Source organism: Arachis hypogaea, chromosome 2 (assembly GCF_003086295.3).
Source record: "Arachis hypogaea cultivar Tifrunner chromosome 2, arahy.Tifrunner.gnm2.J5K5, whole genome shotgun sequence".
Taxonomy (NCBI): Eukaryota; Viridiplantae; Streptophyta; class Magnoliopsida; order Fabales; family Fabaceae; genus Arachis; species Arachis hypogaea.
The window spans coordinates 102,601,818-102,715,283 of NC_092037.1; the positions used below are offsets into that span (position 1 = coordinate 102,601,818).

Sequence of the window (113,466 nt, forward strand, 5' to 3'; positions counted from 1 at the left end):
AACTGCCACTAGTCTGAAAGAAGCACAGACGGAACTGCCGCTAATCTGAAAGAAGCGCAGACGGAACTGCCGCTAGTCTGAAAGAAGCGCAGACGAAACTGCCGCTATATGAAGGAAGCGCAGACAGAACTGCCGCTATGAAGTGCAGACGGAACTGCCGGAAAGAAACGCAGACAGAACTGTCACAAGGAAACACAGACGAAACTGCTACGAGAAAATGCAGACGCAACTGCCACAAGAGAACACAAACGAAACTGCCACAAGAGAATGCAGACGGAACTGCCACGAGAGAACGAAGACGGAACTGCCAAAAGATAGCGAAAACTATATGATTTCTTTATGAGAATAGGTAAGCAGCGGATGACAATGGTGTTTGATCATACGACTCAAAAAACACGAGACAAAGAAAATAGGCTAGTCGGTGAGGTGAAAAAGCATAAAAGGAGTGACAAAAGGGAAAGAAGAATGGTATAGAAAAAAATGCAAAAACTACGGTGATTTCACCTCAAAAAAAAAACAATATATCCTCTTCAAGGAGGATCTGATACCATGTTAGAAATAAGAGACTAAACTGGATAAAGGATTTATGTATTATTAAGTATATTCAAGTTGTCTATTCAAATTGTTTAGAATGATATAATATAAAAGGGTATTTATAAGTATTAAGAGAATCGTAATAATAAAAACGTAATCTTTTATAATAAATATTCAGATATATTAAATAATATTAATTAATCTTAATTGATTCTAATGATATTCTAACTCTAAATAATACTAATTGATTCTAATTATATTCTAACAATTAAAATGTTAAGACGACATACTTTCTAACCTTTAACTTCTTTTTTTTCTTTTTTGTTTGTTTGTTTCCAATAATATAATTTAGGTGAATATACACTCGTAAAAGGGAGAAAAATTGCTACAAAGTTAGATAGACAAGCAAAATGGAAATATACGAGTGTATCTCTAAATCTTCTAATTTGCTTTATTATCTAATATTTAAAATTTAATTTGGACATATCGACTAATAAGTAATTTAACAGCATCTTTAAGAAAAGATATAAACACCTAATAATTAGAAAATGACGCCATCCAATAGACCATGCTTGCGTCACTTCTCTCCAAAGCTCTGGTTCTTGGATAGAGACAACTTTTAATGTTTAGAGGAAATTTTAGATTAGAAGACAATAATGAATATTGAAAAATAAAAAAGTTTTTTTTTCTACATTTAATAAATTGTACTATAAAATTGTATGAGCTATCATCTTCTTCACGTGGGAAGAATTAAAATTATATTAGAACCACAAAATTCATTTTGTATGGTTGATAATACACTCATACTTCCACTTGCTTCCCCACCCACTTAAGAATTAAGAAGAAATTTCAATGGAATCAGTACAAGTGTTGATAAATGCTCATAACTTTAGATTTTCATATGATAAAAATGCAAGTTTAAGGGTTTTTTTTCTTATGACAATTCTTTTTATCAAAAATTTATAAATACCTCTATAAATACTTATCAAGTTTTAATCTCAAAGCTTATTAACTAATCAATACTCAATTGACCTAAACGTGATGGAAACTCAGTTGCAGTCGACTTCACGTGAAGTTGATATATGAAAATCGTTAGATAAAAATTTGATCAAATCAGTCAAATCATCTAACGACTCTCATGTATCAACTTCACATATAGTCGACTTCACCTGAATTTTCACCCCTGTACGTTTGTTAAAAAATAATAGAAATGTTCGAATTAATATTTACTCCATGCATGTATATATCCTCCTATTGATGCTGTTACATATGATAATAACAGCAATAGTAAGAATAATATATATATTGATAGGTAACATATGGTGTAGAATTTAAAGTGAATTTAATAATGAAATAATAGGATCTTAGGCCGATTTGGTTTGTCGTAACTTACAACCACAGAATGCAAGTGGACAATGGCTCATTTACTCGTGACCAAACCGGCAACCGGCGGCGCCAGTACTGAATACTTTAATTAATTATTTAATTACTATAATTTTTAAAAATATAATTATTTATGTATCTTTTCGTATTATTTTAATTTTTTTTATGATATAATATCAAAATTTTTATGATCAAAAGTGCCTAATTCAATTTATATTGATTTTAAAATAAAAAAAACACTTTAGTACAAGATAAATAAAAAAGAGAAAAAATACCTATAAATTTACACAAAATTTAAAATAAAATTTTGCATAAAAATTATATTAAAGATACAATAATTCATGTATTTTTCTTTTCTATCAATTTAAGTTTGTAAGAAAAATAATTTTATGACACATCTTAAAATGACGTATAGATAGCAAAGCTTTGAAGATATTTCAAAATAAAAAAATATATTATATCCTTGTGGAAAAAAAATATATTTATAAAAAAAATGGTTGTTTCCATAAGAAAACGACTTTTACACTTTCTAAAGTGTGAACCAAACAGATATGTAATTATTTACCTCTGCACTACTAAAAATTTTGGTATGTAATTATGTATGACCAACATCAAATAGTTTTGAAATTAAAGGCCTTTCATCAATTTTCTTCTTCATATATAGACTCCACTACCATGGCTTGGTGGGTTAGTGACTTGTATGTTTGATCCAAATACTCCTACTCCTCCTTTTTTGCTTCTGTCACCAACTACCTCAACATGAATCCTTCAAGTCAATAGTGCATTTAATTGACTTTGAAATACACAGAAGCAAGATTTATCATCTTGTTAAGAGTAGGTTAAGAGACATGAATAGATGGACTTAATAGTCACAATACCATTAATCTTATTGAATATATATTTTTGTAACTTATCTAATAAATTATATAGCAGCCATTTATTTATTATTTTTGTATAATCTCATTCCTTGGTAGCCAAGTAAACAAACCAAATCCAAAGACCAAAAAAATTAACTTTATTTGATTATTGTATATTGGTTGCAAAGGATTCATTAGAATATTCCACCCCATGAGAAAAAAAAAACTCCTACTTGTTATGAAATGTACACGAACTTTAGAATATTCTGTAAATTAGTTAATTATAGGATAGTTATTTAAATGGGTGTAAGTGATTCTTCTACATAGGCTTATAGAAACACCATGAAATGATGTCATGACTTTAAATTAATTAATCACAAGTAGGGGAGCGTTGGAGCCACAAATGCTTTGAATTGAAGTCATTTTCCAGAAACTTGGCTTTACTTTTGATCTTTACAGATGGACAAGGAGGAGAGGGATGATTTTCATTTTTCTATAAACGATGTGGTCATGATGATGACCTTAAATTCAAGTAACGTTAAGAAGGGTCCCATGAAATCACTTCCATAGATTCTCATGATATTTGTTGGGGTGGGGAGTTCCTACACATGCTTTATTTTTTTAACATTTCTTGGGCACCTTTTGGACAGTTTTTTTTTTGGGACAGTTTAATTTATTGCACTAAAGTGCATAGGTATTGGTTTACGCCAGAAAATGGGCAATTTTTTGGGTTGGGATAACTTGTTAGGCTTAGATACTCTTGTCCCTTGAGGGTGTAAATTTTGAGTCCAAATAGAAGTCTTTTAGAGTGAAAATGTTCAAAAATATTTCTACTCTGTTTCTCAACAATCAATATCCTCATACACATACGACCCAATTAAAAAAAAAAAGAATAATATTAAGAGATAGCTCTTCCCCTTTTTAATACAAAAAAAAAAAGAGATAACTCTCCTAACCAATTTGAATTCATCTAGTGATTAATTCATTAGCCCGCTTAAATAAGTATTGAGAGATTGAATCCTATTTTGTGCCAACTTTCCAACTAGCTTTATGGTTACGGTCTTGTACTCTTAATTATGCCTGCAACAAAGGAATCTCGCTTTATGATGGATTAATTCTTGCCCTATCTCGCCTTATGATGGATTAATTCTTGCCCTATTAGACTAGGAGATACTATGGGAGAAAAAAAGAGATAATTCTCCTAATACCATTCTCCTGATTAGTGATTTAAATATGTAATTAAGGAGTTCCTATCGGCTATCGCTAGCTTCTAACTTTGTCAATTTCTGCCTCTGCCTTGGTTTGTAGGACAGACAAAGCAAGCTGAAAGCAAAAGTAACATGCTGCTGACTGCTGAGTGAGTAATGGATACAGTAACTCCTAAAAATTGAAGAGAGTGGTGCAGAAATCTAGAAATCACTTGTATTATCAATATTTCCCTTCCACTTAAAAAGTAGATCTGGGAAACATGATTTGTTTTACATCCATATGATAATAAGTTCCACACATTGTTCAGCTGCTTAGCAAGCTAAGATCTTGTTAGTACTTCAACAAAACAAGAAGTAGAATCTAGAATGTTGTCAGATTTGAGATACACAACTTGGCCTGATGTAAACTTAATTTCAAACCATTAAGAAACAACTTTTTTTTTGCTAGAAGAAAATAATAATAATACTTCAAATGTGATAGTAACAGAAGCGCAGCCAAAGAACAAGCTTGATCCAAACTTAAAAGAGAAAAACATATCTTTTAGCATGGTTCTCGGAAATAGCTCATCTACCTTTTCCTTCTGGATCTGTTCCTTCAGCCGAGACAGCTCCAACTCCTTCTGATACTATGAAATGGAAAACGAAAAGAAAAAAATAACATGGTAAGTTATAGCTACAACTATTCTTAAGCATACTTTTTTTTTGGGGGGGGGGGGAGGAAGAACTCCCAAGACATATATACACAAATGTAAACTATAAAACAAGTTTACAATTACTACCAGCATGAACTTGAGATAGTTTATCTCGCTTTGATTTGGCACGTTTGAAACCTGTGTGGCAAACATATGGAAGAAAACAAGTGAGACTACAAAAGGCTGGCAATCAATAAAGAATTCATAAACACTGTAGGAGCAAAAAGACCTCAGCATCCAAATCTTCATCAGAATTTGTAGTTAGATCCACATGCTGCATCTGCTCATCCCTATGTATAATTGCATGCAAGGGAACAAAAGGGATTAAATAAAAGGTAAAAGCCAGTTAACTTCCCACAATCCTAGTTGGCAATGAGCATCCATATACTAACCCAAAGAGCTGATTCGATGTTTCAGATGGAACAACATGCTGGGATGTCAATGAGCTCCCTTTATGTGCCATGGAATTATTGTCTTCAGGTGGAAGGATACCTAGAGGCATATCAACAAGAAGACTCACATGTTGTCCAAATTCAACAAAAGAATATTGTTCATAAAATTTGTTCTGAAGATAGAAATGATTCTTCAAATTAATTGGTCCAATATAAACTCACACTGATGACCAAGATATAACCTACATATTAGAATTACCTTCAACTGGATCTAAATCTCCATTCTGAATAAAATTTGCAGCCTTTTCCTCCAAAGACAAGTTGGCCAAAGAGTCTACATTTATGGAACTGCTCCCAGCAGAATGAGCTGAATCACCTTGGTTCTCAACAGATGGGTTTTCCATAGTGGAAACTTCAAAGAATGAGAGAACATCTTCAGCAGTATTGTTATTGCTGTCATCTAAAGCTTCTAATTCACACGTGTACTCTTCAGCGTCAACAGTCTCGGAATCATTAAATGAACTACTGTAATGGTTTTCCATGGAAAGAACTGGGGAGGGTAAGTTTATGTCTCCAACTGTTTTTCCCACTAAACTATGCTCACTCTCCAACTTTTCAGAATACTCTGACCCAAATGGTTGTTCACCAGAAATTTCTAAAGGCATGATGGAACTTTGATTACTGAAGTTAGCAGAAAGCCTTCCCTTGAACTATTGAAATCATTATCTGCAACAGCCACTTCAGTGTTGTAGAAATAACCCTCCTCTACAGGGTCGACCACTTCAATGTAGTGATCTGTCAGCTCACTAATGCCATTATCCATCATTGGATTTGCAGGGGATTCTACAGGGGTGGAAGTACATTCATCTAAACTTTTAGTCGAATCAATGTCCAAACTACCAGAATTATTCCGGAAATAAACTTCAGTTGATGGCGCTACATCAACAATCAAATTGTCCACATTCCCATTCTGACCTTTAAATTGTATTATATTTATATATCAAGTCATCAGTTAGGAAAGAGTCAATTCAATTCACAAAGAAGAAATGTAATTGACCTGTCAAAAGACCTCGGCAATAGTAAATGCGGGATTAAAAAAACATATAAACCGATAATACCCGATGTTTAAAGGACAACTCAACAAACTGTTTTGTAAAAAGAAAAACAAAATAAACCTTAAAGATTTTATCAATGTCAGAAATGTACTACTTCCAAAATAAACCTTGATCTAAAAAAAGCCAATAAAGACCGAATCCACTATGCTTGGAACAGAATCCCACAGCCTAATTCATTCTCCTGATAAGCTCATTGATGTAGTTCTCCCTGTTTCCGGCATCTCCTCCTTCAACATAGTGGTTCCTCTTCTTCTTCAAGCCACCCAATGGAGCCTTGAGCTTAAATGGCCAAAGGAAGTTGTTTGCTTCCTTGAAATGGGGTCCAACTGTTATGATCTCATGGATAAGATCTTCAATGCAGATGATTCCATGTTGGCCCAGTGCCTGATGCGTCATCCAAGGAAAACAGTGAGTAAATAGAATGTATTTGAATTGTATACTCTAATGCTAAAAATAATATTACAGACCTTCTCAATGATTGAGTTGTCGGTTAGGGCAATTCTCTGCTTGTTCAACTTACCAAAGCCCCTCTTGTAAATAAGCTCTTTTACACTTTTCAGATTTGGGTATCTACAAAAGGAGAGGAATTGTTACGTTTAGACCAAAAAATAAGGGATTCATCACATTCAAAAAGGTATGACAGCACAAGTCTACATACCCATAGGTCACATATGGCTCAACCCTGTGAAGCATGTTCACTGTGGCCTTGTTGACTTTTAAGAACACACCATTGAAGATCTTTTGCAAAAAAGAAAACAGAGGCAAGGGGGTTAAACATTAGTATGGGTACTTTACAGTGTAAATAGCAAGATTTCAAACAGAGAGTATTACAAACAAGTACCAAAAACATTACATATTTTCTTAATTGACTAACTTGTCAAACTTCCATGACACTATATAGCCTCAAGACTTTTTGGGCAAATGCAGTGAAAACACAAATAAAGCCAAAGAACAAAAACATTAACACTCCTTGGGGAACAAAACAAGTGACAGAGAGAGGATCAAGAATATGAGAGCAGATGTGTCGACTCCCCTTTTTTTGTGACTCAACAACAAACAAAAATCTGCCTGTTCTAACATAAATTGAATAGTGTTTAATAAACCTATAACAGGGACTTTAATTCAAGTTGAAGCACCTAATAATCATCACATTAAACATGGTTATAAAACAACAGTCATGAACTGTACTACTAACACCAAGTAAACCATAATAACGCCCACACAAGAAATAACACAATAAGCTCAACATTCAATGATTATAAGCAGTACCTGTCTCAACCTCAACAACTGCAAGATCTTTCTTGACTTGGGATCCATGGCATTGATACTGAAAAAACACAGCTCGAACAAGTAAGAATACCCAGATTACAGAATTGGTTAAAACTTGGGACACAGTATAAATAGCATAAATATGGAGTAACAAAGGAAACAATACATACCCACGGATGCGGATGATAAACAGGAGCTTAGCCTCTGGATCAACATAGAATCCACCTTTCAGCTTTGCTTCCCGCTTCAATTGGATCAGCTCCTTTTCCTGTAATGTAAAAGCGGGTCAAGGTGGCGGAGAAAATTGCAAAGCGCAATAAAGGAAACAGAAACAAACATTAAAACAGAGAAAAAGGGAAATAGATTAAGGTGAAATGCAACCTGCTCCTGGTATTCCTTTGCATATTGCTTTGCCCTGCTGTAAATGAGCTTTCGGCTCTCTGCTCTCTTCTTCTTTGCAGCATTAAGCTCCTCCTTTTTCTTCAAGGCCCATTCCTCCTCCCTCTTCTGCTTTTTAAGCACAGACTCGGGAATAATTGCTTTCACCTCCTCACCCATTTCTGCCATTCATTCAAAATAAAAATCTCAGTTATAATTAAAATCCAACAAAGAATTCATTAGTTTCATTTATTATACTGACACATTTCAGCTCCAACTCAAAAGTTAAATTTTCAGTGTTTCAAAAAATTAGGTCCTTCCAATATTTTTTAACAATGAAAATCCATTTACATCAAATTCATACTAAGAACAGAGAACTTCCAATGTTTTTTTAAAAATGATAATCCAATTTTCCACACAACATGCTTAATACAAGCTAATCAGATCACGAGATACAATAGGAATAACACGGATGAATCAAAAGAGTGACAGAAAAGAAATGAAGCCGAAACAAGAAATGAAAATCAACAAACAATAGATCTGGAAATCGCAGAAGATTGAAGGAAACACGGAGAGCGAAGTGAATAGACATTAACGTAGAGAATTGAGAGGGGACGAACCTGCTGAAAGTGGAATGCGAAGTCGCTCTGAGAGAGATTAGGGTTTTTGTGTGCTGCACTGAGATCAGAGGCTGTGAGGAAGGAGCTAGGGTTTTTGTAGTGCTCCCTTCAGCTTAGCCTACTCTAGTCTTTCGTTTATTTACCGTTCAGGGTCCAACACTATTTTAATCTTTTTGGGCTTTAGCGTTTTGGATAAAGCCCAATATTGAGGAGAAAATATTAAAATCAGTGGCCCAATGTTGATATTTTATAATAACTAAAAACAATAAAAATAAAAAACTTTCTCTGAGTGCTTGAAAGTTAGATCCTGAGTGTTGCTACTTGCTAATGCTATTTTTAGTTCGGTGTCTCAATAAAATTGTTATAACGGAGATAAAAATAACAAAGACTGACAGCAAAAAAGTTGAGGGTTTCTTCCACCGCCTATGAACATTTATATTTGTAGTGGGTTGCTTGATTAGAGAATTAAACAAAGAAATTGTTTAAACACTTTTAATAGAGATTATCTGTTTTCAATTCCAAAAACGACTTCGATTGTGGATTATAGTTGGGAAAAAGAAAAGATCGATTTAACTTTAAAGGGGGTTTAAACATGGGAGGCCTAACACTTAATTTTTCTCATTCCCTTTAAAAAAATTTCATTAATGCGATCAACCACAACTGAATCATTACTTTTAAAATATTCACAGAGTAGGCTCCTTCAAGCCATTACGTATATATATCTTCTTGCTTTGTTCTTTTCCACTTTAATTAAGGTTCAAAGTAGGTTGAAATTTGAAACTTTGTTGTTTCTTAGTGTATCAATTATATTCAATTAACATAATTTCCTTTTATTTTAAACCGTGTAGAATAAGGAAGAAGATTGACGAAATAATCACAACCCACACACAAAACAGCAACACAACAGAATACTAAACAAAGCATTAACAAAATTAAAAAAATGAAAATCAAATGAGCAAGCACTGACCTTCGATTTGAGGCGGCGAGCAGAATCACCAGAACAGAGAGCAGTGAGCACGCAGTGCTGACCTTCGTTGACCAGACTAAGACGACGGCGCGAGCAGAGGAAAGACGAGGACGACGGCGAGCAGAAGACAAGCGAAGACGACAAACACCCAGAGTGCAGACGAAGACGACGACGGTGAGTCAGACGAAGATGAAGCTGTTCGACGAAGGGGCTAGGGCTTAGTGTGCAAAGGCTTCCACGGTTCGAAGAGAGAGAAAGTGAAGGACTGAAGTGAAGGCTGCTTTTTTCTTTATTTGAATCCTAAACGTACAACGACGCCGTTTATTTGACTGAAGGTTGCTTTTGAATTAATCTCTCCTTTTTCGTAAATATCTGATAAAACTAATAAACTCCGCCTATGTTACACTAGCGGTACATAGCCGGTCCCAAGCCCGGATAAAGGAGGAGGGTTGTGTTAGGTCTTTGGCAACCAACATAAAATTATAGCCAAACCCCCATGACATGAATCAAAGACATTATTGCGCTAAAGCTAAGTCGTTGCCCGGAAGCAACGCGCCGTATGGGTCGAGTACGGTGTCAAAGCAAGAGCCGCTGCATCGGTGCCCAGATGTAGTGTTAAATGAGCAAGGGTTCTCGCGTTTTCGTGAACAGACGAGGGTAAATAAGCTAGTTCACAAAGTAAAAGGTAAAGGTCGAAACGACAGAAGGTTGAGATTTGGGACATGGAACATAGGCACTCTAACAGGAAAATCCATGGAGGTGGTAGACACCATGACAAGGAGGAAGATTAACATTATGTGCCTACAAAAAACGAAATGGGTTGGTGCAAAGGCTAGGGAGTTGGATACTTCTGGTTTCAAACTTTGGTATACATGAAAAGTGAATAATAGGAATGGGGTTGGAATAATTGTGGATAAACAGTGGAAGAAGGACGTAGTGGATGTTAAGAGGGTGGGAGATCGGATCATCTTTATCAAACTTGTGGTGGAGGGAGGTGCTTTCCATGTGATTAGCGCCTATGCACCGCAAGTGGGTTCAGACGAACAATACAAGATTAGGTTTTGGGAGGATTGGTTCAAGGCATACCTTTGGGAGACAAGATTTTTTTAGGAGGAGATTTAAATGGCCATGTTGGGAGAGAAGTGACTGGATATGGGAGTATTCACGGAGACCATGGTTTCGGGGTGATCAATGCCGAGGGTAAAACTATTTTGGACTTTTCCTCAACCTTTGATCTTCTCATCGCAAATACATGTTTTAAAAAGAGAGACGAACATCTTATAACCTATAAGAGTGGCATGACAAGCTCTCAAATCGACTTCTTCTTGTTGAGGAGAGTCAACCGGAAATTTTGCATTAACTGTAAAATTATTCTGGGAGAGAGTTTGACAACACAACATAGGGTGCTCGTCATGGATTTTCGCGTTGAACAAAAGTTGAGAAAAAGACATCATACGAAGAACCCAAGGACGAGGTGGTGGCGGATGAAAGGTGAGGAACAAAAAAGCTTCCTAAGACGGGTAGGAAAAGAGGCAAAGTGGGATGGGAATGGAAGCGCGGAAGAGATGTGGAGGGAGATGGCAGAAGTTATTAGAAGAACAGCGAAAGAAAGTTTTTGTGAATCTAAAGGAATAGGACCAAGAGAGAAGGAGTCCTGGTGGTGGAATGCGAGTATACAAGAAAAGATAAAGATAAAAAGGGAATGCTTTAAAGAGTGGTCTTTATGCCGCAATGCAGATAACTGGGAAAAATATAAGACGGCTAAGAAAGAGACAAAAGTGGCTGTAAGTGAAGTAAGAACAAGAGCATATGAGGGTCTCTACCAATCTTTGGGCACGAAAGAAGGAGAAAAAGGTATATATAGAATCGCAAAGAGTCGGGAAAGAAGAACGAGAGATTTGGATCAGGTTAAGTGCATAAAGGATAAGGATGGAGAGGTGTTGGCTCAAGAGGAGAAGATTAATGAAAGGTGGAAGAGCTACTTCTACGAGTTATTTAGAGAGACAGAAGACTCTTCCGAGCCTTGGTCGATTATGTACAAGGGAAGAAGATCAAAACTTTGACTACTATCGAAGGATTCGAGACTTCGAGGTAAAAGAAGCTCTAAAGCAGATGAAAAATGACAGGGCAGTAGGACCTGATAATATCCCGATTGAGATTTGGAAGGGTCTTGGAGAAAAAGGCATCAACTGGTTAACCAAGCTTTTTAATGAGATTTTAGGGTCAAAGAAGATGCCTGATGAGTGGAGAAAGAGCACCTTGGTACCTATCTACAAGAATAAGGGGGATATACAAAGTTGCGAAAACTATAGAGGGATTAAGCTTATGAGTCATACTATGAAGTTATGGGAAAAGGTGATAGAACGGAGGTTGAGAAAAGAGACACAAGTAACAGAGAACCAATTTGGATTTATGCCAGGCAGATCTACCACTGAAGCGATATATCTATTAAGAAGGATGATGGAGAGGTATCGTAGTAATAAAAGGGATCTACATATGGTGTTTATTGATTTGGAAAAAGTGTATGATAGGGTACCAAGGGAGGTCTTATGGAAGGTTTTAGAAAAGAGGAGAGTAAGGATCGCATATATTCGGGCAATTAAAGACATGTATGACGGGGCCACAACTAGTGTGAAGACTCAAGGTGGTGCGACAGAGGAATTTCCTATTGGTATAGGATTACACCAGGGATCATCCGTAAGTCCATACCTTTTCACATTAGTCTTGGAAGTACTCACAGAGCACATCCAAGAGCCTGTGCCATGGTGCATGCTTTTTGCCGATGATATCGTCCTTATGAGAGAGTCAAGAGAAGACCTAAATAAGAAGTTGGAGTTATGGAGAGAAGCTTTAAAAGTGTATGGTCTGCGCATAAGCCGTAGCAAGACGGAATATATGGAATGTAAGTTCAGTCTGAGAAGGGAAAACCCCAATATAGAGGTGAAGATTGGAGAAAACATCCTACGAAAAGTTAATAAGTTTTAAGTATCTTGGGTGCATCATACAGGATAATGGAGAAATTGAACAGGATGTAAATCATAGGATCCAAGCAGGTTGGTCAAAATGGCGGAGTGCATCTGGTTTTATATGCGACAAAAAAGTGCCTTTAAAACTTAAAGGTAAATTCTATCGCACCGCTATAAGACCGGCTATGCTGTATGGTACGGAGTGTTGGGCGGCTAAAGGGGAGCACGAACATAAGCTGAGTGTGGCAGAGATGAAGATGTTGATATGGATGAGTGGTCATACGCGATTGGATAAAATAAGGAATGAAGATATAAGGGAGAGAGTTGGAGTAGCACCCATTGTGGAAAAGATGGTTGAATCGCGTCTCAGGTGGTTTGGACATGTGAGAAGAAGACTGATAGAACATCCAGTCAGGAGGGTGGATGAGATGGAAGATGGACAAAAGGCGAAAGGCAGAGGAAGACCTAAGAAGACCATCCATGAGGTGGTCAAACGAGATCTACATGTAAACAGTCTCTCTGTAGACATGATACATGATAGAGCACAATGACGTCGTTTGATTCATGTAGCCGACCCCACTTAGTGGGACAAGGCTTTGTTGTTGTTGTTATTTGATAAAACTAATAAGTAAAGTTTACTAATTAATAAATTTGGTTCAGTGGTCAGGAATTTTATGCATATGTTTTAAGTCTTTGGTTCGACTCCTATATATATCATTTTTAAACATATATTATGGAGGGTGCGGCCGTGCGGGTAGAGTTGATGCTCAACCAGCACCCTACCCACAGTGGATTGCGAAGCCTACAACTGATTTCCTTATGCATTCTATTAAAATGATCGATCAAGGCACGATATTATCTATATAATATAGCATTGTTTTTTCTATTTTTATCTCTCACTTACAGAATGTAGATCAAAATGATTTACGTTATAAAACATAATAACCTTAGGAAATGAAGTCGTGGTGACTTAACTTTAAGCATATTCGCCTGTAAATTACAGAATAACATATTGAACATTTCTAGTCAGTTCTCATGCATCATTTTAAATTATACAGACAGCATTGTATTTGATGTCATTTTGATCTTTTCCTAGTTAGTAAAAGTTGGGAGCATTGCAACCACATATTGTTGATACTGATAACAATGGACGTTAATCCTGCTTGACATCTACACTTGCAGGTTTAATAGGTTCTAATTGAGCTGGTTCAGTATCTGCCTCAACCTGCCATAACATTAAGGTTTGGAGTAAAAATTATTCATAAAGTTTATGAAGTTGAAGCATTCACACAAAAATACAAACATAATACAGCGCATGCATAATGCAACACCTCTGATGTGTGTTCCATCTTCCATGAGCGTTTACAATCACTCGTTTTCTCTTAAAATGTTTGATAAGTATGTAAAACATTAAGAATGAGTGAGTGTGGATACTCTTTATACAGATTGCTTCTGACTTAATTGGATATCACTCCAGGAATTTCACATCAATCACCCTGTTTATTCATAAGGATTAGGTTTTCCACTTTTCCTTATTGCATATCATATTGTTGGTGGCAGATCCAGAACAAATCACAAATCAAAGATAGTGCCATGCATATGCTAGGCAACAAGATTCAGAACCAATACCAAATCTAAATTCTAAACTCCTGTTATAAGCTGTAAGAGATAAGCTTGAAAGTAGAATACAAAATATCATTTTGTTCAACAGCTTTCCATAACATTATGTATCCAAGTTACTAAAGAGACACTGAGGAGATTAATGGGGTTCATGATCCAATACACCATTGGCTATTTCCTGTAAACAAAGTGTTAATTCTCTCTTACAACCAGGATGAAATCATGGACAACTATGCTACTAGAAATTCAAAGAATTTACCTTAAAAATGAGCACAAATTCTCTATCATTATAATTAAAATGGGATTTCTCATTATGATACACTTAAAATTTTGGTTTGGAGAAAGTTTGCGCCACTTCAATTTCATGGAATGCCCCCACAACTCATTAGATGTTCATAAAAAAAATATTTACAAGTGAGTTGCTAATAAAATAATCAAGGAATCTACAACGAGTCATAGTGAAGTTTGAGCATTAAGTAAACTAGATGAGCAAACTCACGTTGGGTTCTATTTCTAACCACTACCTCGTTGAGCTCAAGCAGCAGGATTGTTTGCAATCGGTCCTAGGTTTTTTTTCCCCTGGAACTAATCCTTTTCGAGCACAATTAAACATTCTCTCCACAAGTAGAACCTAGATTTTCCCCATTGCCGTAGAGTGCCTCTACTACTACACCGTAACCCTAGGTGATAAAGGTCCTAGGATCAATTAAGGTTAACTAATGATATGCCAATTATACACCCCAAAGGAAAATGAAAAAGGAAACAAAGATAGCTTCTTCACTCTTAATTTTGTAAAAGAATCAAACCCCCCAGTCCCCATGGTTGTTAACAACAGATAAGTTGAAGTTCACACCTGAAGTTAAACAATAACAAGGGCAAATTCAAAGTTCAAACAATATCCTATTGCATAGCAATATATCATAAACCAGTTGTAATAATAATAATCATAAAATTCATTCATCATCGCTTACTTTAGCAGTATCCCTCTTGGCTGCAGGCTTGTATGGACATGCTGCAGGAGCCCTCTCTGGTTTCCTATACTCCCAGCCAAAAAGCCTATAGACTTTCCCCTTTTGAAAAAAAAAATAGCCATAAGCATCAATGTTAGAATCAATTACAAAAACAACACAAATATATAAAGCTTAAAAATTACTATGTTTTAAGGCTTTAGTACACATGAATTAATTAAACAAAAAAAAATTCACCAGCATAGAAAAGAATTTTGCTTACTAAATTGTAAAATAACTACCACGAGTTACTTCAGATCACTAAAGTAAAGGTGAAATTGAGATAATAGTTACTACATTTTAGTTGAAATTCCAAACTAACAAATATTCATGGATTTCAATTTGTTCAGAAGAGTAACCAACCATAAATCCATAAGAATGAAAATCTGAATTATTTTGGCTATGCTCACAGAATCTAAAGTAATCAGAAATTCTGATCCGATTCGGTAGGATACATTACGAAACAGAAGAACTTACCATGATAAAATCGAAGAGGAGAGGGAGGATGTTGACGATGGGAACGAGGAACAGGGGCAACAAACAAGCCAAGCAAACCTACAAACAAATATTATGAGAATTACTCAGCATTCAATTCAATTATTAAATTCAGAATAAAACAAAAAATAAATAAAATCATAATTGAAGAAAACAGAAGCATGAATAGAGCGATTGAGTGAGGGGAGAATTACCATGTTTGCGGTGAATGAATGTTTTGGGAGCTCAAAGCTGACAAAAGAAAACCGAAAACCAAGTAGCGTAGAGATTCAACAAGGACAAGGTAGGTGGCAATTTGGTAATTCCAGAATCTCAGTTTGGGCCGTTTTGTCCTTTGAGCTTGGCCCCAAAAAAAAAATAATCTGCACGAGAAGAGGTTGTGATACCAAAAATAAAACAAGGATGTGTCCAAAACCAACTAAAAAAAGAGAATGAAAACCTTGACCAAGACTTTTTCTGCAGAATAAAAACAATATCGTTACAAGGTAGAAAAATTATAGACTGGAAAATATTACAAGTTTTTTTTTTGGTTTACAAAATATTACAAGTTAATTACCAATTTGGTGCCAAAAGTGGGGGTGTACATTGCCCGGCCCGGTTCCGGATATTTTAGGGGCTAATTTAGTGTGATTTCATTGGATTTAGGATTGGGTAAGGGTCTTAACAATATATCCGGTCATTATTTTGGGTCGGGTCCGGACCATAGGTCGGGCCACCCGAACTAGGCCTGGTCATCATACACAATTAATATTTTGTGTTATTAGTGATAGATGATGGCTATTCTTATGTGGAATTTAAATATTGTAAACCTTAATATTTTTTGTTATTAGTCATTATAAGATTATAAGTTAATGTTTTATGTTTAAAATGCATAAGACTTTATACTAATGCATAATATTGTGTTATTTGTATTAATTTAAATATTTGGTGTTATTAGACAATATTAGTTTTGATTATAGTTATGCTTTAATTTAGAGATGGGTTGGTTCTTGTTATATTTTTTTAAATGAATTCTACTATGTGAATTGTGAAATAATGGTTAGAGATTAAGTGATTTTTACATACTAAAGATTTGGTTTTTACCCGATTTTTATCCGACCCAAAGGTGTGTAGATTTTATCGAATTTAGGATCGGGTTATGGTCTAAAAATTAAACCCGGTCTATGTTTCGAGTCGGGCCTGGATTAAGCCACACCCGGCGTGTCCGACTCTAACCAAAAGATTCAACTGACCACAAAAAATTTTTAAAAGATATTATCGACAAAATATCCTAAATTAAAAATAGGATAAAAAAAATTAATAAATATATTTTTTGTAAGTAACAACAGAACTTTTATTTTTGGAACAAAATTTAATGTCTAAAATAATTTTTTAGAATACATGCAAGATAAACTTTCTGATATATTTTAATAAAATTTAAAATAAAACATCCGACCTGCCGGATTCGAACCAGCGACCTAAGGATTAACTGGCAGATTTCCCACTACAGTCCTCCGCTCTACCAACTGAGCTAAGGTCGGATTTGCTAAAGGCAAGTCGTTGATAAAGTCCTATTAGTGTTATACAATGGCCTTATATATGCAGAGTAAATTTTTTGTGTGCGTAGAACATTTACTATAACTTTATGGATAAAGTATTTTGGGTCGTTATTCTTTTCTTTTTTTTAATAATGTAATCATCTCTAAATCTCTAATTGTTGAGTAAATATTCCTTCAAATTTCAACATTTACTAGAATTTTTTTTCACATACTTGATAGATGATGATGTAATTTACACCTCATAAGTAAGAACATTTCCACATCGTAGAGAAGCCTAATGAAAAGAAAGTAGGAGAGAGTGGAGGATTATTGTATTTGTAATGCTAACCATATCTATTTGTTTTTGAGAACATTCCATATATCATTTTCACTTTATTGAAAATAATTCATCAAAAGCTCCCCACTAACAACCCTATTTATATGATCATTCATGCATTATGGGGCCTCTACATTATTTTCTGAATTATTTTTTCTTCAACAAGAAGTTCATATATGTTAAATTGGAGGAACCATCACGTTTCATCAATTTATAGTATGCAACTTTAATAATTGTGTTGTATGTTAGTTACATATTCTTTTTGTCTTTGTACATTATTATTAATTATCACCCATGTGAATAATATATATTAAGGGAGGTTATCAGGTGCAATTGTTTTATCGTTTATCTGAATTATAAAAAATATACATATAATATATATTAATTAAAATTAATGGTTAAAATAACTGGAACACCAGTATGTTCGAGTATATCTGATAACTTTTTTATATTATATCAGATTGGTTTACCAAAAGTTGAAACCTTATTTTTTAAGAGTATTATTTTGGCCGATGGATGACTGCATATACAAAATATGGAATTCAAATCCTAACATTTACTTAAACGAACGAGTGAGTTAATCACTCGACCAACCCAAATCAATTTTTACTATCTAATATATATCTATCTATTTAGCTCTTTCATAGCGCGTTCCTCTAATAACTTTACATTCATTGCACTGTAACATTTTCTCATATCTAATATAAGGTGGAAGCTCGGGTGAAATCGACTTTATATGAAGTTTATATCTAAAAGTTGTTAGATGAAAATTTAGTCAAATTAGTCAAATCATCTAACGGCTCTCATGTATCAACTTCACGTGAAGTCAACTGTACCTGAGTTTCCACCCTAATATAAACACAAAGAAAAGAAATTTGTATTAAAAAGAACTAAAATTTCCCTTATTAAGAGTTACACTTATTACAATTGTTATGAACCAAAATGTTAATTAAAATTTAAGACTATGAATAAATTAAAATTTTAAATAAACCAACAATAAAAAGGGTTGCATGTGTTACACTTGGATACACGTTCTATTTAATTTTGCACTTGAAGGTTCCTTGGAGTAAATGAAATAAAAGAAACCAATTGAAAAGTTTCAGAACTACTGACAATGTTTAAATTCTGTTATAGTTATTGCCATGGCATTTAGTTTCACATATTCGAAAATAAAGTAAGGTGAAAACCGAAGAGGGAAAATATTTAATTTTCAAAAGAAAAATAAAAAATAGAAAGATGAACAAGAATACAAGATTCATGCGAAAAAAAAAAAGGTAGAAAGTGGTCACATACTCACATTCAACTTACACAGTCAACAATAATATAATGAAGTAACTAGCATATATATGCACAATTACATACCTAAATTAAAAAAAATGCAAAATAAAATAAAAGAAGGAAAAATATCATTACATAATTAAAGTAACAATATGACATAACAAAATGAGGACTGTGCTTATAATATTCGCACTCATAACTCAACTGTGCCACCATTCAGCTGACATAATAATTATTGACCCTCTGCTTCTCATTCTCTTTTCATTATTTTCCTTTTTTTTACCTTCTAAAAACAATAATAAAAAAAAAGTCCACACTTTTCATCAATGTTGCTTTCAAGCTAGGGGACCCCAACTCAAGTCATCACCACAAAATATAAAAAGCTTTCTTAAAAATATATATAAAAAAAATTTAACTAAAATTTCAGTCCTCACAAAATTAAAAATTATAATTTAGTCCCTGCCTCCGCGGGACCAAATCCATTTACTTTTTTAAAAATATTTGAACCAAAACGACATTAAAAAAAAAAATTTCTATAGGGACTAAAATCATAATAAATCACTCATTTTACACCAAAAAACGGTTTTCTTAGGGCCTTAAATTATTAATAAAATAATTCACTTTATAATATAATTATAATTTAACCCCAACATTCAGGTGTTAATCTATGGTCCCTTTTGGGGTCTTGGCAATAGTTATAAACCATATGGTGTCTTTGGACCCACCTCATGGCCCAATATTGTTGCCTGGTCAAGCCACCGGACCTATATGGTGAGGCTGAGACTGGGTGGCACCACCGTGATGCATAGGCTGAGCAACCACTAGCCTTGAAATTTGTGTACCTTGCAACAAAAGGTTGGTACCTATAATCAGCTTTGTACTTGCCATCTTCAGTTGCCCATGATGATGCATCCCATATTGAACCATAAACCCACATTGGTCTTAGTGGAAATGTGTAAGCACTCTTTCTAGGGTACCTCCTTATTGGCACATCATCCACTAGGAATCTGATACATTATTATTGTTTAATTAATATAATAATAATGATGTTAGTTTTTTAAAAAAAGTTTAATTATTCTATGAGCCTTTATAATTTTATCGAATTTTTAATTAAATTTTTATATTTTTTTAATTAGATCCTTATACTATATCAGATTTTATAATTAAATCTCTACAGTAACAAAAGCGTTGAAATTAATGGAATATTCAGTCAAATGTTAGGCATATTCGTTTTGTTTAACGAAATATTCCGTTAACTCTAACGTTTTTGTCACTATAGTAATTTAATTACAAAATCTAATACGGTATAAAAACTCAATTAAAAAAAATATATATAAGAATTTAATTAAAATTTTAATAAAATGATAAAAACCAATAGAATAATTAAATCTTAAAAAAATGTATATATAAACTTGTTAATGGGAATTACTTATAATAAGGATTAATTAGTAGCACATGGCTAGCTACTAAAGTTAATTTTACAATAACTTTAATGAATGGTTTTAAAATAAATAAGTAGATTAGCAAATTAATCAGAAAAAATCAGCATACAATTAGCAAAGTTTATTTCAGATTTAATCGATGAATTATTGTATATATAAGATGAGATTTAAATTTATGAGACTTATTTAAATCGGAGATGGTTCATCAAATTGTTTTAACATGATTAAATATGTCAAATGACTCTAGCTTTTTCCCTAAATTTCAGAGCAAATGAAATTATTTCCCTTTCATCTTTTAAAATATCATTAAAATTGTGCCTACACTGTGGTGCTTGATATTGTTGCTAATAAGGACCAATGATGTGAATGACACATACATGTAGGATCCGAATTTTTTTTTTATAAAATATACTTTTTATTATATAATATTTTTTCACATATTTTTTTAAATTCCATTTAAAAAATGTATGATAAAAATTACACTTTATAAAAAAAATTGTGAACAACCATTCCACGTGGAATCCAACCTTAATTATTATATATACACTATATTATTGATTGGTTAATTCTTTCTATGCTTTCTCTTACATATGCTTCAGCCTTCAGCAGAAAATGAAATGTGGCTATCATGTTTCTACTATATTCTCTATTGAAATAGGTCTCAATTGTCAAAACAGTAATCTTGTTTTGACACTTGAAAAATGCTATACCTCTCATTACCACTGTGATTCTATTATTAACTAACAATGCATTATTTTTTGGTTAATGAGCAATGGTTTTTAAAATACATTTTAATTGAGAGAAAATGATGTGACATTCTTATTCAAACTTAAATAAATAATAAGTTGCAACTTGCAATTATTGAGTTGAAATATAACATACATTATTATTTCCATCTCACAGATTACTGTGACTATATTTAAAAAAAAAAAAAACTAATTACGTGACATTGTTCCAATCAATGTATTAATAAGGTGTGATAAGCAGGGGCAGAGCTAGATTAAAGATTAGAGGAGACCAAAAATATTTATATAATAAAATAAGATTAAAATAAAATTTTAAGGAGGTTAAACTGAAATTTACATATAATTTATATGTAAAAAATTAAAATTAGGGGGGTCATTGCTCCCTTTTGCTACAATGTAGCCCCGGCCTGGTGATAAGTAAGTTTTTTTTGTTATTTACGGTATTTTCTAACTCAACAAGATAAAAATTAATTTAGTGTGGATTTGAATTTCATTTAAGGATTTGCTGACCAATAGATTATTACATGCAAAAGACAAAATTCAAACTTTCGACACTTACTTAAAGTGACAAGTGAACTGACTACTTGATCAATCTAAATTAATTAAAATTTTTTTATTTTTAGTAGTCTAGAGTTTGAGCTCTATCACAAGGGGAACAAATATACTAGAGATATAATTTTACTATTTTAAATTAAATGAAATTAGTGAAATTCTTAAAAATATCATTTAAACAACAATAATAAAGGCAATATAATTTAGTATGGAATATTTGAAGGGTAGGACAAAACAAAAGAACTTTAATTTTGCTTAGAAAAAACTATTGTTTTTATATAATTTTAAAAAAGAAAAAGAGTCACAAGAGGAACAGTGACTTACATGATTTCTTTAGGAGACCAAAGAATAGCATAGTGATGAAAATCTTTGGTAGGATCAAACCACAAATGGAACTTCATCTCTCTTCCTATAATCGTTCCATCCCCACTTCCTCTTATGTAAACATTTGTTTGTAAAGTATAAGGTTTTCCAAATGTGGTCCCAAGAAACTCTATGTCCACTTCATCATGGAACCCAGGGTGTGCTTCATTGTTAGAAAGCTGCAATATAATTAATTAATTAAGCTAGCTAATAAACATGATTAATAATAATGTACAAAGCTAATTCAAATTGTTCATTTTGTAACTCAAATTAATTAATTTGATCATATAATGAAAATATTATACATAGAAAGCTGTTATAACTCCTGCAGTGTAGCCAGGGTGGAGCTTAATTGAAGCACCAAAGTAACCTGATCTAAATGGACGAACTGATTTGAATCCACTCCCTGTTAACCAAAAAAAAAAAAAAGATATACATTTCAATGATACATAGTAAATAGATTATTAACACATTTAATTAACCAAGAAAATAATTTTCTTTGTTGAGAATACTTGTGCATTTACAATTTAAATAGTGGTTTTAATTATTCTGTTCGTCTATATAATTTTATTAAATTTGTAATTTAGATCTTTATATTTTTTTAATTGGGTATATTATTTTTAATTTTGTAATTAAGTCCTTGTTAGTGTAAAAAGTATTATAATTAATAGAATATTTATCCACAAATTAAAGCATCTACAGTTAAAAATATAATTATATCTTTGATCACATATTTTTTTTTAGAGAAATATTTTATTAATTTTAATATTTTTTATACGAAAAGAATCTAATTACAAAATTAAAAGTACTGTAAGAACTCAATTAACAAAAAAAAAATATAAAGATCTAATTAAAAATTTGATAAAATTATAAGAACTAACAAAATAATTAAATCTTAGTAGTACATTTAATACTGTTACAAAAATATCTATATTTTTTTTGTAACTTATATATATATATATATATATATATATATATATATATATATATATATATATATATATATGAACAATGCATTAAATGTGGTTAAAAAAATATTTAAGTATATTATTTCTTATAAATATATTTAAAAAATAATTTTATAGGCATTCTGAAAAGAAAAATTAAATAAGTATGTGGTAATGTGTTGAATAATGCTATATAGTAGATAGATAATGCATTTAGCAAATTAAAATTAAAGTTAAACTAACCTGAGGTTCTATCAAGCCAAATTGTTAATGCATTATTGTTGTCAAGTGCTTGGTGTTGAGGACCCCAAAGGTTTCTAAATCCTTTGTAAAAGTTCATAGACCTGAATTTGTGACTTGGCCAGTATCCTGGTGAAGGAGGCCAATATCCACTGCTTGAATAACAAGGTTCCATAAACAGTGATGAAGAAATAGCAAAGAGAAATAATAGTAGAGCCTTCATCATATGAATGAATGAATTTGATGAAAGAAAAGAATGATGTATGTTGGTGATTCTGGTAAGTGTCTATAAATGCAGGTTTGTGTGAGTGTGAGAGTGAAAGAGAAAGACAGAGACTTATCAAGATCATGAACAACAGAGTATGGTAGTAGTACATTATTTTTATATAATAATAAAATAAATATGAGAATAATTAATGGGCCCCCTTCTAAAGAGAAAAAAAAAGTTGTGGTGAATTTGAGGAGGGATTAAAATACTAGCTAATTAATCATATTAATGATTAATTGAGGAATGGTGCATAGTCCAAATATTGTAGAATGTTTTATTAATATTAAAAAATAGGAGGAGTGCTAGGGCAGCACTCTTGTTAAATTTTGAGCACCACTTAATTATCAAAAAAAAATTGAATGATTCTATATTATTAGATACAATCTTATACTATAAAAAATATTATTGATGATTAATTAATGGCTAAAAAATAAAAATCACAAAATCTGGACTCATTTTTTTGAATATGTAAATGCTGTGTGTGTTGTATATGGTTATAGAAGTGGGTGGTGCTAGACATGAATATGGGGACAGGTTTTTCTGAATTATGAAGTGAAAAAAACGGGCTGTCTGATTTCTTTATTAAAAAAATTAAGAACACAAATCGGACAGTCCGATTTGTGTAGGAGAGAAAATCGGAGGGTCTGATTTGTATTTTTTATTTTAAACACAAATTAGTGGGTCCGATTTACTCTTGAACTACAATTGCGTAAAGTATCCATACACTCCATAACTACATCTTACACCGTTCCTCCTGTCATATATAAATTAAAAAGTACAAAATCTGTTGGTTCTTTAGGCTTTCTCAAAAAATAGATACTAACAAATTAATATTTTTTATCAATATTTTAAACTAATACTTTATTTTAAAAATTAAAATTTATAATTTAAAATTTAATAATAATGACAAAAGATATAAAGTTTATTGAATATGCAATACTATTAATGAAAATTGGTTTAACTTGGTTTGAAAGTTTGGAGAAGATGATGGCACATAGAAGGAGGTAGATGAGGGTGTCTTAAATGCTCCTCAAAAAGTAAAAAACTGTGTCTGTGAAACGTGAATTGTGTCTCTGATATTTGCAAATAGTTGCTGGAATAACCCCCATTTTTTTACAATATATAAAAGTCTTTTCACCATCTATCTACCTCTTCATTTTGTCTTTTTACTAGTCACTATGAAAAGAAAAGCGGGGATCAGATTTTTATGTAGTAAGTAGTAACGGAATAATTCTGCATAGTGGTACCGTTTTACTAATTTTATTTTTTAGATTCTAATTATATTATAGTGATAATCGAGATTGGATTTCGGATGTTATAGTCTTTTTTTAACCCCTTTTCGTGCTAACTTTAATAAATAGAATAATGATTTAGTATTTCTTTTTGCTACACTAATTAGTGTGAAATAATGACGTTTTCGTTTTGACGTCCAATGAAGGTTAAAATGATATTATTTTAGTTTTGGTGGACATGTAATACGATTTTTACATCTTTGTTTTAGTTTTTATTGAAAGTCAAATGATAAAATTTTCATAATTTAATGATAAAAGAGTGTATCTAACCTGTTCGAGTAATGTAGACTATCTGATCTGTTACGAATAGGGTAGAGCTCAGTTTAGATATGCCTACAAATAGAGTAGGATACGGATATCTTATTCTACTCTACTCGTACCCTATATATAATACATATTTTAAATTAAGTATATAATAAAGGATGTAAGAGTTAAACCCACAACTTCACTCATGTAATGACTTACTATAAGTGATCAACTACTAAACTACTTAATTAATTTAGTAATTTAAAATATTAGTTTTTATTTTTTATTTTATTAATATGTATGAAATTTGGAATGATTGAATTTTATATTTAGTTTAGAAAAAATTAATATTTCTGCAAATAGGATAGGGTAGAGTAAGATTTAGAATTTTAAGGTGCAAGTAGAATTAGAATTGAAAAATTCTAAATCCCCGGCTAAAATAGAATAGAATTTTAATAAAATTTTTAACCCACGAAAATAGAATAGAATTTTAATAAAATTTAATAGAATTAGGGTATCCTACCCTGTACAGACCTAATTATAATGTCTAGAGTTTAACTTTATAGTATAATTGAAATATGAAGACCAAATTAATAAAAACGTGAATGTGAGGAAATATTATGAAAATTTATTCGTGGTAACTAGTGAATGTCACATAAATCTTAAGTAATGTGAAAAATCCCGAATGAATGGAGTAAGTGGGCCAAGAACTTAAACCAATAATGGTCCCAATTTTTTATTTGAGGGTCTACCCCTATGATCCATTGCCGCGTTGAATAAATCCTTGTATGCATCATTCATAATCTTAACAGGGTTCTTGAATCACACTCTGTTGTCACAAAATTTTTAATCTCTCACTTTGATCAAAAATAAAAAAAAATAAAAAAGAACTCCATCAGTATAAGGGGAAATTCCAGAGTTTTCTAAAGTTATATATATATATACACACACGACACTCTTTTGTTTGAGATCAATGTGTGGAGACAAAGTTTGTAACATAATAAGTACTGATAGGTCTTGTACTATTAATGCGATACCATTTTCTCTTACTTTCGGCTATTCTATTATAATAAAACAATCTCCTTAAATAACCAATATATATTTAATCAACAACAAATCTATAAATATTTTTAAATTGTATTTTATATTAATTAATTACTATTAATTAATAATTATTTAAATTTTATTTAAAAAATATAAAATTATTAATTATTAATTGCAATTATTTAAAATTAACTAATTAAAAATGGTTTAGCTTTACTTTTCCGTTCAATAATCATATTTAGTGTACTATGCCAGTGCTAACGTTCTCTCTCTTAGGATGTAGTTACATGGTTACAATGTTCGGTCAAAATAAGTTAAACATCTTTTCAAATCAAAATGGTTTATTTCTTCTAATAGATTTGGCTTATTACCATATTAGCCTCCTCCTTATGCATCGTCATGACTTAATTAGATCTAAATTTTAGGATTTTGCTATTGATAACATGTTTTGATTTAATTTGAGTCTTTCCCTTAGTAGAGGTCTCTCTTGATTTTTTATCAAAAACAAATTGTTTTATTATTTTATAGACAATACAAATATTAAGAAAATTTAATTTTGATGCACAGTGTAAAGTTATTTTACACGTGTATCTAATTACGTAACTCCACGTTAATAAAAATAATTACATTTTATATTAGTTCCATGAATGATCATCACAATTATATAAAACGCTTTACACTGTTCAGTATATCAAAATTAAGTTCATATTAAAAATCTAAACCGCTGCGTTTGTATTGTTGCTGGTGTTATGTTTAGCGGCGGTTTCAAATCGGCATTTTTACCGCCGCTATTCTCCATTATTTTTGTAGTGAGAAATAACTCATAAATGAATAATAATAACAATAATAACAATAATAATAATATTATTATTATTATTAAAGCTCATATTATTTTTTTTCTCTTAAATAATTTAAATTCAATTAATAGAAAGGTTAGAACTTGCAACTTTACTTGGAAAGTTGAGATTGTGGACCACCGACGAATAATGTCCTACAAATCTAACATAAATATTGAGGTTTTAATTTGAAGTGTTAGATGCCACAAGTACATGAACTTAAGGCATGGTTCCCCAAACAACAAACCATGAAATCAAAAGACATAGATCTAGAAGAAGCCATATTAGCAAGCTTAGATATATATATATATATATATATATAGAAGCACACCGTTACACGTACATTTTTCAAAGAAATAATAACACCCCCCAAAAAAGCAAGCATATAGTCACCAACATATATATTACTAAGTACTAACACAACCTCAAATTATGCAATATTAAAACATTGAATGTGACAAGAGAGAAAAACTATATGATTATATAGTAGTTATTAACAGGGACTTTCAAGAGCTTCTTTTGTTGACCCTTTTTTTTTTTTAAGTGTGTAAACTAAATTCACATACATATATACACACGAGTGGAGGAAAATAATGCATACTATTTTGTCGGTCACACACTCATGTAAGAGAGTGAGAAAAAATGAAGAATGAGTTGTTGATAGCTTGATTGAAATGGAAGTAGGGACATCTTACCTTAGCCGACAAATCACAAAGATTTTGCATCATATATAGGTCCCTTTGAATTGGTTGCGTCTCAGAACTTGTGCAGAAAAATAATGGTTACATTAATTTTTATGTCTATTTTTTATATATAGTATAGAAATATATGAACATAACAATGATACATATAATATATTTTAATTCTTTTTATAAAAATATAAATAGAGTTTAATTTTAAATACATCTATTTTTTAGATGACTGTTCATACGGTCAATGTAAAAAATATACGTAATTGAATGCATGTATAAAACTGATTTACGCTAACAATACATCAAAATAAAATTTTATAAAATATATAAAAGTTACTTATACCATATATATACATGCGCATGCCAGATTTGTTACTATCCAATAATAATGCATGTTGTGTTTTAAATCTTGTATTTTTTTAGTAAGAAAAAGGTTTTAAAAAAATGGGGTCTGTGATTTAGAATGTTGAATAGTGTGACACATCTTTCTAATAAAAAAAAAAAAGTTTAGAGAATTCAAAATTACAACTTATTTTGTGAATATATAATAAAACTTTTATCTAATTTTCTTTTTCATTGGGTTGATCTTAGTCTTCATTGTTTAACATGAATAATATATATGTATAGTTTCTTCATTCTCATACAGTTTGGTACTTTAGAATTTAGATTATGGTCACAACTTAATTATCATGCTGCATTTCCTATTTCCACGTTTCTTTGTTGCAATAATTAAGTAACTTGCCGTGAAAGGTAATTTTGTTTTTAATTTTTCCTTGACGAAGAGGTTCTAGTATTGGGGTAATAAAAAAGAATTTTATGGATTAATTTTCGATATTTTTGGATAAAATCTTAACATGTTGTTATCAATGGTGGTGTGGTGATTAATGATTATCTCGAATATCATTTTCAAGAAAGTGGAAGAATCATAGATTAATGAATTCAACATTTAATGAACTTTTTCAAGGAATATGGGATTTATTTTTCGAGTAGATATGTGTCTTTATTCTGTTAAAAAATGGCAAAGTGTAAGGAGATTATTTAGTTAATTTTAAAGAAAAAATGTGTCAAAAACAATATCTAGCTACCATTCATGATTTGCTTTTTAACAGTTTGGTGTACTGATAATTTTCTTTCAAGTATATTTTTTCTTCAGGTGACTTTTCTTTCAAGTATTTTGATTCTATAGCATGTGCGTTTTTGTTTTATTTAATAGTAAACTAATAATAACTAATTTAGTCAAAACTACAATCATCCATCACAAATTTCATAATGATGATTTTAATTTTTTTTCATATATACTCGGACTCTAACTTTAATGTATAACATATATATAAATATTTATATTCACAAATTATAAATGCATAACAATCTTTTTATTAGTTATATAATCATTTTTTATATCAATTATTAAAGTTTTAAAATTTAATAAGCCTTACACTTTTAAAACATAAAAATCAGTTATAGCTTTGTTAAAACATAATAGTATTATAATAAAGATAACTTTTTTAGTGATAAATTTTTATTCTATTAAATTTTATATTATCTTGAGAAATATATCCTATAATAATAATAATAATAATAATAATAATAATAATAATAATAAATAGGTTATACAATATAAGATGATATTTTTTTGTCATAATAAAATGATAATTTAATAATATTATAACCTTATTTTGTGTGTATTAGCTTACTAAACTACGACCCAATAAAATTGGGCCATATAAAATTGGGCTTTCAGCCCATAACTGAAAATCTTTATCCAAATTACCATAATTGCCACTACCACAACAAAGTCGCCATTCACCTGAGCCTCCATCGCCACCTCCCTCAGCTCCGCCGTGCACCACCATAACGTAACCCCAATTCACAGGTACATCAAACATATTAGCTTCTTCTGTTTTCTATTATACGCTTACATACGTATATACATACATACATACATATATACGTATTCATAGAAAAGCTTTCAGATAGATATGCATCATGCACCATACGGTTGTGTGTACTGTATCGTTGCTTAATAATGGAGTCCATGCTCTGCAACTAACTAACTAACTAACTAACTGAGCTGAATCGGTTGAATTACATGCCTTTTATTTCCCCCTGCATTTAGAATGAGATGATTAGGTACAACATTTTTTTCTCTATTTATGTTAAATGCTGCAACTTTACCTTCAAATGGATTCAAAGAAAGTAGAATAATTGCAAGTTTAAGGAATAGGATCGTCAAGAGCAAAATGTTCCATTATACACTGATTTCTGGTTTTTATAAAAAGAAAAATAAATAAATAAAATTGGAGATTGGAATTTTTGTTGATTTTTCATCTTCAAATATTTTGTTATAACAAGTTTCTTAGTTTTTGGAAGCTATCTATTTCATGTCATTCTAGTAAATTTTCCGCTTGAGCTATAGTTCATTGGCCTTATTAGTTGTTAGTGATATCGAAAATCAGGTATTAGATGTGTTTAGAAACTTAATAGCTCGTGTATTTCTCATGCTACGAGTATAGAAGTTAATGGGAGTGATCAAGGATGGCACAATCTCTGGGGTTCTTCCCGACACACGAGGATTTTTGGTGCACTATCCTGGTTATCCATCATCCGTTTCTCGAGCTTTAGATACTCTTGGTGGAATTCAAGGCATCCTTAAGGTACCAAGATAAGTTCATTTTGTTCATGCCGATTATGTTGCTCTTCGTATTCAAAGGACTAATTTGTCAATGAGTTTTGGTTTATGTGAACTTTTACTTCTGTTATGGCCTGAACTGAATTTTTTAGGCTCGCAGTTCAGAATCAAACAAACTGGAGCTCCATTTTCGCCCTGAAGACCCATATTCGCATCCTACATTTGGGGAACTTCAGCCCTCCAACAATTTTCTTCTCAAAATATCTAAGAGAAAACCACATGATACTCATGATGCCAAAGATGATAACAGCATGTCCAGAAATAGAACGGAAAATGGGATTCAAGAAAACCAACCAGAAAGCGACCAAATGGCTACCAATAATAAAGCTGAGGACTGTACATCTGCAAATGAAGAGGGCAATCTTTGTGCTGATATTGTTTCTCATTTTCCTAAAGCATATTGTTTTAATGGTTAGACATTTATAGTTGTTTTTGTTTGGGATGTTTTACTTTCCATGCCAAGAACTTAGTGGATTTATTAGCCTTAAACAACCCGTGAAGCAAATTACTTGGCTTCTATTGTTGCATTTCAAAATTATGAAGGAATGGCAGACTATCAACATGTAGTTCCTGTTCATGCGGATGTTGCCAGGAGGAAAAAGAGAAACTGGGCAGAAGTAGAAGAGCCAGATTTTGGTGAATATCTTAATATTCTGTCACTTCAACCTAATTTTTTTAAATGTCTCTTTTACCATGTCAAATGGTTTGTCTCTATTCTATAATAGATAAGGGAGGTCTCATGGATGTGGATCATGAGGATGTTATGATCATAGCTCCTCCTCTTTTTTCTCCAAAAGATATGCCAAAAGATCTAGTGTAAGTTTCTCTGATATTCTAGTTTTAAATCATCACTTGTGCCTAAGAGAACGAAAAACTCAAGGATCAGCATAACAGCATTGATGATTCACTAGTTATCTTTGCACAGTTGGACTAGTATTTTCATTTTGCTTTAACTCTATTTGATTTCAGCTTGAAACCACCTGCCATATTGAGTTCAAAACTAGGACAAGAGGAAGTTGTACCAAATCATGTCGAGGTAAATTTAATCTGAGTTAATTTTTTAATAAGGATCTAAGCATAGATTTCAATCCTTTTGGTATACTAGAATATAAGAGCGACCGTTGATATGTATTTCTACAATGCTACATGATAATACAGATCCATAGCAGCAAAAATTACTCACCGCCATGTGTGCAGATGGACATGGAGCAAGTCCTTGCACTTGATTTTGACATTAAAGATATCCTTTTCTTTTGGGTTTGGAGGAAATTTTGGTTAAACCCTGTTAATACTTCTGAGTTCTGACTCTTTTTAATGATTTCGAAACAAGAGAACAAGAACATATTCTAGAGACATATTGTGATAAAAATGTACTTTAGTGTTTCTGGTTTTACTTAGCTTGCTTACAGATTCCTAAGATAGTTAATTGGGAGGAATATGTACCACAAGGTTCGGATCAGCGGGAATCACAAATGGCTGTATCTAGATTGTTTGATGAACGGCCTATATGGTCCAAAAATTCTCTTACTGAACGCTTGCTTGATTTCGGCTTAAGATTTACACATAGCAAGCTTAGAAGGTGACTTGCCCAAAATCTAGTCATTGGCTTTTTAATTTGCAGCAATTGAAATGTTAGATACTTGTGCAGTAACCTTTTATTCTTTATTCTTGTAGGCTTTTGTCTAGAATTTCCTACTACTTTTCCAATGGACCATTTCTAAGGTTCTGGATCAAGAAAGGATATGATCCACGCAAAGATCCTGATTCTCGCATGTATGACTTACTCCTTATTTGTAAATTTCTTAGTATATTTGTCTGTAGCTATTATTTAGGAGTTCTTTTCAGCATCAGAATCTTATCTGGGACAGGATTGTTTTTTATATAAATATTAATAGTTTATACTTTTCTCCAGGGTTTTGAGAATGCAAAATCTTCATCATGTCAATTAGTCCTTATAGGTTTTTGTTATGTATATATATATATTGGATCTGATCTTTGTTGACTATGTGTTTTTGAATCGGCAGTTATCAAAGGATTGAATATCGAATTCCAATCCCATTACGAAGTCACTTTCATGCTCAACTAGCCAATAGGTATGTTCCTTCATTTTATCTCTTGCTTTACAAAGCAACGTTGTTAATGGAAACTTGGAAGCACACCATTCATGTGTATGAATGTGAATGAGGAAACTGAAAATAACAATGTAGATAAACATATGCAACAGAATGCAGGTACGAATGAAGAAGATATTGTACAAAATTCTTTACAATTTCAACTAAATTTATATGCATCCTAAAACTGGATTTTTTCATGTACCTTGATATAATAACATTTGATTTTGGTGGCTGTCACTATTTATGATTAGTATATTGTTCTTTGTGCTGTTTTCTCATTTCTTAAGGCATTTGTTTTATTTAGGCTAAAACCTAGATGGGAAGATATATGCACCTTTCGAGCATTCCCTTACAAGCTGCAGACATCTTTACAGTTATTCGAGCTTGTTGATGATTATATTCAATCAGAAATAAATAAGCCTCCATCACAGGCATCTTGCACTGTAAGTTTTGTGAACCTTTATTGAATATCTCAACTAAGATATGTAAGTTAGCAAAGTACTCTACTCTGCTCTTCATTCCCTAGCATGAGGTAGAGTTCTATGTTTACTATGGATGATATGGACTTTGTCCTTTTTTCTTCCTCCTTCCTCTTTGATTGAATGAGCAAATAGGTCGCTGTTTTACTCCATAAAATTTTCTTCTATTCTGAAATTTTGTGCATATTGAGTTGCTGTAATTTATGCCACACAAATCCAGTATACAAAATTACCTTAATTTTATCTTCCATGCATGAAGTTTTGTTGAAAGATATTCCATTAACTATCGTAGTATTTTGTAGTTTGCAACGGGGTGGTTGTCACAGCACATGCTAAATTGTATTAGAGAACGTCTTACGGTGCGGTTCCTACCAGTATTCCCTAAGCCTGGCACCGAGAATTTACTCAGAGTTGCCACTCTAAGGTTTGAAAAATTGAAGAGGGAATGCAGTAGGAATGCCTTGAAGCTAAAAGGAGAGGAAGCGCACAAAGCTAATTTAGGTTATTCACCTCTTTTTCGTTATTCTTTTTGCTGATATTGATTCAGTACAGTAATGGAGTTGACAAATTATTGCCACTATACAGAAAAACAAATTTAGTATGTTTTCAATTGACCGATTCTTGATAATTTTCTTTTTAATCTGGATCAAGTAGAGACGGAAGAAAATGATGAACCTGAGAATGTTGAAGAGGATGAAGAGGAGGCAGCCGGGGGTAATAATAGCGAAGAGGAATTGGATGCTGATGAAGAACTTGATATGGTAACTCTTGTCTCTGTTTTCTTTCCCCTGCCGTGAAAGATTATATTCGCAATGCTATATTTATTTACCTCTCTTATTTGGTGTAGGATGGAGATAGTGAAATGCTTGTGCCGCCTCATTCTTGTATCCTTTTCTATTGGAACACTATATTTTACTGTTAAGTTTAAGGATTGAATCCTTATTATTGCTTTCAAGTTTCATGAAAATGTTATTCTAGACTAGAAAATGCCTCTTGTGAATAATATTTTCCTTTAGTATAGTGCAAAAATCTGATAAAACCACATAGGGATTATTCTTCAGTATCATTCAAAGATCTGGAGGGTCTTTGAATTCCTTTACAATCTTCAGATCTCAACATGGAAAATATTTCAAGGACTCATTTACAGGATCTTTTCGGTAGCTTTCCCTTCAATGAGGTTGATAACAACAGGGCGCAAGAAAATGATATTGACGATGAATATCAAATATACGAGGAAGACAGCGAAGGCGATTACTCTGATGAATGAGTGCTCAAAATTCAGATTTTTTTAGATACACACTTAGCTAGATCTTTTCTTTGAATTGTGATTTATCTATATTGTTAACTTTGTTGCTGAAAATTTTGCTGTTTCGAGGAGCATCAATGTTTGTTGAGTTACAATTTAAGGTCAATATTTATCCTCAAATTGTTGAATAAAAGAAACTAAATTAGATTTATAGGAAAAACAATGACAAGTTTGTATAAACTAGCGTAGTTATGTTTGATTTGATGGAAAGTGATTGAATATGTTTGAATTTATTATTGATGAGAAGTGATGGAATGGAGATAAATGAAAGGAAATGACATTAGCTTGGATTATTTAAAATTACATTAAATTTATTTTATTCAAATTTTTTTTCTTTCATTCCAATTTTAGCTCTAAAATAAACAAGAAAATTTGGTGTTGAGTAGTTTTCAGTGATAATCCAGACAAAAACATAGCCTTGATACTAATAAATATATCTAATGCATCATTTCGTTTGTCCCCATTTTACGTATTGATTTGTTTGCATTCATTGATGTTATTGTCAGTTGGTAGTTGAAGAATTTGTTTGCATGTAACCAAGTGACCCATATCTTACATATTTGTTTGCCATTATTTAGCAGAGCTAAAATCATCCAAACTTAGGCTCATTTTTTTTGGATATGAGAAGCATGTGTGTTGTGTATTATTGTGGAAAATGTGGATGCTAGACATGGATATGGGAACAACTTTTTCTGAAACAGGGACGAAGGTAATTGGACAGTCCGTGGAAGAAGAATTTTAAATTTTGGTGAAGGTAATCGGACCTTCCAATTTGTGTACTCAAAAATCGGACCGTCCGATTTTGGCTCCTGACACCACAGTTGCGTAAAGCACCTATACACTCCATATCTGTGTTCTACACCATTCTCCCTCCCACGTCTAAATTAAAAAGTGCCAAACTTACCCATAAAATGGTCAAATAAGTTCCACTGTTCTAAAATTTTTGGGTACATAGAACTTTTTGTCTTTTGATACACTATAAAATAGGTTAATAAAAAATATCTACTAGAAGAATGAAACTATCATATCAGAATACTTAATTTTTTTCATAAACATAGTAGTTAAAATATGTAACTGTAAAATAGTTAAATCTAACAAAATTGTAGCTGTAAGCTGAGGGTGTCAGTTTTTGAGAAGGTGGTGGAAACAAGTGTTCGTTAATGTTGTTAATGTTGTTATCCTATTAATATTTCGCTCAAGTTCTGGAATCTTCCGAAGGATCCTTCCTTTTCCCTAAGAATAATAATAACTCCAAACACTGTCTTGTTCCTCTGAGATGCAGCTTTCTGCACCAACAACAACAGGTCTCTCTCGATCCTTTCGTTTCCGTTTTATTCTTCTTTTTCAGTTTCGTTTTGCTCTCTTCACTGCTAAGGTTTTACTCTCTGACCAAAACGGCGTCGTTTTTTCGGAGCTTAACTGCACTAAAAAATATCACACTTCACTGTTCAGTTGGTTGTTAGTTAGTTAGTTAGTTTATTCTGTTTTATTCGGTTATTGTTCAGTGTGTTAGCGAAGTTGTGAACTAGGAACTCCATTTGATTTTGAGGATAAGGATTATTTTTGTTGGTTGTCTATCTCTCAGCCCGACAGACTAAGGACTAATTCGTCTTGGATCTGAATTTCATTTAAGGGTCTGTCGTTGGCCATGTATAAGGCGGGATTCGTAACCTGACACTTGTTTAAGCGGACGAGTGAGCTGACCACTAACCAACCCAAGTTGGTTTAGGATAAGGATTATAATGCATTTAATTGCGTTTGGTGCAATTTTATTTAAGAATTCATCCAAAAAAGAAAAGTGAGTTCAGCTGGGAAGCTGAAAATTTTGAGTGTGATGCATTGTAACCGAAGGAGCTTGAAGCATAGAGTGAGATGCATGTTGAGTTACATATTGCCCTGCATTTTCTATTGCATAAAGTCAAAGCTGTCTTGAATTTTGAGCATTGGTGGTTGGTGAAGGGTTTCTTCCTCACTGAGTGCTTTATTTATATCTATCTATCATTTGCCTGCAGATTAGTGGTTTAAAAGGCATGGTTGACTGCTTCATAGAAGATGGAGAACAATGGTAGCAATTCAAATTCCCATCAGAATCACACTGAAAATAGTTCAGCTGATGCAAGCAAAGAGAAGAAAGATATTTTTGTAAACCATGGTATTTTTGTCCTTGCTTCCAATTCTGGTTCTAATTCAAGATCTTCCTATTTGTTTTAGGTTTCGAGTATGAGATTAATGTATATTGTCTTTACTCTATGTTTGTTAGTTTAGTTTATATTGAATGTCATATTGAGAACTGTATCCTTGATTCAAAACAGCAAACTAAGAAATATATATTTGTTAGTAAATTATATGTAAGAAAATGGATTTTTTATAATTGATCTCTAATTAACAACTATTGTGATACTCATTTTAGTGTCCTCTATTAAATGCCATCATTGTTTACCTCAAGTATATTTATGTTTTCATGCAGCTGAGATAGCTTGGCATCAAATGAGGAAGGAATGGGTTGGTAATCAGTCTAAAAAATTGCAGAGATCACTGAAAGATTCAATTATGAGGTATATCGATACTTCCGGTGCCAAAAAACTTATTTAATTAAGTTTATATTTTTTTGCCCTCCTAGTATTAGATCAAATATGAAGTCTTCTCTATTTGGGAAGAAAGGTAGTTTCATAAGATTAGATTTGTTTTACAATTTTTGTTTACATGCTTACCCTAATGTTATGGAGAAATCCTTTTTACAGCTTGACAACTAGTTATGAGGATATGCTTTTATCTACAGAAGCTTTTCCACTGCCAATTCCATTAGCTGTAAGTCCTTTCAGATCAGATGCTTCTCCCTTACTCTTCAAAACATGGGTACAAGTTATATGAAGTGTATGTATTAATCATTAATGGGTTATGCTACTTATGCAGGATATGGTGGATTTTCTTGTGGACTTTTGGCATGATGGGGGTCTCTATGATTAGATGACAGGTAATTTTATTATAAATTTCAAGTTAAGAATGTTGCGCACGGTTTTGTTTGTGCAGATTGAAGCTGAGGGAAACACATTACAGATTGATGGACAAAACCATAGCATGATTGATTCTCTTGGCAGCACAGACAAGCTTTATTTAGATTAGTTGTTGCTATTAAGCATTTATCTGCCTAACTATAATTTTGTACAAGTTCGGATTCTTCTTAATATTCAGTGACCAATCTCTATGTTTTAATGGGATGTGAAACCAAAAGTAGCTGTTTAATATAAGTTGTTGGAAAAGTCTAGGAGCCAGCAACTTTGTTAAATTCTGGCCAGCATGTAACCAGCAAAGAAAAGTGAGTCATCAGATGAAATCTCACACCATTAAAATCATCATTGATGGCTATTTGATGACTACAAATCACAAAAGTTGTTGCCCCCTAGCATTGCTCGTTGTTGTTTATTCAAATTCTGCATATGATAGGTTTGATTGATGCACCAATCACGTTAAAAATGGTTGATAACACGCATCTCTTAACTAAGCGAATCTCTCAAATAAATGAACATAAAAACAAAATGTTGCCTATGTAAACTTTATATTTTAACACATTCATATTTTCATTGTTGAGTTAGATGTTTGCGAATGCTGGTAAGAATTGAAGAGGCATTTGTATGAACATGAAGAGGCAGCTATTAACAAACCAATCCCTCAAAATAAAAGCCTTGTTATCATCATGCAAAACCATGCAACAAGGACTCCAAATCCATGCTTACGTTATCCTCAATGGCTGCCACCACGACATTCTTGTCCAAACATCACTCATCTCTTTCTTTGCTTCCTTAAACTCCTCGAGCTCGTTGCACCATTGTCGCCTTGTCTTCTCCCAAGTTACCACCCCGGACACCTTTCTATGGAATGCCATGGTCAAAGCTCACTCTTATAGCCACACCCCACAATACACCATCACTTTCTACAGGTCAATGCTCAATGCTCCTGCTTCCCCTGATAGCTTCACTTACCCTTTTGTGATCAAGTCGTGTGCGCGTCTGTTGAGTCCCAAACTTGGTTTCCAGGTTCAATGCCATGTAATGAAAAATGGGTGTGTTTCGGATATCTTTGTTGTGAATGCTTTGCTACATATGTATTGTGTTTTGCAAGAAACCCCTTATGCGTGCAGGGTGTTTGATGAAAGTCCTGTGAGAGATATTGTTTCATACAACACAATGATGAGTGGATTTGTGCAGGCGGGTCGCGTAGGATGTGTGTTTCGGGTTTTCAAGGAGATGGGGGTTTTCGGAATTGAGGTTGATGAGTACACAATTGTTGCTTTGCTTTCTGTTTGTAATTTGTTGGAAGATTTCAAAATAGGGAAGCAGGTGCATTGCTTGGCATGCAAGAAAATGTGTTCCAATGATGTGGTGATGAATGCACTGGTTGATATGTATGCGAGATGTGGGTGCTTGGATATGGCTGAGAGAGTTATGAAGAGTGGGGTGAGGAGCGGTAATAGTGTTGTTGCGGCTTGGACATCCGTGGTGAGTGCCTATGCACGCCGTGGCGAGGTTGAGGTTGCTAGAAGATTGTTCAACCAAATGGATGATCGAGATTTGGTTTCTTGGACAGCAATGATCAATGGCTACTCTAATGCTGGGTATTTCCAAGAGGCATTGGATCTATTTGTGCAGTTGGAGGATTTGGGATTAAAACCAGATGTGGTTGCTGTGGTTGCTGCTCTTTCTGCGTGTGCGCGACTAGGTGCACTTGATATGGGAAGAAGAATCCACTGCCGTTATGCTGCCAAGAATTGGCCCGATTCTCAAGACGGGGGATTCATTGCTGCTGTTGTTGATATGTATGCCAAGTGTGGAAGCATAGACACTGCATTGGATATATTCAACAAAACAAGTGATAGTTTGAAAACTACTTTGCTCTATAATTCCATTATCTCTGGTCTTGCTCATCATGGCCATGGTGAATATGCTTTAACTTTGTTCAAAGAAATGAAGTTATTGGGTCTAAAACCAGATGAGGTCACATTTGTAGCACTTTTGTGTGCTTTTGGCCATAATGGTCTAGTTGATGATGGCTTGAACCTCTTTGAATCCATGCTGAGTGTTTATGGTATCAACCCTCAAATGGAGCATTATGGCTGTATGGTTGATCTTCTTGGAAGAGCTGGTCATTTGAACGAAGCGTATGGTTTAATTTCGAACATGCCTTTCAAGGCCAATGCTGTGATTTGGAGAGCATTCTTAAGTGCTTGCAAGTTACATGGAGATGTGGAGTTGGCAAAAATTGCAGGACAAGAGCTTCTTAAGATGGAGCATGATCATGGCGCAGGTTATGTGATGCTGTCGAACATGCTAGCCGACGCAGCGCAGCATGAAGAAGCTGCAAGTGTGAGAAAAGAAATTGATGAAGTTGGAATTCAGAAACCACCTGGCTGGAGCTATGTAGAAATGAATGAAGGTCTTCACAAGTTTGTGGCAGGTGACAAGTCTCATCCAGAAGCTAAAGCCACCGAGTTGATGCTTAGGGATATCAACATGGGCCTAAAATCTTTTGGGCAGGTCATAAATGTATCAAAAATGGTGTTTGATATAGATTAACATTTTGAGGAACAGATGGATTGTTACCCTCTTCTTTGACATTATATGAAAAGGTTAATTCGGTTATTGGTTGAGCTTCATGAAACACTCATCAGATTCTGCAAACTAACATAGCTTCAACTTCTATTGAAATAATGTCAATATTTGCACATTAGATCTATCATTTATAACAATAAACAGAAGTTGTTAAGGTTTTCAATTTCTTTTTCTTTCTTCTCTAATAACTGAATAAGAGCTCAACATTTGAAACAAGTACAACTTGGAAGAAATAGTGCAGATATTACAACACCCTATATTAAGTAATGAGGGGCAAAAATTATGTGTGCCGTTTTATTTTCCACAAACATATAATAGAAGAGCACATAAAATCCTGATAGTCATTCTTCTCAATTGTAATTGAGAAAACCTTAGCCCCCCCAAAAAATAATAATACAAAAAGAATGTACACCAAAAGGAAAACTTCAAATAACAATACATGTTGGAAGAAGTTGTAATCAATAACTGAGGCCTAATTGAAGTCCAAGGGCAGCATGAATAAGAAAAAGAGTCATGATGCCACTTCCCAAGATACCATGAACATTCCTTAGTCCAGGATTTCCCTGCAATTACTCAAATGAATTAAACGTGTAAGTGCTGAAAAGTGTAAAAACAAGGGAAGCTGTTTCTAAAATCAATGAAAAATGGGAAAGCAACGCAAATCCCGGGGGAGAGAGGAAATCAATACAATTCAAGCTCAGAGGAAATAAGCATCACCTCAAAGAGTGAAGGCAATATGGTTTGTACTGTCAACAAAGTAAGGCCTATAGCACCTGTAACAGCATGAGGACTGCAAACAAAGGTAACAACATTAACAAGTGCAAAATCAGATTGTTGTTTTTTCCAAATGAAAAATGCATAAAGACATGGAATTTAACCAGCAATCTTCAACTTAAGGATTAAGATACAATAATGGTTGTTGACTACCTCTCAAAAATGGGTTTATCTGATGTGAGTAGAGATGTTACTCCCCCGGTAGCACCAAGAGCAAAGAAGAAAAACATACCAGCTAAAAGCTTTGGATGCAAGTCCTTGGCCTTAGCCTTTTCTTCCTGAAAACATTCAACATAAAAACTATAAACACAAAGCTAATTGCGGTTCATATACATCATAATAGTAAATTTAGATAGTGATATCCAATGAAAAATTGTAAAATTGGAGAGAACATCATACCACATCATCAGAATATTTAATGCGAAAACCAAGATAGGTACCATAGCCACCCATAGCAAAGAGCACAACTGCCTGCAAGTGACCAATATAGTTAAAACTATTGAAAAATGGTGTGCTTGGATAATTTTTTTTTTTCAAGAAATACATAAGAGGAGACAAACAAATGCATCCTGAAATTAAATGGTGGATATGTTAATTCATAACCAAATTCTATAATAACAAGATTTATTTTACAATGTGTATATATAGTGGGAAAGTTAGTGTACCATGTTGCCAGGGTGACCCCAATGCACAAGCCAATCTGGAAGGTTCCATGATTTGACAAGCTGAACAAATGGCCCAAATGTAGAACTCACAGCTCCAGCTATAAACATTAACACAATTTTTAAACTTATGAAAAAGAATTGAACTTTTTCCATATCCAAATTAAAAGTTGACAATTTTGAATTAAGAATGAGAGGGGATTGAAGTAAGTACCTCCGGGTAGAAGAGCAGCTGCAAACAGTAGTGGCAATGGAGAAAAGGAATGTAAGATAGTTTCACTCTTCTCTTCCAATTCTTCTTCTTCTTCTCCTTCTGCTTCAGCTCCATTATGGATTATGGAAAAGTCGTCTTTTGTCACAAAACACTTGTGGGGGCGAAGCAGAGGTCTTGTTGCAAAAAGGTGAGAAGAATGAGTAGTTGGAAGGTGAAGGTGTGGTAGTTGAGGAGAACAGTGGAATAAAGGAGGTGAAACCAACATAGGATGGAGACCAACAATAGAAGAAGCAGTAACCATGGCCATGTCTTCTAGAAACAAAGGGATGAGAACAGAACAAGGAGGAGATTCTTGTACTGTGCGTTGTTAAGTGAATTTGGTGACACTGGAAAAGCTCAAAGGGGAAAGATAGATAGAGAGACAAGAGTGGAAAGGTGTGGAAAGAGACACGCTTTTTTATGTAAACAACACCTTTCCACGTGGTTTCAACACGCTCCCCTCCTTTTGGGCTTTCATATCAACAACATGCCAGAAAAATATACCAATATTGAAGTGTTTTATACTGTTACTTGAATGGCAATTATTTAGCTAAATTCGTTCTTGTATGAAACGAAGTCTAGGTATCAAGAACAGAGATCATATGTTAAATTTACAGAGCTCGGCAAAATTAACTTTTTTAACCTCTTTTCGTGGGTGGTTTTAAAGACTTAAAAAAAAACAAAACATAACTGAAGGAAAAGTAGGATTAAAAAGAAAAGGAAGCTACATTTTCTTCTAATTGATTGATAGTCTGATACAATGACGATGGCGCATAAAATTGGAGCTAAGACTCTTCCAAACTAAACCTAGTTCCTAAGAAATTCATGCATAGTCCGCGATGATGTGATGTCTTAATCTTTCTAATAGACCTAAAGTGAATGTACAAACTGCGTTTAGCTAGTATGTATTAAGATACACGATCAAAATTCTCTGCTCATTCTTGCATGCTTGTCAGTTGTGTCCCCCTTTTGTCCATATTGCTGTCAGTGATTGTTCAGAAATTCACAGCAAACAGTGTCTTGATTTTATGTACCCTACAACAGTCCACTATAATGTGTTAGGGCACTACCAATTTCAGAAACAACTGCAGTATTAAAGTTCAGACACGTATATACATGTCTTGATCGTACCTTTTTGTATATACATGTAGCTTTTGTGACCAGCTAAAATGCTTCATATATCTACTCTTAGAATGTTGTTGCATATGTGACCTCTTGATACAGACTCCCGTTGAGGATCTAATCTCCAGTGGCCATCAACAACAAATTTTATCTGCAACAAAAAATAGGTTATGTAACGATAAATATGGTACTATCAAGAAATGCTCCTCCTAGAAGTAATGCAACTAACCCTGATGTGAATAAAAAGACAGATGTCAAAACACTAGTAGATGATGCACTCACCTCATACACGCCAGGATAAAGCCACAGCGTTGTTGACCAAAAACGTATTTTCCTGCATATTATACAATGAGCAGCACATATAAATACATTTTAGAAACAGTTTAATGATGTTATAATATATTGTTATAGGATGAAGGTATGCAAATCAACAAACTATGCAATCAACAAGAAAATTATTATTGGATGACAGAAAATAAATCGGTAATTGGGGTTAATAGTAACTAGTTGAACATTCTAATTTAGAATTGAGCATTAGCACAAGACATATGTATCACTGAAATCTTTAGAACCTTGATCCACCATAGTCTGAGGCACTAGCCAACGGGTCAGGATCCAGTTTGATTCGGTGATGCCAACCATTGAAGCTACCAGCAACCTCCACAACCTCAGCATCGCAACAGAACTCGAGCTGAACCTGGAAATATAATGGAAAACAGTGCCAAAAGGTACATAAATTTTAATTACACCAATACTGGGGATCCAGTGGTCTTATGTTGTGCTCCTTAAGACTTTGTTTACAACCATGAGTTTAGGGAACAATTTATAATTTCCCAGTTAATACTCTCCAATTTTCTAATATTATTCATGGTGAACACTGTTAACATGTACAAGCTAAATAGTACACCAAGAGGAGACGAGATGCTCCAAATATTTGTATATTAAAAATCATGAACCGCGCAGATGCAATACCTCTTTGAGACCCGTAAGACTTTCTTCAGCATCGTGTAACTCTGCATCTTTTTCAGATATAACTTTTTTGGCTTTGTCAATTTCTGCCTCTGCCTTGGTTTGTAGGACAGACAAAGCAAGCTGAAAGCAAAAGTAACATGCTGCTGAGTGAGTAATGGATACAGTAACACCTAAAAATTGAAGAGAGTGGTGCAGAAATCTAGAAATCACTTGTATTATCAATATTTCCCTTCCACTTAAAAAGTAGATCTGGGAAACATGATTTGTTTTACATCCATATGATAATAAGTTCCACACATAGTTCAGCTGCTTAGCAAGCTAAGATCTTGTTAGTACTTCAACAAAAACAAGAAGTAGAATCTAGAATGTTGTCAGATTTGAGATACACAACTTGGCCTGATGTAAACTTAATTTCAAACCCATTAAGAAACAACTTTTTTTTGCTAGAAGAAAATAATAATAATACTTCAAATGTGATAGTAACAGAAGCCCAGCCAAAGAACAAGCTTGATCCAAACTTAAAAGAGGAAAACATATCTTTTAGCATGGTTCTCGGAAATAGCTCATCTACCTTTTCCTTCACGATCTGTTCCTTCAGCCGAAACAGCTCCAACTCCTTCTGATACTATGCAATGGAAAATGAAAAGAAAAAATAACATGGTAAGTTATAGCTACAACTATTCTTAAGCATATTTTTTTTTGGGGGGGGGGGGAGGGGGAGGGGGATAGAACTCCCAAGACATATACAAATGTAAACTATAAAACAAGTTTACAATTACTACCAGCATGAACTTGAGATAGTTTATCTCGCTTTGATTTGGCACGTTTGAAACCTGTGTGGCAAACATATGGAAGAAAACAAGTGAGACTACAAAAGGATGGCAATCAATAGAGAATTCATAAACACTGTAGGAGCAAAAAGACCTCAGCATCCAAATCTTCATCAGAATTTGTAGTTAGATCCACATGCTGCATCTGCTCATCCCTATGTATAATTGCATGCAAGGGAACAAAAGGGCTTAAATAAAATGTAAAAGCCAGTTAACTTCCCACAATCCTAGTTGGCAATGAGCATCCATATACTAACCCAAAGAGCTGATTTGATGTTCCAGATGGAACAACATGCTGGGATGTCAATGAGCTCCCATTATGTGCCATGGAATTATTGTCTTCAGGTGGAAGGATACCTAGGGGCATATCAACAGCAGCTTCTGCTCCAATATTCACTTTATTTTCCTGGGAATCATACCCATCTGAAATAGTAGAGATGTGATATAAGAATCAAACAAGAAGACTCGCATTGTCCAAATTCAACAAAAGAATATTGTTCATAAAATTTGTACTGAAGATAGAAATGATTCTTCAACTTAATTGGTCCAATATAAACTAACACTGATGACCAAGATATAATCTCCATATTAGAATTACCTTCAACTGGATCTAAATCTCCATTCTGAATAAAATTTGCAACCTTTTCCTCCAAAGACAAGTTGGCCAAAGAGTCTACATTTATGTAACTGCTCCCAGCAGAATGAGCTGAATCACCTTGGTTCTCAACAGATAGGTTTTCCATAGTGGAAACTTCAAAGAATGAGCGAACATCTTCAGCAGTATTGTTATTGCTGTCATCTAAAGCTTCTAATTCACACGTGTACTCTTCAGCGTCAACAGTCTCGGAATCATTAAATGAACTACTGTAATGGTTTTCCATGGAAAGAACTGGGGAGGGTAAGTTTGTGTCTCCAACTGTTTTTCCCACTAAACTCTGCTCACTCTCCGAATTTTCAGAATACTCTGACCCAAATGGTTGTTCACCAGAAATTTCTAAAGGCATGATGGAACTTTGATTACTGAAGTTAGCAGAAAGGCCTTCCCTTGAACTACTGAAATCATTATCTGCAACAGCCACTTCAGTGTGGTAGAAATAACCCTCCTCTACAGGGTCGACCACTTCAATGTGATCTGTCAGCTCACTAATGCCATTATCCATCATTGGATTTGCAGAGGATCCTACAGGGGTGGAAGTACATTCATCTAAAGTTTTAGTCGAATCAATGTCCAAACTACCAGAATTATTCCGGAAATAAACTTCAGTTGATGGCGTTACATCATCAACCAAATTGTCCACATTCCCATTCTGACCTTTAAATTGTATTATATATCAAGTCATCAATTATGATTAAGGAAAGAGTCAATTCAATTCACAAAGAAGAAATGTAATTGACCTGTCAAAAGACCTCGGCAATCATCTGCAGAATCCGGTCTCTCATCGAAAGAGGTTTCAGAATCAAGATTGGCATTGAATGAACTCGTGAGAAGCTCCTCAATTTGTTTATGTCCCCTCCGTCTGACAATGTTTGCCAGGTCGTTCCTATAAACACAACGGCTCGAAAACTTATACAAAAGAAAACCAAAAACACTAAAGTCGATGCATCAAAAGCTAATGAACAATAGTAATCAAGTTAATCTGTAACCTTACTAGATCTCAACCAATTTGACTAGCAAGCCTAATTAAGTTTAACATATAATCTAAACTAAGAGTGCAGAAGCGCAACATAGCAACATGCAAGATGACATTTCTATAATAGTGACAGTTAAGCAACTGAGTACTGAAAATTTCAGCTGGTGAGTTCATTCTTGAGTTCCTGTTCTTGTTCTTTTTCAAGAAGTTAGAAAAAGAAAAGAGAAGAATATATATTCGGTAACCTTCCGTGGCTGAGGAGCTCCTTGGTCGATGGAACATGGTGGTGTGGAAGGCCAACGGAGGCGAGGAACTCTCGGATATCGTTGCAGATCTCGGCGTCGGTTTTGAGCCTCCGACTTCTCCTGCGAGTCCTGAAAGAAAGAAAGAAAGAAGAATTGAATCGATAAGAAAGCTAATCTTGTTGAGTTATTGTCACCGAAAGCATGAATAAAGAAAATTAGAAAGAAACCTTGTGGTTTTAGTGTTGTGGTTCGTAGTAGCAGAAACCGAAGAAGAAGAAGAAGCGTGAAGGTGAAAGTTTGCAGTTGAGGAATGATGAAGTAGGTGAAGGTTGTTAGGAGAAGAAGAAGAAGAAGAAGAAGAAGAAGAAGAAGAAGAAGAAGGAATTAAGGAAGGGAAGAAGGGAAGTGTGGCCATTACTAATTCTGAGTTCTGAGTTCTGAGCTCAGTGAACAAGAAACGGACACACAACGGATGAAGAAGATGATGATGAATCACGCTTCACACACACACACTACTTTTTTCTATTTATTTACATTACTGCCACTGTGCCTGTTCTTATCAATCATCATCATTCTTTTGTCCAGCCTTCACACACTTCGTTACTCTTGCAGCTCAACACATACAGCAGATGCCAATATTTTTGTTTTATTTTTGGGTCCAACAAAATGTTATTTTGGTCTATTAGTCTATTATGACTAATTTTCTACGGCTACATTTAACTTGATATATCAATATTCAAGCGTATTATATATATACATAACATCAATAGTCAAATTAGTTATAAAATATATATTAAAAATAAATTAAATAATATACCTTTTTATTCACAAATATATGATAATTAAATTTTATTTATATATAATATTTTTATTAATTTTTTATAAAATAAATTAACGACAAAACAAAATTAAGAAAAAGACTTCTGAAGTTTTTATTAAATTTTTTTTTTGGACGTGACACTTTTTTTGTTTGTATTGTATCCATGAAGACTATACCTGTTGGGCTTGTTAGGCTCAACACTTGCGTTTGGGCCTAACCCAAATAAATAGGTTTAGGCTAGGTTCATTTCTACACTATGGCCCAACTTTAATATGCGTTACTTATAATCCAGCACAAAAGAAATCTTCATGGCCCAAGAAGTTAATAAAATTCCCAAGACTATGGCCCAACTTTAATATGCATTACTTATAATCCAGCACAAAAGAAATCTTCATGGCCCAAGAAGTTAATAAAATTCCCAAAAGCATATATTTGATAGAGAAATAAAAATGTGTTTAGGAAGGTTATTCTCAAACTCAAAGTTTTTTGGAGGCTATCCAATCCACTTGACAAAAAAAAAAAAAAACTCAGAGCTTTTTACATGAAATGATATGTTAAAATATAAAACTAACTAACTAATGCTTTAGACTCTCTAGTAGTGACATATACTAAAATATAAGCTCATTCATTATTCATATAATTTATCTATCTAATAATTGCTTAAAGTGTTGGAAGAGATGAATAAAATTATAAAACTAATAACACGCTTAGAATTATATATGCTTAAATTCAGAATCTTGTTTGCAACACGCCCCCACCTTAAGGCAATAATAATATGCACCATCAAAAATAACTTTTGATTCGTGGTTCCTCTTTTTATTTTTTATTTTTTCAAATTATTATGAATGAAGAATCCAATATAACACATTAACACAATGGAGAAAAACACCTAGAGATTGTTGTGATGATAAGATACTACTTTTCTGATCCAAGACTCGTGAACCTACTTTTTTTGTGTGGGTCAATTAGTGCTTTATTCTATGCATTTCCATTCAGAATAATTTATTGTATGCATTTTCCTTCATCTAAAACGAGCAATTTCAGTGGTTCTTCCCCTTAGTTGAGTATATGTAAAGTAGCAATAATGTTTTGTTGATTTGAGAGTTTGTTTTTTCCAAAATAAAATAGAGCTTTAGTATTCTTGTAAATGTATTTAAAAAAACCAGTGAATTTATCGATGAAACTTGATCAAATTATTAGGTTAAAAATAATGAAATTTCCTGTAATTCTATATATATATATATATATATATATATATATATATATATTGAAAAACTATTTTTTATTCAAAGTAAATTAGTTTTTACTTTTTAATCACAATGGTTTAAAACCGCTGCTATATAATTTGACGCAAAATATTTGAACAGCAGCCGTTATATCAGTATAGTTTCTGTAAATTATTGCAAAAATTAATACTCCCGTACTAAAAAATGCCTATTGAAAAATAGTTAAAGTTCGATTTTGTTGCGATTATAAACTGCTGCAAATCACAAAAAAAAAACCACCATTATAATTTAATTTTGAGTGATATTCTAAATTCATCTCTAATCAATAATTTTGTTTTAGAAAAATTATTCACTAACAAAAAAATTGTTAAATTGGTCACTTATCTTTTAGATAAACTAAATCTTAATATTATTTAAAGTGTGTCAAATTTGTGTTTAATTTTTCTGTAAAAAGTTAATTAATATGGTTGAGGATTATTAAATTTTTAAATTAAAAAAATGCACTAATTTATCATTTTATTTGGAGTATTATTCATAAATTTTTCCTTCTAAGTTGAACTTTTAAAACAATTTGCAAGTATCACATGTTCTTGATTGGAAAATATTGTTGAAAATGAATCGTACACATATTGAAGTATAAAAATATTATTTATACACTAAAATCAGCTATTAAAATTAGTTATATATAATATATTTGTGTATAAATATATGTATTATTTAATTCATTTTTAATATATTTTTTATATTTTAATATATATTTTATATTAATAATTGATTTTAGTCCATAAATAACATAGTAACTAAGGTATATAACCTAGTCAAAATGAAGTTGATGTTTTAGTCGAAAATTGAAAAATCATAAAAAGACTCCAACTTAAGATTTTCAACTTGAGGCATTAATAACACCACGTCGGTTATATAAACTTTGACTTACGATTTGGGAGAATTTCAAATAAGATGATAGATGACTAATCATTCATATATGTAGAGGTTAATATTTGAAAGGTCGGTGTTCCTAAAATGAAAACCTAAGATTTAACAATAGTATCAAAATATTATATATCACAATGATTGAAAAATAATGCCTAAAATAAACATCTTATAATATAATTAATTGGTCTCGACTTTATAATAGTGGGGAATGCTCTTATAAAGTTGTATAAAATATTTTTTTTAAAGATGTTTATGTGTTGTTATATTATTGGACATTTTAATGAATTAATTTCTTTAAATTTTTTAATTAATTAGAATAAAACTAATTTTTTATAACAATAATCAATATTTTAAAAATTAAACAGATTGACCGATCTAATCGATTCAACTAAAAACTGACGTAAAAAATAGTTCGATCTACTCTCTAAAATCCACTCCCAACACCCACCCCATCCCCAATTCGTGAATCACTATCACTATCTCTTTGAATTTTGAATTCAAAGTCAAACTCACTCAACCAAAATTTTAAGTTCTTTCTGCAATAATTCTGGTGCAGTACTGTCGCTGTTCGTGTTGTTGGTGCTTCTGTTTTTTCTTGTTTTGATTTATTAAAAAATAGCTTATTAACCAGTTTAATAAAAATGTCCAATCATATATGACACGTGTATACGTCTTAAAAAAAAAAGACATTTTTTATGTCTTTATGTAATAAACCTCCATAATAATATTACAAGAGTAAGATATCATAAAGTAGTAATTAACTACATCAAAATAGAGATGACATTAAATTGTGATAGTAAATTGAATACTATAAGATGAATAATATAGTATAATGTTGAAAAATGAAAATACATTTTGCCTTATTTAATGGCAATTTGTCAATACGTTGAAAATGTGTAGCATTATTAATTACTGTACCATCATTTCCAACGAGTTCTATATTCTATGAAAGTTAAAACTTGGAAGCAGACTTTGGATACTTTTAGGTGCAATAGAAGGTTAGACTTCCCTTCCAAAAGGGCCCCTATATTTATTTATATATATATATCTTGATAACATGTGTCTATTTTATTAAAATTTATGGAAAAAATAATTTTTTATATTTTTAATGTATTGAATATACTAAAAAAATTAAAAGATTTAATTTATATTATTACGCTGTTAAATTATGTTTTTAGAATATAAAATAATTGAAAACCTTAACTTGACTTCTTAATTATCTTTTTTTTTAATTTTTAAATAAAGAGAATTCTTTATTTTTACATCTTTTTATTTTTTAGAAAAATTACATATGTATTTAGATTTTCTACTGAACTCTTAATCATTACTCTTATATAAAATAGTGATATCAATTATTCACATTGACTTATGCTGTACATGTATTTTCTATGAATAACTATTTTAACTTTTTTTCCTTGTTGGTGAACCACCTTTCAAAGTTTTGTCCGATTATATATCTTACTAATTAAAATAATATTATATATTAAAGACCTAATTAATACACCTATCCAATAAATATATATAGCTCTACTACTCATTAATCCATTATTTCTTGATGACAAGATAGCCTTTGTACTTTTCTCAAGGTTTTCATAAAAAACATATGTGTTTAAGAGAATTTGATGAGAGTCTCAAAATTAAATTAAAGCACAAATAATCTAGAAGAGAAGAGATGGGAAGAGCTCCATGTTGTGACAAGGCAAATGTAAAGAAAGGTCCATGGAGTCCTGAAGAAGATGCAAAGCTCAAGGAATACATTGACAAACATGGAACTGGAGGAAACTGGATTGCTCTCCCACAAAAAGCTGGTAATTAAGATCTCAAGTTAATTAACTCATAAATATTTATAAGTTACTAGTTTAATTTAGATCTCATATATTGAGTTTTTGAATTATTGAGATTTAGTATTTAAATTTACTTAAAATTATATGAGTTTCGGTTAGCTTAATTAGTTTTTCTTTTACTAATTATACTTATTTTAAAAGCTTAATTAACTTAATATTTTTAATATGTTTTTTTACAAACTCTTCTTTAGTGGACTTGAAGTGTGATTGTATATTTTTATCTGTTTTATGTTGAATTTCTTTCTTTTTTTAGATATTAAAAATCAAATTCTAAAGTTTTTTGTTATAAAAAATTTAATAACATATCTTAAAATTATTTATTCAAAAAATTGAGCTAACAAAAAATATGCATAAATTATTATATCTCTATCTTTTACTAATAAGTAGTGTGTGAACAAATAAGTCATAATAGTAATATTAATCTCTTTAATTTACAAGGTTAGTTCTTAATTAGTTTTATATTTTACTTGTATATTATTCTTTTTTCTTGTGTTTTTAATTAGATATATATATGTGAATATATAATCAATTTAATTATGTGTTGTTGTAGGTTTGAAAAGATGTGGGAAAAGTTGTAGACTTAGATGGCTTAATTATCTTAGACCCAATATTAAGCATGGAGAGTTTTCTGAAGATGAAGATAGAATGATTTGCTATCTCTTTGCCAGTATTGGAAGCAGGTATATATATTATTATTATTCTCCATTATTCCACTTAATGTTTCCACTTCCATCTATATATATATATATATATATATATACCTTAGATTTTAGACATACACTTCCACATAAATAATCATGCATCATATAGTTTTCAATTCAAGAAAGGACACAGGGAGGCAATTTTCTAGAAATTAAAAGTAACAACAAAAGCTAATAGTCAATAATAATTATAATAATAAAATTGCACATATAAACATTTTAAAAATTATTTCTTCAAAATCTAAAGATTATACAATTACACATGTACAATTCTTTTTAAAATAATGGTTTTGGCTACCTTTCTTTTTAAATAGGATCAAATAAAAAAAGATTTTAGAAAGTGAAATTGGTTTGTATTGTAATTCTACTTGTACAATATATAACTTAGCAATTAAGATTCACTGCCCTTAAGTATTTAATCCAAGTTGATCTTAATTAATATATGTTATATAAACAAATTTATTAGACAAGATAGTTTTGTGATATTAGAGTTTAGATGTATTACAAGTCTCATATTTTTTAAGAATAATATTTTTTATATAATTTATAAGTATGAAATATTTTTTATCTCATAATAAGTTAATTTTTAGGTTGAGTTAGACTCACTCAATCTCATCATTTTTAAGAATTTGGTTATAATTAACTTTTTTATAAAATTTTATATCTTATTCATCACGCTTTAAGCATAATACTTGACTTATCGAAAAAAATAAAAAAATATTAATTTTTAAACTCTTCTTTTTAAAAAATAAAATTTTTTATTCAAATCAAAATCACAAATTGTTAATTTTATAAGAAACAAAAAGGACTTTTAAAACACATATATACATACTTTTTAATTCGTTGTTAGTTAAATTTAGATCTAATAATATAAAAATGAATCGTACGAAAATATGTTTATGTGAAGATGATAATAACTAATATATAAATATATATTTATACTAAATAGATCAGTCAAATATGCTAAATTATCTAACTATTTTAATTATTAACTTTGAATAGAAACATTTTTAGTGAGTAATGACCTATTATAAGTTCTGTATTTTGGTAAGTTATATGTTTCTTATCTTGAAACTAATTGCATTGACACAAAAACAAATGCTAACACAAATACATTGCAAGTGCAGATGGTCAATAATAGCATCTCAGTTGCCAGGAAGGACAGACAATGACATCAAGAACTATTGGAATACCAAGCTTAAGAAAAAGATGATGCCAATTATGATGGACCCTTTAACAATGAACAATAATAATAATAAGCCTCATCCCCAAATTACCCTTTTGTCCATCCTCCAAAATTCATCATCAACACAACATTCTCCTTCTCCTCCATCTCCATCTCCTCCACCATTCATATCAAACACAACCGCCACTAATAATAATAATGACACTTATTATTACTACCACCCTCATGAGTCCATTATTTCTTACTCATCATCAAGTGATCCTATCATCAATGCCAATAGTAGTTCTTCTACTTCTTCTGATTCTATCATCTTCCAATCTCAACAACAAGAATCTTATATGGATAATAACACCATTGATAATCAGAATTATCATCAAGAACCAGCTGAACAACTTGGATATTGTGGTGATGATTATTACTATGATTATGGTACCTTTGTGGACCATATAGTTGCAAATAATAATCATAATAATTACCACTATAGTGGGGTAGAAGATGCACAAAAGTTTATGCATTTTAATGGTGGCAGGGGTAATGTGGGGACAGAGAAACAAAGTAGTACCTTGTTGGAAGAAAATCCATTGGATAATTATGGAATAGATGAGACTAAAGAGCTTGTATTAAGCAACAATAACTTTTTGTTTGATCACAACTAGACACAGGAAAGGATCATGCATGTATTATTGATAATGTTGGAGAAACTATATTATTGCATATATTATATTATATTATATATATTCATTACTACTAAATTGAGTCTTACTATAATAGATGTTGAAAGTGTAAGTGACTAAGTGAAATGTACATGACATGAAGAACCATGAAAAAAATGCATAAACTAAAGTACATCGAATTACATTAATACTTATGTTAATTTGAGTGTCAAAATCATTATATATTCATCATGTAACTAAGGTAATCAAACCCACAATTTAATCCACAAAGATGTTTCCAAATGAAGTTATCAGAAAGTAAAGTTAGAAGCTCCATAAAATTGAGCGAAAATGTCTAATTCTATTTTTGTATATTTTTACGAAGGATAAAGTAATTTTTATTCAAAAAAGAGGGACACTTTAGATTTTAATTTTTTTATTTTAGAACAATATAATTTTTCTGTTAAAAAATTTATTAAATAATAACAAAAATTAATTTTGTGGGAAGTTTTATTTGTAATTTGCGAGGGGTTTTAAACTTTTAAAAACTATTAATAAGTTTATTTTTTTTAAAAAAAATTCACCGAGTAGTGGTTAAGTGGAAAACGACGTCGTTGGAAATGATGTCGCAAGAAAAAAAAATTAATTATAGTACAAATGCTTCTAAAGAAAAAGATAACATCGAAAAGGAACTAAAATATGAGAACATTAATGTTGATGATGTTGGTATTGGTAATGATAACGGTCAATGAGATAACAATAATGATAAAGTATGGTTACACAAAAAAATATAGTAGAAATAAAAATAATATTGATAAAGATAAAGAAGGTGGTGGTAGTAATGATTATGATTATATTGTTAAAAAATTTTTTGTGGGAGTTTAAATAAAACCTCCCACAAATATAATTATTGTTATTATTTAACTAATTTTTTAATAGGGGTCATATTGACTCAATACAAATGTTGAGAATCGAAGTGTCTTTTTTTTTTTTTTACAAAAATTACCTTGTCTTTTGTAAAGATGGACAGAAACCGGATTGAATCTTTATTCTAAAATTGATCTGAGTACTCCTTAATCCAAAATTTGCTAAATAGATAAGCTAAAATCTTGCAACATCACTCGACAGTTAAAATTTATTAAAACACTAATACATCGGTATACTTGAAAGCTTTCTTATATATATATAGGTAAACTCTACCATACCTCTCTAAAATAAATGGTAAATTACTCCTTGCGATATATACAGTAATTAATGATAAATTATCCTTTTATCAGAATTCCAAAATTTACGTTATCTTCCCTTTTTTTATGTTTCTCTTAAAATTTAATAACATTGTCATTTTCATCATCTCCACCAAATACATTCTTTTTGAATCTAAAAAAAAACTATTGCATTGATAGGAGCATATTAAACTATTATATTGTCATCAAAAATATTAAATTATTATTCAGATAACAATAATAAGATAAAATGGAATAAGTATTTTAATATTCACATTCGTCTCAAATATTAATTAATTTTTTATTATTCATGCCATTAATTACCTATAAGAATTTTATTTATGGTGCAAATTCATATATACCATACAAATCCATACCTTCTTGCTTCTCTCTGGACGTAATATCTTCTAATATGAAAAAAAATCTTAGAAAGAAGGGAGCTGAAAAATTGATAGTTGTGCTCATTGAAATTGGAGATTAAAAATATAAGAACAAGTTTAAAATTCTAACTTAATTGATTGGAAATGGTGATTCGATTTGAAAGGAATTAGAATTTTAAAATTGGAGAAGAAGTGTATTTGATGGGGATGATGAAAATGACACTGTTATCTAGTATCAAGAGAAACATAGCGTCAATTAAAAAGAAAAGAGAAGATAACGTGAATCTTGAAACTCTGATAGAAAGATAATTATCAATAATTACTGTATATATCACAAGGGGTAATTTATCCTTTATTTTAGAGAAGGTATGGTAGAATTCACTATATATATATATAAAGACATCGGATTAAGTATAATTTTAGTCTCTAAGATAAGGGCTGAAAATTTTTTTATTCTAAGCCTTTTTTATTTATGAAATCGTCCTTAAGATTTAACTTTTAATTTTAAAATCGTCCTTTTTACCAAGTTTTTTATTTTTATTCCAAAAATACTCCTAACTAAAAAAAGAAAGAAAACATTGAATAAGGGGAAAGAGGGAAGGGAATCACATTAGGGGAGGGTGGGAATTGGTTCAGGGAAGGGAAGGGGAAGGACCATCGTCGCTGCTCCACGCCGCCTTCGGTGCTCCTCTCCCTTCACGCTAATCCCATAGCAACCACGACCCTCTCTCCTCCTTCTCTGCTTGTTTAAATCAATATTGATTTAAAGTAAACCGTTTCTAAATCTCTTCATTTCTCATTACTAGCACAATCATAACTGATAAACAGTTAATAATGTACATGTTCTTGTGTGGAAGTGAACTCCGAGGTATAGTTCGTTCTGTTGATATTTTGAACTTGCTTTCCTTAAGAGTGAGAGGAAGGAACATCGTCTTCTTGTAAGAACGGCGGCGTTGGGCATTTGCAAAGAGATTCCAACGCTCAAATTAGTAAAAGTAAAAGATAAGGTGGAAACTCACCTGCAGTCGACTGCAGGTGAAGTTGTTTGTGGATGACTGACACGTGTTACTATATGGTTTAAAAAAAACCGATTTATTTTATACAGATGGTTTATTTAAAAAACCGGTTTGAATTGGACCAAACAGTTACTTTTATTCCCTTCTTCTTCGTTTCACACGTAAACATCGTTATCTTCCAATCCTTTTTCAGAACTAATATCGGTTTGAATATATCAAATAACTACTTTTAAAATAATTTCAATTCTTTCTGTGTGTTATTCCTAAATTCCTAACAGATGAATTTGGTACGTTCTTCTTCTCTATTCTTATTGACCAATTTTTCTTTAAATTTATCTGAAACTTTTATTTATTTAATTTTCGTCAAATATATGTATACACAAAAAAAGAAACAAAATTCACATTTTTTTTTATAGGAATTGCATAAATAATATCATCTGTCCTTTGTTGTGTGTCTCTATTTCTATCTTCTTGATTTGTTTTGTTTTCTATGACTTACATTTTCAGTTGCTTTCAAATTAAGCTGTAAAATTTTATGGTAATCAATCAATTAACTTTTATTTTACTAATAAACTATTTTCATGCAAATTATTGTTGATTTTTTAATGTTATTCTTTAAATAAATTATTTTTTAACAATAATAAGACGATAATTTACTTGTGTAGAAATTATGATTTCACTCTCATGCATATTTTTGTGTTTTTACTTACCAACTAGAATTTATTTTTAATGAAATTAGAATTTATTTTCAATAAAACAAAAGTATCTAATCAAAATATTAATTTGGTCTCCTTAAATAATTGAACATAATATTATTAATTTTGTCTACAACAAAAATTTTTAATAAAATTTTTCAAAATAAAATCGACCCAAAAATAGAGAAAAAAAAAAGAACAACTAATGAAAATATTTATTTTAGCATTGCCATAAAGAATAGGATAGCCATAGAAAAATCCAACCAAATAAAAAAGACTTAACTCATACAATTAAACTACCATCATATCATCACAATAAACTATAACACCACCAACTAAAGAAACATGCAACAATTATGAAAGAGATCATGCCAAAATTTCAACTATACTCATGCTATCAACCAATCCACATTATACCATAATTACATTTTTGTCTTCCATCACATGAAATTGCGATGAATTATCTTGACATTTATGATATCTTTCTTAGACTTGTAAGAAATCTATATTTTCGTTTTTCCTGTCTTCATATTAATCAACGATGTTAAACACGATTCCCACAAAATCATTGACACCAAATTTCAAAATTAATATTTTTCACGTATTCCATTTGCTAATACAATTATTTCTCTAAAAAATAAAAAATAAAAAAATAAATACACGACTTATCTTTACACGTATCTTTTAGACTTTTTTATTTGAATAAAATAAAAAAAAATTAATTTTCCTTGATTCTCTTAGATTAAATTCAAAAATGTGAATATTTTAAATTTATTAATATATAAATCGTGCTAAAATACTGTGTATTAAATATTATATTAAACACCACAATCTAAGATAATTTATACATCAAACTCCTTTAAAAAATGCCCAAATTATATATAATTCGTCCTAGGATAGTTTATTTTTTTTTCACCTAAACCACAATGGGATAGCACAATTTACGTGCAACAAGCTATCCCACACTCCTAGCACGATTAACGTGCAACAACCTATCCCATACTACCCTAACACACGATTAAAAAAACATGTCTACATTTATTTAAATACATTCATATTAGTTTTAAATTAAAAGAATATATTTATTTAAAATAATAAAAATATATCTATTTAAAATTCTAAAATTTTGTATCAATCTACTTGTATTAATTTCAAAATGATGAGTACGTTAATTTAAATTTTAAATAAATCTACTTATATTAATTTTAAATTTAATTTAAAATAATATAAATATGTTTATTTAAATAAAAAATTAAAATAATAAAAGTACATTTATTTAATAAATTTAAGTTAAAAATAATACAAGTGTATTTATTTTTTAGTTAAGAATTAACGATTTCAAATTGTTATTTTTTTAAATTAAAAGAATATAATTAATTATATGAGTACAATAATACAAATTTTATAATTTAAAATTTAAATTATTTAAATAAAATTAAATTGATTGAAAAATAAAAATATATCATAAATAAATAAGTTCAGTTAATGTGATAAATGAATTTTATGTAAATTTTATGAAAATACTATAAAAAATTAAATACTACAAAATAACATTATTTTAATTTGTTTTGAGAATTAAAATTTTATTATATTTTATAATAGAAAAATAAATGTGATTAACATTGAATTAGTTTCAATATAGTAAATAATTTTGTTTCTTTTTTCAATTATAAATTTGGTTTAAAAAAATTTATAATAATTAATTAACAACAATTTCTCAATTTAAATTAATCAATTTATTTTTATAATAAAATTCATATAACGGTAAAAAAAATCTAATATCATGGCTATATCATATATCCTATATACTTAAATCACCGAGGCCAATTAAGTTTTGTAATTAATCTAGAAATTTGTTCCTCAAAATTATATTAAAAAAATAACTACAATATTTTAATTTAAATTAATCAATCATGTCCTATATCCAAGTGCTTTCTCCCTTCTTATTTCAAAATATTACTCATCACAGTTAACCTAATTTAATATGTCACTTTTATTCAAAAAAACATTTATACTTTTTAGAATTATAATTTTAACAAAATATATTTTAAAAAACTCAAATAACAAAATAAAATTTTAAAGATATATTTTATTTGAGAAAATAAACTAAATATATATAATTAATTGAGGTTTAGGATTATGAAAAAAAAAAAAGTAAACCATGCTATCTATGATGAATTATATACAATTTAAGATGTTCGGTGTCTTGAGACGATTTATAAATATTTTTTTTAAAGAAATTTAATGCATAAATCGGTGTTTAATACACACGATCATAGCACGATTTATATATTAGTAAGTGTAGGAGATTTACTTTTTCAATTTGTAGAATCAAATAAAATTGATTCCTCCTTATTTTATTTAATTAAAAAAAACTTATCCCTCAATATACCCATATCTTCTAGGTCTAAATCCATATCTGTATGATATAGGCTTAATGCATGAGTTTCTTTATCTTCCTTTACAGAAGAATCAGGACTCCAAAATTTCCTACTGCATTCGTCCGAACAAACAGAGACTAATATAAGTCATTTATTATTGGGAAAAAAATTAGGAGACAACCTATAAATGTCATTGTAAAAAAATATGAGTGGTTATGTTGTATTGTCCCAACGCATAAAAAATTATTGATTTTTTGATTTTTTATTTCTCCAATAGGTTAAGTATATTTTCTTACAAAGATATACGCTTTTCATTAATTTAAATAATTTTTATCTTAATGTCGATGTTATGTATGAGCTAATACATTTGTACATTCTTTTATCAATGAAATAGTATATTTTTCATTGTTAAGGACAATAAGTAAAAAGTCTTGAAAATAAATGAAAGTTTAATAAAGACTTATTTATATAGATTCTCTCAGCGGTCATAGTCATCAAAATTGTTATCTTTTTTGTTATACTACTATATTTAACTTCTTTTTTATTGTCAAGAATGCAATCACTTAATTTTTATGAATAATTCTATTCTTATGTTCTAATGTTGTACTCTAGTTATGTACTTTTAATTGTAAAATATAATATTTTTGTTTAATATCATTTTTGTCAATATTGATATATTTTCAATTTTGTTTATTCTAGAGTAATACTGTAATTATGAATGAAGAAGATAAAGACAAGCGAAAGGTAGAAATCTAAATTAGAGTACTTCAAAAAGTTCAAAAGTAAATATTAAGAGTTAACAAATGATAAAAAATTACCTATACTATAAGTATTAAAAAATTATTTTGACAACTATCTTATAATAATCATAATTTAGAAGAATAAATTAAAAGATGTTATGTATCAGTCTAAACTTACCCTTATTATTATTATTATTATTTTGTGTTTTCATTGGTCGTACAGTTAGGTTAAATAAAAAAATATTTTAGGAGCTTTTGAGTATAGATTATTTTCCATTTGAGTATAGATTATTTTCTATTTGAATATAGACTATTTTACATTAAAATATACTTTCAAAGATCCAACTCTAATAATCAGCAACATATATGATCATAAATTATGTATTTAACATATATCAAATTACATAAAGATTAATAAATTTTAAATGAAATAAAATAACAATTAAAAAAGATGAATAATATGAGCAGAAATAACAAATATTAAAAGAAAGAATATCATGCTAACAGTAAACAAATAAATAATTTGGAGATCTAATACTAATGCATCTTACTTTTTAACTAAAGTCCTATACTTGGCATCAATTTCCTTGTAATTTTTTTCGGCAGCTTTGATGACAACATCCCTTTTCACATTGTCCTGATGCAATATGAGATCCAAAGCAAGTCTCATCCGAATTTCATCGTGAACCTGTAAAAAGAAAAAAAATATATTCATGCAATTTGAAATAAATACTTAATTTTTTATGTTATGTTATAACTACTTACATCAATAGAAAAATATTGATCGCACCAACCACATTCTCTCATCCATTGAGCCACCCAAACATCTCCATCATTTCAATAAAGTAAGTTACAGTCAATAAAAATGTTCAGTTTGATTGTAATATAATTTTGTTGAATAAACTATAAATAAAACAAATACTTTTCACATTCCGATTTCATCTGACATGACGACAGCAAATTTTGAAACTTTTGGCATTACAGTGCGTTTGGAGTCATAAAATGTGGAATCCTGTAATATGACTTCGGTATACAAAGCCTGCATCCATTTTAACCATTTAACATTATTTACAAATATAATAGAAATTAGACAACTAATTACCAAATATAATAGAAATTAGATTATCAAACAAGTATAATTACCAGTCTTTTAATGGTCAAATCCTTTGAGTCCTCTTTAGATAGATCAGGTGTTGGATCTAATAAAATAATTTCTTGCTTTCGAAAATCAAACACCACTAAGTACCAATGATTGCTGTCTTCTTTAACACTAACAAACATCTAATAATTTTTTAATTGTGAGTAAACAGAAAATGAAAAATAAAAAATTAAATAATTTTTTATAAAAACTAACTTGTAAATAATTCAATCACCTTTCTAAGGTAATCTACCTTCCCCATAAAATCTTCTTGATATTTTTTTCGCATATTCTTTGACAATATCTCCTCATCTAGTATGTATTGCTATAGAGGACAAGTAAAATAATAATTTAAGAATGAACTATGTTTAAAAATTATTTTTTTAAAATATTTTTATATACTCACTGCAAAGGTTGATGGCATGTACCAATTCATATGCAATTCTGACACTGATCTTTCATCATATGTCAACATTGAAGCTAACACATTAAGTACCTGTTTAGTAAATTATAAATTTCAGTTTTTACTTAATATGGTAGAGTGCACACATGATTTATAAATGATAGAGACCTTACATTTTCATCTATACGATTTCCTGAGCACAGAGTCTTAAATGATGATATTTTGGCACTAAATTGGCTTGATTTTGCTAATATTTCATCTCTGCTCAAATAAATGTTAACACCAATTTAAACAAAAATTTTAAGTGTAAAAAATAGAGATAAATTTATACAAACCTATGAGTTTTGGTATCATTGGCTATGCCATAAACATATGTTGCAACTAGTGTTTCTGTATGTGTCAATGTCATCCATGGAGGGGGTCTAAATAAAATGGGTAGCCACTACATTTATAAGAAGTTAAAATAACAAATTGTAACTGAATGTTTAATAATATAATCTTAAATGAAATAACAATATATAATTCATTTGTATATACTGCTAAATATCTAAGGCACTCACCAGAGGAATGTAGATGTCGGTCTCTGTTCCTTTGGCAAGGATGTCAATTGATACAGACAAATACTTTTCTGTATTTTTTGTTGTATGAACTTTTTTTTCACCACCAAATTTCATACGTAATGCCTTTGGCAAGAGCATCTCCGTCGACGATTTTAACTCTTTTTTGGAGCTGCTAGTGGTCATGATAAGAGTACTCTAATAACAAATAAAAGTACCTGTTATATTAAAGTATAAGAATGCATTGTGATTTATATAGCTCGTCATCAAGGAAATTATATTTTTATTGGATTAAAAAAACTAGCAGAATATGCATGAACATGATTGATCATGGAGTAGTGGAAGAACGGTAGCAGAATATGCGTGAACATGATTGATCATAGAGTAGTGGAAGAACGGTTGACATATTTTAGTCTTCGCGATAAAATTGGTGAGAAAAAAATGCCTTCTTTTACTTGTTCGCTAAATTTTTTTAAAAATAGTTGACATAAATTTTGTTTAACTTTTTATATTTTAAAAAATAATATATATTTTAATCCTTTTTCGTTTAAATATTAAAAGAATAACTAATATCCAAGATCATAACAACTTTTATGACTCAATCTAAATAAAATAATTTTATCCCAAAAAAGAATAATCTCTTCGTATTTGTTTTTTTTTTTACAATACATTGGCATACAAATTATAACATGTAAAAATTTAGTTTTAGATCACGATAATGTAAAATTATAGTTTAGTTTTTAGTGTCCAAGTTTTCAAAAATATATTTCTTTTAAAAAATTCGAATCATAAAGAAAAATATATCATAAAAAATAATATTTTTTAAAAATAAATTCATTAACCCATTAATTAAAATAAAATGAATTTGTTATTGTCATATAAAGAAGGGTCATTTGATTATGGGATGTTTCGGTTTTTTTTTTTTTAAAGTTAAACTTCGAATGAGTACACATTTATTATTATAAAATGATTGTGAGAAGATAAAAATAAATAAAAATAAAATATGATAATAAGGTTGTAATTAATTGTTATACAATCCTTTAAGAAGAGATTTAAAATATCATAACATAATGTTTACTATATCTTTATTTTTAAATTTATTTTTTCTTCTAATTAACATGTTTTTTTCTTCTTTTATAGTTTTCTTATTACAATTTTGTATGAATTAAAAGATAATATAAATTACTAACAAAAATATACTGTGTATACAAAAAGTTCTCACAAATTCACTAACAATGTATTTTTATATGAATATATATATTATTTAACTTATTTTTTTAATGTGTATGTTATATTTCAATATATAATTTTATAACTATAATTTTTTTGTGTTCAACATATAATATTCCACAAAATCATCAAATCTTATTCGTAACAAATATTAAACAAAAATATATTATGTATGTTACACATAGTTTTGTGAGGGCCAAAACTATATATATATATATATATATATATATATATATATATATATATATATATATATATTTGATATAGTTATATAATTATATTTTATTTAAAAGTGATAGTTATAGTTTTATTTTTATAAAATATTTCGAGGACCATAATGAATTGTTGATCATATTGTAATAGACATTTTTGAATTACAAATATATTTTGACTCATAGTCATGATTATATTCTCGGAAAAAAAATCAATTTTTTTTTTGTTTTGCAAATCTTGTTTCTTCTTTCATTGAATCGTTGTAGAACAACGAATTTGGTTCTTCATAATATATGCTAATTGTTTCGAGGGTTACTTGAAACATTGATTTGTGTCTGAATGTGAGGTCTACACTCCTTATGAGGCAGTGTCCGACTTATTCTTGCGCTAATGTGCCACCGTCCGAGTTCCACGTCAGGAGGTAAGGGCCAAGGGGTGGTACCTACAAGAGACTCCGATGCTTAAGTTAGTAAGGGCTTTAAGCATAATTTTAGTAGAATAGAAGGTGTGTATACCTGAGGGGGTGTCAGTGTATTTATAGTAGAGTTTGATGACCACCTTTTCTAGAGTAGTTACACCTTTAATTGATGGATAACCATTCCCTTTATCTTTGAGAGTTTGTTGGGGTCTATCTTTTAGGAAAGATAGAGATAGTAGAAGAGATTCGAAGAGACAGTTACATATTTGGATAAGTAATGTTGGTACTTGTCGCCGTGTCCAACCTATTTAAAGAGGTCAGGTAAACGATAGAGGCCACCCTTTTTGGGTGGGCTTTTTTGTCCTTGTTGGGCCTGGATCTATGTTTTAGGTCAGAGTATGAACAGTGCCCCTACTTGAGTCCAAGCTTTCATGAGGCCGGGTTCAAGCATTTCGCGGCTTCAGTTTACCTTGTCGGGTATGCCACCTTCAAGAGGTCGGATTCTCGATGTGTTTTGAAATTTTGAATGTTACCACTTTAAATGAGGGGTGATCATTACATGGCCGTTTTGTTGGAATCCGTGCATAGCTCTAAAGAGGGGTGCAAAATACCTTTTTTCCCCTTCGCTCTTATACAAGCTTTGCGCCTTTCTTCTTCTTCCTTATTCCATATCTGAAAAGCTCTCTATGTTGCCATGTTTCCTTCTAGATGCAAAATAATTCTTCGCTTCACTTTTCCCTTTCGTTCCTTGTTCGTCGTTTTGACCCAAGATTTCTCTGTCTTAGACTCTTTAAAGGTCTCTTTTCACCCATCGGAGAAGAACGTTTGTGGTTGCTTGCTGCGAGACGTGCCTTTCCCTTTTCGCACCTCATCAATGTTGGTATTCTTGACTTCCTTTTGTGTAACTATTCTGGGCTCTTTCAATCTGTTTCTTGTATTTCGGGGGACATTTCAAGTAACAGCGGAGATTCTTACATCGTTGATTTTGTTTGTGTCTTGAAACTTCTTTGGAAAAAGTTGTTCAATGCTGCTACTTTGTTTACTAAAAACCCCTTTTTGAAACTGTTTTCGTCGTCTGATGTTACTGTTATGAACATTTGGTTCTGTATTTGGAATTCTGGAGAAACTTGTTGCCGTTCATTGCTTGTAGAATATAATTGCATTGTCCCCCAATGGTGTTGCTGCTGATAGTGTAGGAGGGACGCCATTTATATTCGTTCTGTTTTGGAAAATATCTTGTGAAATCGCGTGTTGTGTTTTGTTGCTTTTACCCGACTTCCTCTGGATTTGACCAAGTTCCTTTAATGACAATGTTAATTTGTTGCATTTCTAGGTATAGCTGTATGTCTCGATCCATTGTTCATGATATGTCGACAAAAATCCCCCCTTCTATTTTAGCTTGGCTGGGTACTTTTATCCTGACCCCGTTTCTGTAATTGATAAAGAATACACTGTAACTTTTCGTAGACACCATAGGCTATGTGAGAATCGGGAGAATGAGTGAAATTATGAGATAGTAATGGCTGATCCCGAAGAGAAGGTATGCTTCCCCCTTTTAGATGAGTCAGAGTGACCCTTTTTCTATGCTTAGGACTGCTTTTTCTCGAAGTTAGATGTTAGGTTTTCTTTTTCTGATTTCGAGAGCAATGTTATCTGGACCTGCAATGTTTCCCCTACCTAGCTACACCTGAACTCCTATTATTTTTTTGAAGATATACCAGCCCGAATGTTGGGCGCTGGATGTGATTTAAAATATTCTTCCCCATAGACATATCAGTATGGATAGCGTGGCTATTCAAATCCACCTTCAAATCATTACCCGAAATGGAAATTGGGCTGCTGGTGTGTGTACTATCTTGGACAGGGAGTTGGAGAAGACTCCTCTCAATGCTACTTAGAGTTCTTTAATGGCTGCCCGAGCTGAGGTGGACAGACTTAAAGAGATTAAAAAATAGTTGGAAGAGGAGAGGGACGGGTTGAGGTCTGACTTGGAGAAGGCTCGGGCCAGGGCGAAAAAGGCGGAGGCAGCTACAACTATAGGGGGGTGGTTACAAAATGGTTGATGGGAAGATCGTCCCAGCTCCTGAGGATGGCGAGGTGGACTGAATTATGTCAGAGGTCAAATTTCAGGGGCCATTTCAAATATTAAATAATTTACAAATTGATTATCTAGTAAGTTGAACATGAGATTTGCAAATAGATTCAATTTATCACAAACTAGTATGTGACACTTTTTCCATTATCGTGGGTCAAACCAATGACTTAAGCTAATTCCATATTTAACTCGATTTGCTTTTATGTTTGACTAAAGATCAAGTCTATTCTTGCAATCCTACAAACATAGTGTTATGATACTAAGTCACGCCAACTCGCATCGAATAATATTTACAAAAATCATCAACCAAAGATAAATATAAAAATTTTCGACACTCGGGAGAAATATATATTTTCCGTATTAAAATTTTAACACAATTAACATTTATAAATTTATATAATCAAATTATATAAATAATGTAATAAAACTTATTCAAACTTATAATGAAATTTCATCATTAAAATCATGACATACATGAATAGTGCAAAATTACTCTTGTCAGTCCTAAAATTATTATGTATGGGACTTTAAGATTTTTTTTTCAGAATATGTAATCCCCGGTTTGATACCATTAGTTGTAACTAAAATATCATAAATTACATTCTTTTTATTTCTATATTTTTTCATTTTTCAAGTGAATCATAATATTTATATGAGATTTAGTTATTAACTTACAAAGAAGTACTACTTGACATTAGACTTAGATGTGAGTCGGGCTGAGTTGAGTATACCAAACTTAAGTTCGGGTCATGAAAATTGAACTTGGCTCATGGCGACAATCGAGCCTATTTCTTAAACTCAAGCATGGCTCACCAAAAGCTCATGAGCTGACTCAAATAACAAGAACATAATTTATAATTCTATTTCAATTAATTACAACTTATGTATACAGTAAAAATTATTAAAAATGATAAATTTGACATATTGTCTATTTATTTATTATCATAATTTTTCTATTTATGACCTACATCGAAAGTATAGCTTAAATGCATATAGGATATATGTATATGTATGTATGTATGTAATATTATACATATAATCGAGCCCATTTACGAGTTAATGAGCTGAACTTATCCAAGGTTAAGATCGGTTATTTAATTTATGAGTTCGATTCTTTTTTTCAAGCTCGACTCACCAACTCACGAGTTTAATTTATCGAGCTTTTAACGAGTCAGGTGGTGTGCTGGCTTATGAATTGGATTGACTCACTTCGAGCTCTACTTGACATGTATAGTTATCATTAAATTTTAATATATTAATCGAAATATCTTAACTTGTAAAAAAATGCTAATAAGGTAATTGAATATTTCAAAGTACTTTTATGAGATCAATTAAATTAACCCAATAATTTTTTAAATAGATTTTTTTGTTATATTTGATATATATAGAATTAAATCTAATACAATGATTTTTATATTAATCTAATAGAAGAGAATTATGTAATATAACAATGTCAAAATTAATAAACTAAGGAGGATAAATAAATAATATTATTATATGTTACTACATAATTTTTTAAGTTCTAACAGAAACATTTGACTGTACTAATTCTAAAAAGGAATCAACATAAAAGAAATTACTAGAAAGAACTCTCTTACAATATTTTGGTTTGTTCTCTTGTAAGAGTGAATTCGTGAAATATTCCGTTTTTAAAACTAAATTCAAATATTTAATGATTAATTAAATTAAATAATATTTTATCTAATAATGATGTTTTAGTCTATGGTCACTCTAAATGAATAATTATTTTATAAAACTAAAATTCTAATTCATATTAAAATTAAATAAAGATATGCTACCTTTAATTCTTTTTTAGGTGAGGTTAAAGAATTTAATTTTAATGTAACAAGTTTTTGTTACAGTCATAATTATATCTTAAAAAAATATTTTTATAGTTTATGTACTCTCTATCGCTTTTTTTCATGAATAAAAAAAAACATAGACACATAGGAGGTTAAGGTAAAGTAAAAATTTACATAATATAATTTATTTAATATTAAATTAAAATTTGACACCAACAAATAAATAGCTAATTTTGTTTGCTCTCTAAATTAGATGAATGTTGGGAATAAAAAAATATTTTTGTGTAAATATAAGTATGTCAATTTTTTTATTTCTTCATATTTTTAGATAAGTGATAAGTGCAACTCAATTTATTAAACAGAACATATGGTAATATTTATCTACAAGTGTATATGAAAAAATATATATTGACGTGTATATTGCACTACCTATTTGTCTTGTAAATTTCTTTTTCATTATCACCGAATTCTAAGATAATCTTGAACGGTTATTTGGTTATTCAAGATCTTTCTATAGATGAGGGAGTAGTGGGACATTTATGTAACCAACTTATGTTAAAAAACGCTATCTATATATACATACTTTCATTCACAGCTAAATAAAATATTCACTACATTTTTATATTTTAAGTTTAAGATAGTTAATGGATTCTTCGAAGCAAAAGACCGAGTCCAAAAGTATGGAATCATTACATCCTTATGATACTAAGTGGATAGACACGAATTCCCAACTTATTTTCACAATGGTAACCATAAATCCTTCTTTATCCTTTTCTTTAGTAAGCAACTGTTTCTATTAATTGATTTGATTGTTCCTCTATTTGTTTTTGTGATAGACTAATGCTGAAGTAAGTATAATTCCAACAAAATTTTTACAAGGATTAGCTGAGCAACTACAACTGTTGACCAAAAAGGTGGACGAACTATCATCACGACTAATTAACTCAACGCCTCCTGTGAGTCAATGCGTGGATACTACTCCTATAAGTGGTCCAATTTCCAGTGGTATGAAAAATACTGTTAAAAAGAAAACTACGCCCAAAGAGACAACACCAACATCTTCAAGACAGAATGGTGAGACTGATAAAGGTTTTGCGCGCAAAAAAAGGAAATCTTTATGGCAAAAAACTAGACAAAATGGAGTATGGAAGACCCCATCTAAGACTGACACTAAGGTATTATTGTCTTTAAAACATTAATTGCATAACCAATTTTATTTTTGTTATTCATAAGTCTAACATGAATTGTACTTTTTTTTCCCTTAGCGTAATTTATTCTCGCACGAAGAAAAGTTAGCTGAAGATGTCTCAACCTTAGCGAATGGAGATAAAATTATCCAAGTAATTAATAATTTAATGAACAATATAAATAAATTTAGATTCATCAAGTAAATAATTTATTTTTTAGAATACATTATGCAGTGTTTCTCGGTTTCGTTTCAGGCAACAAAGAATTCGAGGTTTAGAGAAGCAGATCTTGCCCTTGCGTCATATATTTTTGGTTTTAATTATGACCCGAAGTACTATACAATTTTCTTAATGAATTTTTAGAAGGTATACGTGATTTTTTTAAAGATGACACAAAGCAATGATTTTGTTTTTAATAGGGAAGAATTGGTTTCCAATGATCATTGTTCAGGCACAAGAGAAGCTTTGATGACACTAAAACCTGGGCAGCCCATTGTTGATGATGTATTGTATTTTTTTTGCTTTGTTACACATTTATCCAAGATGTACTCAAATCCACTTTATTTTGTAACAAAACTTATTGAATTGTTTGTTTTATATAATTTTGGACCTTGTGATTTGATATAACTATAGGTCCTTATCCTTGTTGCTTCCATGCTAACTCATAATGATGATTGCCACAAGTGGTTTCTCCCCACAACATTTGCGGTATGTTTATTCTTTTTCCGCATTATAGGTATGTATGCTCGCTCTAATTGACATGTCTTTTACAGCAAATTGCAATGCATCTGAAAATATTTCCATCGGAACTTGGAATTACATTAAGGCCAATTTTATGAGAGAAGCAGATAATCTTACTAAGGTAGGCATGTCTCATAGAGGAATTTGCTATCAAAGTATGGTGCTAAAAGTATGTCATTTGTTAATGTAGATTTATGTTCCAATTCACGTGGATTTTCACTGGTTCTTAATGGTTGTTAACCGATCGGATCAAGAAATTGTGTATCTTGACTCTAAAAAATCTAAGATACAGAAAAAGTCAAGGATGACAGCAGTCAATAAAGTGGTGAGCTATTTAAACAAACAAATCAGATTGTATTTAAAAAATATTCTTTCATCATATCACTTATGGTTGATGACTACCATTCAGGTGTCATTTCTTGAAAATATTTCAGGTGACGGAACATATAAATTGCCTGTTGGGATATCACCTACAATTTCTACTTATAAATTAGTAGATCCCGAAGTTACACAGCAAGAAGATGGCTCGTAAGTAAATAAAAATTTCGCACTTCATTCACTATTTTTAATCTAAATTAATATGAGTGAAAAGTTATAATAATTACATAAACTTATCTTATTATTAAGAAGCAACATTATTAAAATTTATTATCTTTTTATTTTTTTTATTATGTGTTCTATTGCAGGAATGATTGTGGTATTTATGTTGCACAATGGATGATACTATCAGATCTTTGGGGATCATATGATGTTGGGGTATTATAACAATATATTTAATTTATTAAATTCACAAGTTAATTTCTAATCTAATATAACATTGTAATTTTATTCTGTAACAGAGAGTGAATGATTTTACAAGAGTGCGCCTTGCAATTGATCTGGTTAGTGGGGATCACAACATCAAAAAAAGGAAAATAGAAGATTTGGCTATACAAAATTGGAACAATAATTCAAGACCAATTTAGTTTTAGAATAATTTAAATTAGGAACAATTTTAATTTTTTTTCACTTCAAGAAAGTGTTTTTATTATCTTAGTTTTATAGGGTAATCTAGTCTAGTTATAATTCTCTATTAGAATTATTAGTTTATTTCTTTAGAAAATTTCATTACTTTTTGTTTCAGTAAATTATAAGTCAATGAAGTTTAAATTATTAAAAAATTGAGCTTATTATTTATGATGTATTTGCATAAAAATGATTATTATCTTATCTTTATTTTCTTAAAATACGTAATATTCTACTGCATTACATTCATATAAAAAAAAGACGTGTACTATTATAAAATCAATAAGTATTTATAAAAAATATTGGAATACCTTAGATTTTAACCTAATTAACATAATATAATTTTTAAAAAAAGTGAATAAAAATTTATGATATCTATCTTAAAATTAAATTTATTTTATTCTTTACATTTTTATTGTTTACATATAAATCGGATAGTAATAATACATTGTCTTGTGTGGGTAGTAAATTTAAAAAAATGTTAGAATAATTTTTTTTAAAGAATCTTATAAAAAATACAAGTAATTTAATATTTGAATGTATTACTTTTAAAAAAAATACTTTTACGTATGGTACTAGGATGTAAAAATATATTTTGTTTATTTATGATGTTTTATAAAAATATTTTATATCTCCTAAATATGTTTGAATATAATAATATAAAATGTTATTTATTATGTTTTGTTTAAAGGTAAATTTTTTAACTCGGTACACACTAAAATTTGTTAAAAGAAGTAAACATTAATTAAAAAATATTTTGCAAACAACATAATTACACATAAACATGCATTAAATTATCCGTAATTAAAATATCTACTTTCTATCGACCTATGATGTACTCTTAAAGGATTAGTATTTAAGGAACTATATATAGATAAGAATAAAATCGTACTCTAAAATTTTTCATTACAAATTTTTTTTCAAAAATGTTTAGAATTGCAAATAGAACCTGATTAGAAATTCTTTTGAGCTTATATTTATTGTTTATTTAATTATTTTATTATATAATGATATTATTTTTTATAAAAATTAATTTTTTTACTATTGTATTAGCTATGTATTATTGTATTTTAAATTTTTTTTCTATAATATATATATATATAGAACATATGAGAAACATTAATTTCTGCTAAAACCTAAAGTAAATAAATAATATTTTTAGTTATTTATATACTTACACCTATCAAATTATGTATTTTTATTTTTTATCCAATGTCAACTCGTTTTTTAAAAAATCTAGTTAGTGGAATATTGTTCTTAATGTAACTTTTTCTTTTTTTAGATGAAGTGCATTAAGTATAAAAAAATAAAAGTCATACTAATACCGAGTACTATTAAGTTGTTAATATTAATTATTTAATATAATCCTAATTTATAATTTTTTTCTTTAATAATAATATGTGTTTTATTATGTATATAATGTGCTGAATAAAAAAATATGAAGCATAAAAGCATACATTTATTGGCCAAAATATTATAATAATAATAATAGTAATAATAATAATAATAATAATAAAACAAACTAATTTAATAATATTCACGAACAGTTAGTTACAGATATAGACTTGTATTTTTTTTATCAGTGTCTCTAAATAAAAAGTTTCTTCCGCTAATATTCACAAAACATATTTGTATTTCATTACTATCGATGTCTTTAGTCCCAAAAACACTTTTTTTATAGTCAAAAACTATCTATTACATGATATTAATCTCAAAAATCACACCTTATTTGACTGTGGTGTATTCTGCATGGCCTGTAAAAAAAATCAAATCATTCGCATGCTATTAAATCCCAAAGGATATAAATTCATGGAAAAATATTACTTGAAAACTAAACATAAGATAGATAAATGACAATAAATCTTAATTACGACCTGTAGCAACCATCTATGGCTGGGAATGGGACCATATAAGGAAGTTTCGTAGCTAGCAGAAGTATGGTTGCTATCTACTCCAAAAAATGTAGAACTTGAACCTTCACAAAGACATAGTCCATACTAGTATAATTCCAGAATGATTGAATTGAAAATATACTAAATTGAAAAATGTGCATACCAGAATTATAGGCTTTACTTATATCTTCTTGAGACAATTGTGGATTCTTTTTCTGACTCCAAAAGTGTATATTTTTAACATTCACCTCCACAGAAGAAGCTATTGGAGTCTGTTCATATAAAAAACAAAGTTAAAACGTACATATTAACCTATTAACTCAAAATATCATGACATTAGTTGTTTAGTCTAGTACGTAATAATAAATTCCGTGAGTAATAATAAATTCTCATGGTACCTGATCATTTGGAATACTAACAGATTCAACACCATCTTCAAATTCATCTTCGCTGAACATTCTATCATTATGTTGAACATCTTTTTCAGCAGTTCTCTCTATGCATTTCCTTTTTGTGTGACCAGTTTGATTGCAATTAGAACATTGTCGTCTTTTATTTTCATCTTTTCGGACTTTTGGTGCACCTTTGGATTTTGCAACAGAAGGATCACCAAATTTCTTGCCTTTTTCCGGTGAAATAGTCTGCTCCAATTTTGCTTCCAAGTCTTTCGTCACTCTACAAATTTCATTCATTGTGTAGCGAAAATGAGACAATTTTCTGCCTCCTAAGTATATCATACGAGAACTAGCAACTGATAATGCACCTATCCGCATCAGAATGCTCCTTTCTTCATCCTCTTTTCCGTTTATGTTATCTTTATCATCGTCAATTTTTTTAACGTCTTTAGTCCATCTTTTTAATATAAGAGTTTCTGGCAATTCCTTGATCTGCTACCGTTTCATCACACAAAACATATGAGAACATGGAATACCATAACTATCCCATCTTTGACATTGACACACCATTTTTTGAGTATCTTGATCATATAAAACAATGTACTCATGATCAGGTCTTCCATACTTGATGATCTTGTACTCTGTAGTTGTTGAACGACTACCAGACGACACAATATCCAAAGCTGCCACACTTTTAATCTCTTCTAATATTTCCCAAAATATCTCCCTAGTATACACTGATGCAGCATGACGCTCAAGAGAATGTAAACCTGTTGTGGGCACATGTTCTCCATTTATTGTTTTGAATTCAGCAACAATCTCATTATTTATGTAGTCCCTTAAAGCGCGTTCTAGGTTTTGCACCAATGCAAGTATACTATCCCTCGAGTCAACAAAGCTTTTAATGAAAGAATGTATGCCTTCACATCTGGATGTAGTTCTAAATCCAGGCCCACTGTTCTTTCCTTCTATATTGTTTTTCTACCCAGTCGTTTCCCACAAGATTAAACCTTTCAACCATGTCATGCCAATACTCTTCAAATTCATCACATTCAAATTTGCCATACAAGCATTTCTTAAATTTCTCACGAAATTCTAGGTCCTTGATATGAGATACTGCATTTTTATACAGATACCAAGCACACAATCTATGGGTAGCATTTGGAAAAATTTCTTCAATTGCACTCTTCATGGCATTATCACCATCTGTTATGACAAGACTCGGATGCTTATTCATCATCGCCTCTGAAAAGTTATCTAGTAACCACTTGTATGATTTTGTTTGTTCATCTGCTAGCAAACCGAAGCCAAAAATACAAGTTTGGCGATGATGGTTTGTGCCTGAAAAGATAACTAGCGGCCTATTATACTTATTTTTTCTGTAGGTAGAATCAAATGCTAGAACATCACCAAAATATTGATAGTCAAATCGACTTAAATCATCCGCCCAGAATAAATGCTCCAATTTATCGTCATCTGTTAAACTATGTCTCACAATCATCATAGGTGCATCCTCTGCTTTTCCATGCAAATAATTAAGAGTTGCATTTACATCTCCTTCAATGATCTTTGAACGTAGATTTCTTTCAATATAGTTATCCAAATCTTTTTTTGTAAAACCAGCAAATTCATAACCACCGGCTTGTCCAGCAATAAGACCCATGATCTTCGAAGGTGGGAGGCCATGTCTATGCATACTATCCACTTGTGCCTTGTCTGCATCTGTCATTGTACGATGATTTGGAATTTGGTGAACTAATTTAAGAGGTATCAAAGGATGGTTATGATCCTCTACCATCTTTCTGACTTTCCACATTGAACAACTCTTGTCAAGATAAATTGACAACATTGCATTACAATTTGTTCTGGTCTCAGGCTTCTACTTTCTTATTTTACTAGTAGTTGCATAGCATTTCTTCTCTCTGACACCTGCTCTGTTGCACAAGAATTTACGTCGAACATAATTGCCAGTACTATCAGCAGCTGCATCCCCCTTTCGAACTCCAAACCCCACACACTTGGCATACCTTATATAACATTCGTAAGCTTCTTCATAACTTACAAATTGCTGATTCAAAAAATCATTTGCACTCAAAACAGCTGCCTCCTTATCATCAGTAGTTTTATCATTGCCGTATTCATTTTCCTCCTCCTCTATATAACATTCATCCTCGTCAGAATGTGATATATTTTTCATATTTTTTTCTTACCCTACATTAGTATTAAAATAAAATAACTTATAAAATTGACGAATTACAACAATGTAATCTCATGGTTTATTTTCTATTGTTCCCGTATCCTTTCTACCAGCAACATAAATTTTTTAACAAATAAACTAGAAAAATAAATGAGAAGAAATATAAAATTTAGTTCTAAACATCTTTTTAGTCATGTACCTTACTAATATTATATAGGTCGAATTTTGTTATGATTAATGTTAAAGTTTAAATTACTTTTAATAAATTGTTAATAATTTAAAATTTGTTTCTATAAAGTTAATAATTTGCTCACATGATTCTTTTCAAGAAAAAATATACACAAATTAAACCTGTACTAAGATAAAAATCTAAATCCCAAAACACTATTTTATTCTTTACAAATATTACTGTGGCAAAATTAAAAAAAATACTAGACCTAGTATTACATTATAGTTATATTTGGAGTATTTTGGGTTATATATATTTTTTTTATTTTAGTACTCATGGTTGATACTAAAATTTTTAACTATATCAACTTTAAATTTATATATATATATATATATATATAAAAGAATTTCATTCAAATTCAAGTGACTATAATTAACCTCTTAAAATTAATTTCGCCTATTCCTTAAATATCTCAAATCATCACCAAACTAAATAATGAGAATAAGATAGGTTTTATTCAATTAGTTAGGTATTCAATTGAAAAAATAATAATTTACTGTTCTTTAATCAAATATAAATATTAAATTAGAGTACATAGTTTATTACTCCCTAATTCAATATCTTCTTTGTGAATTAATATATTTCTTAAAATATAATACAAGACTAAATCAGATCTTTATTAATATAAAATGCATTAATCAAAATTAGCTGAGTTTAAATAAGAATACAAAGAATATATACATCTTTAAATATTAAGCTTAAATGTATATACAGTTTTATTGAAAAAATTATCTCTATTTTTATAATATAGTTAAATCTCATACAATTACCTAGTATATTTAATTGGATATTTGTATGGACAACACTAACAATGTTAATTTTTACATATTGTTGATATCAAATCAATACTTACTACAATTATATTTTACAAATTATTTGTAAAAAAAAAAAAGCATAACTCATTAATTCAATACTTGCAGAATAAAGGTACTAACTTTACCTATAATGACTTGAATCTGAGAAGTAACGACAATCTAATCAATTTCTGTATTGACTCTAGCCAAAGATGTGAACAGTAGAACTCCCAAAATTGTTGTCTAACGTCCAATCAATTTCATCCTGAACATTAAAATGGTGTGATGATATAAACATGTATATATTTATTAAATAATTTTCATCATTCACGGAGGAATGAATAAAAACATAAATTAAGAAATACATTTGAAATAATAAATTTGATTAAGAAATATAAACAAGAGGAACATACCTAATTGAAAGTTTTGATATTAGTTCTGAAATTGGAAGATAATGATGTTTACGTGTGAAACGAAGAAGAAGGGAATAAAAGTAACTGTTTGGTCCAATTCAAACCGGTTTTTTAAATAAACCATTTGTATAAAATAAATCGGTTTTTTTTTAAACCATATAGTAACACGTGTAAGTCATCAGAAGCAACTTCACCTGTAGTCGACTGCAGGTGAGTTTCTGCCAAAAGATAAATATGAATTATTCGAAATGAATAAGGTACCTCTTTCATATCAAGAGTGGATATATTTATAGAATTGTTGTGATAAGTGCTCTTTAGTGAGCTGTTACTTAGTGGGTCTAATTATGTGATAACTGCTCTTTAGTAAGCTTGTTTAGAGAGATTTGTAGAGAAATTCTTGTGCTCATCTGAGTTGGCATGTAATTATTTTGATTGTAGGAAATAAGTCCATTAGGAGAGCAAAAATATGTACTCTTCACGTACTCTTAAGTAGTATTTATTTATTTTTAACTAGATTTCGATTTATAATTTTACCTGAGAGGAAGTATAGCAAATGAACGGAATAATACATAATGCTTATAAAAAAATAAGCCTAAGAAAAAAAAAGATAAATAATTCTATCAGAGTTATCCTTTCAAAAAAAATAGAAAAATTTCCCACAAGTATGATAGATCTAATGGAGTAGGAATTTGGTGCAAATCCGAAAATAACTTGCAATCGTGGTATTTTATGTATGTGTTCCCTATAGTACCTGTTACCTACAACAATGAAAATATTTTTAATAGAACTATAAAATACTATAATCAAAACACACACAGACACACTTATATAAAAGAGAGTACTAAAAAAAGTACAAAAAGAATACTAATAAATTATAACCAAAAATTTTAATACATAAATTTAAATTTTTTTAAAAAAATTATAGTCAAAGAATATTAAAATAATATTATTTTAATTAATATGTTTTTTTAGTAATTTTTATTTAAACATAATTTTAAATGATGTAATTCAAACATTTATTTTATTATAATTTATTTTAATACAAAATTATTAAATATAAATAACATTAATATCAATTTATTTTTTATCAAAATAAATTTGTAAAATCAATTTTATACAAATTTTGGTCTATAAATTTTAATCCAAACACATACTTAATTATTTATTTAAGATCTATAGATTCATTCTTACAAACAATAACTGTATCACAATCCTATATTAAAGATAATTAAAGATAAATACAAAGAAGGGTGAAAACAATAATAAATTTTAGCGATGAAGCAGCCTTTGGACCGTGTAAATGCCAATAAAGATGGCATTACTTCCGATTTCAATTTGACTCCGATCATTAATTTTGGGATAGTTAGCTCGGATGACAATAAAGGAATATTCTCTCCACGCATATATGCTAGTATTCTTTAGACTACATATTCGAATCCTAAAAAAGATGATGTGAGTTTAAGAGTTTTTTTTTCTATTATAATATGATATTATAATCCATATGCTTACAAGCTCTAAAAATAAGAGAGTACGAGAGAGTACGAGACGAAAGTACTAGAGAAAGAGAGCGACGGAATAAGAAAACACAGGGTGGGTAGAATAAGACAACTACATTACATAGAAAATTCGGCAATTTAAAACCGAAAAAGATACTAGCTTTTGGAGAGTGAATCATTTATATTTTTTGTGGAAAATTTACTGAGTACTCTTTAATCCGAAATTTGTTAAAAAAATAACCTAAAATTTTGTAACATAACTGGAGGACTATTTTTTTAATAGAGTCATCATCATTTATTATTTTGATTACTAGTTAATTAATAATGTTTAAAAATATTAACTAAAAATATAATACTAAATTATTAAATTAAAGATATTGAGTTACTAGTTAAAAATACTTACTAATATAAATTAAAATTGTTGTCCCTCAAACTTTTTTCTCATGCATATTTACTTTTTTTAAAAATGTTATTTGTATATTAAAATCAGTCTAATTATTCTATTTAAAAAATGCTATTTGTATACTAAAATCAGCTTAATGCTATTTAAAAAATGTTATACATTCTAACATTCAAATTTAAGTGACATTGCATTTAAGCTAGCCTAATTATTCTTAGGTATTAAATCAATAAAATAAACTTCTATTTTTTGTATAAACAAGAATCATTACCTAACTTATTCCATTTGAAGAAATTTTCGTACTCTAAATTATTCAAATTTTGATATTAATGGTTTGATGAATCAGGAGAGATAGAAAAAGAGAAAAATAAATTCTTTTTATTTTGAAAAGAATAAAAAATCCTTCGAAAAATATTTATTGAGTTATCACACTTTATATACTATGTACTCTTTATGTACTCTCATTATAAAAAAAATTACAATCAATAAATCTATATCTATTATTGATAAAAAAAATAATCTAGATATATAACACCATAAAAAAAATTAGTGTGGGATAAATCAACGTGAAATGCCGACTTATAGGTTCTTCAATTTCATTAAATTCTGATTAAAGTGCCGGTAATCTATCGTATTATAACACCTTCAATTTCATGAAATTTGGAAATGAACTCATTTTTATTTGACTTGATGGATTTTAGAGACAAACACAACCCTCAATCCTAAGTACTCTAATGAATTGGATAATTCATAATTCTAGATATACAACACACCCACATACTCTTCACATTTTCTAAACCCAACCGATACCTTATTACTGTCAATCTTAAGTTAGATTCTAAAATTTTAAGGACTATGGTGAAGATGGTCCCCGAGGATCGGATTTCAATTTTTGACGGTAGTGAGTTCCTCTACATTGCTGAATCATTGCCCTTTGAGAACCTTCCCTACTCTTTAACTTCGCCTTGTCTACAACTATATTTACAACTGCTTCTACCAACTTCTTTGCAATTCCCTAAGTATAAAAAAATGTTAAAAATCAGTAGAATCGAGTTATGAATAAAATAAAGTTACAAAAAGAGTTATGGACAGAAGAGTTACATAAGTTATAATAGTGACTATAATAAGTAGGATAAAAGATGACAAAAATAAAAAATGGCACACCTTTCTTCCATGACACTCATTTATGATCTTCACAGCTTCTTCGGGACTAATATGCTCCCATAGTCAGTTTGAGGCAAAGATGATAAATTTGTCCGAATTGTGTAGAGGTCTACTTTCAACGTTTAGAATTTTCTACCAGTATGATAAATTTAATAGAGTACAAAAAGAGTACTAAAAAATTATAACAAAAGAGTATTAAATTTTAACACAAAAATTTAATTTTTAAAAAAAAATGCTCAAAGAGTGATAAAATAATATAATTTTAAATGATATAAATTTATGTCTCTTTTTAGTAATTTTTATATCTTTTTTCTCTGTTATAATATAATATTATAATTCATGCTTACAAGTTATAAGAACAAGGGAGAATACGAAAGAGTACTCGGAATAATTTATAGAGTACTCCTTAATCCAAAATTTGTTAAAAAGATAAGCTAAAATCTTGCAACACTATTTTGACCGGTAGTTAATTAATAATATTTAAAAATATTGACTAAAAATATGATACTAGATTATTAAATTAAAAGTATTGAGCTACTAGTTAAAAGTACTTACTATTATAAATTAAAATTATTGTCCCTCACACTTTTTTTCTCATGCATATTCATTTTTTTTCGACATAATTCCATTTCGGCAAAGATTGAGGGTTGAGAGATGACAGAAGGAGTGAGATTGAGGGTGGAAAATACAGGGTGGGTTAGAACTAGGGAATATGTAAAAGATTCGAAGATTTGGAATCCAGAAGAATACCAATTGTTGAAAAATGAGTCTTTCTCTATATTTGATTTTTTGTTGATAATCTCCCGAAAAACATTTCGAAGAATGAATTATTCTATACTAGACTGGACGCATTAACATATCTATGTATCGCGAAAACAAAAAGGTGGTAATAATATGTATGTTTTTGCGTTCATCGATACACAACGAAAGGCGAAAGGTGGAGCTCTAAAGGCTATAGTATGAATGAATTGTATGAGATTGAGAGGGAAGATTGTGTACGTGGGAGAAGTAAGGTAAAGACAACTCAGGAAGGAGGTGATAGTTGGAACTAGACCCGCATCATGGAAATGGGTGGACAAAGAAAGTAGAAGTATCGGTAGTGAAAGAGAATCTGGACTAGCTACAGAGAAGTCTGGTCGGCGGCACAACGAAGGCAATTGACTTTAGTTCCTTGAGGAATATAATTGGAAAAAACTTGTCTCAAGTTGTCCAAGTACGGGAATTAGGAGCATATAAAGTTCTTTTGACTTTTGATTCTGTATTGAATGCGGAAGAAGTATATACGTTTAAAATGCATAGTCTCTTGCAATTCTTCCATAATATATGGAGATAGATGAGACGGTGCGATGCGAAATTCGAAGAGTATGGTTAGAATGCTACGGAGTTCCATTACATGCGTGGTCAGCAGATACCTTTAGTATGTTAGGAGGCCAATGGGAGGAAGTAGTCGGTTGTGACAAAGTGACAGAATCGTGCATGTCTTTTAGTGTTGGACGAGTGCAAATTGATACTTGTATCATTGATATGATTAATGAATGGGTCTATATCACAATATGTATCAATGGATTCGATGTACTAGTGAAAGAAGTGGGACAGGAGACTTTTGGATTGAATTGTTATGAAGAAGCTAATGGAGAAAGTGACCATAGCTGTAAACAACGAAGAACAGATGCGAAAAGAGAGGTGCGGGTATGAATTTAAGGAGTACACGGGCTACAAAACCGACGATTTTCAACTACCAGGCAGCCGATGTGGTGATGGGGGACCTGAGGAAAAGATAAAGGTAGGTTAGTAATTCCTAAAATTATTTTGAATGAGTGGATTAATGATCATTCAAATCAAAATTAGGTAAAAATGGTAACATATAAACCAATTTATGAAGGACTTGAAGGGAGAGCAAATTGTGTGGGATGTGATTATATTAATTATGAACCTGGTTCTGAAAATACAATTACATGGGTTTATGAAGGTAAATTTAATGAGATGGAAAGGAGGGACAAAGGGAATAAGAAAAAGAAGGTTTTTTGTAGGCTTGGTGCTAGGCCCAATAATTCCAGGATGTCCAAAAAAGGTAGGGAATGATCCTTGGTTCAGTTCCTCAATCAACCGATTCAGTGATGTTGGGTTGGGTCTAGAATTCGGGTCAGGCTTGATGAAAATTGTTAGAAACAAGAGAGTAATCTAAAATAGTATATTATTCAGGTTGTATTCAAGTTGTCTGGAATTACACAATATAAAATGGTATTTATAGATGCTAAGAAAACCGTAATAATAAAAACGTAATATCTTATAATAAATATTCAGATATACTAAATAGTACTAATTGATCCTAATTGATCCTATTTATATTCTAACAGAAATGGAGCACGGTTTCCACGATAGGGATGAACACGCTAGGAAAGGGTCTATGACAAGTGTGAAGGAAGCTGCATCTGCGAAACTTGCGTTGGAGACCTGCACAGAGATGACCGAGGGAGACTGAATCGGTGTTGAAGGAGAGAAGCTAAAGGCAGAGGAGGTTCAACGTGGCAAGGGAGATGTGCAACTCTGACGCCACCTATGTTGGATCGTGAGATCGAAGAAGAGTTGATGGCGGAGAACCTTGCCGCTACTCTCCCGGCGATGACATTGAATGGAGGGACTGGTGGGTTGGGTGTGTGTTGATGATGATGGTGCAGAAGATGTTGATGAAGGAACGGGTGATAGGGATGACATTGTGAATGACAGTGGCATGGACTCCGACACAAAGAGAACAACATTGACAAAAGGACAAGGAGAGCTATCGGAACACGATGAAGAAGTAGCTGGGAAGAGGGTTATTGATGATGGTGGTTTAGACAAGAATGAAGGAAGTAAGGGAAACAGAGATAGTATTTTGGAGGAGCAGATACTTGAAAATAGAAAAACTTGGGACCTCGCGTTGGAATCAGGTGCAATTTTATACAATGAAGAAGATGATATTATGGCTATTTTCCAAGCACATAATAAAAAAATTGCTCATAAAAGAAGATTGGTAAAACAGAAAGAGAAAGCAAGGTGCTGTAGACCCAAAAATACAAAAAAAGATGTGTAATAATTTATTAAAATAATTTTATTTTTCGAATGTTAGGGGATGATGGAAAATTGAGTATGGTCAAAAACCTCAAGAAAAATTTATATTGAATATGTTAGGCTTGTTTGAGACCAAGTGGCAGGTAGTGACGAAATTTGATGTAATAAGAATTCGGAGGAGTGATGTTGCGGGATGAGAATATGTTGAGTCGGAGGGTGCCTCAAATGGTTACTGTTAATTTGGGATGAAATCATGTTTAAAATGAGTTGCCGTCATAAAGGAGAGTTTTGGTTGTGTGTTGAATGGGTCTTATTAAAAATAATTTCAGTTATGCTTTCTTTAGTATGTGGGGCTCATACAAGAGAAGAAAAATTTGCTGTGTGGAAGGAATTGAAGGATTATGTATGGGAGACTTTAACGAGATTGTGCAGGTGGAAGAGAAAAAAAGATGTTTGTCAAATCAACAGAATTTTAGTAAGAATTGGATACAACAAGATATACAACTGGTGGACTTCTGTTTAGCGATCTTACAATCGGTTTGACAGAGTTTTAGTAAGATTAGAGTGGCTGGAGATATTTTTACGAGTACAAAATTAGAAGTACACTACAAAAAGGAGGAACACAAAAAATAGTTGATGAGTCTTTTTGCGATATTTTTTTCTTTTTTAATTTTTCTGTTTGTTTATTATTGCTCTTGCTCTACTTATTGTATTAATCTCTCTTGTTCAAAAAAAAAATTCCATTTTGGCACACATTATTTGCACAATTAGGTAGAGTGAATATTTTCATTACAATGATTATAAAATTTTGGTAATATTTTAAAAAATATCTAAAATTAAAATAATATTTTTTAATTTAATTTGATCCATTTTTACATTTTTATTTTATTTTAAAATTTAAAGTGTCATCAAATAGAAAAAGTATATGACCTTAATTTTAGTTATACTTCTTAAGTGTTTCCAAAAAATAATTATAACTACCATAATTAACTATATAATAATAATAATAACCAATCATAATATTTACCTTATTAAAATAGTATGATGAGTTCTTCTCATGACGTTTAGTCTTTTCTCTTTTCAAAATATATCACTCATTGTTTCTTAGTATTATTTTTTCTTCTCACATCTCAGTTACCAAAATTTTGAGAAGTTTTTAATCTTTTAGACTAAAATATCGACTATTTTAGCCTAAAACTATTTAGTCTTAGTGGGGAAAAAAAACTTTGTAAGTTACCAAATACCCCCCTTTCCAATATTTGTGAATTAAAAGTTCAAACCATAGGTGTAAAAACCGGACCGGACCGACCGGTCGAATCGGACTTTATACCGGTTCGGTCCAGTATTTAAAACGCACAAGGAATTGAACCGGTTAAAACCAGTGCGAATCGATGAGGTGGTCTGATCGAACCGTTTAGGAGAAAATATTTCTAAAATGTTTGAGATAGGGTTTGAACCCCTACCCTCAAGAATACCAAAAGACTCCACAACCACCAAACCACTATGTTTTCTATTAAAATTAATGCAAATTATAATACATATAGATATCTTTCATCAAATAGTTTACTTTTATTTAATTTATTTTAATTTTAATTATAAACTCACTCATTCTTAAATTAATTATATTTTTATTTAACAATAATTATAAACTCACTTATTTTTTTATAATTATATAATATCTATTAATATTATTTTTTAATAAATACTTGTAGTATATAATAGTATAAAAGATATAAACTAATTAATAAATTATTAAATATTAAAAATAATAGTTATTTTAATATAAAAACAAAATAAAAATATTTATGATAGAGTAAAAATAATAAAATATTTATTGTTCATGTTCCATATTATTTTAAAATAACTTGATATTTTAAAATGTTAGTAAAAATATGTATTTTAAATTTTAATTTTAAACTTTTGACTATTTTTTATTTTTTATTTACATAGGACTGAATCAACCGGTTCAACCAGTAACTCAACGGTTGAACCAGTAACTCAGTAACCCAGTGACCTGACCGGTTCGGTTGCCGGTTCGGTTCTGACAACTATGGTTCAAACTACTACCTATTTTGTATGTGTTATTAAATATTATTAGATATATAATATTTACATATTTTTATCTTTAATAGTTTAATTTTTGAGAAAAAGAATGCGTAACATATATAGTATTAAATTTCCATGACGACCAATTATATTTGTCCAAGATATTTTAAAGTCTTAGTTATTAAGTGCAGAAAAATCAATGAGTAAAATATGAAATAACAGGATTACTACTTGAGGGCTATCCTCTTAGCACGTGAATCTTGTTTAAAAAATAATGAGCGTGGTGCATGGGAAATCCCATAATAATTGGGGCATAGACCAATCTAGTAGCTCCATTTATGCATTGGCTTTGAGGAAAAACATGCTTTAGATACATAATATATTATCATCAAGTTTCTCAACGAAAGTTAAACTCTTTCAAGTATTATATTAAAAACTTTATATTTGATAACAAATATATATATATATATATATAAAGAAATTTCCTTCAATCCAATATTCAATTAAAAAAATACATGGCATGATGCAGCTGATAAAACAATCATTGAGATTACTCTAAAAGGATTCAAAAAGTATGATCTTAAGACAATGATCTGTTGGATTATGTGTTGGATGTGGTGGATTCTTCAGATTTGTCCATATTATAAAAAAGTAATGTTATATGCTATAGGCAGTAGGCATCATATAATTAATCATATAACAGGCACTAAAATAATTTATAAATGTATTAAAACTAGTTAAAAGCTCCCCCTTTTTCTTTTCTTCTCCAGATATAATTACATACTATATATTTTCGATTTTATTCCACTGTTATTTAGCTATCACCTTCACCGCCCTGTATCCAAAGGCAAATTTATCAGCAGAAAAAAGCATAGCATCATTGCATCACTTAGGTCAAACTTGAATCCCATTGGACAATCAAAGTCAACATTTCACAAACAGTTTTGGCACATATTTCCCGGTGTTTCCACTTTCCACCCCCATTGATATTTACTAAAATCCCATCAAAACATGGTGCATGGTCAATTTTTTTAGGGTCAGCATTAATTAGGACGCAATACTGTGAGGAACTGAGGATGAATACATGTGATTGCAATTGACAAGCTTTTACGCTATCAATTTCATACAAGTTATTTCACTCTTATGATATTTAGGGTGTATTTAGTTTGTAGTTTGCAAATCATACTTATTGAACCTCCTTTTACACTCTTCAAATCGAAATTTAGATTATGCAAATAAATTCAAATGGGCTATATCTCTAGAATAGCACAAATCTTCTTTCCTAAACTTTTTAACAAGTTTAAATTTTCACAACCCTAAATTCTGATCTTACCTTCTAGCTTAAGTCTTATTGACCATTTATCATGGCCAAAGAATAAAAAAGAAAAAAATTACAAGAAATGAGTTGGGAGGCTTGCTATTCAAACCAAAAGGACTTTCCACATAAGGTAGACAAATATGTTCACAACATGTTTGCAATGAATTTCAATTTTCTGTTGTAGGTGAACAAAAAAACAGTTGAATATTAAGTATAAACTACAAGAATAACAATCGGGTCTTGTCATGAATCGGTTGTATGAATCAAACAACGTCATGTTGTTTTATTATTAACATGACAATAGTTTTTTTTTTTTTGTACATGTACAGAGAGATACAAATGAGGATAACTCTTTTTGAGCATATTCAGAAGCACAATTTTATATACAAATTTGCAGAAAGAATGGTTAGAGATCTATGTTTTGTATTTACAGAAAGTACCATTGCCAATAGGCCTTCTCTACAATACCTCCACCACTTTTAACAGCTAGATGAAGCGTCTCAGATGCCGGAGGAACACCCCATAGTAATGGCACTGCAACAGTCATGGTTAGCTTTTCATGCAAATCACCTTTGACTTCCTTCTCTGCCATAATAACCTGCCATACAATATTGACTCTAATTTTCAGAGAACTTAGGTTTGCAGTTGGTATATTATATCAGAAAAAACTTGAAAAGAAAAAGAATGCAAAGTTAAAGATGTAATCTAGTGGAATATAAACGTAAGAACATCCCATGAAATTAATAACGGATTGCAACCGACAACAATATTCTTCAATATGTAGTAAGAAGCAGGACAAAGTAATGTTATTGCTGTCGTGATCTACCTCCCCACCATGCTCTAAGACAGTGTCTTCAACTACATCACTGAGCATCTCAATGGAACGGCAGAAGCCAAAAATGCAGAATCTTCTTCCCATATCAAGTCCCTAGAAAGAGAACATTCTGTATTTACAGCAGTTTAAAGGATCTATCATAAAGGAACTTAAGTCCAAAGGATGAGGACTAACATTAGTAGCTGCAATATCGAATAGTGCGCCTAAACAAAGGCCTTGCTCGGGATCCATGTAATTACTTTCTTGGAACCGTTGTTTTTGAGAAGTTTTGAATTTCCCCTGCTGTTTCTGCGAAACATGAAAACCAGCTTAGCCTATCTGAATAAAGATCTGACTTTGCAATGGATCATAAACAAGATGAAGAATGAACCACAAAAGTGCATTGATTCTGTGAAACCAACCATTCCACCTATCAGATTAAGATACTTCTGTATCAGATAGAAAGGAGAAAAGAATCCCCCCTTTATTTTAGATTATGCAATCTACCGCTTGGACCATGTAGAGAATGAAAACCTCACACGCAATGACGCAAGAAAAGAAGTATACAGTTATATACTAATATGGTTGGAACTTCTAATATCCCAAGCTTTTATGGTAGTTGATCCCCGCCTGGTTTATATTTATCAAAAGTGCTGCAATGCACCAAAAGTACACATTCTAGAATAATAACAAACTAAAGAAATGATGCGTCCTGCGACTAGGTTTCACTCGGAGTTATGATTCTAATTTTTTAAAACAAAAGTATAATGAAATTGCATAATAAAATCATACATCTGAAGAGCTAACATGGCGAGGGGTGATGGAGCCTCCAATCTGCACCAGTCCATCAGCGGTGAACAATGTAATTCTATCCTCATGAACCCATTGAATTTCTGAGAAATCATTGAAACAAATTAGCAATATAGTACTTAGCAAATAAATCTCATCAGCATAAAAGAGCATTATATCATTTTCCAAAATGCAGACTCTGATGAAGGTAATCTCAGTTATCGATCAATTAAAACTTAAAAGGTACCAAATGCCATGAATCCAAAAAGCACTGCCCCCTTCAATAACCTAAAAATCCTCTGAAAGTTTATAAATTATACTTGAAGAATACCTAACTCAACTAAAGCAGCAAAATCACTAGGCCTTGAAGAAACAAAATAACCATAACTTAGAACACATAAACATCGAAAAGAAGAAGCAAAAGCTCCACCATTTCATTTCAACAAAAACTAATTTTAATTTTCAAGATTTCAGCTCAAATATTCTAAAAAAAGCACACACATTTGAATATTATATATATAAAAATATGTTTCGCAACTCAATCACAACTAGCGCTGCAGAATCAAATTCCGCAATTGAAAGAACTTCAATTACAACAATCAGTGAAAGGAAAATCCAGCTACTTGAATGAAATTTCAGGAAAAAGAAGGAAAGATTACCGGAGTCGGATTGGAACCACGGAAAAGATCGAAAAGGATCATCACCGGATAGGTTGGAAGAGTCGTCGGTAGCTTTGACCACGATATGATGGCGAGAAGAACGAGATGATGAGAAATTGAATGAGGAGCTGAAAAGCGGGGAGAGAGGAGATGATAGCGTGGAACGAGAAATTGATGCAAGAGAAGAAGGGAATCTGAATCTTGAGAAGCAAAGTGCAGAGGTTTCAGCCATTGCCATCGGGAGAGAGAGAGAGAAAGAGAGAGAGTTGGTTTACGTGAGAGGGAAGAATGGAACACTTTTTGGGAAATCAATCAATCCATGGTGTTGTGTTCATCGCATGCTACGACACACATTTTCTTTGGAACTTGAGGATACAGTTTATTCCATTTTTATTTAAATAACTAAATTCCATTTTTTCTGGTTCACAATTTAACGGAAAAATAACTTACAAATACACACAACAATCTATTTCGATTTAGATTAACGAAAATGTCATCAATTTAGATTCTACAATTACATTTATTTTTATTTATTTCTTTTAAGGTGGAGCTCAGGTGCAGTCGACTTCACGTGAAGTTAATACCTGAGAGTCGTTAGATGATTTGATTGATTTGACTAAATTTTTATCTAACGACTTTAAGGCATCAACTTCACGTGAAGTCGACTTCACATTAGTTTTCACCTTCTTTTAATTTGAGCTACCTTCTAATTCGATATGTTGTTAAGGATTTATCTGTCGCAGGGCTGACCGGCCAAGTTAGCTTGAGAACTGAAGATTTTATTGGGCCGCTTTTTTGGAGTTAGACTTATGGGCTTTGTCCATTTTTCCGTCTGGTATTGGTGGAATAAGCCCAAAGTTTTGTAGATATTGGGCTGTTTTCTCAGAATTTGAAGAATACTTGGGTCAAGTCCAAAAAATAATGTTTCAATATGCTATTTATTCCACACTTATCCAAAATAAATTACAACTGAGTATCTCTACCCATAAAAAAATATTACAATTGAGTATCCAATTATAGAAGAAAATAAGACACTTCCTAATCCGAGTTTAAGATGGAATAAGATTATTTCTTCTAAAATCTTGTTTTAGAGATTAATTTGCTCACATTTAATAGCTATTTAATCTTGACTGAGTGTTTGAGTAGTTCATCAAACAAATAGCTAGAAAATATTTTGAGTATTCACTCTTTTTTGTATTAAGATCAACATGAGAAATATCATGTAAACATCTGGTTTTAATAATATATTTTGATAAATATAAGAAAAATAAAAATACGAGATAAAGATATATTTTTATCTTGTTATTTGAAGTCCATAGTATACATCCATGTTGCATTTGTGTAGTTTGTTAATTATCAAAACCAACATATAGCATTTTTTAATCAAAATAATTTTCATTTGCATTTTGATGTACCAATAATATTATGATATATATGGGTTTATCAGGTGATGGCCCCACAAATTTAATTGTCAAACCGACTTTATAACTAACTGGTTCTGTTCAGTTCAGTTCCAATTCAACAATCCCTTAGCACCAAGATTTTGGAAAATTCATAATCAACAGTCACTACCAAAGTGAAGCTAACTTGTGCACTTGGACCTAGTAAGTAGTAACTCACTTTACTTTACCAACCTTCCAACTGATAATTTTCATTGGCATACTCAACAATCATACCCATCACCCTAACAATCCATATTTTATTAAATTTTTTAGCTTTTTCCATCATTTTTTTAAATTTTATTATTATTAAAAATATACTTATTTATATATCTCCTTTTATCAACTTAAATTTTTTAGACAAATAATTTTATAATATCAAAATTTTTATAACACAAAAGATTAAAATTAGATTTTCATAAACATTATGCAATTTTTTTTTTGTGAAATAACGTGATAAAAATATAATAATTTATGTGCCTCTTTCTATTTCTTTCAATATTTAGAAAGAGAGGTTTGACCAGAATGATGAGAAAATAGAAAAAAGTACTAAGTACATGCTCTGTTCCATCTGAAATGTTGAGGAACTTATTGGCCCTGAGGAAACCTAACAAGTAATGAGGTTTCAGCCTTTTACGTAACGCAAGATATAAATTTTGGTAAGAATGAATGACCCCATTTTCCCCATTTTCAATCAATCTAAATAGTCACCCTTTTCAATCAATTCTATCTAATATGCAAAGCCAAGTTGAATCACATATTTTTGCCCCTCTAAGTTTAACTTTTTTCCTTAGCCGTAAATTAATTCATGTTCATAAATTTATTAGATATGACTCCAGTCGCTATTAGAAAATGACACAAAAGACCCCAAATGTTGGAGACAAGAACCTCTATTATAAGAATCCTACAATGCTCCAAGGTAACCTTATCATGATTTTCTGGTTATAATCAACACAAAATGCTAGACTTGTCCACTTCTTCTATCAATTATGTTTTTGTGTTCTTAAACATCATTTTCATATCAAAACATTGTTCATATAGTAGGCCACTAAAATCAAATTAAATATCTACCATGTCAATTTTTGTTACATGATTTTTTACCAACTCATGGGTGGTTAGTCACACTTGACTTTGACTACCATATTTAATTAAGGGCTTTCTTTGATGATTTTGATGGCTAGCTATTAGCTAATTTCAAAACCACTTTTGTTTATGACTATGTAGACTTTTGATTACTAGGGACAAGAAATTTGACAAATTATATGAAATAAAATTCTTAATTAGATTTGAAACTCCTTTAGCAAAATTATAATGTGATGGTGATATATATGAAAAAGAATAAATGATATTTTCGTCCCTAACCTTTTTTTTTTGCGGACATTTTCGTTCTTGACTATTGAAAAATACTTTTAAGTTCCTAACGTCCTTAAAAGTTAGTCCTTCCATCCAAATGTCTCCATTAGACTTAACGGAAAAAGCTGACGTGACTCCTGTAATGCTTGTCACGCGTATGCGTCGTATGACAAACTTCTCGCCCACACGTGAGTGGGAAGTTTGTCATACAACACGTACGCGTGACAAGCATTATGGGAGCCACGTAAACTTTTTTCGTTGGGTCTAATGGAGGCATTTGGATGGAGAGATTGATCAGTCCAACTTTTAAGAACGCCAGAGACTTAAAAATATTTTTTAATGGTTAAGGACGAAAATGTCCGCGAAAAAAAAGGTTAGAAACAAAAATGTCCTTTACTCTATAAAAAATAAAACGAGATATGGGCAATGAACTATAACATAAATACATAATCACATACATATATCATTCAAAAAACAATAATATTGACCAAAAATACCTATGTTTACTTATTCTCATAAATAAGGTTTTATATATAGTTCAAGAAAATTCATTGGTGGAACTATTTGTGGAGACATTATTAATATGAAATCATTGCCTAGAGATTCTTTTGTCCATTGTGTGGCTAATGAAGTTGATATTGCCATGGAAAACATTTCATGGTAGATAATAGGAGGGGAAATAACAAGTAATATACTAAATAGGTATGTTAATTATGCTTAAGTAAAAAAAGTGTGTTTAGACAAACATTAATAGATGATTTGTACCATTAAAAGAATTGGAAAATTCACAAGGTTGAAAGGCTAAAATTCACATATAAACATGGACCCATTATTTAGGCAAAAAAGAGGGCCACATCTAATGTCCCTACAATCAAATCTTGTTTGTTTATGATGGTGAAAGGATGTGAAATATAATAGAAACATGATATAGTTTAATTAGTTGATGACTTAATTGAGTATGAAGATATTTTACACACCATCTCTTGTTCTTAGAAGAAGAGAGAAAAAACAAAACAAGTAGAGAATGTACACTATAATTACCATTTAATCACCTTAGTTTAGCAAGTAGTTAACCAACAATGTAATAATTTACAAATATTACAACCTCTATGTATCATGGTCCCAAATGGTACCAACTACAAATCTTAGGAGTCAACAACTTAGTTTTTTAATTTAAATGAAGAAAAATAGCTACTTGAATAGTGATTATTCAATTCTTAATTGAAGTTTATGTGTTTAGAATTATGGCTAGTCTCTAATAATTAACAAGGCCTTCAAAGGCTGAAAAAGTAAGTAAAATTAAACCAATAATAAATAAACAAGTAAATAAGTAAAAAAAAAAGAAGAAAACAAAAATTAAAGTTCATGAAGATTTTTAAAAGTGGAAAAGGCAAGGAGTAGAAACAAGAGAGGGAATAGAAAAATAATGATGAAAAGGGACAAAAAGAGAATGGGCCCTTAAGCATGGTAATAAGGAAGGTGCAAAGTGATCATTCACAGGTTCACACATGCATACAATTATGCTTTCATGACACATACACCAAACTGCCACTATATTTTATTTTTATTCACTCACTTAATTTGGCAAAGAATTACCATTTGCCACTATATAAAAAAATTGATCATCATTAACACTTACAACACCCTCAGCACCTTTTTTTGTCATGTAAGTCACACAAAGGACAAGTTGCATCAACCCCATTATATACATCCATTAATTAGTATGATTCCATGAAATTTCCTCACCTTTGGTCAACTTCAAATTATTTCCTCCAAAATAATGGTTTTCTTGAAAAATTGAAACTTTTTTCAATTCATAAACATTGTACTAAAGCATTTTTAATCCCCATTTTGTACTGATACAATGAATCCAAGGATTAGATCATTGCCAATTTGTCATAGTACTATAACTTAACCAACTTCTATCTAGAAGTGTAATAAACTAAGTAATCATGCTATAAATATTTTGTGAGTATATCAAGTAAAACTATATAAAGAACTATAATCATATTCAATAGATTGGAATCTTAGACTTCAATTGAATCAATGATTTTTTTTTTTTTTTTGACTGGGATCAATGGAAGCTTATTACTAATGATTTTATTTATACTTAATTATATTGGCCTAACTATAATCACATAGTTGGCAAACACCATCTTGAACAGAAAAGTACTTTTATTTATTTCATTATTAAAAAATTGAAAAAAAATGGAAGAGATATATATTTTTTTAATAAATATATATCCCTATTAGTTTGGCTTCTAACATTATTTTTTGTCCAAAATCCAAACGTATGAAAGCCAAATGATATATGGTGGACACCACTTATATTGTGAGAAATAAGAATTTAATAATTTAACAAAAAAAAAAAACTCTTCATTTATTCATTTAAGATTGGATTTATACAAAACAGAATAAACTAAATTGGAATGAGATTGTTGCGGTTAAGGATACCTGTTATATAAAAAAATAAGACATTTATTTGATTCTTTCTCATGCATATATATGTTGGACTCCACCAAATGAATTTTTTGGAGTATCTAAAAAGCTAAGACTAATCATAAGCAAGTAGTGCAATATTTTCTATGGAAACATGTTAGATTGGAGGAAAAATTGTATGTATGTTCAACGCATCATATTAATTAATTTATCATTTAATATATAATATATATGATCTTTGTCATAACCACCATTAACCATGCTGGAAATATGTTGCTACACCCACTAAAGGGAATAATCATATGCATATTCTGACAAATGGAAGGGAAACTAATTAATTAACTTGCAATAATGTGATCTATATCTCTTTTTTGCAAATATAATTTGTTAATTTACTATCTCTACTTTTTGTGTTTGGCATTAACGAGGATATGCTAGCTGCTGAAGCATGGAAGCTTCAATAATATCTTAGTTGATCAATATATATGTTAGCACTTTAGATTAAGTGAATGGATAGTATTATTGAAGGGTGTATATATATACTTTATACTTTATAGCTTTAGGGAGCACACCACAAGCTATAGATTTATATTAGCTACTTTAATTAAATCAATTACTTGCTTGATTAAATTGTTCTCATTTGTAGGGATAATGATGTTTATATTTTGTTGGGGTAAGTATTGTTTTGGTCCCTAACGTTTAGGGTTAGAATTGAAATCGTTCCCAACATAATTTTTTATTTAGAATCGTCCTTAACGTTTTATTTCGTATTAAAATCGTTCTTTTTTAACTTTTTACGGACAAAAATACCCTCCACCACCACCAGCACCTTTACCACCACTACCACCTCCCTTATTCCACCACCGCCACCTCCTTTGCTCCCATTAAATACTAATAATCAGATTCAAGAACACCAATAATAACACATTATTCAAATTCAGAAACAACAACATCAAATTCAACAACAAAATCAACACACAACAATAATAAAATCAAAAAAATAATAAATCAAAATCAGAATCACAAGCAGAATTAGAAATAGAAACAAAACAAAAACAAAAGCAGACACAGACGCAGAAGCAGAAGAAGCAGATGCAGATGCAGATGCAGAAGTAGATGCAGAAGAAGAACCAAATGCGCAGAAGCCGAAGTAGAACCATCGGCGCCGCCCGTGCCTCTTCCCCTTCCGTCACCGCCTCGCGCTTCGTCCTTTCTCCTTCCTCGCGCATCTCCCTCTCTTCGCTGTTCTGCTTCCCCGATGGCAGCTCATGGGCGAATCGGCAGTGACAGCGCAGCGGCGTGGTCTCTCTTCAAGGCCTGATGACGACGCAACGGTAGCGGCGAACCCTAGCAGCGCCGGCGCATCTCCTTTCCCTCTTCTCTTCTCCCCCGTCACAGCTCCTCTCTCCTTTCTTCTTTCTTTCTTTCTTTTGGGTTTTTGTCAAAGCTGTTGAGGTTGTGTTGTTTAAAAGGGAATGACGGTGGGATAAATGGTGATTCCCGATGGCGACGGCGACGGCGGCTCCAAGCTTCACCGGCGCCGTCCCCTCTCCCCTCCCCTTCCCCATCTCCTTTTTCCCTTTTCTTCCCCCCTCCCTCGCGCCTTTCCCCTTTTCCTTTCTCCCCTCCCCCCTCGCGTTCTTTTCTTTTTTATTTTATATTTTTTATTTATTAGAATATGGGTAATTTAGTAATAAAATTAAAAATTTTATTAAAAAAGACGATTTTAATACGAAAATAAAATATTAAGGATGATTCTAAATAAAAAATTATGTTAAGAACGGTTTCGATTTTGACCCTAAGCATTAGGGACAAAAAAATACTTATTCCTATTTTGTTTATATATACGAAGAAAGATATGTTTTTGTTGATCTAAAAATAAAAAAAAAGTTAATATAAGGTAAATAAAAAAATTTATGTAAAATTTACGTAAATTTATTATAAATATAATTATTTATGTACCTCATCTTATTATCTTAATTTTTAAGAAACTAATTTCAGAACATCGTATCAATAGTTACAGACCAAAAAATTTTGTCGCGCAGAGTGTTTAAGTTCAGAAAAAAAAAAGAAAAGAAAAAGAAGACGAAGAAGTGATCACAAACGTCGAGGTTACAAAGTTTTAACTATTACTTGTTATTAAACGACGACAAAAACCATACGACGTTGTTTCGTGGTATACAGCATGACATTGATTTGCCATGTCAATGCCGGCGGTAAGTCTAAATGGCCAAAAATAAGGTAAGAGATCAATTTGGTGTATTTTTATAATATCAAGGACCTAAACGGTGCAATTGATAAGTCAAAAATCAAATCAATGCATTTTGTGAATCTCATCTTAGAGACTACTTTAGGGTTTAACTTCTCTAAAGAGACATAAAAGACGTACTAAAAATATAATTATTTATATGTTTATTTTTATTAGTTTAAATTTTTGAGATAAAAATTTTATGACAAATTTAAAAAAGACTTTTGTGAGATAAAATATATTAGAAATATAATTATTTATATATATATATATTTTAAATATATTTAAATTTTTAAAGAAATAATAATTTTATAGAAAAGATTTTATTCCTATAATCATATTTGAGAAATACATACATACATTTCGTGAGACTTGGATTTGTTATGCTATTGAAAATTAGGTAAAAAAAAATTTTAGTAAAACTTATACAATGGTTCAAATATTATAACAAATAGTTATATATATAATATAATCTTTATTATTCTTTGTTTTCATAATAAACAATTAATTTATTACATTAGTACATGCATGTCTGTTGGTAGAAATTTTGCTATACAATCCAAATCTTGCCGATAAGATTTGTCACCCTAAACTGCTAGGATTGTGATAATTAATATATAGTTGTCACCATTAGTGCACAGCCATTTAATTTTATCAAATTAAAGGGGAAAAAATGCTAAGAATGAATTATTAAAGCTAGAAAGTAGCCTCTAATTATCTGAGGGGAAATAATAATCAATGTACAAATTGGCCCTTAATTATTATTGATTAAATTACTAAAATTAGTGATTCAGAAAGGCATCTCTTGTTATATAAAGTTTGGATCATTGGATGGAATGGCAAGTTTGTGAAATTGGGATTTTGAATCAGTTACTTGCATTGTCAACCCTTATGGAAACCGAGTTGATGATGTGAACCCAAGTGGCTATTATATTGATTTATTTAAACGAATTAAGAAATAATAATAAACACCAAGAACGAGGTTCATGTCTCTGTTAATTTTTACTTCTTAATTGAAGAATATAATAAATATATTTGTATTCTTAAGGGGAAAACATTCATAGCCATAGGTCAATTAATTAAACGGAGATAATCAAGTCAAGAATATTCATGCATATTTCCCAATTTTCATTTATACGTATGAATTTTTTTTAAATGGTGATATTTTAATTTTTTTTATTTATCTTCGTATATTAGAAAAAAAAATAACGTATTATGATTTTTTTTATGTCTTAATATTAATTAACTAATCTTGTATTGATATAATATAATTAAATTTTTAATCATTTTAATTTATTGATAAATTACACTAATCTTAATAATTACATTAAAATAATCTTTTACAGTGCATAAAATTAAATATCAAATATGACTTATATTCAACTAACTTAAGTTGATCGAGTGGTTAACTCACTCGTCCGCTTAAGCAAGTGTTAAGAGTTTAAATTCTTTTTTATGCATGCAACAACTCATTAACCCAGAGAGCATCACAGTTATTTTCTTTATAAAAGATATTTCAAAGTGAACAACTTATAGATTATAATATAAGATCATGCATGCGATCTCTATCTAATTATGTTTGAAAATCCAAGCAAATTAAAATGGTGCAAAAGGCTAAAAAGTAATTAATTACCACAATAAAGACAATGGGGTAGTGGCATGATTAGTGTCACAAAGCACACCTCTCTTTGGAATGAGAGAGGGTATTATTTGATGAGTGGACACTTGAGTATTTGTTGTATTTGATTTGTGGATTAAGCTTTAATCCCTTTTACCCCACCTTATATAAATAACATAAATTAGATCTTTGCATAAAATTATTTAGATATAAATTATATGTCTTAAGAAAACTCATTTAAAAACTAAACTTATAATATTTGTTATAAAAATCTTTCGATGTATTAAATTCGTTACTTTAAATTTTTCTACTACTTTCTTCTTATCCTGAAATATTCTATTACAAGACATTTACTCCATGTCTTCAATTTTTTTTCCATCAAAATCTCATGCATTCTGATAATTAATAATATAATCAGATTTATTTTTTTTAAGCTTTTCATAATATTTTTCTACTCAGTAATCAATAAATTATTATATATATAAAATCAAATTCGAACTATTAATACTTACTTAAGTGAATAAATAAATTAATATTTAATAACTTAACCAACTCAAATTAAACTATATTTAAAATTAATTATATAAATATATAAAGCCTCAATGGTAATTTGTTATCATTTATTCTACTATAAAATTGTTGAAAATTCCTCAATTTTTTTACCAATGTGGGAAAGTCCAATCACTACAATATTGGTAATTTATAGGCGAAAAATTCGCTTATAATTTTTTTTTCAAAAAAAGACATAAATTAAATTGATTAGTTATTAACCTTATCTCCTTTTTGACTTTTCTTCAATCTCATTTTATCTTTCTCCCCCAAATTTGGCAGATTATAAGCAAACATGATATGATTATGCTGTTAAACTTGATGGTGTCTTTTCATGGAAGTTCGATCACCGACCCCCTCTTTATCTTTAATTTGGAATATTTTACAAATTAAATACAAACTATATATTTTAATTAATAATAACCCTACCAATAGTATTTTATTTCATTTCTTCCATTGAATGTTTGACATCTTTAATTTTTTTATTAGGGCTAAGTGTCATGCCTATATCATCATACCCATATATACCTTACTTCTTTACTTATGCAACGCTCAAGACAAGGGAATTGATTGACAAAAATTAAATTAAATTAAATTGCTTTCAAATTGCAATGTGAAAACCCTTATCTTATACTTATATAGTATCTTATGTTGTCTCCTTGTTTTTCTAATGTCCTACAAATCCAAGCTCTAGAGGGATTCTTCATCATCCTATATATATCTAGCTATATAGTGGGCCAAATCACAAAATAATAAATATAATGTTTAGCTAGGTTTTGTGATATATTGTGTCTTCTATTTAGTTTGTTTATGTTACCTTGGACTTTAATATAATTAATTATCACAAGACAATGCTACTTAAAGGCTATACCCTCCTTCTTTATTATTTTTTTGCTAAAATGATTTATTTATTTTAGTGGGATTTTTTAATTAAAGATATAGTGAATTTTATTAGATGGGGTAATTTGGTACAATCCTCAAGCAAATAAAAGAAGAGAAAAAGATAAATTAGTCCCTGACTTTTTACTTCGTAGACATTTTAATTCCTGACCATTGAAAAATACTTTTAAGTCCCTGACGTTTTTAAAAGTTGGACGGATCAGTCCCCCCGTTCATAAGCCACCATCAGACCCAACAGAAAAGGCTGACGTAGGGCTGGCAATGGGTAGGGTAGGGTAGGGTTTGGACCCTACCCTAACCCTACTCGCGGGTTGAAAATTTCATTAAAACTTTACCCTACTCTACCCGCGGGTTGAGAATCTCTCAATCCTAACCCTACCCACACCCTAAAATTCTAAGCCCTACCCTACCCTACCCTACCCGCAGAAATATCAAATTTTTTCAAAGTAAACATAAAATTCAATTATTTCGAATTTTATACGTATTAATAACATAAAAAATAAAAAACTAATGCTCTAAATTACTAAATTAACTAACTAGTTTAGTGATTGTTCACTTATTATAAGTCATTATATAAGAAAGGTTGTGGGTTCAACTCTTACTTCCTTCACTATATAGAGAAATTTTTATAAAATATGTGTTATATATAAAGTGCGGGTAGGGTAGGGTAGGGTACACCCTAAACCCGTACCCTACCCTACCCGCAGGCATACCGGACTGTACCCTACCCTACCTGTTGCGGGTAGGGTAGAAGCCTACCCTACCCGAACGGGTTGGACCGGGTTGGGTACCCGCGGGTAGGGTATGAATTGCCAGCCCTCTGACGTGGCTCCCCTTCTGCTTACCTGGCATCATGGCTTTCCACGTGGCACGTTAGTGGAATGGAGCTTTTGAAAAATAGAAACATAAGTTCCTATCGTTCAAAACGACGTCGTTTTGTGTGATGTCCTAATCCTCAACCCGATACTCCCACCTCAACCCGATAGCCTCTTCCTGCCACAACCACCCTGACCACCTCCACAAGTATATGTCCTACACTCCCTTATCCCTTTGCCCCTCCGACTCCGACCTCGCCGAATCTCTTATCCTCCGGGGCTGTCACCCCTTCTCCGCCGCCGCTTCTTCCAAACCGCGCCGCACAAACCCTCATGCCCTATCCCTCAAGACCCTTTCCCTTTTTCACTCTCCGATTCTTCTGTAATTTGGGACCATTACCCTTGTAAATCCTTCAATTGCTTCCACCGCCAAAACCCTAACCTAGGCTTCAACCCTTCCTCCGATTCGTCCAAGTTCACAACCTACAAGACCGACCTCGATCTCCCGATCTCGCAGCTCTTCCAGATTGCCAAGTCCGTAAAGTCAGTCATCCGGCTGGGCCTCGATGTCGGTGGCGGCACCGGGTCATTCGCCGCCACGATGAAGCTCCGCAATGTGACAATTGTGACGACGACTATGAGCGTGGGTGCGCCATACAGTGAGGCGATGGCACTGAGGGGGCTTGTGCCACTTCACGTGCCGCTGCAGTAGCGATTGCCACTTCTAAGAGCAATATCTCAACAACTCTAAGATAAATGGACGGTTATCCAGCTTTAGAAGTGGAGCTACTCTAACAGTGGTTATTGGATCACCACTATATATACCCTAACACCTCTCAAGTATCTCTAAATTCCAATATTCTCTAAACCTGCTGAACTCCTCGCTTACTTAGGTATCGGAGTGTCTTTACAGATACCATCCCCATTCTTTAAATACACAACTCGGACTTCGGCTCCCGAATGTGAAGAAATCGGAGACCACCTTCCATTAATACTTGGACCAATCTTTCAAATCCAATCCACCTATCTCAGGTTATCTACGTAACACCAAATTTTCTTTTATAGGAGTTTAAGAAAAAAAATGAAGATTCCAAAATTGACCTATATATATATATATATATATATATATATATATATATATATATATATATATATATATATATATATATATTTCAAAATTCAAAAGAACAAAAAAAAAAAATTATCCCCTATATGTAAATGTAAAACTAATTAACTAATCCCTTATGTGTGTAAACATGTACAAAAGTCAATATAACTACAAGTAGTTGATAATGGGAATATCATATATAGACAAACATTAGCTTAATCACTAAAATCAACCTTAATAGTAATACTTAGTATATAATTACACCGACATTCTTTATACACGTACATTGTTAGATTGTTAGATTTAATTAATAAATTAAAGTGATTTCCAACTCCAAAAGTTTGAATATTCAACGAGGGTTGAATAATGCATGAGTTTGTTATTATTTTGTAGGTTAAAAACTAAATAAAATTAGTCAAATGAAATCAATCATGTGCCACTAAGTCAATCCGCAAATTCAGTATTTCAGCTTCTAACTAATTGATCAAATATTATGGAATAACAAGAATGATTAATCGAATTGAATCACTTTTCGTCAAATGTTGATTAATTAAGAAAATAAGCATAAGCATGTTGTTGACTTCTATAAGAAAATTATGTATATTAAATATTAACTATTATTTAATCATAAGCAAATTAGAGAAATGCCACAATAATGAATGCTTCTCTAATAATCTCCATCCTCCTCGCGCGGTTGCTTCAAATTAAATCAGCAAAACAAAGCCACATGGAAATATACAATGAATATTATATTGAATAATAACTACTCCATCAAAGAATAATATATATATATATATATATATATATATTCCAATCTTGAAGTTAAAAATTAAACTACTATTTTTTATTATAAAAAAATTAATATTGAGAATTTTAACTATAAAAAATGTAAATCTAATTCGATAGTCATAAAGTTTATATTAATTCGATAAAATTATTCAAAACATTTGATAAAATTACTGGATTAAAAACTACTAATTTTAGATAATTTTATTGAGTTAATCCAATTTTTAATAAACATCAAATTAGTTTATATTTTCAAATTCTCTATAACAAAAGAATTGATAATTTACTCTTGAATATATTACTTTGTTCTTCCTCAAGTTTAGTCAAAATTATATAAATAATAGAGGAAGAAGCTAAGGGCACATTTGAAAGAGTGACTATGAGACAGAGACTAAAAAATATAAACTAAATTAAAATTTTGTATTATCTTTAGTATAAAATATATAAGACAAAGTTATGTCGTCACAATATTATATTTAGTTTAAGATAAATATAAAGATTAAGGAGTATATTTAAAATTTAAAAAAATTAAATGAGTATATTTTAAAAAAATATTATTAAAGTTTTAGTCTCCGATTTATCACTAAGGTAGCGTTTGTTTTGAATAACTATCGGAAATTGAAAAATTAAAACTTAATATCATGTTTATTAGTTCAAAAACTAGTACTAAAATTTTAATCTCTGTTCCTAAAATTTCAAGTATTTCAGTACATCTAAAAAAGTGAAGACATAGAAGACTGAAATTTTTAGAGATAGAGACTAAAATCTAAAACTTTAATAACATTTTATACTTAAAATACTTCCATTTCAATTAATTAATTTTAACTTTACTCTTTGTACAAATTAAATTAGAGTTTCATTTTTATTTCAGTTTTTATCTCTCATTTTACATCAAACACAATACTAAAATTTATTTCAGTCTCTGTCTCTCCGTCTCTATCTTTTAATCTCAAATTTTCAATTTTTATCCCTCTTAAAAACACTACCTAAAAAATTCATTTTCATGTATCTTCAGTTTTTAAAAATATTAAAAAAACTAAAATTTTATATCCGAAACTGAAGTTTTAATTTGCAATAATCAATTTCAATTTCTTAGTTTCAATCTCAAAATACAAACGTATCCCTAAAAGAAATAACTTTGCAGGGCAACAAGTAGTCAAAGTCAAATAAAAGGCAAAAAAGAAGTGTGAGTAAATGGTGACTTTCTGGAATTGAATTTAAGATTTTGCCAAATAAGGTTGTACATAGCATATGTAGCTTGGCTCTACCATGTTATTAACAATACAACCTCTCTACTCTCATCTTCCATTGATGATGCACTTTTTCAACTCTCAACACTCTTCTCCCATCTCATATAACGTGACATTTGATTGCTCTCAGAAACTTTCTTGCATGCTGAGATTGGGGGCCTATCAAGCTTCTCTATCTATATGCCTGCACTTTTTTACTATAAATATTGTTTTCTACATATTTATACTTTTTTTATAAAATAAATATTCTTCAAAACTAATTTTTAACTTTCAAATGGTATCAAATATTAAATTTTAAAATCATTTTAGAATAAAATAAACACAAAATAAAATTAACAAACTTTGATTAGTCAAGTAGTGTTTAACTCACTAATATGCTAAAATAATTATTGGTAATTTAAATTTCGTTCTATATATATACGTAATATGTAGCAACTCATTAATTAGGACAAATTGAAAATTTTTAAATAAAATTTAAATTTGCGATAAATTAATTTTTGTTTTGTTGAACTAAAAGATATTATGCAAACTATGTAAGATGCTTAATAAAATTATGGTTAAGTACGATTTTGGTCCTTAAAGTATAGGACGAAAATTTTTTTTCGTCTCCAATATTTTTTTTGCATACAAAATTATCCCTAAGGTTTAACTTGGTTTCAAAATCATCCTTAACTCAAGGACCAAAATCATACGAAAGTGACGGCAGAAGTAGAGGTAGAGGTAAATCGTGGATAACTTCTTCTTTTTCCTTCCTCTCCCCTTCTTCTTCCCTTCCCTCTTTAGAGAAGCACAAACACTCTTTTTTTTTATTTTATTTTCTTAATAATTTGGTCCAAACTTTTAATATTTAAATAAAAGGACAATTTTGTATGCAAAATAAGATTAGGGACGAAAAAAATTTCGACCTATACCTTAAAGACCAAAATCGTACTTAACCTATAAAGTTAGTATTACATAAATCATATATTAATAATTAATTATTTATTTAATGAAAGAATAAAAAATTTGATGTAAATATTCAAAGCATAAACACTAAGTTAATATTAAGCAAGTTTAATAGGGAAAAATTTTAATTTCCAATAATAAATTAGATACTAATTAATAATATAAGGATAAAAATAGAATAAAATTAAAAAAATAAAAAACTATTATATCTAGAATAAACTTTATTAAGGAATCAAATCAAATGTACAATATTTTTTGATGAAAAATGTAGTGGTGATGCTAGTTGTCCCATTCCACAAGCCAAACCCTTTTTTCATGTTGGAGGACAGATACCCTAAAGTGAAGGGCACAAATCACACAAAGAACTGATCCTTAAGACATCACTGTACGGCAAACTTGAAGTGGGAGAAAGAAATCCAACACTTACCTTCAAATATATATTAATTAATTAATAATTTAATTTCATTAGTACTAATCTTTTTACTTGATCTCATCTATCTCCTAATTAAAAAGATATATTTTCTCTTTCAAAAGCTGGCATTATTCACCCTAAAACATACTTTCTAATTATTGACACAACGCTAGCACTAACTAATTTTAATTAAACAATTTGTTTTTTATTTTAAAAAAAATGAAAATTGAAGAGGAATTTAGGATTGTCAGAAGTCAGAACTATATAGTATATGAATAACATCATCCACGTTATTGGCTTTAAAATTTTAAATTAATTCAAAGCGTGATTAAGAAGGTGTGCTTTAATTTGCAGCCTCCGAAACAGATATTAGTAATTTAATAATGTGTGAAGATATATAAATTAAGCATGATCAATGTTCTGAACATCTTAATAAATTTGTCATTAATAAAAAATTTTAAATATTTTTATTTAATAAATATAAAATAAATATATTAAAATTTTAAATTTTTTATTTTTTAATATTTTTTAATTTATAAATTTAATATGTGCCATTAGGCCACAAAATAGATTTTTTTTTTAAAATACTAAATGGTTTTATTTGCTGTCATTTTCATTAAAGAATAAAATTTTTGGAGGAATCCCAAGATATGTCGACGATTTTGCCTGACAATCTTGCTGAATAGTAGTGCTTTGATTTCTTCAATTTAATAGCATAAGATTCTTAACATGTTACAATGTTTTAATGATGAATAATGAATGATGCTTGAAATTTTAGATTTGCAAATTGCATTCTTTTTTACAAGCGAATGACGTTTTCAGGTTTTTGACCGCATTTTTGCTGTTGGACTAACTAAATAATTAAAATCTTAATTAGTTAGCAAACTTTCATGTTCCTATGGATCTTGAGCAATAATTTTGGGGTGGCTCAATAATATAAATATTCCCTCTTGTTATAAATAAAATTTCAATTGTACAATTAAAAAGCTCTTGATTTGAAGTTTTTGAGAGAATTTTACTTGGAAGAGGAAATTTGTTTACTTTAGAAAGGGATTATATCTTTTATTCATGAGATTTTTTTTGGTGTCTAAACAAGGAAAGAAACAAAGCAAAAACTATCCTAAATCCGAGCGGATGATTCGTTGAAGATCAACACAAGGCTCAGACCAAATAACATGATTAGAGTTATTCTTGGCACTATATTTAGCCATCCAATCCGCAGCTCTATTTGCTTCTCGGGACACCCATTCAACGTGAACAAGCCAAGGACGAGATAAAAGCTCCTGAATCTTGTGAACCAAATCTGTTACTTCAGATGAATACCCACTTGTAAGCTCATGCATGATGGGCAGAATGTCAAGGCAATCCGTTTCACATATAATATCCCTCAAACCGCAATCCCAAGCTAAAACCAGCCCCCTCCAAGCAGCAAATAATTCACATCTGATTATAGACCAAGGGGGAATGCTTCCAGAGCAGCCCGAGATCCAATCTCCCTTAGAATCTCTAATAATACACCCAAATCCCGCTAAATTTGAATCCATATACAAGCTTGCATCACAATTAACTTTAAAACTATTACCTACCGGTGGTTCCCAACACAGGCAATTTCGGAGAGACCTAAAGGCATTGCTTCGATTCCTGTAAACCTGTAAGTCCTTGGCGGTAATTCTGGCCAAGGCAACAACCTTGTGGTCTGTCCAAGGGTTGTCAGTATTGAATATGTCATTGCACCTATGTCTCCATACCCACCAAAGTCCTGCACCAAAGGACGCCTCATTGTTAGCCAAGGCCTTCCGAAACCACTCTTCAAGAGCAGTACCAGTCGTCGAGTCCAGGATACTAGGATCCAACATATACCAAATTGCCTTTGATCGTTCACAGTCTCTAAGGCAATGCTCCATAGTCTCCTGCGCCTTGTTACATCTCTTACACATATCTGAAGAAGCTAAATGCCGCTTGAATCGAAAGGTCTCAGTTGGTAGAGCATCATGTAAGCCAAGCCACATAGTAAATTTGAACTTCTCTGGAATGTTTGTGTTCCACAACCAGTTCCAATTACTATTGGCATTCCAATTTAATGCTTTCTTTAATAACCATCTGTAACCCTCCCTTGCACTATACTTTTTTGATGCTGCAGGCCACCACTCCCACTGTGGCTCCAACTCAGTCGAACTAGGATATCTCAGACCACAAATAAACTGCTTAATCTCATGCGGAATAGGCGTGGTAAGACTATCAACCTCCCAAGACACCCCTTTCCACAAGTCAGCCACCATGAAATCTGATTCAGAAATATGTACATAAGGAACAAGGTTGCAAAGTTTACCAAAAGGAGTCCACTCATCATACCAAACTGATTTGTGGACATCTCCAATATTCCAATGAAGCCCTTCCTTGAGATGCTCATAGGCACTAACAATGTTCTTCCAGGTAGCCGATGAAGAATTTCTACTGTTTCCGTTCATACCAGATTGATTCCTGAGATATTTATGCTTCAAAACCTGCACCCATAACTTCTCACTATTGTTTAGACAATCCCATACCAACTTTCCCAAAAGCGCCATGTTAGCACAGGAAGTATCCCTAATACCCAATCCTCCTGCCTTTTTAGGAGTTATGGCGACCTCCCACCTGACCAGAGGCAGCCCTTTTCCAGTCGCTTGGCCTTTCCACAAGAACTGTCTCATTAAGGAATCAATTTTATTACATGCATACTTCGGGAGAAGAGAAATTTGCATTTCATAAACTGGGATAGAGGTCATAACCGATTTAACAAGACAAAGCCTCCCTGCCTTATTTAGTAGGCGTCCTTTCCAACTGGAGAGCTTTCTCGAAATTTTTTCAATAACCTCCTGAGCCGTCTTCCTGGAAGCTCTGGCATGACCGATGTTAATTCCCAGATATTTACCCAAATCATTGCAGAAACGGATGTTAGAGACCCCTGAGAGAACCTCTTTTCTCCTCTCCGACACCCTCTTGGAACACTGGGCCTTTGACTTATGAAGATTTACCTTTAAACCTGACGCTCTAGAAAACAAGTCCAAACAATGCATGACCTCTATTACTTGAGCTTTTGATGCCTGACAGAAAAGCAAAAGATCATCTGCAAACATCAAATGAGAGAGTCGTGGTCCGTTCCTAGAAACCGCAACTGGGTTCCACAAACCTTGGGAAACTCTATGAGAGATAAAGCAAGCAAGCATTTCCATACAGAGTACAAATAGATAAGGAGACATAGGATCTCCTTGCCTCAACCCTCTCTTTGGATTGAAATTTTGGAGCCTGTTCCCATTCCACAAAACTGCCAATGAAGAGGAAGTCACACAATTCAATATAAGATTAATGGTAGCCTTTGGAAACCCAAACCGGACCAAAGTAGCTTCCAAAAAACGCCAGTCTACCCTGTCATAAGCTTTTTCCAAATCAATCTTGAATGCCATGGTCCCTTTTCGAGACTTGGTGTTCCTCATGAAGTGCATAATCTCCTGAGCAATGATAATATTCTCTGTGGTTCCTCTTCCTGGAATGAACCCTCCTTGCAAAGGACCAATGATCTCCGACAGGAAAGGTCTGAACCTGTTAACTAGAACCTTTGTGACAATTTTATAAATTACATTACATAAGCTAATAGGCCGAAACTCCCGTAAGGAAGAGGGAACTTCCACTTTAGGAATTAGAACAATTAGAGTATCGAAAATAGCCGCATTCATTGGCTCACCCTCAAAAGCTCGCTTGACCAGTCCACACACATCGTTGCTAAGAGAGTCCCAGAACTCTTTGTAGAAAATTGCTTGAAATCCATCTGGCCCTGGGGCTTTAAACGAACTCATGGTCATCACAGCTCTTTTAACCTCTTCAGACGTCACCGGTTCCACTAACTTTTGACAAGCCTCAGTACTAAGAGACGGACAAGGAAAAGGCCCCATGGCGTCCAGGTCAATATCCTCCCTTGTAGAAAAGAGCTTTTGAAAGAAAGAATTTGCCGCCATTTCTAGAGTCGTAGTCTCCGTGGCCCAAGACCCATCCTCCAAAAATAACCCATGGATTTTGTTCCTCTTTCTCCTGATAACTGTCTGCAGATGAAAAAATTTTGTATTTCTGTCTCCACATCTCACCCATTGTTCTCTAGATTTTTGATACCACAACAGCTCTTCTTGAAGAAGGACAGCATTCAGTTCCTGATGCAAAACTTGCTCTTTTATCCTAAGCTGTTGATCCTCCCGACTCTCTAGAGTAATCTGGACGTCATTCAAAAGCCTCTCCAACTCCCTTTTCTTAACAAAAATATTACCAAAAACCTTTTTATTGAAGCTAGTTGCCTCTTTTTGAACCTCCAACAAACATTTGACTACATCCGGAGCTCCTCTATTCCAAGCTGTATCAACAACATTCCTAAAAAGAGGATGAGTCATCCACGCAGCCTGGAATCTGAACGGACGATGGCCCTTGGTAGCCCTCTTTGCCATCTTGCACCTAGTGAATAATGGGCAATGATCAGAGTGAAGGCGCGCCAGCACCTCAGTATAAGCCTCCGGAAACATTAGTCGCCAGTCCTGGTTGATGACTGCTCTATCAAGCTTCTTAGCCACCTGCACCCCACCTTTCACCTTCCTGTACCAAGTGAATCTTCTCCCAATAGCCCCCATATCAAACAGCCCACAATCCTCTAATATTTCCGCAAATTGTTCTGCTCTGGCAAGTCTAAACTGCCCCCCTCTAACTTCACTCTGCCACAGAACATCATTAAAGTCCCCTAACACAATCCAAGGTCCGTGGATCATATTAGCAATCCTTGTCAAGTCACCCCACAGTTCTTTACGCCGATGTATATGCGGATTAGCATACACCGCACTGCAGTAACTAGATGTATTGCCCATAGTGATTTCAAAACTGATACATTGATCAACTACATCCAATACTCTCACAGAAATATTTGAATTTGAACATAAAACCCAGATACCCCCACTATGACCATTAGCCTCAACAATACCAACACCCTGGTAACCTAGATTATTCCAAAAAGATTTCATCCTCTCGAAAGCAATATGGGTTTCAAACAGAATGAAAAAAGTAGGGTGAAATTTATTCACTAACTCCTTACTATGAACCCGGGCCAATTTATTAGAGGCACCTCTAATATTCCAAAATAGAAAGCTTAAATCTAAATAATCCATAAAACAATTTGTATTGTAAAATGACCAACCTCAGCTGAAGTCCCTAACGAGATGATGAAGATCCACCATTATATCCCCCTGAGACTTGCTTGTCCTTGTCCAGTTGTTGCCCAGTTTGTCTGTGTCCCTCCACTAACAACCCTTCCAATTCACCGATTTGCTGCTTGCTGGTGTCGCCAAGGCAGTCCGGAGTCGACGGCGAATTCTGCAAAGAAGAAGGGCGCAACCTCTTGTGTCCGTTTTTGATAATGGCAGTGAAAGTCGGCACCGCAACGGAGATAGCTTTGCCCTTCACCCCTTGCTGTTTGGAAGATGCCATGCGTGCCTTAGATCCGCTAACCGACCCGGTCTTCACCCCTGATTCGACTCCTCTCATACGTAGCCCAAAGTCACGGTTCTGGTCAAATTTCTGATTTGAGCGCACCGGCACTTTGTCCTTAGAGGTTTGTTGGACTTTATTTGATTGGCTCAATTTTCCTCTCCTTTTACCGCTGACTTTGGTCCAGCCAGCCTCATTTTCCAAATGCTGGGACCCCACTTCCTTCCTATGCAACGTATCATCTAATTCCTCCCCAATTTCTGCAACTATCACTGACTCTTTGGGATTGCATCCAAATTCAAAAATTTTCTCTTTTGAGGCTTCCTGTGGCTGCACCACTCGGGCCGCCGTCTCGGTCACTGATGTTTCCTTTCGATCCATCCTTTCTGACTCTATTGAGGTCATTCTGCAGTCAGTTGCTGGATGTCCGAAACAATTGCACTTGTCACAAATAAGGTGTAAGCATTCATACTCTACCTTATATTCAAACTCATCGACAATCACACTCCGGACCACCGGCAAACCAAGATTAATTTGCACGCAAGCCCGAGCAAATTTTCAACGTGAGATATTACGTGATAAATATGGGCTAAAATTTTTATATATAAATAATTTCAACGTAAAATACAAAAATATTTTATTATTTTAGTTTTATATTATTGTGATGATAGTATAAAACGTCAATAAAATTTTTTGTCTAATTATAAACGGATGTTTTATAATAAAAAATATTATTTTAATTATAAAAACATAAAATACCAATAATATTTTGTAAATGTCCATAGCAATATTTAGAGTAAAGTATTGTTTTTGTCTCCAACGTTTGGGATAAGTCTCAAAGTTGTCCCTAACGTTCGAATCGTTCTATTTAAGTCTCTAACGTTTTAAAATTGACTCAATGTTATCCTGCCGTTAGGATCTGTTAATGGAATTGACGGCAGGACGAAAGTAAGACGATTTTGAAATGTTAGGGACTTAAATAAGACAAAAACGATGGGGACGAAAATGATACATAAAAATAAATTTTAATTTTATCCTTCACTAATATCAATCTTTTATGATACATAGTTATTCAATTATTTTTAATCACATTTAAGTAAATTACACTTAATCACATTATTTTAATTCTAAATATTTTTTTATAATTTTACTCTTAAAGGTTTTCTCATCATGAAATATTTGTAAAATGACTAGAATCACAATACTTTATTATATATTTATCATTTTTTTCCCACAAATTTATGTACTAGTCATTCTACAAATATTTTATGATGAGTAAAAATTTTTAAGAATAAAATTATAAAAAAATAAATTTATTTAGAATAAAATTAATGTGATTAAGTGTAAGTTACTTATATGTGATTAAAAAATAATTGAATAACTATGTACTGTAAAAAATTGATATTATTGAAGGATAAAATTTAAATTTATTTCTATGTATCATTTTGTCCCCAACGTGTTCGTCCCATTTAAGTCCCTAACGTTTCAAAATCGTCTCAATTTTGTCCCGCCGTCAATTCCGTTAACAGATTTCTAACGGCAGGACAACATTGAGTCAATTTTGAAACGTTAGGGACTTAAATAAAACGATTCAAACGTTAGGGACAACTTTGAGATTTACCCCAAATGTTGAGGACAAAAACGATACTTTACTCCAATATTTAACACATAATTTGTTCATTATTAGAAATTTCATAAGGGCTATCACTACGCTAATGAGTAATAGCTCAAATGGCATAGTCTCTCCATATTCAATTAAAAAATTGCGAGTTCAAGTCTCTTATTTTTGGTAAAAAAAAGGGCTATGACTACTTATATATAAAGATAATATATTATATACAATATTTATTCATTTATCATATTTATTTTAATATTAAATTGTTTGTTATGAAAAGTCATAATTATATTTATCAAATAAGTCTTACTATTTTTTAAATAAATAATCAATAGAAAAATTAAACATGGATATGACTCATGTTATATTAGTATTTAAATTTGTAACGTTAACACTTAACCGGTTATATTAGAACTTAACAAAGTAAATAAATAGCAAACCGAAATAGAAATTCTTTAAATTTTGTTAGATAAAAAATATTTTATAGAGATAAAAAACTTATTTAAGCTAAATGCATATATTTTTTATTAATTAAAAATATCATATATTACATATTTTTGTTAAAGATTATATTTATACACATTTAAAAATTTTCATAAATTTATTTTTAGAAAAATATATAAAAAGATTCAAATAAAAAAACTTTAAACATAGATAAAATTTAATAAAAATAAATAAGCTGTCAATTCTTTCCATTTTCATTAATAAAAATATATCAAATTGGTAACTACATAATTTTATAATTAAAAAAGAAGATTGGTCATTTTAACATTTCAAAATTCTTTTCATCAATACCATAATCTTCCGTAATTTATTTTGGTAGTTTAGTGTATTTAATTTGTTTGATAACTTTAGGAAAACCTTTTTAAGTGGAGCTTTCAACCCTTATTTATAACTGTCAATTCTACCTAAATCTCCAAATTCAGTAATGGAAGGTACACATAAGAAAACTTAACAAGATACGTATGCCACATTGTTAATTACTATTTAATTTAAGTCAGTAACGAACTTGCTTGTTATGTATATTAAAATCTTACCAACCCACATAAATTCTTATATATTATTCTTTTGTTGAAATTCACATAAATTTATCAGTAATATTAGAGAAAAAAAAACTCAAACTTGTCTTATTTAATATTTATTAATTATAATTAATTTTTAAAAAATAATAAATAAGATAAATTTAAAGAATTTTACTTTTTTTTTTCTTCCAAGAAAATCAAGGACATGAAATAGATCATGGTTCTGCCAATTAGACTAAATTGACTGGTTTAACCTGATTAATAAAAAGTGATTACTAAATTAATCATATTCAGATAAAAAATTATTTAGTAATAAATCAATCAAAAATAAAAAAATCAACTAAATTTGTACATATTTTTATGGTTAATTAATTTAAAATAATAATAAAATATAAAAATATTATTTTATTTTATTATATTTCATTCAATTTTAATTAAATTTTTAATTTTTAAATCTCTACCTTTATCCATTTAATGACTGATTGGATGTTTAAAATTTGGTGGAAATTTAGGTGCAGTTGACTTCACGTAAAGTTGATAACTGAGAATCGTTAGATGATTTTACTGATTTGACTAAATTTTTATCTAATGACTCTTAGTTATTAACTTCACGTAAAGTCGACCGCACCTGATTTCACCTTAAAACTTTGAAATAGATTTCTGGATTGGGAGAAGCATAGTGTTGAAGCAAATGGTTTGAATTATATTTTTTGTATGAAAGAAAAAAGTTGTCTAAAAAAAGAAACTATGTTATGATGATATTTTCTTTTCTTTTTGTGAGTTAAGTCAAAAACTCATCTTCAAGTTTTGGCACAGTGTTGTTTGTCGGGAGTGTAATCAAAACTCTCTTTCTCTCTTTCTTCTCAAATTCCCATCTCCCATGTCTCAGAAATTTCTTCTTTTTCTCTGAGCAGGTTCTCATCACCATCTGTCACTTTCTTTTGTTTTCCTTGCTTTACACCAGAACCAAACCGAATAAACAACATTAACCCTCTCAAACACACAGTAACATCATATTCCACGTGTAATTCCATGTAGCTCTACCTTATACTTCACTTTTTTTTTATTATTATAGAAACATTAACCATGAGATATTAAAATAATTATATTATTATTTGTTAGTATTGTAAGTGTGAGTAGTGTATGAAGTTAATCCCACATAAAAAATTATAAAAAAAGCGAGAGATTTATAAGATGAAAGACCTATTAATTTATTATTTTAAAATTTTAAATTGGATGTA

The 113,466-nt window shown here is 31.0% G+C and overlaps 11 protein-coding genes, 1 non-coding gene and 1 pseudogene across 18 annotated transcripts; 4 read left to right on the plus strand and 9 right to left on the minus strand.

Moving 5' to 3' along the window:
* Positions 1 to 4,174: 4,174 nt before the first annotated feature.
* Positions 4,175 to 5,888, minus strand: LOC112759898 (uncharacterized). Its single transcript, XM_025808076.3, has 5 exons — positions 5,326 to 5,888; positions 5,067 to 5,166; positions 4,904 to 4,964; positions 4,762 to 4,812; positions 4,175 to 4,608 (listed from the first exon to the last, which is right to left on the minus strand). Exons 1-5 carry the CDS (start codon positions 5,729 to 5,731, stop codon positions 4,405 to 4,407), a joined length of 822 nt encoding a protein of 273 aa, XP_025663861.1. The 5' UTR covers positions 5,732 to 5,888; the 3' UTR covers positions 4,175 to 4,404.
* A 149-nt stretch (positions 5,889 to 6,037) lies between these two features.
* LOC112759914 (large ribosomal subunit protein uL30w) lies at positions 6,038 to 8,782 on the minus strand. Of its 2 annotated transcripts, XM_025808078.3 has the most exons (7): positions 8,449 to 8,782; positions 7,832 to 8,010; positions 7,621 to 7,718; positions 7,451 to 7,508; positions 6,840 to 6,919; positions 6,649 to 6,751; positions 6,038 to 6,565 (listed from the first exon to the last, which is right to left on the minus strand). In XM_025808078.3, exons 2-7 carry the CDS (start codon positions 8,006 to 8,008, stop codon positions 6,350 to 6,352), a joined length of 732 nt encoding a protein of 243 aa, XP_025663863.1. In that variant the 5' UTR covers positions 8,009 to 8,010; positions 8,449 to 8,782; the 3' UTR covers positions 6,038 to 6,349. The 2 variants fall into 2 exon arrangements, with proteins under 2 accessions (XP_025663863.1, XP_025663862.1); XM_025808077.3 differs by lacking the exon at positions 8,449 to 8,782 and having other exon boundaries at positions 7,832 to 8,017.
* A 4,546-nt stretch (positions 8,783 to 13,328) lies between these two features.
* LOC112759941 (uncharacterized) lies at positions 13,329 to 15,922 on the minus strand. Its single transcript, XM_025808079.3, has 4 exons — positions 15,698 to 15,922; positions 15,486 to 15,563; positions 14,973 to 15,071; positions 13,329 to 13,606 (listed from the first exon to the last, which is right to left on the minus strand). Exons 1-4 carry the CDS (start codon positions 15,698 to 15,700, stop codon positions 13,535 to 13,537), a joined length of 252 nt encoding a protein of 83 aa, XP_025663864.1. The 5' UTR covers positions 15,701 to 15,922; the 3' UTR covers positions 13,329 to 13,534.
* Positions 15,923 to 16,932: 1,010 nt separating this feature from the next.
* On the minus strand, positions 16,933 to 17,023 carry TRNAY-GUA (transfer RNA tyrosine (anticodon GUA)). The gene is given in 2 exon segments: positions 16,933 to 16,968; positions 16,987 to 17,023. It is a non-coding gene; the product is annotated as a tRNA-Tyr (tRNA).
* A 1,599-nt stretch (positions 17,024 to 18,622) lies between these two features.
* On the minus strand, positions 18,623 to 23,280 carry LOC112759957 (probable xyloglucan endotransglucosylase/hydrolase protein 32). Its single transcript, XM_025808080.3, has 4 exons — positions 22,929 to 23,280; positions 22,044 to 22,144; positions 21,700 to 21,917; positions 18,623 to 19,642 (listed from the first exon to the last, which is right to left on the minus strand). Exons 1-4 carry the CDS (start codon positions 23,149 to 23,151, stop codon positions 19,276 to 19,278), a joined length of 909 nt encoding a protein of 302 aa, XP_025663865.1. The 5' UTR covers positions 23,152 to 23,280; the 3' UTR covers positions 18,623 to 19,275.
* Positions 23,281 to 29,019: 5,739 nt separating this feature from the next.
* On the plus strand, positions 29,020 to 34,124 carry LOC112759973 (uncharacterized). Of its 4 annotated transcripts, none has more exons than XM_025808086.3 (15): positions 29,020 to 29,176; positions 29,817 to 29,957; positions 30,093 to 30,403; positions 30,536 to 30,628; positions 30,718 to 30,808; positions 30,962 to 31,028; positions 31,151 to 31,232; positions 31,400 to 31,571; positions 31,667 to 31,765; positions 32,017 to 32,085; positions 32,411 to 32,549; positions 32,888 to 33,086; positions 33,237 to 33,346; positions 33,433 to 33,469; positions 33,695 to 34,124. In XM_025808086.3, exons 3-15 carry the CDS (start codon positions 30,244 to 30,246, stop codon positions 33,850 to 33,852), a joined length of 1,476 nt encoding a protein of 491 aa, XP_025663871.1. In that variant the 5' UTR covers positions 29,020 to 29,176; positions 29,817 to 29,957; positions 30,093 to 30,243; the 3' UTR covers positions 33,853 to 34,124. The 4 variants fall into 4 exon arrangements, with proteins under 4 accessions (XP_025663871.1, XP_025663866.1, XP_025663869.1 ...); XM_025808081.3 differs by having other exon boundaries at positions 29,025 to 29,176; positions 30,085 to 30,403; XM_025808084.3 differs by having other exon boundaries at positions 29,025 to 29,176; positions 30,085 to 30,403; positions 33,240 to 33,346.
* A 774-nt stretch (positions 34,125 to 34,898) lies between these two features.
* LOC112760029 (pentatricopeptide repeat-containing protein At2g22410, mitochondrial-like) lies at positions 34,899 to 39,527 on the plus strand. Its single transcript, XM_025808087.3, has 6 exons — positions 34,899 to 35,195; positions 35,904 to 36,043; positions 36,359 to 36,446; positions 36,633 to 36,699; positions 36,805 to 36,865; positions 37,485 to 39,527. The coding sequence occupies exon 6, from the start codon at positions 37,524 to 37,526 to the stop codon at positions 39,459 to 39,461; it is 1,938 nt and encodes a 645-aa protein (XP_025663872.1). The 5' UTR covers positions 34,899 to 35,195; positions 35,904 to 36,043; positions 36,359 to 36,446; positions 36,633 to 36,699; positions 36,805 to 36,865; positions 37,485 to 37,523; the 3' UTR covers positions 39,462 to 39,527.
* A 193-nt stretch (positions 39,528 to 39,720) lies between these two features.
* On the minus strand, positions 39,721 to 41,832 carry LOC112760071 (uncharacterized). The gene is made up of 6 exons (XM_025808090.3): positions 41,148 to 41,832; positions 40,937 to 41,034; positions 40,671 to 40,742; positions 40,425 to 40,549; positions 40,215 to 40,287; positions 39,721 to 40,060 (listed from the first exon to the last, which is right to left on the minus strand). The coding sequence occupies exons 1-6, from the start codon at positions 41,452 to 41,454 to the stop codon at positions 39,956 to 39,958; spliced, it is 780 nt and encodes a 259-aa protein (XP_025663875.1). The 5' UTR covers positions 41,455 to 41,832; the 3' UTR covers positions 39,721 to 39,955.
* Positions 41,833 to 41,893: 61 nt separating this feature from the next.
* LOC112760045 (protein PTST homolog 3, chloroplastic-like) lies at positions 41,894 to 46,709 on the minus strand. 2 transcript variants are annotated; one of them, XM_025808089.3, is made up of 13 exons: positions 46,214 to 46,709; positions 45,987 to 46,115; positions 45,506 to 45,651; positions 44,709 to 45,290; positions 44,368 to 44,533; positions 44,205 to 44,265; positions 44,063 to 44,113; positions 43,852 to 43,905; positions 43,281 to 43,400; positions 42,881 to 43,005; positions 42,591 to 42,642; positions 42,318 to 42,459; positions 41,894 to 42,221 (listed from the first exon to the last, which is right to left on the minus strand). In XM_025808089.3, exons 1-12 carry the CDS (start codon positions 46,399 to 46,401, stop codon positions 42,361 to 42,363), a joined length of 1,773 nt encoding a protein of 590 aa, XP_025663874.1. In that variant the 5' UTR covers positions 46,402 to 46,709; the 3' UTR covers positions 41,894 to 42,221; positions 42,318 to 42,360. The 2 variants fall into 2 exon arrangements, with proteins under 2 accessions (XP_025663874.1, XP_025663873.1); XM_025808088.3 differs by having other exon boundaries at positions 44,709 to 45,422; positions 46,214 to 46,677.
* A 3,805-nt stretch (positions 46,710 to 50,514) lies between these two features.
* LOC112760088 (uncharacterized) lies at positions 50,515 to 53,448 on the plus strand. Its single transcript, XM_025808091.3, has 3 exons — positions 50,515 to 50,773; positions 51,360 to 51,489; positions 52,638 to 53,448. Exons 1-3 carry the CDS (start codon positions 50,638 to 50,640, stop codon positions 53,350 to 53,352), a joined length of 981 nt encoding a protein of 326 aa, XP_025663876.1. The 5' UTR covers positions 50,515 to 50,637; the 3' UTR covers positions 53,353 to 53,448.
* A 19,907-nt stretch (positions 53,449 to 73,355) lies between these two features.
* On the minus strand, positions 73,356 to 74,589 carry LOC140177701 (protein FAR1-RELATED SEQUENCE 5-like). The gene is made up of 2 exons (XM_072210851.1): positions 73,871 to 74,589; positions 73,356 to 73,758 (listed from the first exon to the last, which is right to left on the minus strand). The coding sequence occupies exons 1-2, from the start codon at positions 74,587 to 74,589 to the stop codon at positions 73,356 to 73,358; spliced, it is 1,122 nt and encodes a 373-aa protein (XP_072066952.1).
* Positions 74,590 to 86,208: 11,619 nt separating this feature from the next.
* Positions 86,209 to 88,931, minus strand: LOC112760104 (uncharacterized). Of its 2 annotated transcripts, XM_025808092.2 has the most exons (5): positions 88,231 to 88,931; positions 87,575 to 87,675; positions 86,978 to 87,091; positions 86,795 to 86,896; positions 86,209 to 86,566 (listed from the first exon to the last, which is right to left on the minus strand). In XM_025808092.2, exons 1-5 carry the CDS (start codon positions 88,466 to 88,468, stop codon positions 86,396 to 86,398), a joined length of 726 nt encoding a protein of 241 aa, XP_025663877.1. In that variant the 5' UTR covers positions 88,469 to 88,931; the 3' UTR covers positions 86,209 to 86,395. The 2 variants fall into 2 exon arrangements, with proteins under 2 accessions (XP_025663877.1, XP_025663878.1); XM_025808093.3 differs by lacking the exon at positions 86,795 to 86,896.
* Positions 88,932 to 99,746: 10,815 nt separating this feature from the next.
* Positions 99,747 to 100,342, plus strand: LOC140177705 (probable methyltransferase At1g29790; annotated as a pseudogene).
* Positions 100,343 to 113,466: the final 13,124 nt, after the last annotated feature.

Coding starts and splice junctions, on each gene's coding strand:
- LOC112760045 (XM_025808088.3), bottom strand. CDS start 46,401: ATGGCCACACTTCCCTTCTTCCCTTCCTTAATTCCTTCTTCTTCTTCT. Junction 44,534..44,708: donor AGATTTAGATCCAGTTGAAG/GTAATTCTAATA, acceptor CTACTATTTCAG/ATGGGTATGATTCCCAGGAA. Junction 43,006..43,280: donor GTCTTACGGGTCTCAAAGAG/GTATTGCATCTG, acceptor TTATATTTCCAG/GTTCAGCTCGAGTTCTGTTG.
- LOC112759914 (XM_025808077.3), bottom strand. CDS start 8,017: ATGGCAGAAATGGGTGAGGAGGTGAAAGCAATTATTCCCGAGTCTGTG. Junction 7,719..7,831: donor CAAAGGAATACCAGGAGCAG/GTTGCATTTCAC, acceptor TTTACATTACAG/GAAAAGGAGCTGATCCAATT. Junction 6,566..6,648: donor ACAACTCAATCATTGAGAAG/GTCTGTAATATT, acceptor ATGACGCATCAG/GCACTGGGCCAACATGGAAT.
- LOC112760088 (XM_025808091.3), top strand. CDS start 50,638: ATGGGAAGAGCTCCATGTTGTGACAAGGCAAATGTAAAGAAAGGTCCA. Junction 50,774..51,359: donor TGCTCTCCCACAAAAAGCTG/GTAATTAAGATC, acceptor GTGTTGTTGTAG/GTTTGAAAAGATGTGGGAAA. Junction 51,490..52,637: donor TTTGCCAGTATTGGAAGCAG/GTATATATATTA, acceptor TTGCAAGTGCAG/ATGGTCAATAATAGCATCTC.
- LOC112760104 (XM_025808092.2), bottom strand. CDS start 88,468: ATGGCAATGGCTGAAACCTCTGCACTTTGCTTCTCAAGATTCAGATTC. Junction 87,092..87,574: donor GCCATGTTAGCTCTTCAGAT/GTATGATTTTAT, acceptor CATGTTTCGCAG/AAACAGCAGGGGAAATTCAA. Junction 86,897..86,977: donor TCGATATTGCAGCTACTAAT/GTTAGTCCTCAT, acceptor TTCTCTTTCTAG/GGACTTGATATGGGAAGAAG.
- LOC112759898 (XM_025808076.3), bottom strand. CDS start 5,731: ATGCCTTTAGAAATTTCTGGTGAACAACCATTTGGGTCAGAGTATTCT. Junction 4,813..4,903: donor ATGAAGATTTGGATGCTGAG/GTCTTTTTGCTC, acceptor TTTGCCACACAG/GTTTCAAACGTGCCAAATCA. Junction 4,609..4,761: donor ACTATCTCAAGTTCATGCTG/GTAGTAATTGTA, acceptor TCCATTTCATAG/TATCAGAAGGAGTTGGAGCT.
- LOC112760071 (XM_025808090.3), bottom strand. CDS start 41,454: ATGGCCATGGTTACTGCTTCTTCTATTGTTGGTCTCCATCCTATGTTG. Junction 41,035..41,147: donor AGCTGCTCTTCTACCCGGAG/GTACTTACTTCA, acceptor TAATGTTTATAG/CTGGAGCTGTGAGTTCTACA. Junction 40,288..40,424: donor GATAAACCCATTTTTGAGAG/GTAGTCAACAAC, acceptor CTTTGTTTGCAG/TCCTCATGCTGTTACAGGTG.
- LOC112759973 (XM_025808081.3), top strand. CDS start 29,823: ATGGGAGTGATCAAGGATGGCACAATCTCTGGGGTTCTTCCCGACACA. Junction 30,809..30,961: donor GATATGCCAAAAGATCTAGT/GTAAGTTTCTCT, acceptor ATTTGATTTCAG/CTTGAAACCACCTGCCATAT. Junction 31,029..31,150: donor TTGTACCAAATCATGTCGAG/GTAAATTTAATC, acceptor ATGATAATACAG/ATCCATAGCAGCAAAAATTA.
- LOC112759941 (XM_025808079.3), bottom strand. Junction 15,072..15,485: donor TCCTCTTCGATTTTATCATG/GTAAGTTCTTCT, acceptor TTTTTTCAAAAG/GGGAAAGTCTATAGGCTTTT. Junction 13,607..14,972: donor CCAAGAGGGATACTGCTAAA/GTAAGCGATGAT, acceptor ATGTTATGGCAG/GTTGAGGCAGATACTGAACC.
- LOC112760029 (XM_025808087.3), top strand. CDS start 37,524: ATGAACATGAAGAGGCAGCTATTAACAAACCAATCCCTCAAAATAAAA.
- LOC112759957 (XM_025808080.3), bottom strand. CDS start 23,151: ATGATGAAGGCTCTACTATTATTTCTCTTTGCTATTTCTTCATCACTG. Junction 22,145..22,928: donor TTGGCTTGATAGAACCTCAG/GTTAGTTTAACT, acceptor TTTGGTTAACAG/GGAGTGGATTCAAATCAGTT. Junction 19,643..21,699: donor TGGTCTCCTAAAGAAATCAT/GTAAGTCACTGT, acceptor ATAATGTATCAG/ATTCCTAGTGGATGATGTGC.
- LOC140177701 (XM_072210851.1), bottom strand. CDS start 74,589: ATGACAGATGCAGACAAGGCACAAGTGGATAGTATGCATAGACATGGC. Junction 73,759..73,870: donor TGGCATGACATGGTTGAAAG/GTTTAATCTTGT, acceptor TTTCATTAAAAG/CTTTGTTGACTCGAGGGATA.